This window comes from Sinohyriopsis cumingii, chromosome 9, assembly GCF_028554795.1.
Source record: "Sinohyriopsis cumingii isolate HCF-2022 chromosome 9, ASM2855479v2, whole genome shotgun sequence".
Classification (NCBI taxonomy): Eukaryota; Metazoa; Mollusca; class Bivalvia; order Unionida; family Unionidae; genus Sinohyriopsis; species Sinohyriopsis cumingii.
In genome coordinates, this window is record NC_142969.1 from 110,054,185 (window position 1) to 110,198,363 (window position 144,179).

General features: G+C 38.0%; 1 protein-coding gene across 2 annotated transcripts; it reads left to right on the plus strand.

The window, feature by feature from the left end:
* Positions 1–51,446: 51,446 nt before the first annotated feature.
* LOC149792464 (diamine oxidase [copper-containing]-like) lies at positions 51,447–105,962 on the plus strand. Of its 2 annotated transcripts, XM_089969395.1 has the most exons (5): positions 51,447–51,751; positions 86,325–86,477; positions 91,475–92,334; positions 100,321–101,564; positions 104,706–105,962. In XM_089969395.1, exons 3-5 carry the CDS (start codon positions 91,496–91,498, stop codon positions 105,110–105,112), a joined length of 2,490 nt encoding a protein of 829 aa, XP_089825521.1. In that variant the 5' UTR covers positions 51,447–51,751; positions 86,325–86,477; positions 91,475–91,495; the 3' UTR covers positions 105,113–105,962. The 2 variants fall into 2 exon arrangements, with proteins under 2 accessions (XP_089825521.1, XP_089825523.1); XM_089969397.1 differs by lacking the exon at positions 86,325–86,477.
* Positions 105,963–144,179: the final 38,217 nt, after the last annotated feature.

The window sequence follows — 144,179 nt, forward strand, 5'->3', positions numbered from 1 at the left end:
CCAATAACATGCTAATAACACATGTCCCCCACTCCCTGAAACTTAGGAACAAGGCGTTGAAGATGGGCATCAAAAATGTAATCAGAACCTGCATCAACTTCGGTGACTTTCCATGTCAGTTCCATGCTTATAGAAGATACAGCTTCGGTGACTTTCCATGTCAGTTCCATGCTTATAGAAGATACCACTTCAGTGACTTTCCATGTCAGTTCCATGCTTATAGAAGATACCACTTCAATGACTTTCCATGTCAGTTGCATGCTTATAGAAGATACCACTTCGGTGACTTTCCATGTCAGTTCCATGCTTATAGAAGATACAACTTCGGTGACTTTCCATGTCAGTTCCATGCTTATAGAAGATAGAACTTCAATGACTTTCCATGTCAGTTCCATGCTTATAGAAGATACAACTTCAATGACTTTCCATGTCAGTTCCATGCTTATAGAAGATACAACTTCAGTGACTTTCCATGTCAGTTCCATGCTTATAGAAGATACCACTTCAATGACTTTCCATGTCAGTTGGATGCTTATAGAAGATACCACTTCGGTGACTTTCCATGTCAGTTCCATGCTTATAGAAGATACAACTTCAATGACTTTCCATGTCAGTTCCATGCTTATAGAAGATACCACTTCAGTGACTTTCCATGTCAGTTCCATGCTTATAGAAGATACCACTTCAATGACTTTCCATGTCAGTTGCATGCTTATAGAAGATACCACTTCGGTGACTTTCCATGTCAGTTCCATGCCTATAGAAGATACAACTTCGGTGACTTTCCATGTCAGTTCCATGCTTATAGAAGATACCACTTCAATGACTTTCCATGTCAGTTGCATGCTTATAGAAGATACCACTTCGGTGACTTTCCATGTCAGTTGGATGCTTATAGAAGATACCACTTCGGTGACTTTCCATGTCAGTTCCATGCTTATAGAAGATACAACTTCAATGACTTTCCATGTCAGTTCCATGCTTATAGAAGATACAACTTCAATGACTTTCCATGTCAGTTCCATGCTTATAGAAGATACAACTTCAGTGACTTTCCATGTCAGTTCCATGCTTATAGAAGATACAACTTCAATGACTTTCCATGTCAGTTCCATGCTTATAGAAGATACAACTTCGGTGACATTCCATGTCAGTTCCATGCTTATAGAAGATACAACTTCAATGACTTTCCATGTCAGTTCCATACTTATAGAAGATACAACTTCAATGACTTTCGATGTCAGTTCCATGCTTATAGAAGATACAAGTTAGGTGACTTTCCATGTCAGTTCCATGCTTATAGAAGATACAACTTCAATGACTTTCCATGTCAGTTCCATGCTTATAGAAGATACAACTTCAATGACTTTCCATGTCAGTTCCATGCTTATAGAAGATACAACTTCGGTGACATTCCATGTCAGTTCCATGCTTTTAGAAGATAAAACTTCATTGACTTTCCATGTCAGTTCCATGCTTATAGAAGATGCAACTTCAGTGACTTTCCATGTCAGTTCCATGCTTATAGAAGATACAACTTCAATGACTTTCCATGTCAGTTCCATGCTTATAGAAGATACAACTTCGGTGACATTCCATGTCAGTTCCATGCTTATAGAAGATACAACTTCAATGACTTTCCATGTCAGTTCCATACTTACAGAAGATACAACTTCAATGACTTTCGATGTCAGTTCCATGCTTATAGAAGATACAAGTTAGGTGACTTTCCATGTCAGTTCCATGCTTATAGAAGATACAACTTCGGTGACCTTCCATGTCAGTTCCATACTTATGCAAGATGTAATGCAGAAGTAATAGAGATATCTGTTTTGTTCACAATGTCTAAGAAAATGACTTGTTTAGATGTTTCAAATAGTCAAGATTACCGTTTGATCAGGATGACTCCAGTGGACATTTACTGATGACTAGGCAACAATTCTCCTTGCAAAATGACAATAAATCTAAATACATTGGTCATATCCACGTGTCTTTATGGAAAGTGCAGTTTTTAATTTCTACATGACAAACGTGTTCTATGTGAACGAATGTTCGTTTGTACATAGAAAGGGGTATGCACAACTGATTTATTCTCGTAGAAGAATGTTCCGTCATAATTTTGGAATGTTGATGAGTTGAAACTAAAATTTTCTCCAGTAATTTAACCTGAATTCTGGAAATTACCATGTTATTCCCAATGCTTGCTTGTTTAGAGAATGGAGATTTGTTAGTTTCTTTAAAACTGATCCATTCAAATGCATTCATAACAGGGTTCTTACAGTCTTTGAAGGTCTTCCAGAGTTGGGGAAAAATGAGGTAGCATATTTCAAGGCCTTCATAGTTTCAGATTACCTTGAGGTCTTTAAAAGTCTTTGAAAATTGAAACAAACCCAAACGTTTTAGTTTAGTTTCTTTCCATAATGACAAATAAAATTTTCCAAGGTTGTTAGATTTGGATGTAGTCTAGTATCCCTGGTTTCTTGATTTTGAAATTAGTAAATTAATTATTGTCTGAATTTCATCATTAAACAATATTGTAGTAGTTTACATTCATTGTTTTCTCATGTAACATAACTTTTATCCCAAATGTTTGCGAAAATAGGTCTTGGAAATCTCTGTTTTACCACTTTCCACATCGATGATAGAAGGTCTCAGCGATAAAAATACTACTCAGTGACGTTGTATACTGGACCATCTGTTAATGCTCCAGACATGAAATTGTAACATCTCTGAGTGCTTGTCGGTTATCGACACATCGTTCCGAAAAGTCACAGCAATATCGTTTACATTAATACTACGGTGTGGTTGACAACTTCCAAAATTATATATATGTTTATGGAAGTTGTCACAGCAATGATAGAAGTGTTAGATTGATAAAAACTCTACTGTGTGATGTCATCGAACGTACTGAACCATTTGTTTTTCCAAATATAAAAATTTTAACATCTTGGTGTGTTTGTCTGACGAGTATGTGGAAACTGGCATAAATATATATTATAAACAATTTTACCACTTTCCGCATCAATGATAATGGCCTCAAAGATAAAAATCACCACTCTTTGACATTGTCGAATATACTGAACCATTAAGACCTGAAATTTTAGTAACTCAGTGTGTTTATCTGTTATCGCAACATCATTCCCACCATAAAATCCCTGATTATCCATGATTGTGTTTCTCCATGTGCTGTCATTGATAAAATCTGACTCCAGCCAGACAGGATATTCTAGAGTGTAATCACCTCAAACTGCGTTTCTTTTATTATCTGATTTTAGTTCTGCGCTGAATCCCTTATATATCGATTTGATCTTCTCAATGATATTTTTAGTTGTTAATTCACATTTTCGATTTCGTGCTTCAGGAATTATACTGTTTCATTGTTTCATCAGCGCGTTATATTTGTCAAGTTTATCTTGGTCATGTAACATTATCTCTTCCGCATAAACTCTGGAGATAATCATCGTTATTTTACTTAAATCATTCGAGACCACATCAGGAAGTTCCAACATTGTTAGGAGATCGTGGTGAGTTTTTCTCGTCGAGATATTTTTATCAGACTGGAACATTTTTGTATCCACGGCATTACTGCAGTTAAATTTGTCCACGATGACCCGTTGAGCCCGTCTGAATTGTGATGATTTTTTTATGAAGTTTTTCAATTTCATCTTCGGGTAATTTTCCATCACATTGAAATGTATGATTGAGATATTTTAATTTTGCTTGGTACGGAGGTACTCGCTCTTCGGAATCATATTTGTAGCGTTTTATTGCTTGTTGTTCCGCAACATCAGACTGTTGTTCCACAGCTGACTTTATTCGCGTTTTGATACTTATCTTGAGAAACTCATCAATATATAGATTATTTTTTATTTCCTTGTGGGATGGTTTTGTCATATTTTTCTTCGCTAACCAGCGATCATATTCATCAGGCAGAGTCTGTATTATCTCATATCCAGTATTTTTTCATCATTGTGATTAACCGCGGAGTAAAATACAACCTGGAGTTGTTTTCAACGATGATATTACTGATAAATGCAAATCCGAATGATGTCATTATCTCAACAAGATTTGGAGTCCTGAACAGTTTTGTTTTATCATCGAAGGTTCTTTCACAGTCAGTTATCGTGTTATATCATCGTGTTGATGATATCCGCAAGCATCAGTGGAAGATTGTCTCGTTTTCTTGTCACCGAGGAATAATGGATCTTGTTGACACCTGAATCTGTGTAGTGCTTGTTTTGTTGCTTCAACAGAACAAGCTCCTCCGAGAACACAAACAAATGCTTGAATTTATCATCGATGATACTGACTTCGGCTTCAAGAGTATGATTGTAAATCACAACATTGGTGTTAGTAAACTCGCATAATTGTCCTGGTGAGATTTTTCCAGGACAAATGTCTTGTCATGATCGGGTTTATAATGATTGATGATGAATTTCATTGACTATTGATCTAGGTAATCATGAAACAGTATCAGATCATCATTGTCATCATCAGCATCTAAAACTAGTACTCACGGGCATGTTGTGACAAGACCAGCCAATTTATTCCCACCATGGACGACTGTATTTCACCAATGAGAAACATTGTTGCCGGATGCCATTTCACTCGTCGACGATAACAACATATAGAATTCATTTCTCCTGTTGAAGAGATTCCCATTGGATGATAACTTTTCTACATCCATCTGGTTCAAAGATGATATTGCCGGTGATATCCAAATATGTTTCTATATGATAATCGGCCTTGACTTTTTCCATGAAGGTTTTTCTGTACGAGATCCACAGCATTGATTTATTCTCCGGAACTGACTTAAATGCTGCTTAGGATTTTCTCATCCCACACGCGGACCCATCAATATAATCACCAAAGGGGATAACACAACATCCTAATCCTGATTCATGTTGTGGAAGTTCGATGTAGTTGTAATCTGCTGCTTTATCAACGAAACGTATGGAATAATCAGATCGCTTATATTTTTGAGCTCATCAGATACCTCACATACTCTGAATCTTGTTGGTCTTCTGGTATATCATCGACGACAGCTACAACTGCTGTATTCACTGTCTCTCCGTGCAGAAATTTGTCGATCTCCAATGATGAGTCACGAGGTATTGTTATCTTCGCACCAACTGTAATACATAGTTTTTATTTCAATGTCGGCTGTCAGAATAGTCTTTTCTTGTTTTATTCTACATCCCCCATGATGCATAATGTTGCTCTAACAATCCTGCATGTTTGTTATTGATATAAAACGAATCTGCAGCGACTCTAATGGCAGACCCAGAAAATCTGTTTATCATTGATAATACATTTATCGAAACATATGCGAGTATTGAAGATCTTAAATGAGTAAGCTGTGGCGACTCGCCATCACTATAACTCAATGTACATATTTTAGTTCCTTTTGGCAAAAACAAAACAGTTTCACAACTTATAAGCATATTTCTCTTCGTTGTATCAGTAATGGTAAAATCTGGTTAGCATCGTCTATAAATACTCATGTACAATGTTCTTTATGATCATATGATCCTCCTTGGGTGAATTTAACAATTATTTTTCTGCCAAGATCGTTTGTGATTTTATTCTTAAAATTGGTTATATCGGGATTTTCGCCAGTATAATATTTCTTTTGCTGTGGTAACCAAACTTGTTTCTGTGGACTAAATGATATAATTGCTTTACTTAACGTTCACAATAATAGTAATTTTTTTTTACATCAACCATATACCGTAATAATACTGTTGGTGCCAACTTTTTCTGAAAAGTGTTTACCAAACCAGACAAAAAATCAGATGAAGATCGACAAACTTAAATAACTCGATACAAGCGAATCCAGTCAGGTGAGAATCTGATAAGGGCCCATTTACCGATACTCTGGTCATCTCTTGTGTTTTATGTCCAAATCGCTCCAAATAATATGACCACTCTGCCATTCCAAGAAAACTTCCAGGATGACATGCACCCATATCAACCGAGATTACATCTTTATAATCGTATCTGGTATTCCATAATCCACCATGTCCGTATTCGACACAACTCAATATTATATCATCGAGTACATCAAACCTCATATGATTCCACGAAGTTTTATCTCTATCAAAATGAGTCGTGGTCGGTAAATCTCACCATTAGGTCTTACAAACTGATCAAACTCGTTTTCTTCGATGCAGATATTTCCATCAGGTTTTATTTTTTCTTTGCAAATTTTCTTCAGAACTCTGAAATAACCATGCTGATACAGGATCACTTTCACTTATTTAGTTAATGAAATTAAATATATCTGCATGGTAAAATTAAACAGTTCGATTTGGTGGAAATATTGATATAGCCGGTGTCCACACATGCTCATTGTGATCAATAATATTTATCGAAGCTCCTTTCGATTTATATTTCGATTCATACAAAAAAGCTCTCCTGTTATTGTTTGTACTGATATTGGGAATTTTAATTTTTTTTCTAATTCAGCAACATCAGTTATTGTAGCTCCTTTATCTTGACTTATTCAGCCAATTTGTTTCTTTTTCACGTCTTAGATCTGTTAGTTTATTTCCACGTATCGCGTTTGTAAAATGTTCCAGTACTCGTTCGGCTACACAATTTATTTTCGAAAATTTCATTGGTTTGAGATCATGAACGCTGGGATTATCATTCATTCAGCAGATATATTGCATAAATAGCTGCGGTCACAGGATAAGCTCTTTCATAATATGGTTTGTTAATACCAGTCAGTATTCCTGGTTTGGAATGTTTATTTAATTTTACAGTATCTCCAATGCCCTGGTGCAATCGGACAGGTTCACATTTGTCACTGATACTCCAAGTAGATGCTACTTCCTTAATAGATTTTACCCTGCAAAAAATATCTTTGATTTTAGAGATAATTAATAATCGTCACCGCTCGTTGGTCTTTCACTGTATGATCGATGACTTCGTTATTGTTAATAATTCTAAATGTTGACCACGCATGGGACGTGCCATCTCTGCTATTAAAAAAAAAAAGTATGGTGTCACGAATACTTTTAATCAGATTCCTCTTGGATCAACCAGAGCTTTCCACTGAAATATAATCTATCTATCTATCTATCTATCTATATATATATATATATATATATATATATATATATATATATATATATTATCTACCTCTCTCTCTCTCTCTCTCTCTCTCTCTCTCTATATATATATATATATATATATAATGATTCAAACAAAGAATTAATGCAAATGGCTTATGATAGGTTCTACAACTGACTGTAACAAAACTTGCGCAATCGAATTATACAGACTTCACTTAAACAGTGTACGAAGAGGGAGTTATGGACCAAAACCGTGTTTGAAGTGTGGTGTTGGGGTTAGAGGAAAATTTCAGTTGTGTGTGCAATGTGGTGGTAAAAAATACAGAGAGCTGAAACAATATTATGATTAAACAAATAACACCAATAATAATTACAAGGTCATAAGAAATGCTGAAGATGATCTTGGATGATTTTCAAAATAACTTCTGCACAAATATAATTATTATATAAAATGGAGCAAACATTTTTTAAAACATTCTTTCATCAAGGATTATGAGGTATCTTGTGATGGTATTATCAGGCAATGTAGACATAAAAAGGCAGTTGGTTCTGTTTTTAATAATGGATATCCAATTTTATGTTGGGTGAAGAAGCATTATTTCTGTCACAGGTTCATATGCGAATGTTTTAACAGGATAATCGAAAAGGGTTTGTGATCGATCATATTGATTGAAATTAAAAAAATTCAGAATTCGGCTCATGGTGGTACTGGTAAATACAGTAAGTATTTTCATCAATAAATGCAGCTGGTAAATATTCTGATATTCACGCGCGTTCTGTACAGTATATCGCAGACAATATTAAAAAATCGGCATATTCATGAATGTTTAAACAAAAAATAACATTTAAGTACCTCCCATTGTGTTAGATATAAAGATATGGATATAACTCTGTCAAGCTAAGCTCTCTCGCGTAGAGTTTTTAAGTAGTTATCTTGCTTGTTACTACGTAATAATTATACGACTAATTAAGATTTTTTGGTGTCATCATAACTAATTATATACAAATAATTTAAATGTCTGCGTGGTAATTAACACAACACAGTTCAACACAATATTTTGCTTACCTTCGTTCACTCCAGAATACACTTCCAGACTGACAGGGAGAGAGAAATTCTGGCTGTATTTTACATCCACGATGATACCTATGCATACTGTTCTAGAAAATCATGTGATTGAGTTATTCTGGAACTCACTAGTTATTTTGGAACTCAGTTATTAAAGAACATTCTGCGTAGATGTTATCTTGACTAAAAACGACAGCCAGAATTTCACTCTATCACTCGGTCTGGAAGTGAATTCGTGGGAAACAGGTAGGTACAACATCATTTCAAAATCATGGGGATGTGTTTCAGCTATACTAAACAATTGTTTAGCGTCTTGGTTGAGAAATATAATTTAAATATATATTTATAATATAATTAACTACGAAAATATTAATGCTAATATTTCTGCAATAAAAAAAAAAACACGAAGATACAAAAATATGTGGTGAAATAAATCCTTAAAAAATATATTTGCCATTCTGAATCACAAAAATAGCGAAACGTTGAAGATAGATATACACTACCGCAGAAAAGATGTCTATTAAACTCATTCCACAAATTATATTCCAATCCTTGGCGACAGTGAAAGAAACTGAAGTTGAGAAATTCGTATCTCTCTCACGCGCAAGTGAAAAATTAGATTAGAGTTAGTTAACGAATACGAAATATAAAAAAATAATTAACACACGTGTGAAGCAGTAGAGAAAGATTGTCTGATCGTCAGAATAAAGGTGTCTGTAATTGGGAAAGTGAAAGTTATGGGCGTTTCAACTTTGCAGTTAGGGATTGTGAAAACATTTATTTCTCATAATATCTATTTTCATTCAGATTTATTTCTGGTAAAATTTATTTTAATATTTTATTTCTGGTTATATTTATCCTGATTCAGATTTATTTCTGATAAAAATATATTTTTTTATTTCTGATAACATTTATCCCGGTTCAAACTTATTTCTGATAAAATTAATTCTGATTTTGAAAATAATATTTTTTTCTGATAATAATATTTATTCTGATAATATTATTTTTTATTCTGAAAATAATATTTTTCTAATCATAGCATTTATTTGGATCATAATATTTTTTCAGATAATATTGTTTTATTCTGATAATATCTATAAATGTAGCGGATTTGGTTATAAAATCTTAGATTCTGTTAAAAATTCATCGTTTTCTCACTGACTTTAGTCGATTTCTTAGTAGAAAATACGTTAAATTACTGATTTTCGAAGCGTAAATCCTCACGCAGTTCTCTAAGTGATTTTTGGATTTATTAATAATTTATTCATTTTGTTCATTTTTTAGTAGAAATTTAATCCGAATCAGATAAAACAAAATGTATTACTTCAGACTGTGTTTCATGAAAAGTTGTGAACAAATCATCAAAATCAGTTAGAAAAGCACGTGAGGTTTGACCCTTCGTAAATCAGTAATTGAAGATTTGCAAAGTTTATTCGATGATAATAACAATAGTAATAACAATAATAATAACATTATTATTATTATTATTATTATTATTATTTCCGATAATAGTATTTATTATGTACTTTCTGTTTTTAGTAGGATTTTAAACATTACGAGTACCATTCACCCTATCAAATTATAAAACCTGACTGATTTTCACAATTATGAGTACCATATACACTATCAAATTCAAGAAGATTATAATATTTATTATGTTAATAATATTTTTCGGATTATAATATTTATTCTGATAATAATATTTTTTTATTCTGATAATATTTATTATGTTTTCTGTTTTTAGTAGGATTTTAATTTTTTTAAGTATATATACTTCATCAAATTACACAATCTTACTGGTATTCATTATTTCAAATACAATTTATCTAAAATCTATACGAGAATCAGTAAAAATTAAAATTCTGTTTTAATATATTTATTTTTTACTTTATAAATTCAAGGATGAAATTATGTGATTTTTTATTTTTTCCTGTTTTCTATGAGATTTGTATAATTTTTTAGTATTATTTACCCGATCATTTTCATGAAATTGTTTGTGATGTGATTTTGATTTTTAACGTAGCTTTATAAATTTTTCAGTCATATCGCTACGATGTCTGCAGTGTGGCAGTTTATAGTAATGCCTATCACTGGGGCATAATGTCGCAGACATGTAGTATGATGTCCCACCCAGTCACATTATCCTGACACCAGGCCGACCAGTCCTAACACTAACCTCTTAATGGTGAGCGCCAAGCGAGGCAACTGTTAGTATAATTTTTGTAAGTCTCTGCTATAACTCGGCCGGGTATCGAACTAACGACCTCGGTAAAATTGATGATCTGGTTTAATTTGGGTAATACACCCATCAATTTGATGAAATTGTTTGATAATCTGATTTAATTTGGTTAATTTAACCATCAATTTGATGAAATTGTTCGATAATCTGAAACATTATGGGTAACATGCCCATCAATTTGTTGAAATCTAACTGATGATCATTAAAAACTAAATTCTGTTATAATATATTTATTTGTTGTTTTTTTTAAAGTTCAAGGATGAAATTATTATTATGTAATTTTTTAAAACATATTTTGGTTTCGATGAGATTTTTATTATTTTGAGAATTAATTTACCCCATCAGTTATAAATTCTAACTGATTCTCGATATTTTAAGTATCATTTTACCCCATCAATTATAAAATCTGACTGCCTTGACTTGATGTTATATTAACATTTACTAGTAAAATATGTTGGCCGCCACCGTACGGATCATTGTTATGTTTGAGAATATTGGATAGCGGGGTTATTTTTTCTCCAGGATTCAATAATTTTAGGAAAGTTCTCATTGATAATATCGTTGATTGATTTCTTTCCGTTCGTCAGTATTAAATTATGGTAATATAAAATTGAGTAAATCTGTTTCGTTTTGGTTCTGATGTTCCTTGATAAACAGGCAGAATTTCAGACCATCCTAACACCGATCGATGATTGATAAATATCTACAGCATAATCTAGAGTTTATTTCCATTGCAGCTGATAATGTTCATAGATTTAATTCTGCGCTGAAATTCATCGTTGATTTCTTCAATCTGATATTTGCCAATAGAGAGTTCCATCTGGTTTATTTTTATTTGCAAATACCAAAGAACTATTTGCTGGTAATCCACCGAATGAATTGGATCTAATATTTGGCTAGCTATGATATACTCGTAATTGAGCTAGTGCTATTTGTTTGGCTGGAATTGCAGGAATGTTTACTCTAAATTTAGGATTGGTTGAGTTTGCTGATATCATAGTAATTTTGACGGAGTTGAATTAACGACAAGCTGCTGTAACAACTCGTTTGAGTTGACATTATTATTCTTATTATCATTATTTAAACAGGGCGTGGATTCTATCACAGTAATTACTTCTTTGCAAATTTTAATAATTTCTGTAAACTCAATATCTCATATTTTTACATCACTTAGGCTTGATGATATTAACGAAAATAATTTGCAGTATGCTAACATCGCTGTATGGAACTTTATTGTATAATCATGTAATTTTGTGTCTGTGCACGTGCATATTTTTGGCGATGATATTAATAATACCAGCAATTGTTGGTACAGCTGAAACACAAATTGTACGATTGCCGGTGATGCCATTGTTATTGTTGATAACAATACGCCGGTTCCAGCGATAACAGCAGACGCCGAATACACAAGTATGTCAACAACAACTATACGTCAGCGATTTTTAAAAAAACTTTTACTGGATACTCGTCAACGATATTTTTTAGTTATGTTTGTCATTCACGTGCTTGATTGTATCTGTAATGTTGAGCGTTGATTGGGGAGTTCATTATATTTTAAGCAGGTGGTAGTTGAGCAACTAATTATAGACATCAATAATACAACACTGGGTTGCCTTTTTCTTCAGGTGTCACCACGAATGCTCGCTCGTCGTTTTGATCCAACATAACTAATATATATATATATATATATATATATATATATATATATATATATATATATATATATATCCAGTAAACTCGTTAATTGGATAACGTCTTAGTATTGTGATGGATATCGGGAATATGGTAATACCAAGTGCTGAGAATCTGTATAACCCCGTAACCTCAGCGCGATGATTACTGGATTTTTTAAGTGGTGACCATAATGTTGATCCAGATGCTACCGTATATCCTACACTGTCGATAATTTGTTTATGTCGGAGAGCTTAAAAGCAATTACCGCTGGATTTAAAAAATTTCCTGAATTGTTCAATTTTTGTTTCTAAGAAAATTTGTGAAAGGTTGTACATAATTAGAATATACAGATCTAAACGTGGCTATTCCATCACTGATTGTCATTAACGAGTTCATCATCGGAATGTTGCTGTCATCGAGATATCTATTTTATTGCGGCATCATCGCTTGATTCTGGTTCTCCAAGACCAGTAGTTTTATTACTAGTCACAATGAGAGAACCAGTTATTGTATCACCTGCAGTTAGTAAACGATCATTGATCTCAGTTTAAATATCTGTTTTAACCACTTCATCATCTGATTTTCGTTCTCACACATTAATAATTTTATTGTTTACTCAAGTTGCAATCGCGTTACATAAAATCCCCAAGTCTCCTGATACGTTCAGCAATTTTCCGAATGATTGACAGAACTGATTCCTCCGAGTTTTTAATTTTACACCACAAAGTTATCTTCTGTTGCATCTGGAACCGGCAGAATAATATCTGTCAACGGGATATTACTCGTTTATAATCGTCCTTGTTTAGCTTGAAAAACAATGACTTCATTTTAGTCCACATTTGCATAAGCGAATTCATCCTTAACCTCGTCAAGGGTTGCATATTTAGATAAGTCGCCTTCCGTTTTGCTTTGAGTCTAAGATAAGATCTTCCGTAAATATCTACTAATATAATTTAAGATCTGTTGAAAACGACAGACTGTCTGCATGTATAATCGTACTTTCCTTTATGATGTGGTATTGTTGCTGATGACACAGCGTCGAGTACAGCAATTACTTCATGGCCACATATTCGTGGATCTGTTATTTTCTGTGTTGGTAATGTTGAATACCAAACTAAAGTGTTTATCGTGCTTATATATTTTAAAAATTCTTTTGGTGGAGCCAGCACATACGAATCAAAACAAACAATTCCACGTGGATCAATTGCATATGCCACCAAATGAGTACCTAGACTGAAAATTTTATCGAGATTAATAATGCCTGTTTCAATATTTTTTGGCTGTTTTGGTAATTGATCATGCATAGAACATCTCTGAATTTTTCTATTTAATTTATAGCGGTATTAAGTAAATAAACATTTGACATAGGAAGAATCATCAAAGTGTTCATGGAAGTCTCGGACCTTTTCCGTACCAATCAGGGGTTCCTGTTAACTTAGACACTTTCCCTTTTTTAAGAAGGCTTTATTCTTTTTCCTGTTGCTTTCTTTAATGCCATGCCATCCGCAGTTCCAACAGCACCATGTGCAGTTGCGTTTGCAACAGCTGGATCCTCAGCGGCTATTAACGCTGATTTTGCTGCAAGAAGTGGAAATAAACCACCTGTTTTAACCACGTCTTTAATGGCATCCGCATAAAGATCATTTTTAATACCGGTATTTGATTGTTTGGCGTTATTGAAGTGCTTTAGTTGACGTTCAGTCAGGGATAGTTTATTTTGATCACCTCTGATCTGATCTTTTTTTTAGTGTTATTTTTGTTCCAGAATTCGTTTTTGATACTGATTGTTGCTTTTGATCTGACCAATAGTCAGACTGACACTAACATCATGATATGACATTTATAGTATCATCAGCGACTTAATTACATGCTTTCTCCTGGGGCATCAATAACTCTCATTCGTTCAACAACATCTTCGCGTATCATTGTTTTTCTGAGAGCATAACAACGGTTTCTCTGTAACCACCAGCTGTCAGTCGAACTACACGAGATCGGAAGTTTATATCAACAACTTATTGTCTGAAAAAATCAAAATGCTCCAATAAAAAGTAATAGATTGGATATAAGGTTGTGAAATTCCGCTGAGATATATGCGAACCAGAATCAACATTCTGATCACGCTCCTTATATTTCAACAATGGATGATAACCACATGCAACATGATTTTGATTAAAATTTAGCAAAACTTGTTCAGAAGATTCTTGATGTCCATTTATCCACAAATTAACTTCAGAAACTCCAAGTGTCTCAAATATCATCGGGTTTCGTTCCTGTGAATTTATTCTGGCAGTTTCCTGAAATGTGATGAATGTATATTGTGGAGCTGACACTACCTACTGTGATTCTATCTACCATGTGAATAGCCCAACAGCATTACTTTGAACGCTATCTATAGTCATTGTCAACCATGACAATGCTGATTTACCGCCTTGACCCATGAAAGATAACAATTGTTGTTTTTCGTCGATCGATGGAGTCATTACTGGCATCCACGGTGACAGTTTCGTTAGTATTATATTACCTGCATCAACTTTGTTTAGCGCCAAATATAACGTTTCTAACATTTCTACAGTATACAAATATATGTGATAGTGGAATTGCACATGAAACATTTTCTATTGAACATTTGTCTGCGTGCTGAGAATCCTAAGTTGAAATTGTCATTCATCGATGCAACTGCGTTCCCAGCTGCATTTAGTCTCACGATGCTACTCTCGGGGTGATCAGTGGTATCCTTTGTAAACATCATCGACGGACCAGCTCACCTCGAGTAATCATCACTGTGTATTGCCAGACCCAATATCGTCGTAGCAGTACCAACATTTTCTAGTAACGATTCAATATTTTTCCGTCAATCGTGTATATGGCACTGTTAAATAATGCCATAATACCATAAAACCAGGTAAATCTAAAAGTCCGTATGTTGTATTATCTGCTTTCAGAAGTCTACCATCTATTTCAATAAAAGCTTAAAGGAGACCAGAAACCAATGGAAATATAGAATAATAATAAAAGTACTATAGCAGAAAACCTTATTCTGAAGTATCATCTGCGACCGTAATGCCAATATTTAAATATTGGCCTATCTTCTAGGAGCTGAATTTCCGTGACCTCGTATGCAAAATTTCCGCGCCTATTCGGTTACTTTCGGGATGTGACGTCATAGTAGCGACTCCAGCAACCCAAGTGGGAGTTGCCAGAGTAAAAGACAATACCGTTTTGCGTTGCTTACGGGTGTAATAGAACATTAAAAAAAGCCTGTGAACATATTTTTTTTTCTTTTCCGAAAGATAAAGGCATCATGAAAGAATGGGTACATTATTACAAAGGAGTCGATTTCAAAGCAACACCATACAGCACTATGTGCTCGTTACATTTCTCAAAGGAATGTTACGAGAGGGATCATGAAAAAATAGTAGCTCAAAGATACGCAAATGCTAGGCCTAGACTAAAAGTTGGCGCTGTTCAGACATACCTTTGAACATTTTAAATCCTGGGAAAAGAGTTAAACGTGTGAGTTACGAAAATGGGCAGAAGGACGAGTAAGTGACCACAAAATGCAACAATCAATCCACATATCTTTTATCTAAAACAGCAGTGCTAAAAACAAATCTGATAGCCCGACACCCTGGGCCCCTTCTGGTTTTAGTTCCGGCCCATCCTGTATTCAAAGTGAGGTGCCCGTCAGGCTTGTCGAAACAAAAAGTGTTTGCCTGAGGAAACTTTGATCGCGCTGGTGAAATGAGTAAATGTATTTTCAAGATGTTGACATACATGCCTTAACACGGCACAATCTAAATCAAATCACCAGTGTCGTAGGTGAAATTTAGATTTGATTTTAATCAAATGGAAGCTTTGCTAAAAATAAGATTCTGAACCTGTCGTGTTTCAAGAAAACATAATTTTCAGTAATCTTATAAAAATTAAATTAAAAAAAAATGCATTGTATACATGTAGTATGCATAAACGGTAATCTGTATTAATTGGAACTGATATAAAACTATTCCTTGGGCAGTTTAAAAAGCAGCGATTAAAAAAAAGGTCAAAGTTTCACATTAACTGTCTGACAATAGAACGGGGGAGGGACTATTGACCCCCCCCCCTTGCCCCAATGTGCGACCGCCCATTTGACGTGCCTTTTCTCGCTGTGATACGCCTTATTATTCCCCCATGACAAGCCCCTTTTGCATATTCTGGTCAGTTCTGGCTAAATTGCAAAATAGCTAAAATTTTGATTTAAGTACGCAAACAATAAAGCCTGTGTGACTAATGAACAGAATCCTTATCCTTACATTGATCTTGTGGAAAGGACTGCCCTTCGGACATACTTCCAAGAAACCATGTTCGACAGTGTGTGTATGTATAAGCACCAGCAATTGATTACCAAATAAACGATGCCTATTTTGTTGTTACTTACGATGCCATGGACTTCATTTTAACAGTTCAAATCTGCAGTCACAAGTTACCGTACATCTGGCAACTGTTTTTCTCAAGTTTTATGCCCCGCCTTATTTTCTTAGGTTTAAGTCTTAATGCATGTAACACTGTTTGCTGATTAAAATATTTATTCAGAATTAGTTCTTTAGGGCCACATATACTGCATGGTATATTTTGTTTTATTCCTTGTAATTTAATCATGGTAATTAAACTTTTCATATACGGTAGAGGAATGTCAGGTGTTAACTGGCCGAGTTTCTTTGGCGGAAATGGAGATGCGATTTTGTTTGCAGAGAAAATTTCAACGTGATCATTCATTTAAGCTAATTGGTGACAATTTTATTCTTTTAATTATTTTTTTTTTACTATAGTACTGTTGTAGTTGTTTAAAAAATCTGAAATTTACTTGAATAATGTTTAATCTTCACGTTCTATTTACTGAAGAAGAAAAAAAGAAGAAAAAAACTGTTGTATGATATTAATTATTTCATCCAGTGCCGGGTTTAGACGTGTGTGCGTGTGATTTGAATTTTTAACGTAGCTTTAACAATTTTTCAGTCATATCGCTACGATGTCAGCAGTGTGGCAGTTTAGACTGTGGATTGCATACGTTATATTTAAAAATGGTTTGGGGTTGGGTTTTTTCTTCTGACAAATGAAAATTGACAGACATAATGTAATAATCGGGACTTCGCTGCGCAAAATTGAGAGATATTACGAGATCGGGATGTAGATGAGGAAATACCCGCAAAATCGGGAGGTTTTTCTCCCGGCTTGAGAGTTGACAGGTATGAACTGTCCGGGCTTGTGGAATTTCATTCAGGACTTTAGTTTATTTAAATCACCAGCCCGGGACCTGTGCCTAACAAATTTCTTTTAATACTTACCAGTACAGTACATAAACTATTATATCAGACTGCAGATTCAACTTTTGAATGTGCAACCCAAATGTGGTCTCCTGTCTGCCTCGCTCGCCAATGTTTATGTTTGTATTCGAGGACTCGCTAGTATAGCGTCACGGTACCACGTGATCTGTCGTCTTATTAAAACTCGGAAAAACTCGGCAATTTACGGAATCGTGGTATCTTCCACGCAATACAATCACTACCCGCTTACGATATTTCATTTATAAACATTGCAGTCGAATTAAAATCTGTAGAGAATTACATACGTAAAAGGAAAATTTTGATTTCTAGTCTCCTTTAAGCAGATAAAGTATATCTACTTATATCTTCAACTTGTAATTCGATTCGTCCACGTGCGTTAGGTACATGTGCGTCATAATAATAATACTGATAGTCGGGTACAGATTCATCTTTGAGAATTAGCGCAGCCATATTAAATGCAGGGTCAGATGCACGTTTAAACCTTTATTATAATTGTTATTGTTTAACACGAAGACCGATTCCTGCTATTAAACGTGCGTTATATTTTGTTCTTTTCTGACATGGGTACACTAGCCAACACTGGTAATATTTTATTTGCAGCTTGATTTAATATTTTACTAACTTTTGCAGGCATAACTTCAGATCTAGGTAATTTTATTGGCTGAGGGTTTCTTCGTTTTAACTGTGCTAGTCTATCCTTGACTGCCGAGAATATTTTACTAGAAACTGCACCAATACCTTTAACACGGACAACGTCAATAGCTTTCATTCATAATTGTTTTGCAATCGGTATTGCTTTTGAGGCTATCCTTCTAAACAGACACTGAACAACATCGCCGAGTCCATCTAAGTAGGTAACTTTATACGTAGGTAATGGCAAATTTATCACCCTGACCATTACAGGTCCACGTGGAGCAATATGTACGATCATCGTATTTTGTTGTCACTTATCTAATTTTATATCATCTGTCACTGTGGTAATCATAAACGATCGCATCAATGAGAGGCAGATAAATATTAATGTCCATATTATCGCATGTAAATAACCGTTGACAAATATCAACTGTTACAGTAATGATTTGGGGGGGGGGGGGAATTATTACAAGCTCGTTTTCCCCCAGTGAGAATTTCTAATCGGCAAGGACATTATTAGGACATTGAGTAATAAGACCACTTCCAGTTTTTGGACCAAATTATTTGTAATAAGCTTCATCAATTATTTCTTCTGGTTTAGGATGTCGTTCTTCCTCACTTGTTTTATCTGCTTCTTTCTCCCATTTTCCTGAGACTGATTTCCATTTTATTTCTTTCTTACTTGGTGAAGAACTTGATTTCTTCCTTCGCCTAATTTCTTCAAATTGCAAATCTTCTTCTTCACTTTGTTTCCTTGCTCGTTCAACCTCAAGATTTGACTTCATTTATTTTTCTCTTTGTTTCCTTTCTGCTTTTGCTTCTTCAAGTTGGAACTCCATTTCTTCTTATTTTTGTCTCCTTTCCAGAAATGATCGTCTAAAAAGCTCATCTACTGCCTGGGTAAAAAGGTCAAAATGAGTAAGATCTTCGTCAGGTCTGATTTGTTAATATTAGTAGCGACGCGATATACATTCCTAATCTAATCAGCTATTTTTAAAGTATTAAAATATTCGGCTTACATGTATCTGTAATGTTAGTTCTAACTCTTGGAAGAGGTTGTGGATGAACTTCAGGTTCTGGTTGAGGAGGTTGCTGGGGTGATGGTTGAACTGCTTGAAGACGGCCAGCACTATCAAAAGGCAATGTCTCAAGAGGTTGTTGAACTGCCTCAGTTGCTGTAACAATTTTTTTTGTTGGTTAGACGATTGGTTTAAATGATTGTTCTGCACCTTCTGCAAATTAAACCTGAGACTCCTGACGTGCTTGTATTTGCTACTTCACATCATCACGAACAGGGATATATTTCCTAATTGACTCTAGTGGCTTACGAGTTATTCTAGTTGTACGAGATTCCATTATTTATATAATAATGATTTAATTTTTCACACACTACATCAGCAGAGAGCGTGCGACCACAAATAAGTGTCACGGTGGGTAAACAAAAACGCGCATTAAAATTTAGAAAAACACAATTGACAAAAATGAAGTAACAAAAATTGACGGACCCAGAGAAACTCTCAGTTTTGTTTAGAGGTTAAGATCATCAACCGATTGCACAATCACGTACAACTTATCACGTACAACTTATCCCACTGTAAAATCATATGTCTAATTAGCTGTGTTTTCCTGATCCATCAGTGCACGAACTGAATGACAGTAAAAGCATCTGCGAATTTTCTTTATCGTGTGCGATATTGCGCAAAAACGCGTGCCGCAAATCCAACTCGAGTTCTGACCCATACTGGACGAGCAACGGTTACTGTAACTTGTCTTCGATAAGGATCAAAGAAGTCCTTGTTCATTAAAACAATGTTGCACTGAAACAGTTTGCGGAAACACCATGGAATAAAAACTCTTGTGAAGCAAAAATACCTGGATATAATTACAGCGGATCTCGTACACGGATCGATATACGACTTGATTCTAACAACATCCAAAGCCTGGTGAGGCATCAGTAAATCGCGTTGATGTTGCGTGTTATTCACATGACCTTGCTTTTAAATGATCAAACGGTATCCTTGTACATCAACGTGCCGACGTGGATCTGATTCATGACGTGAATGCAATTAATCCGTCATTTTGAGAACTAACCGCAAGATGTAACATCAAAGGAGTTATGAAGGTACAGATGCATTTGGAGGATCATAGATCCACTCGTAGACAGAACCCTCTCAATGGAGGCCCCTATTACAAGGAAATAATATTAGTACAAACAAAACATGGATACTCGGATTTTACAGTCCCAGTGGTTATTGTGGAGGTATAGCCGCCTTAGAAAAGTCAGCAAGTGCGATAAGTTCACTCATGGGATTGATCGAACATTTTTGATCAAAGAAGCGTAGTGACAAATTTACTTGTCAGTGCCAACGAAAATTCACATGACTAGCTTCATGTCCAAACACAATATCAGGTCCATAAGGCTGATATATGGTTTTACCCAAATGATCGTGACCGTGATCGTGGCGCACATGTGCGTGTATACAAGTATGCGTTAACTACTGTCGATGTTGCAAGCAGATACAAAGAAGCTGAGCTGCTCACTTCAAAATGTTCTGCAAGTGTCTCATATTCACTCAACCGCATTTATGCATATAGCCGCCTAACATCATCGCCATCGTTACAAGTGGATACTTGACGATAATTTATCTGATCTATAGTTGCGTTGTTGACCAAACATCGTGTGAGATTTCCTGTTGAACATGTCAACATTCATCCTGACCAAACTATTGTGGAAATATTTAATTGCACACTCGTGGAACGATTATTCGGTTAATTGGACATCAGTACGCGCAGGAATTGTGGATGAGATCCCCGAGTGCAGAGCAATCTTGGATGCAGGAGACTAGCCCCTCAAGTAAGTCACAGAAAAAGATATCAAAGCTGACACCGTTACAACCACTCGGAGATAAGTTTGATCCCTATCCTTATGCACCTGGAGAATTAGAAGGAGGACAAAATCGTGCTACTGACCCAGTATGGTCCTTTGATGTGTTTACAATTTCGGAACGGATTAATACTCCAAGACAATCGCAAAGTTACCGTTTGAGATTTATTAATGAAAAAGCAGCTACGACACCAGCCCGAACATTTGCACGAGAGGAATTGCGAGTTGTTCCGGTAAATACGGAACTACAACCAAAATTTGTTTGATCAAGTTGATGTTTCAGTCGTAAGTTGACTCACCACAGCATGATGGCCAAATGTGTAAGTGAATAATTGTCCTATTCAATCTGGTTTTCATGCATTTCTACCTTTTTACCTACAACATTCTTTACAAAACCAATCCTTCCTGATAGAGACCAGACAATTGTTTCAAGTATACATATCCTATAACATTGTTAACACAGTAATTAAAAAAACAATAACATGGCACCAGTTGATACATTCTTATCAACACCATCCATCATGTCTAACACACTTGCTCGTGCTCTGAGAAGTAAATTAAACTATCAGTTGCTAAATTGTCAAAACCGCTACAATGTGTCACTCTTTATTATTTTATTATTTCAATGTATAATATTTGTGTCAATCAGACTATTGCGCAATAAGTCTGTATAATTATGATCACTAAAGAAAACATTAATGACAGAAAGTATGAGCAAGCAGAAAAAAGTAAAGTACTGTTGTACCATTACTGGATAAATCCATTGAACACATGCAATAGGACAACATATTATTGTATTGATTCATCCCATATCTTCCGGAAAGGTCTATCCTTACAAGTTCTATAATCCCTGAATCTTACCCGCGAAATTTGCGAGCAGACGACAGTAGTGAAGGGGGATAATATAGCGACAATGGGAATTAGCATTACAGGACCCCTTGGGAACATATAGCGACAATGGAAATTTAACATGGAGAAAAATCGTGGGAACATATAGCGACAAGGGAAATTTAACATGGAGAAAAATCGTGGAAACATATAGCGACAAGGGAAATTTAACATGGAGAAAAATCGTGGGACTGTTGAGCGACAAGGGGATTTGAACATGGAGAAAAATCGTGGGAACATATAGCGACAAAGGAAATTAACATGGGATTTTTTTTTTTTTTAAATTAAAAAATAAAAAAGGGGTAGGCAATGGAAAGGCTATCTCTTTTCGAGAAATATGGCTGGCCCTGAAAAGGGCCTTTGGGTTTTCTTCTTCTTCTTCTTCTGCTTCTAATTTCTTCTTTTCCTCCACCAAGTTCTTATTTTATCTCCTACACTCTTCTTCCCTTTCTTTTTTTTCTTCTCCTCCTCTTCTTTCTTCTTCTCTTCCTCCTCTTCTTTCTTCCTCTTTTCATTTTCTTCTTCTTTTTCAATTTTTTCGTTCCATTTGCGTATTCTTATTCTTTCCTCTTCATCCTCCTTCTCCTCCTTTATCTCTTTCATGACACCACTAATCTTGTCCTTTGCTTTTCTTAAGTTATTAATTTCCATCTTTACACGATGGGGACTATAGGAATAATGGTCTTCAACGAGTCTTATTAGCATCTGTTCCATTATTCCTAAGTTGTCTAAAACGTCTTGCAAGGTTTGTATTTTGTCCATTTGGTTTGACGCCATCTTCTTTTTATTCTTTGCAGAATGGTTTGAACGACGAATACTGTGGGTTCTTATACTTAAAGCGCGTACGTGAAGGAAAACACCCCCCTAAAAACATAAAATGGATCTTACCAAGATCATGACCAAACAACGCGCGGACGTGAAGGAAAACATCCCCCTACTTTTTCATTTCATATAATATAACCCAAACTATACTCTCCACATTTGCTAAGAAACAATAAAGAAACCCATAATCTACTATTCGCACAAACATACCTTTACTCTTACAAACACAAACACACTAACACATACCCTCACATTTTTTTAAAAAAGAGTTAGTGTTTATATACACACTACTCTACCTACACACATTGGCAAATCGATAGTTATTTCTTTTCTAGAGTATTGGGTAGCCCTGAAAAGGGCTGTTGGTTTTTTTTGAACTCCTGATGCACCTATCTAATGGTTGCACCTTCCTGGCCTGGCGCCACACACGCATCTTCTTCCCCAGTCTTCTTTCACCTTTCTTCTGGGGAGCGCAGAGGGAGGATGATTCGCTTCAACACCCCAATCCTCTGTCTCGGGAATATTGAACGACATCCTCTCTTCTCTTTTCTTTTCCTCTTCTTCCCTGTCTCTTCTCTCCTCCTCTTCTTTCTTTATTCTTTCTTCTTCTATTATAGCCTCCGCAGCCAGTTCATTGACCAGGCGCCTTACATATTCCAGATGTATCTGGAGTTCAAGAAGTTTGCTTATTCTGCTACTATTCATACTTGTGTTGATCAATCAACAAGGGTAGCTAGACTGTCCAGCGAGCTTCAATTTATAGTGAAAGCGCGGACGTGAAGGAAAACATCCCCCTAAAAACATAAAATGGATCTTACCTAGATCATGACCAAAAACAACAACAACGCGCGGACCTAAAAGAAACACTCACTTTTTATGCTACCCATCACTATTTTAAAAATTTTTCATAAATCACTTCAATAGACTATTTACATACGCAAAGCAATCCAATTTAACCCCAAATACACACCTCAAACACCGAAAAAGACATCATTTTAATCTACTATCCATACCAACTTACTTTATCACTTACAAACACAAACACACAAACACATACCCTCACATTTTTTAAAAAGAGTTAGTGTTTATTTTCACACTACTCTACCTACACACATTGGCAAATTGATCGTTATTTCTTTTCTAGAGTATTGGGTAGCCCTGAAAAGGGCTGGTTTTTTTTGTTTGCTATGGCATTCTTTTTTAGTTTCTAAGAATGCGATGTCCTCTGAGGATAGACTTTCTGGCGATAGGTCTGCTTCTTCGGAAAGAGAAGAAGAACTCTTTGGTGTCGATACGACAATCGACAAAGCCTCTGTCAGCTTCAGGTTGTTGCTGCTGTTGTTGTTATTGCTGTTGCTGCTGTCTCTGAAGTCTGTACTTCTCTGTCCATTCTTCTTTCTCCCTGTTCATTTCTTCTCTGAAGAGCTCTTCTATCAGGTCTTCAGTGATTTTTAACATTCTCACATTCTCTATTTCTTCTGGTTTCGGTATCAGACTGTGTCTGACCCTACGCAAATTCACGTAGGCTTCGTTGAGCTTAGCTAGTTTGGAGCACATCTTCGTAGGAGGATGAGTCGACAATGGATGGTTAGACTGGGAACAACCCGGTTCTTAAAGTCAAAGCGCGGACGTGAAGGAAAACATCCCCCACACGGTTTTCGAGCCGCAACGTTCATGAGAGGGATAGTAAGAAATGAAAGAGCATCAATCCAACATTCTTATAGCTAAACAAAAGACAAAGGCATTTTTTTCTAAACACAACATTTTTTATTCAAAAATCACTTAACACTAAACATCAACATTTCTAACATTTTTTAAGAATAATCCAATACTATAACATCAAACAATCTTTTTCTAATCACAAACATTTTTTTCTTCAAATAATAACTACTTTGAACAGGGCTGACAACGTTGTGAATGAAATTGTGATTTCCACTGTTGGAAATCATTAGGCCATTGATGGACACTACGTTTCCTAGCTTGAGACAAAAGATAAGCATAATGGTCACAAAACCATCGATCTACTTTCACATCGTTTCTAGCAGAAGAACGAGGATCAAAGTGAGTCACTAAATGTTCTAAGGAATAGCCCAGGCTGCGATGATGCAGAAAATACACGCAGTACTGTCCACACACCAAAGAATCTGTGCCTTGTAATTTCACGTTATTGAATCGGGTGGTTTGAGCATTTCTTCTCATAAAGTCGATGATATCGTCTTCCAAAGGGGGCAATCCGTACGAATCGAAATATTCCACACATCCTTCTTGAGGAAAGTAGACGGCTACCCAGTGGGTTCCTGGGAGATGACTGTCGTCCGTGTTGATCACGTAAGCTTGATGGTCTTGAGGTTTGCGATGAGGGAGTTCATCTTTAGCACAGACGACAGGATTCCAAGAAGCCGTATACGAACTGTGGTTCAAAAGGTAATAAAGTTCCCAGGTATCCATTGTTTTGTGTTTTTTTCTTCTTCTTCTTCTTCACAGGTAATAATAAGTCGTCAATTCGATCCTGACTTTTTGCTTGAAAATGTCTGACGAATAAACGGTTATTCGTTCTGTTTCCTCACTCTGATTCAGGAGAGCTTCGATACGATGGATCTCTTGAGTGGTTAATGGTGGACAAGAATGTTCACGCAAGTCTTTATACCACTGGTGCAACACGTCTTTGTTCGAGATGAGACTCCAAGCTTCGTCCAGATACTCGTCCAATTTTTCTTCTTGACTCAACATCAGGCATTTATCGTGTTGAATTTGACTGGGATGATCGTTTTGACATCCATAGCAATTTTTCTTGATCAATTCCGTCATTTTTTCGACCAAGTGTTTGGCAAAACAGGAGACTAAATGGGCTTCTTGTTCTGGCCATCTCGACTTCATCATGATCACTTCTTCTTTTTCCACGGTCTCCTCACATTCCATCTCCAAAGTTTCTCCACTAGGTAAAGAGGGACAACAGTCTTCCATGGTTTCTAGTAATCTAGGATGACTTCTCTCAAACTGTTGATTTCTATGGTATTATCGAATTCTGCATACAGGATGACGTTCACTGTCTCTTTCAGTGGTTCTGCAAACTGAAGTTCCACACGAATCTGGCCTGATTTTATAGGGTGGAAATGTCCCTCGTCGCTGCCTTGGTCTGGAGTGAAATCGAAAGCCCACAAAGCATAGCCTCCTGCGTAATCCTCGTACGTAATACCGTGACTGGTGTTGGTTCCTAACTGTCCGGTGGCTTCGTACAGGGACAAGTACGATCTCAAGTAATTCTTCTCTTTAAAGTCAGGTTCGAAAGGTCGGGTACACAAGGTTTTGCCATCGCGACTGACTTCGATTTTCTTCACGTTAAAGTGTTGAAAGTTGAAAGGATTTTGAGCGAAGGCTCCGTTGAAGGCTGAATTCGAGACCACACCAAGGATCAAACGTTTGGGTAGCTGTCCTTGGAACAGATGATCTTCGATCATGGAATGATGTCCAACGGGAATGGTGAACGTTTTCACTTCCACGCGTCGTATGGGATACTTGGCGGTCGTTCTGCTCAACGTTTGACTGATGTCGTTACCTACTTTGGGTAACACTTCCACGCGTCGTACGTAGAGTTTGGCCTCTTCGATTTTACTTTTAGGAGCCTTAGCATCCTCAGCCAACAAATGGAAAGCGGTACTGCTACGATTCAGTCTCAAGCGGACATTGACTCCGTTCAGCAAATATTTCTCTTGCAACCACATGTCCAAATGCAAACGATCCATCAGTTCTAAACTCTTCTTATCTAAGATTTTGAGTTCTCTTTGCTCAAAGCCGCTATTGGTTCCATCTACAAGGTCGAACTTGCCCGCTTCGTCAGGTTCCCACAGCACACAAGCATTGAGATGGGTATCCTTGGCATCTATTCCGTACGTCAAGAGATTTTCCAGGTAGGCACGGTAAGGGTAAGTATCCATGCTGCTGCTGACCAGTTTGTTATTCAAGTACAAGTCCACTCCACTAAACAAGGAATGCATGAAATTGTTGACGGGAGCTATATTCTCAGTGTCATCTACTGCACCATCATCCTTATCTAGAACTTTGACTTTCAAGTACAAGTAACTGCTATTCAGATCGATGTAATCTTCGGGCTGTCCTTTGATTTCAAACTCGATGGGAGCTGAGGCTGTCAATGAGGAGACGGGATGAAATTCCACCCATTGAGATTCTTGCATCGTCATCATGGTGGGGGGCATGGCAAACAGATCCAGTTCCGTCTTGGAACAAGCGCAAGACTCTCGGTGCATCATTTTTTCTCTGTGTCTCAATAATCGAAAACGTCTAAGTCTCGAACGGTTCTTCTTTTCTTAGCCTTTCTCGCTTGAAGTCTGGTGAAAGGGTGTTTTCTTCGTCGTCTCTTTCTGCCTTGTTCTTGCTGAATGCCTGACTCGGTAGCGTGCAGAACATTTATAGGTGTGTCTCGTCGGCCCAAAATGTCTTTGCCCGTTTGCAGCAAGACATTTTTGCCAGCCCTCATGAAGGCTTCTTTAGGGTTTTGTTTGTCGATGATGACATTTTGGAGAAATTCTTTGCCTTGCGTCAGTGCCGCATCTTTCAAGGCGTGCAATCCGCGTGTCACCATCGGTTTCAAGACTGGGGCCACCGAACGAAAGGCCGATTTTAACATGTCTCCTAAGCCGTGTCCTCGCTGTCTTGCAACCCCTCGGTACACTGGATACATGACTTACTTACGAGTCGTGAGAAAACCGTTTTCGAAAATGGAGTTTCACCGTGACTTTTCCTTTGGTGAATGGAATATTTTGTCCTAAATCTCCTTTTATAGTAATGTTGACCGTGTCCAAATACGACTTGCTGACAGGTAAATAATGAGGATGGACAAATTCGCGGTGGACGTGGTAAGTGTTTCCACCTTCCTCGTCAGCGTTTGCGGCAGAATCCACTTTGAAAGGAATGACACGCAGTAACGGCACAGAGGTGTGTCCCACCACGTTATACTCCACCACATCGGAGTGCACGAACATCAAATTTAGTCCTTGGTTCAGTTCTACCGGGGTACGAAAATTCTTGGCAAAAGTATCGTTGTCAGAAATGACTAGTAATTCGCCTTTTTGTTGTTCTACTTTCTTCCTCAGCTCCATGTCACCGCCCAACATGTCAAACAATTCAGGACAAAATAAGAAAGACATGATTTTGGGCCCCTCAGGAAATTTTATCAGGAAGCGACGAGCTGTTTTGTGGTACTCCAGGGTGACACTTTTTTTGACATGCTCTAAAGCTTTCAGAAACACACCATTAAACCTGGTGGCTATGGTGTTGACCAAATGTTGACCACTAAAATAATAGCCTGGGGGAATGAACAAGTGATAGGTGGTCCACTTTAGATTTGGTGTACGGGTTTTCTTGTCATATTTGCTATGGGTATCCAAGTACTGTTGCATTTGTTCGTCATGAACTTCCACATCAAATTTATTTTGATTGGGAAGGACATTGAGGACTTGGGTCGGGTGAATCATTTCCACTAAAGCCACTTCCCAATGGGCTTCTTGATCTAAGGGGATGGCTTGAGGTAATTTGGCCGTGTAACAGCACAACGTGTTATTGGGAAACACCTCCATGGAACTGTCACTGGGTAAGGTCAAGTAAAATTGGTTTTCGTGACTCATAATTCTAGAGTTCTGTGGCTGTCCGAGGGGATATTACTGGACGTCAGAGGCGTGTCTCCACCCAAAATGGGGTTCTGGTTGTGGTTGTGACTGACACTGGCACTGGACACAAGGTTCCCGGGGTTCCCGTTCGAGGAGAATTTCAGGGAGGGATTGGGAAGCAGGTAACCGATGCAACTGCTCAATAAAATGGTCCACAATTGTTTGTCTCCTTGTTGCAAACTCAAATTGGCGATGGCTGCCCCGATGACACAATACACCACGAAGATTTGGCAGAAAAAGACGATTTGCGTTTTAGGCACACGTTCTCCACACCACACCCACAAGGGTTGTTTTTGTAAATCTTGCACAGAAGAACTAGGGGAAGAAGGAGTGGTCGACGTAGCTGCGTCTGATGTGTGAAAGGGCATGATGGTCACTTCTTCTTTTTATAGTCGATGACTTGCGAAGCGTCGATCCAAGAATCGAAACTGGGTGGATATCCTTTCCAACGTACTTTGACTTCTTTGACACGTCGTTTGCCCACTTTACGGGTTCTGCGTTCGAGAATGCTTTCGATGTCGTACACGTCGTCTTCTTTTTTGATCACACGTTGTAACTCGGGCAAATAAAACGTTCCTTTGAGCACTTCTCCGTTCATGTCTTCCAATTTATAGACGGCAGGATGACGGCCATGCACTCGTCCAGTGACGCGAAACAATTCGGTCGTCCAGTTAGGTAAGTAACCTTTGTCGAAAGTGCGTTTGGTTTTGCCAATGCGCACCCAATCTCCTACGGCCAACTCTCCACTTTTCTTGGGGACAGTCCTCGTCGGGGACGTACCAAACAGGCGCTCAAACACCAGCACTTCGTTGTCGGGAGTCACGTCTTGCGGGGCAGGTCCGATGCTTCGATGGTAAGATTGGTTGTACGCTTGCACCAGGTGCGGTAAGATGTCGATGTACTTCAGAGTGTGGTGATGCGTAAAATATTTCCACATGCGTTCTTTCAAAGTGCGTTGAAAACGTTCCACGATGCTGGCTTTGGTTTCGGGATTCTCGGTGGTAAAAAAATGAATGTCACGTTTCTTTAATTCTTTTTGGAAAGCTTGGTTCAGAAATTCGGTGCCTTTGTCCGTTTGCCATCGAAGAGGGTGACGACCGCTTTGTTTCAACACTCGTTGCAGGGCTCGCACTAACTCGCTGCTGGATTTGGAAGTCAAGGGCACGACCCAGGCAAATTTGGAAAAGACGTCGATGACACAAAACAAATATTTGTAGCCGCGATTGTAGCTGGCCAAATGAGAGACATCAGCTAAATCGGCTTGCCATTGATGATCGATGCCTTCCACTCGGGTGCGACTTCTGGCAAACTTACGTCGAATGGGTCTGTGTAAAGTGTAGGTAGCTTGTTCTTGTAACCATCGTTGCACTTGAGGTAAACGGAGACTTTTCAGTCGCGTTTTGGCAGCACGATACAATTTTTGAACTCCTGCGTAACCTGCAGGATGCGAGGGATCGTAGTAAATGCTGGCTAAGACTTTTTCCATTTTTTTGTGTTTGTGTGTTAATAAGGCACCCACTCTTGGAAGAGGCTACTCTTTTTCTCTTGGGGTATTTTCTTGGATTGCAAGGCTTTGCGTGTGCGACCGGCAATAGGTGTCGAAGAGGAGGATGTCTGAGCAGGGGATATCGGTTCTTGTTTCACTTCTGTCTTCACTTTCTTTTTCTCTTGTGATGAAGAAGGGGTGGCCATCATCTTTTTAATCCATCCAATTCTGGAGGTAGGTGGTGTTGTTAACTTGCGTACTTTTTCTGGTGGAGTTTGAAACCCTTCTTCTTCTTCTTCTTTTCCTTTTTCTTTCTTGACCACTGGTACCGGTACTGGTACTGGTACTGGTGATGGTGCTGGACTTTTCATCAAGGTCTTAAAATCTTTCAAAGTGGGTAGAGCTGTTTCGTCTAAAGCTTTCTGGTGAAAGAGTTGCAGTCGTTGCAAGAGTTGACCGTACTTTTCCGATTTTTCTGTTTCGGACAAATCTTGGCGATCCATCAAGGATTGCAATTCGTGTTGTAACTGGGACATCTCGCTCAAATTGGGATTTGGAGGTAAATGCGGGGTGCGTTGTTCTTGCCACCGATGGTATTCCATCCATCGTTTGTAAGGCACTAAAGCTAGTTTTCGTCCTTCCATGGGGTTGTCAGGGGTGAATTCTGAGATTTTGGGACTTTCGAGGGCCTTTTTATCTTGCTCCCACTAGTCCTCCCAACATGGTTCCCAAGACTCCTTTCAGTATGGGGCCTAACAAAATGCCTCCACGTTGCACTAACATCTTTTTTTGACGAATGGGAATTTTCTTTCGAGCCATTTGGCGAAGAACGTGACGATGTTTGCTTAAGCATTGTTTCTGGTGTTTGGACAAAGGGATCGTGCCTTTCAAAACGTTCAAACAACATTCGCACACGGTATCGATGACCTCTTTGGAGGCTGTTTGAATGAGTTTTTTTCGTAGGGGTGGAGAAGCTTTGGACAGGACAGATAACATGTCCCCATGTTTGGCTAAACGTGGTGGCAGTCCTTTCCTTTTCTTTCCTTGGGGTTTTCTGGAGGATGACATCTTTGAGTCTTCAGGAGCACCAAAAAAACACTGATACCCTACTTGGTCACAGGCCTTTTTTATACTGGAACGCGTCGCCACTGATTGTCTTTACGTCGTATCAACTTCATGACAGGCATGACACGTCGTGCAGGGGTACGCAACGGACTAAATCGAGCCAGTTCTTGCTTGGACAAATCCAGTAAACTTTGTAACATGCCCGATCTTTCATGGACTTTGATTTTGGGAGAAGGTACTTTTTGAGCAGCAGCCACTGCCACTAAATTGGAGGGTCCTGCCACTGGGGAAGTTCTTTTGGGGGTCATCAACGGAGAAGTTCTTGGTGTGATCAACGTCTCCAAGTACTCTTCAGTTCCTGGTGACATCAACGGAGAAGTGGATAAACGTGAGGCTGCCGGAGACGCAGTCACCTCTGTGGCAGGCCGTGGTTTGCGAGTGTAAGGTTGCGTCCTGGCCGAAGTGCCTCTCTTGCGACTAGTTTTCTTCTGTGGACTTTTCTTTTTCTGGGGACTTTTTCTCTGTTTCTTTTTCTGGGGGCTTCTTCTCTTTTTCCGGGGTGGTGTCTGGTAAGAGGAGGGTCCTGCCACTGGAGAAGTTATTCTTCTTGGGGACCTGGTCTTTTTCTTTTTCTTCTTGGGGCTTCGTTGGACTTTTGTCTTGGGGATAACTTTGGGGGCATTAGGATCCCATCTTAAGAGTGAGCGAATGATGACCCCTCCTAAAGTACCGCTCCCTCCAGGTTTCAAAATGATTTGTTTTTTGGTTTGAGTGTCGATGCGGGGATCGGCCAGTTGGACCAAAGCGACTTTGTTTCGATCGAAAAAGCGTTGGGTTTGATGAGGAATCTGAATGATTCCTTGGAGTAATTGACGTGCTGTCACCGTGAACCATCGTAAGACTTCTTTGAGACTAGCTTCTAAGACACGAGCTCGTGTTTGTGGATCTTTTTCTCGACTGATGCCATACAAGGCACGAATCAATTTGACGGGAAGATGCGACTGAAGGGACGTCATGTTCGCACTGTGAGTGAGACAGACGAAAAAGGGTCTGAGGTTTTTATAGATTTTTTTATGGGGAGTGAAATGAAGTCGAGGACGGAGACGTGTACAGGACAGGCCCTCCGTCTTGGCACCAGTGGTGAAACAAGGGGGTACGAAATCGCAAATCGTCGGGGGTCGTAGGTTTCAAATCGACGAGTAAATAGGCGTGTGGCGTTTGAGTGGCATCGTCGTACGCCTGAGTCAGCCAAGGCGTTCCTAACTGTTTGGCTAAGACCTGCACTTGCGATTTATCTCGAGGGCTTTTAAACAAGACCACGTAATGCGCATTGAGACTGATGGTGCGATGGGCTTTACTTTGTTGAAACAAATTTTGGATGATGTAAACGACACTGGCATTACGGTGATGCCCTTTGCGCGTGAACCACAGTTTCATTTCTTCTTCGTCTTCTCCTAACATGTCGTCGAAAATGACCAAATGGGTTTGACGGGAGTCAGAGACGATGCCGTCGTCTTCTTTAGGAATGCCTTCCACAAACACGATGGAATCACCTTGACTTTCTCGCAAGAGACTGTACGACGATTGCCACTCTTTGTAACACCACACGATCCGTTGAGGGGGCCGATCGATCAAATGATGTTTATGTTCGATCAAACGTTTGACGAATTCGGTTTTGCCAGAACCGCTAGGTCCAGCAATGAGCATGTTAAAGGGATGGCGAAGATACAAAGCCTCCCAACTGGCACGATCTAAGTGTTCGTCGATGACTTTGACAGTAGAGGAAGAGGGAGCAGAGACAGCAGAGGTAGCCATGGTGTTAGAAACGTCACTTGTGACACGAAAACAAACAAGACAAGAGTTTATATACTTTTTCAGAACACGTTTATTGAATGTTTTTTATCAAACATGAATACGAAAGACAAAAATACATAAAAGCCAAAGGCTTAAGTACAAGGATAAAAGGCACATGATAACGACGAACGTGGAATAAACACAAGTGTCTGTACAACATGTTTTGGGTAATGGTCTAACCAGTTCTATAGTAGGGGGTAAGGTCACACAAGTGTCCTCCCGAAAGGGTCTTTCAGGTATGTGCACGACAGTCCTGTCCTGGGTGACGGGTTCTTCTGGCACCGTCACTAACACGGGTTGAAAAGTAACTTTTTTCCTTGAACAACTCTCGTGCATACTGGGCCACTTCTTGGGTCCAAGCCTCAAAACCCCATTCTTTCCAGGCACGGACATCTGTCCAATGGGGATGTAAGTCACAAGCTACACACACATCGTCATACACGTCTTGGGTAGCTAAAAGTTGACGAATCTTTTTTTCCTGTTGAGGTCGAGAAGTATCCAGATGAAACCGCAAGGCTTTGAGCAAAAGGAGTTTTTCGTGACCATTTAAGGCCATGGAGGTGCTAAATACTGATCGTAAAGAGTCCACAAAGAATCGGCTGGTAAACGAAATCCCAGAAAACAAGTCACTAAGACACACACCACTTGTCGTCCCAAATTGAACGGATACAGTTCTTGTAATAATTGATGGTAATGATCCACGGTTTGAATATGGTCATTGAGTTCCTTCCACGGAATCTGTTGAATGATATGTGACATAATCCGTGGCATGGCAACTTGATTTTATAGTGTCTTTGTTTCGGAAGCAATAAAGGTAATTTCTAACCAAACACGTTCGTTCTCCAGTAGGGAATTTAAATGTTACATACTGTAACTGAAACGTCAGAGTTTGTCTAGATGTTTCGTCTTTTTCTAAGCAGATTCCATGTAACAAATGTTGGTAATCCTTTAACTCGTCTTCCTCAATACGTTGCAGTAAGTGAATCTCCAAGTAACCAAAATTACGAACGTCTGGCCCATCCTCATTCATATACTGAAAGTATTCAACAAGGTCTGACCAGTGAAAAAATTTCTGACGAATCAGTCCTCTTATACCATTCAGGTACCAGTGGTTAAAGATCTGGTGACGTAACGGATGCAATTGTTCTTTACGTTTCACTTGTATTTTGACCAGCTCTCGATAAATCCTTTCTCTCAACTCCTCAGGCAAGCCCAAAATGTTCTCTTGTAAAGTATCCATAAGTATATACACTGTTTTTGGAATCGTTGGGTGGTGGCCAATAGCCTCGTTTAACTTTGTGCCTGATGTAATATCCACTCATCATCAGTCTTCTTGTACTTTGAAACATAGCATAATTTAAAAACGGACGAATCACTTTGAGTTTGCGTTTCACTTGTATTTTGATCAGTTCTCGGTAAATGCGTTCTCTCAACTCCACAGGCAAAGCACGAATGTTCTCTAGCAAAGTATCCATGAATAGGTAATACTAAATCCTCTTTGGTCTGACACAAGAAATGTACTCTTTGCACAAACATGGTTTTAATTCATTGTCGAATCTAAATCGTTTCACCACTAATTAACACATTACAATTCGTTCAGAAGTTTCCTCTTTGACCAAGTTGACATCGCGTGAAAGATGTTGGTAATTCGTTAACTCTTCCTCTGGAATTCGATGCAGTACGTTTACAATGTAGTAGATAGAATCGTCAATACCAAACCATTCCTTTTTATAACCAGGAGGTCGTTGATCAATGTCTGTCCAATGGAACACTTTCAACTCAATCAGTCCTTGTATAGCCTGAAGGTACCAGTGGTTCAAACACCGGTGACGTAACGGATGCAATTGTTCTTTACGTTTCACTTGTATTTTGACCAGCTCTCGGTAAATGCGTTCTCTCAACTCCACAGGCAAAGCACGAATGTTCTCTTGTAAAGTATCCATGAACAGATTATTATGGTAAGAAGTTACTTCAATGTCTCGGTCCCACTAAAGGTAAGTAATGACAATTCGGTGACCATCGAGCATGTTCAACGTAGGCCGAATCTTGCGGTTCCCAGTGGTGAAGTGACACACCGCAACTGAAGCACTTGACTTTATCTCCTTCGCCCAAGTAGAAAAATCCGGCTCTGGCTAATTCTTCGGGGGTCGGTCCTCCCAGATACTTAGGCCATTTTCCTTTGAACGATTGAAGACGATTTTCAAAGTCGCAGTATTCCGACAAACGCACAGGGAACGAATATTCGTCTTTCACAGGTTCGTTTCGATGAGGGTTGAGTGACATGGGTAGGAGTTTGCTCAGGGCTGGATGACATCCGTAGGGGGGTAGACGTGAAGGTGAACATTCCCCTTTAAAACGAAACCCAGTAAAATGTCCAAGAGGACGAGCGGCATCACTTTCGCATCCCACAGGTTTGACACGCACAGCATCACTTTCCATGATAGGGGTAGGGGCACTAAAGTTCCCATGATGCTTTACGGCATCGCTCAGGTCACAAGGTACAGCATCGTACCCATCGCAAGGCTCACAATCGCATTCCACTTCCGAAGCCTCACACTTGAATTGTGCCCTTCTAAACAACTTGTTCTGTGTTTCTCTGAAAGTATTCATCTTGTTCGCTCGGTCTTGGTAGTCACAATGAACTATCGATCTTGACCATAGCCCCCCTTTTATACTAGTCGCAATGCAGTCTCCAGCTTGTACATCTTTCCTTTTTTACGTTTTTTATGTCATGTTCTGGAAGGCACCATCTCTAAGGTACCGTCAACATTGTACCGTAGTGTGATGGGTGGAAAGGCCATAGAAAGGTAAGGACAGTGCGGAGACCATCGAGTATGTTCCAGAATAGCTGAATCTTTATAGATACATAGATCCATTCGTAACTTCAGTCCGCAAGCGAAACACTGTACCTCGTATCCCAATCCTGACTCGGGTCCCAAGTAGACAAATCCTGTTCTAGCTAAAACATGCGAAGAAGGTAATCCTTCCCTATCCGTAGGCCATTTCTGAAACGTGTCCAATCGACGGGCACAATCACAATAGTCAGGTAAGAAGACTGGAAAATGGTAGGTTTGAACTTGGAGTTCTCATCGGGTTTCTCACTCGATTCTTGCTGTGGCGAAGTCATCTTTCTAGTGGGGTAACTATCCTCTTACAACCAATGTTTTATACCAACGTGTCCATACGGTAAGGTGAAATGATTGGGAAGTCGAACTCGCTTCTGGTACACGATCTGATAGACTTTTTCCAGGGGTCGACTGACGATGTGGTGACTGGATAAACGTACAATCTTGTTCGGTTGGTGAGTGGTCACTTTAAAGTTTCCATCCTCTCCCGATTGCAAGGCTTCTTTCAATACCCCAAAGTTGACCACACGACTGGTACGATAATTCAGAGTCAGTCCTTTCACTTTGCACGTCGTGTGCACTTCTCCTTGTTTGTCCCGGTATTCGTAGCCGTAATTTTTGGGACCGCCACTGACGAAACTTAGAATCTTGTCGTCGGGATGCTCGTCTGTCCAGGCTCCTAAACGGTCTCCTTCGATGTTAGGGTGATGTTGAATCGGGTGATGGATGTAAATGCAACTGTCCGTGTCAAAGTACAGGACGCGTTCCCCTAACAGTTCTAAAGCTTCGTACAATTTTAAGCGAGCATGGGCTGTCACGTAAGCCGCAATGATGACATTTCCAAAAGGGTCGTCTTGTACAAAGTCCAGATCTTCTTCGTAATTGACCAAGATCAAATTCTCTCGAACGACGTCCACGTGTTTCATGTATTTGGTTTTGTCGTGAATCATCTGGAAGTAGCGGGAAGGTTCTGTCAAATATTCCGTCTTGGGTAAACACGGTCGTTGTGCCATTTTACCCCACAAGCAATTTAACATCACTTTGGCAAACGATCGCCTGCCTTCGTTTTTCTCGATGTGGTCTAAAGTGATGCCTTCTTGTTCGTAGTATTTCTCTTTGAATTGTATTTGGTCTTCGGGAGTGTGACACCAGGAAGGATAGCCGCTGGCTTCTTGCTTCAGTTTCAAAAAGGCATCCACGTAGTCGGCGAAAATTCCTTTCTGCGTGGGGTCACCTTTGTGGTATTGTTGTGTCTTGGGAAAGTGACAAATTTCGTACACTTCTAACAGTTGGTATCCCATGTCCAAAGCTTTGAACAATTCTACGCTGACCCAGGTTCCCGTCAAGGCCCGTTCTTCCTGGGTGTGCTGACAAGGCTGATTTTGGTTGCACGTTTCGGCACAAGTACGGCACAAGGGAAACATCAGTTTGCCTTGACAATGGTGAGGTAAGACGGGATGGTATAGGTTCGTGGGAGGCAAAACTTTGCACTTGATCAAGCCTTCGTATTGTCGAATGTTGACCAGGTCGATGTGTTCCGTCAGCAATTGCGGGTGCCCTGTAGGAAAGTGACAATATTTGCACACGTAGGGATACAGCGAACACACATCCAAGCATTTGATTTCTTCTCCTTTCTCTTCGTCGGCTTGGTACAGCAAACAGGTGGCATTGGTCCTTCCTCCGTACAAACTATCCCTCGGGTTCAGCGGGTCCATTAACTGGTAACTTTCCACGAGGCGTTTAAACTCGGGATCGGTTTTCATACGGTGATCGTACTCGTGTTCCCACATTTCCACCACTTGGTATCCTTGCTGTTCTAACTTTAGGCGTCGCTGACAAGTGTCCTGGTACAAGTCTTCCATGGTTCGTTGCAAAAACTGATTTTTAGTGTCACGGTCAGGGTAACAAACAGGACATCCGTGAAATAAGCAACCGTTAAACTCGTACACGATCTTGGGGTTTTCTAAGTCCCAGCCATCGACCGAATACGTTCCGATGGTCTTTTCGCCCCCTCCGTTGCGGGCATGCTGAATCCACTTGTCTTCCTTGTCGCACAAGTAATGTAACCAGCGTAGGGCTTTGACCGAGTATTGACGTTTGACAAAGTGGGTCGTTTGAGGACTGATGACAGCCACGGTGTTTTCAGGCATGAATCGTTGTCGATACACTAAGGAACACGCTTTGGCAATGGTGCAAGCTTTTTTCAAAGGATCGACCCCTCCGTGTTCCATGAACAGTTCTCGAAATTTTCCACAGCAACGTCGTAAAATGTCCACGTCGGAACGACAATACTTTAGCATTTCTTCCTGAAAGTCGAAAGGGTCCGAGGCGTGAGCCTGGTACCAAGCGTAGAAAGCTTCTCGTTGTTCGGTACGCATGTTGTCGGGGTCGTAATAGTGAGCCTCGGGTAAATGGGGTAGAACGGCGTGTTGATTGGCTTCCGTATTGAAAAAGTGTGGAAAGTACCCTTTAGCCATTTCTGTCATTCCAAACGTTTTAGGCATTCGACTCAAAGGCATGGCCAAAGAGCTCATCGAATCTTTAAACTGTACTTGTCCCACTTGCATGAAAATGATTTTGGCTCCGTTCAAAGTCACTTTAGGACGCTCGGTGCCTTGTTCCGTATAGTACCTCAAAAGAAACTGTCCATCGTATCCGGAGAAATTGTGAGCCATCACCGTGGCATGACGATGACAATCTCCGTAACATTCGATGTCCTCTTGGCTCCACGTCTTGTCGATGGGGTCAAAGACCCATTGTGCAAAATCGGCTAACGTGTTCGGTCCCCGAAAGATTTTTTCACGCCCTCCAGGAATCTTGCTACAGTGAGGGCAATGACTGAAGATAGGTTCTTGAATGCACTTCTCGCACGCTCGATGAGCCACGCAGAAATTAGGAATGTGAATGCCGGTCTCTTGCATGCATTCGAAATCGAAAAAGATGAAATTGCCTTTCTTCTTGTGACCATCCTCTTTCTCTGGTGGGGGCTGGTATTTTTGCACGTAGCATTGGTGTTCCAAGTCCACGATGTGGTGACAAATGTGACATTTTTTCTTTCCTGAACATACGTGTGCCTTGGTATTATTGGTACGTATGACTTGTTCACACGTAGGGCACAATCTCAGAAGTTGACAAGCACATTTCTTCTGTGAACCTTGCGTTTTCAGATGTTGTTGGTAACAGGTAGGGCTAACAAACGTGCGCAGACAAGTTGAACAAGGCACTGGTTCTTCGCTCAGACAGGGTGAAGAGGCCAAACATCCTGAGCATTTCGATCCACAATGCTTGTGTTGCTCTCGATTATTATAACCATGGTCACATTTCTCACAGTAATAACCGTATCCCAGGAATCCGGCGATAGTGGTAATGGTATCGAAATGGTCATCGTGATAATAGACATGAATGTATTTTCCGTCCTTAAAGTCTTGCCCTCGAAACAACAAAGACCCGCGCACTTCTTGAGGGTGCACTTTCAAGGTGTAACGTGGAGCTAGGGCATCTTGCAATTTTTGCATCTCAGGAATGCCACAGGGTGTGTCTTTGGACATGCCATCTTGTCGTAACAGGAGTTCTGCTTCGTTTCGTTGTTTGGCTCGATCGGATCGTTGAATAGTTTTCCAGGCTCTTTTCCATTGTACCGTGTCGTTCTTGTTGGCATAGGTTCGTCCCACCACGATGGCACGGGCTAAACACATCTGGTCATGAGGATTGTGAATTTGGACAAGGCTACGCTTAATGCTGCGAAGGTCGTTCACCAATAACATCTTTTTGCGTCCGGTCCCTTGAGGAGGAGAGACGTGGGTCATGTCCAATGTGGCTTTTCCATCGGTGATGTCAAACTGGTCATTAGATTGTTGCACGTGTTGAATCTTGTCCATGACTTTGGAAGCGGTCAATTCTGCAGGGCTGCTAAACTCGATCCAAACAGGGGATTTCAAACCGTCGTGTTGTATGGAAAGTCTCAAGCGATCGTCTTCTTTGGGTTGACATTGTTGCTTGAGTGCAGTGAGCAAAGAATCCCACACCTCAGTGATGAACACTTCTGCTTTCTCTAACGGCACTTCAGCCTTGAAATCTTTAAACTTCACCGTGTATTTGTAAGCCGTGGTTGTAAATTTTCTAGAGGAGCGCTTTTCCGTCTCTCGAATGGAATAGTATTTTTCAGGGTTGACTAAGGGTGGTGAACTTGTTTTAGAGGGTTCTGATTCTGGTTCACTCATGTCCTCTTCAAAATCACTGGCATGAATTTGTGCCAAGATTTCAGCTCTGGTACGAGGCGATAGATCACGTTTCTGCCTCTTACTTTCTTGTTCTTTCTTCTCAAATGAATTAGATCGTTTCATCTTGAAAGCAAAAAGTCAAATGACTCAAGTTCAAACACCATGAGCTACTTTATAGTCATAGCAGACCAGCGTATATAAAAGGGTGTGTGTCTTGTCCTTTCACTATTCATTTCACTCTCAAGCCGAGCACAACGATGGAAGAGACTAACCAGATGGAACGTTTCGTCAGAGCTTTGCGAGGGGTCATTAGAAAATTCTCTTCAGACCAGCCGACGGACTACTCTCCTTCCTTTCGAGATAAAAGTCAAGATACTTGCTATATCTGTCAGAAGAAAGGGCATTGGTCTTCAGAGTGTCCAGACCGTCAAAAAAGAACAAAAACAGGGACTAAAAAAGACAAAAGTCAAGATACCTGTTATTATTGTCAAGAAAAAGGACATTGGTCTCCAGATTGCCCAAAAAAGAAACAAGAGGAGTCAGAAGAAAAGAAGGATTCTTCAGAAGAAGAGAGGGATTCTTCGGAAGAAGAGAGGGATTCTTCAGAGGAAGAAGAGGAAGAAAGAAGACAATTCTATTTACAAGAGGCAAAGAAACAGGAGAAGAAGAAAAGAAGAAGGGAAGAAAATGAGGAAAAGACGGTGAAGAAATTTAAAAAACAGAGAGACTGAACAAGGAGAAAGAAGAAGTCAATGAACTTTTTATTAAAGTGTTGTGTTGTGAATTGTGAATTGGATTGTAAAAAATGGAGAAAAGAATAAATTAATGATATAAGGTAAGTGTCTTTGAGTTTTGATTTTAAAATAAGAACGTACACTCACGCACTCATACACAGAGACGTACTATAAGGGTAAAATGGGTGGGGTTTATTTTTGAGTTATTGGCAAATTGAAATTGTATTTCTTTTCGAGAAATGTGGGTGGCCCTGAAAAGGGCCTTTTTTCTTTATGGCGTAGGGGTGAGTTTAAGCAATCAACTTTAACTGCCTTATGCCTTTGCCACGGCCAAGGCCTACTTCTGGACTGCGTAATGTTGATGATGATGATAATGGTTGGGTTGAAATCACTAAGGGTGGTACGGTAGGCTTAATCACAGGGTTGACGTGTTTAGCTCGGGAAGGTCGTATTCTCTTCGGTCGTAATAAAGAAGTCTGATACATTTGTTTAAGACTTCTTAACTCCGCTAAAATGTCCAACAGTACCGTGACCGTTTGATTTTCACCCTCTTGTTTCTTTGCTGCTACTTCTTCTTGCTGTTGTTTTTTTCTTACCTCTTCTTCTTGCTGCTGTTGCTGTAGGAGAAAAGCTTGTTCCGCTTCCTTTTGTCGTTGTATAAATTTCTCCAATTCTTCTTTCTGTCTCTGTCTAAAATTCTCCACTTGCGGTAATGAAGAAGGTAACGAAGGTTCCGGAACGAATTCTTGCGAAGAGAGAAAATCCACAAAATCCCAATTCACCTCTTCTGAAAGTAAGTCCGGGTTCCCTTGGGCGGTCTCCCCTGCTGGTGCACCCCATTGGATCGTTTTCTGAGTTTCCGTCATGTTGAATCACTGTCGCATAGATTGACTGCACACAAGCGCTAGCGAATCTATATAGACCAACAGACGTCACAGACTGCTCTCTTCGGATTGGATGTGGGCTGACTGAATTTTGTAACGCGTGTTCGGATTGGTGAATGAACTCAATCCGTTTCAATCCTACCTCTGCCTATAAATAAGCGCAGTTCAGTGCATTGATTGACCTGTTCTCGGAGCCTCAAGATGTGGACCGACGTTCAATCTTCAACCCTTGTGTCAACAATGATGTTCAGGACGGACATGCTCATGTATGTCCGGTCCAAGTGGACTGTTGTTGATAGGACAGATACTAGTCTATGGATGAGGAGAGTTTATATAGAAAGACAAGGATGTCTCAAGAGGGTACTTGTGTATGGACCGGCAGTTAAAAGGAGTTTAAGAAGAAGAAGAAGATGTGACAGATGCCATCTATGTTAATATTAATATTAACATAAACCCAAAGGCCCTTTTCAGGGCCAGCCATATTTCTCGAAAAGAGATAGCCTTTCCATTGCCTACCCCTTTTTTATTTTTTAATTTTTTAAAAAAAAAAAAATCCCATGTTAATTTCCTTTGTCGCTATATGTTCCCACGATTTTTCTCCATGTTCAAATCCCCTTGTCGCTCAACAGTCCCACGATTTTTCTCCATGTTCATTTCCCTTGTCGCTATATGTTCCCACGATTTTTCTCCATGTTAAATTTCCCTTGTCGCTATATGTTCCCACGATTTTTCTCCATGTTAAATTTCCATTGTCGCTATATGTTCCCAAGGGGTCCTGTAATGCTAATTCCCATTGTCGCTATATTATCCCCCTTCACTACTGACGACACAATCGCGAAGGCCGGTAAGTCACTTCTGTCTTTATTTCATTTTAAACTCATCTGGCTGATGCACGATGCGTCAACGACAAAATAAAAAAAAATGGCTATCCGATATTTTTAATGGGCAATGGAGGGGAAAATGCTTCTGCTCTGCTTGATGTAGAGACTGTTACTTGTTTTGTTGCAATCTGCGTAGCGCTTCAGAAGTAGATTGGTAAATTTATATTTCTTTAGATAATGAATATTGATGTCGAACTTTATTACGTTGTCTGGTGGGAATTTCATTTTAAAGAAATATGGTGAAAAATCATAACATTTTACAGACACATTTTTTTCTGGGCAAAACTAACTATGTTCCACTGAAACTAGGAATTAAAGGCTCTGTAGGAAAATTGTATTGGTGAATGTTGTGGTATTCACATGGCAGAATTTAGAATAGGATTTTAGATTACTCATGCGTTATGTGTGGTGCTGGATCGTCGACCAATCATATAATATGTTTAAGGTGTGGTGGCAGTCATGCAGCAAGAGACAAAAAGAGACCAGTAAATAGGAAGAATACGTTTTAATTAAGCTATTAAAGTTATGTGTTACCTTCAGATTCATTTAGATGTTTGGGGTTATAGGTGAACGTTGTATGTTAGCACAGGAAATTAGGTATTATTGATTATAGGCCTAAGGCTTAAGGTGGGCACAATTAAATAAAATCCAATTACACAATAGGGATTACAGGTAAAAGGTTTTACTTGAGCACAGCGAAATAAAATCGATTTAGACAATAAAATGTAAAGCGATAATGAGTAACGTGAACACACAAAATATTTTTTCAACTCTTACACCAGTTCGAACACCTATTTGGTGCGGGAAAGTGCGCCAGTTAAAACACTGTACAAATTTTCCTTGGGATGACAAAACCTGAACCAGAGACTGACGAGGGGACCGCGCTTAATACGCAACAGAACCAGCCAATCAATGACGTCATAAACAGCATTCTTGTGGAATATTCATTTACGCAGCCGCAGGACTTTTCTAGCACCACGAGTCCGCGTTCCAGTCACACATGGGACGCATGGGTAATCGTTCCATCTTATTCTAATTCCGACTTGAGATGACAACTGCCCAACAATTTAGAGCGACAGGGTAGAGTCATCTCGATTATGAAAGACTACCTTGACGAAGTCAATGAGTTTGAGGCAGACGCATTAGCATTTCGTAATGTTATGACGCCTGCTGGAGAAAGCCATGCCGAGCCTAGAAAATATTTACTTGAAGAAACTGAACTGGTGAATACAGATCGACGCGACAGCCTGTTTTCGTACCGACACCGTAGCCGTACTACGAAGGATACAACTATTAATAATGTGAAATACACCGATAGTCGCTGTTTATAGTTTGCTGCTATATCAGTTATATACCCAGCCAATGATAACGGTGACCAGCTCAGTACCATCATCTGTGTCAATTTAGCTTTACAGTAATTAACATTCCAGTCCAGGTTAGTGTTATTAGCAAGTTTGAGCGCCGCAAAGACACTATGGCGGCTAATGTTTTTTTATCGGCAAAATGGCTACTCTGGTCACACACTATGGGCAAACTATTGCTTACAGATACGGCAACCGCAGAAAAGAGCAACTCTGTTTAAATAAAAGACCTACACGATATGGTACACACCCACAATAAAACTAAGCAATACCGTCGGTGACTTCTCGTCTTCAGTCCGACCGACCTATTGGAAATCCACACTTAAATCTACCGCGGTATCGGCGCAAAGTCACAGGGCGTATCCTTGCCACAGGAGGACAACGCATGCTCTATCCTAGTATTTTAGAAGCACCACCAGCAAATGTTTCTGTAAATCATCAAAGCCGGCTTTGAAGCGCTCAATGGTTACGTAGAAGACCCTGCCAACAATCCAGTGTAAGCGCACAACATCTCGCAGAAAGTTGCTGACATGGTTCCATGTAGCTTCTGCCAAATGGTTATCCATTGTAATAGAGTATGCAAAGGGTCAATGTCATACCGCGGGAATAAAACTATTTACTTTAATCTGGAGCCTTGAGCGTGAGGTATAATAGATCAGAGGGGTTATCCGAAATTCAACGGTGATGGCTTGAGCGAGGACTTTGAAGTACACTGACTTCCACGTTTGTGGCATGAAACTTTGCCTCGATCGCGTGCATGTCTATCGCCATATAAGTGGAAACTAACGAGGAAGCGCCCAGCAGACGTGAAATCTCACTCAAAGTACCAAGCAAAAAATCAAAGCATATGTTGTGATTCAATGTCTGTGTGGCTACGATGGTCACCTGCTTATGGAAGTCATTGGAACAACATTGTCAAATAACAGAAAGGCCATTTTAAACAATAATGACAAATATATGACATTCTCACATGGGCAGTTTATTGACAGTCTGAGGTTTATAAACATCGGCCTTGAGAAGTTGGTAGACAACCTAGCCAAGTCAGGAAAGAAGGCATTTCAAACAAACAGAATCGTATTTAGCATGCAGAAAATGCAAGGTGTTGACACTCGCCTACTAATGTGAAAGAGTTTCTATCTGTACAAATACATAAACAGTTGAAAGCTGTTTGAGGAAGGCGATAGATTAATTTTACAACCAGGTAAGCCTTTCGGGTATTTCTTAAAAACACTATGCAAAGAGCACGTAGAACTCATTTTGGTCTCAATTTCTTGGAGACTATAATGGTTTCTATTGAAAGACTGATTTACTACGAATGGAGGACTTCTTGTTCAAGGTATATCTCAGTACTTCGCTTCAACCGTACATCCTGATCCTACTCATTATTACATCCTAGACCCTACTCATTATTACATCCTAGACCCTACTTATTATTACATACAAGACCCTACTCATTATTACATCCAAGACCCTACTCATTATTACATCCTAGACCCTACTTATTATTACATACAAGACCCTACTCATTATTACATCCAAGACCCTACTCATTATTACATCCTAGACCCTACTCATTATTACATACAAGACCCTACTCATTATTACATCCAAGACCCTACTCATTATTACATCCTAGACCCTACTCATTATTACATACAAGACCCTACTCATTATTACATCCTAGACTCTACTCATTATTACATACAAGACCCTACTCATTATTACATACAAGACCCTACTCATTATTACATCCAAGACCCTACTCATTATTACATCCTAGACCCTACTCATTATTACATACAAGACCCTACTCATTATTACATCCAAGACCCTACTCATTATTACATCCAAGACCCTACTCATTATTACATCCTAGACCCTACTCATTATTACATCCTAGACCCTACTCATTATTACATCCTAGACCCTACTCATTATTACATACAAGACCCTACTCATTGTTACATACAAGACCCTACTCATTATTACATCCAAGACCCTACTCATTATTATATCCTAGACCCTACTCATTATTACATCCAAGACCCTACTCATTATTACATCCTAGACCCTACTCATTATTACATCCTAGACCCTACTCATTATTACATCCAAGACCCTACTCATTATTACATCCAAGACCCTACTCATTATTACATACAAGACCCTACTCATTATTACATCCAAGACCCTACTCATTATTACATCCTAGACCCTACTCATTATTACATACAAGACCCTACTCATTATTACATCCTAGACCCTACTCATTATTACATCCTAGACCCTACTCATTATTACATCCAAGACCCTACTCATTATTACATCCAAGACCCTACTCATTATTACATCCTAGACCCTACTCATTATTACATACAAGACCCTACTCATTATTACATCCTAGACCCTACTCATTATTACATCCAAGACCCTACTCATTATTACATCCAAGACCCTACTCATTATTACATCCTAGACCCTACTCATTATTACATCCTAGACCCTACTCATTATTACATCCTAGACCCTACTCATTATTACATCCAAGACCCTACTCATTATTACATCCAAGACCCTACTCATTATTACATCCTAGACCCTACTCATTATTACATACAAGACCCTACTCATTATTACATCCTAGACCCTACTCATTATTACATCCTAGACCCTACTCATTATTACATCCAAGACCCTACTCATTATTACATCCTAGACCCTACTCATTATTACATACAAGACCCTACTCATTATTACATCCTAGACCCTACTCATTATTACATCCTAGACCCTACTCATTATTACATCCTAGACCCTACTCATTATTACATCCTAGACCCTACTCATTATTACATACAAGACCCTACTCATTATTACATCCTAGACCCTACTCATTATTACATACAAGACCCTACTCATTATTACATCCAAGACCCTACTCATTATTACATCCTAGACCCTACTCATTATTACATACAAGACCCTACTCATTATTACATCCTAGACCCTACTCATTATTACATACAAGACCCTACTCATTATTACATCCAAGACCCTACTCATTATTACATCCTAGACCCTACTCATTATTACATACAAGACCCTACTCATTATTACATCCTAGACCCTACTCATTATTACATCCTAGACCCTACTCATTATTACATACAAGACCCTACTCATTATTACATCCTAGACCCTACTCATTATTACATCCTAGACCCTACTCATTATTACATCCTAGACCCTACTCATTATTGCATCCTAGACCCTACTCATTATTACATCCTAGACCCTACTCATTATTGCATCCTAGACCCTACTCATTATTACATACAAGACCCTACTCATTATTACATCCAAGACCCTACTCATTATTACATCCTAGACCCTACTCATTATTACATCCTAGACCCTACTCATTATTACATACAAGACCCTACTCATTATTACATCCTAGACCCTACTCATTATTACATCCAAGACCCCACTCATTATTACATCCTAGACCCTACTCATTATTACATACAAGACCCTACTCATTATTATATCCTAGACCCTACTCATTATTACATACAAGACCCTACTCATTATTACATCCTAGACCCTACTCATTATTACATCCAAGACCCTACTCATTATTACATACAAGACCCTACTCATTATTACATCCTAGACCCTACTCATTATTACATCCTAGACCCTACTCATTATTACATCCAAGACCCCACTCATTATTACATCCTAGACCCTACTCATTATTACATCCTAGACCCTACTCATTATTACATACAAGACCCTACTCATTATTGCATCCTAGACCCTACTCATTGTTACATCCTAGATCTACTCATTATTACATCCTAGACCCTACTCTTTATTACATCCTATACCCTACTCATTATTACATTAAAGACCCTATTCATTATTGCATCCTAGACCCTAATCATTGTTACATATTAGACCCTACTCAATATTACATCCTAGACCCTACTCATTAGTACAGACCTTGGACGTCGTTGCCAACCAGACACGATACCGACACATCCATGTCAATAGTAATTTCAGTACATGGATAAGTCCGTTCACACTGCAAGGTCATTCATTTAATAAGTATTTCCCTTCCCAAAGTATACGTATTTCCCTTCCCAAAGTATAAGCATTTCCCTTCCCTAAATATAAGTCCCTTCCCAAAATATAAATATTTCCCTTCCCTAAATATAAGTCCCTTCCCAAAATATAAGTATTTCCCTTCCCAGAATATACGTATTTCCTTCCCTAAATATACGTATTTCCCTTCCTAAAGTATACGTATTTCCCTTCCCAATGTATACGTATTTCCCTTCCCAAAATATACGTATTTCCCTTCCCAAAATATATGTATTTTCCTTCACATAGTATACGTATTTTCCTTACCAAAGTATACATATTTCACTTCCAAAAGTATAAGTATTTCGCTTCCAAAAGTATAAGTATTTCCCTTCCCAAAGTATAAGTATTTCCCTTCCCAAAGTATACGTATTTCCCTTTCTAAAATATACGTATTTACGTTCCATACATATACGTTTCCTTTGTTAACTACTTCCCAAAGTATACGTATGTCCCCTTTTAAAATATACGTATTTCCCTTGCAAAAACATACGTATCCTTTGTTAAATACTATGACTGATCATTATGACTGTTCCTGAAATGCAACCAGTGCACCACTCTTTGCCACGAATATGCCACGACATATATAATCAGGCTAGAGTGTATTCAGCCGTACGAAGTCATCATGTGCCTTATTACTCTTGCACATCTCTTTCTAAGACATAGTGTAAAAAGGTACAGTTGTTTGTTGAAGTGGAGTCTGGGGTGTATTAATTTAGACGAATTTACAGTGTTAATTTGTTGTCATTTAGGTCAATTTCGGTTCGGGCATACTCCAATTTGCAAATCAATTGCCCGCGGACAAGCCAACAAAGAGAGGGAAACAAGATACAAGACATTTTATTGATTTGATCTTCAGTGCATAAATTTGAAACCGTAACTCTGGTCGAACTAATTTACCGACAAGGGGTCGTGCTGAGGTCCTAATGCTTCATTTTCTGCAAGTTTTAAAGCCTGCGATCTCGCCAAAATACATGTACCAACACCATTATTTAGCGTTTACATGGTCTGCATAACAGGCTACAATTTCTTTCATCTATTGTATGTGTCATTTCCATCTTGCAGCCAGTGTCAAGGTCAGTCTTGTATTTCCTCAATCAGAAGACCTGATCATAAGAACATTAACTATTTAAAACAAATTTAGACAAATAAGAAATACATATTTATATATCATGTTAATCGTAATATTTGTATGTATCACGGATTCGCCCACTTTCCAGCTTTAAGTTTCTCCTATTTCCAATGACCTCAAGGCAACAGTCATTGTCAATTGAAAAATAATTAAACGCGCAAATGCTACGGTAATTACTTTCCAATTACCCAATGACTGCTCACCATGAACCTCTAATTTCACTCTTAATAATAATAATAATAACAATGATAATAATAATAATAATAATAATAATAAATTTCAGCTGATCGCGCACGGATTTGCGATGTCGATCAGCAGCCTCTGCCATATAAACACTGGCTGATTTGGTCAATTCTTATGTTTATTCTAGTAGTACATTGCTGAAACCAAAGAGGCACCATATTTTCCCCGGAGTCCGGTCCGCTAGTCAAGTCAGTAGTGAGGAAACTATGTGTCCTTCATGGCATCGAATCAAGGTCGTCAATGGCAGGATATTAATCAACTGTTGACATAACTGAGTTTTTCTTGATGAGGCCGGGAAAATATCAACGCACGAAATGATTTTGCTTGGATGGTATGGGCTCTGCATGCACGGAGAAGTCAATTACGGTAAAAGAAGACCTTTTCCTATTTTGTTAGTCCATGTTGAATGTCGTTTGCTATATAACACAATTATGTCTTTCTACTGTGTGCGATGCCACATGAAAACTGATACGGCAAATCCAGGGTTCGATTACGTAAATTTACATTTATTAAAAAGTTGCCAACGGTGATGTCGCTGTTGCATTTAGAAATCCACCGGGAACACCATGGAGCAAATATCCTGGCGAGAAGCACATCAATGGATACAGATAATGTGGGCATGGTAAACTGATGGATATACTACTTGATTCTAACAACCAACCAACGCCTGGAGAATTGTTGTGGTTGTTGTTTTTGGTTTAATTTTTTTTTCAGCACATGCAAGGCTTTACATGACGGCCAGTGTAGCTGGTGCAGAAAGAACCCAGGAAAATCACAGTCAGAAACACCGATACACGGGAACCTACTGCCAGCTTTCTTACATGCCCACATTGGTAAAGCACGAGACTCGAACCCAAGTGGACAGAGGTGACATGCCAGTGATATGGAAGGTCGGGTGCTTTAGATCACTCGAGCATCCGAGGCCCCGGAAGCCTGGAGACGCGCATACAAACGGCGTCGATGCTGCACGTTACCGACATTATCGTGCTGATATCCGTGAGTGTTAACGTACTGATATAGATCTTATCATAGACTTCAACTTGACAGTCCACGCAGTTATTGAAGATGGTAAGCAGCCGTTAAAAAGTTATTGAGTCCGGCATTTCCCACCCGTGGGATTTCTGGAGAATGGATAGTCATACAAGCTGTGGAAAATTTACCTGCTCGCTACAAGGAAGATTTCTCCTGATTGATTTGATGTGAGAACACATGACGAAGATAATCACGCGGATCTTTTGTTGTCGTTGTTGTTGTTCTAAGGTGTAACGCCATTTTTCAGCACAAGATAGGCTATACATGGCGGCCAGTATAAATGGTGAAGGAAGAACCCGGAAAACCCCGGAAAGAACCACCGACCCACGAAAAGCTACTGGCAAGCTTTCTCACATACCCACGTTGGCCTAGCCATAGCCTCGAAACCACGCAGAGGTGAGATGGCATTGATCCTTAACTGTAAGCGCTTTAGACCACTCGGCCACTACGGGCCCCCTCGGATAATTTATTTCAGATGATCAGGTACATGGATCTACATGCAAGAACGTGCTAGCCATTGTAGATTACCCAAGCAGATGAAACGAAGATTCAGCAAGTGTAGAAGATGCGTTTAAACGTACTTATGCGCGTTCGCCGCTAATATATCTACTGCTGTTGAAGGTCGATACCAATATGGAATTTCATTGTTGTTGTTGTTGTTGTGGGGTTTAACGCCATGTTTCAGCACACGATAGCTATACATGGCGGCCAATATTAATGGTGGAGGAAGAACCCGGGAAAACCTCGGAAAGAACCACCGACCCACGAGAAGCTGCTGGCAAGCTTTCTCACGTACCGACGTTGGCTGAATCCGAAGACTCAAACAAGCGCATACAGAGGTGAGATGGCAGTGATCCGTAACGGAGAGCGCTTTAGACCACTCGGCCATTCGGGTCCCCTGGAATTTCATCGAGACGTTGCTGTAATGTTAACAAGACATACGGTGCCTATTCGTTTTGGATATGTTAGCATACATCGATATCAAGCCATTGTGGAACATTTTAACCGTACACCTCAGGAACAGTTATTCGGACATAATAACGCCACGAATTATTGATGAATGGTGAATCGAGGTCTCGCATGTGTATAATATAATATCCATCAGTCATAGAAGCACTACGAATTTATATCACACGCTTGATTGATTTAAAACCTGACACGGCAATTCGATAGAAGGCTGTCAATCAATTGTATATTCACCTGTATTAAATTGTCTCGGAAACAATTTCGTTAGGTGTCGGTATGCATCTGTCGAGTTAGAAGGCTTACAACTTCGTGGTACTGACCTGGTGTAGTTAGATGATGTATGTATGAATTCGGATAGGTCCGATTTTGTAGGAAAGCCAACACGTTGTCATCTTGCACCATCTGGCGAATGAGCAGCAAAAGTCACCTAGTAGAGCATATGCGTGAGACAAGTTGTACGTCATTGCTGTGGATATAGAACTATTACAGGTTAAACTTGTCAGTCAGATTTACATATGGTGTTGTTAGCATTCTGGTATATTTATCGTGTGCGGTCTGAATGGCACGTACGATCTAGTACGTACAGCCATACAAAGCGAGAACAGGTAGGTAGAGATTTGGTATGTCAACGTCGCAATAATATAAATTCTCTCTCTCTCTCTCTCTCTCTCTCTCTCTCTCTCTCTTATTTATTGGCATTGTCTTGTGCTTCCTATCTCCTTATCTCTCACACAGAAACAAAAGTAAATATTCTTACAGAGGAAATTTTCCTACTAATTGGCATATGAATTTCATCCTATTGTGTCCAACCGTTTAGTTTTAGCGTTCGTTCCCTGTCTTACATGTATCTAAAGAGTACTACATTTGTAGGAGATTACTTTTTAAACAAGAATTACTTTATGATGCTCGTTTCATTCAGCGTGAAGAAGTACAGTATGGGGATATAGCGCGACACGATTCTATTAATGTCAAGTTAGTGGTGAAAAAGGTTAAGATATAAAGTTCACATATCGGAAAGATTTCCAATGTTTCAAATATTAACCCAGAATATTTACATATATAACCAGAGATATCGAGACCTTTCCATTACGGCTTTCCATATCCAGTGTTTTGTATTATAAAATCTTTATTGGTAGACATCTACTGTACGTATCATTTATTTGTACAGGTAAGTAAGTTAACTGCGTAGGGGTGAAGCAATATTTTGTGAACGGGCTTACGACCAGAGTTTTGATGGTGTTGCTGTTCAGGCTCGTTCATGCATATTGTCGCGTGATTACTTTTTAGCTGAATCAGTAATTTATGGATGATTATTCTTTTCCTCGACTGTTTATATCAGTGTTCTAAATTTTGAATTATTTTAGCAAATGTAAAGGCTAAGTTTAGATTATTTCATTTTTCAACAAACACCTTACGAGGGCATGGCCTTGACCCCTTCCACTCCTCTTCCGCCTAACTTTCAGGAAACCATTCTTTTGCCAAAACCCACAGTCACAGACTGCCAAACGGGGGATATGAAATTATTGTTGGGTGGGAATTTCCATTTAAACAAATATGGTTAAAAGTGTATAGCATTATAAACAGACATGATGTTTCAAGGCCAAATATGTGCGCTTGATTGATACTAGGAAGTGAAATGCTCTATGGCGAAAATTGTATTGATGAATAATTCCAATTTTTATAAATTAAACGGGTTTTCTGCAATACGATAGGCTGTAAACGACTGTTTCATCTTTTAGATCCTTTTATTCAGCAAATAAAAATAAATTATACTCTTTTTATACTTTTTCAAATATTCTTGGGAACTGGGCCAGTCAATTTTGAGGCCGCTGAGGGGTATATACTAAGATTCGAGAAATTGTCTGAGGAGAACTTAAAAGCTATTGAAATAAATCAGTCCTCAGTGGCTACTAAACGAAACACAAAATGGGGCATTGGCGTTTTCAATGGTAATTGTTGTTAAATATTAAGTTTGTTTGCTTATTTAAAAAAAACGTGTGTGGGTGTTGGTGGTATGGTGACTATTACTACTACATAAAATTACAAACATATTTATGAGACCATTATTCAAAGACTGAATAAAGTTTTTCAATGGTAAAATTGCCATCTACACCAATGTGACTTAAAACCACTAAAAATGTATATAATAATCCATAAAGGTAATTGTTTCGCTAATCTAAATTATTTTGGATGTGTAGTCATTAATTCCTTCCAGCACTTCAGCGCCCAACTATGCAACCAAACAAAACATATGGCCAGTTTTGCGGGCAACTCTACATTTAACAACTGCACATTCAATTTCACATTAGATAAATGAAATGGTCTTGTTAAGTATTAACGCTGATGAGAAAGATATAAAATGTTATTCCTGTATAGGACATACTAAAATTAAAAAAGAATGTCCACCGCCTAAGTAATAAGTTGCCGAATAAACGTGACTGACAGTACTTATATCTCATTTGACATTATATCACAGAACGGATCTTCATAAGTATTAACGCTGTTGAGAATTATATAAAATGTTATTTCTGTATACAATTTATTTATCTGTTACCTTTATTTTAGTAAGGGATAGCATCATCTTGTTCATATTTCCATGTTGTTCACTGATATAAAAAAAAAAAAATCCGTTATGATTTACGGTTTGATTGGAAATTTAATCTAGCACACTTGCTCTTTCCGTATCAACTGTTATTATGTAAGGTCATGGTCATCTGACCAGATGGGACTGACTAAAATTGAACAAGAATGTTGTAAATAAATTAAATGTGTTGAAATCACCAGTAGCCATTGCCTAATATGTAAAGTATGAAGTTTTCTGAATAAACGTAAATGTGACTGTATATGTGATACTGTACAGTTTATGTATTATGGGGCGATGTAAAGCGGCGAATGAAAGGAAAGTAAACGCTATTTAAATTGGAATGCATTGTTGATGGAATAAATGGAACTGACGAAAGAAATGACGAAATTGGAATTATAAGGATTAAATTATCACGGCTGGGTATTTATCGATGTGTAAATTTTACCTAATCACTCACAAAGTAAATAAAGTCCTTTTAACATTTAATATTTACTTTGTGAGGGATTAGGTAAAATTTACACATTGATAAATACCCAACCATGATCATTTAATCCTATAATGCTGTGGTATGCATATGGCAGAATTTAGAGTAGGATTGAGAGATTACGCATGCGTTAAGTGTGATACTGCAACGTGGACTAATTAAATGATATGTGCAAGGTGTAACGGCTCAGCAAGAGACACAAAGAGACCAATAAACAGCCGACATTTTAATTAAGTAATTAGAGTTATGTGTGACCTTCTAAATAAGGTAAATCCTGTTAGATGTTTGGGGATATAGGTAAAAGCTGTTTGTCAGGACAGCAAAGTAAAATCCATTTAGATATTGTTGATTATAGGTCTACGGCTTAACGTGGGCACAACGAAATAACATCTATTTAGATATTGTTGATTATAGGTCTAAGGCTTAACGTGGGCACAACGAAATAACATCTATTTAGATATTAATGATTACAGGTCTAAGGCTTAACGTGGGCACAACGAAATAACATCTATTTAGATATTATTGATTACAGGTCTAAGGCTTAACGTGGGCACAACGAAATAACATATATTTAGATATTGTTGATTATAGGTCTAAGGCTTAACGTGGGCACAACGAAATCAGTTTATTTACACGAGAGGGATTTCAGGTAAAAGGCCTAAAGTGAGGGCAACTATGTAAATAACATGGATGTATGGCGATACTGAGTAACATGGACACACACAAAATCTTAAAGTTAACTCTTACACCAGTTTCAACACCCATTTGGTGTGGGAGACGAGTGTCTGGCATGCGGGTGACACAACCTGGCCCAGAGATTGACGAGCAATATATATCCTGCTAACCAATGACGCCCTAAAAAGAATTCTAGTGGAGTATTCAATTACACAGCCGCAGAGACCTATTCCAGCACCACCAGCCCACGGTCCGGCACCAAACGTAACGCATGGGTAGTCTCTACGTCCTATCCTAAATTCTGGAAGGAGGTTACAATTTCCCGACAATGTAGAACGATATGGTAGGGTCATCGCGATTACGAAATACTATCTTGCCACATTCCATGACCTTGCGGAAGACGCCATAGCATTTCTTAGTGCTATGACGCCTAGGAATTCAGAAATATTGATGGCATCAAGTTTTGCCTCCTTTTCACAGTACAGTTGGAGAAAATCATACATAACGTAGAAAACGTTTACAATAAAGAAATTGAAATGACAACAGAAGTGACAGCCCGTTTTCGTACCTACGCTATAGTTGTACTGCGAGGGACGAGCTTTGTCTGATATTAAAGTGAAATACACCGATAATCGCTGTTTCTAATCTGCGGTTATGTCAGTTATATATCCATCTAACGATCAGGTTAAGCAGCCCATTACCGTCAGCATCTGGATGAACTTGATTTTACAGTTGTTAACTTTCCAGTTAATGTTAGTGTTATTGGCAAGTTTGAGTCGGGTCACACACTATGGACCTAACTATTGCATACGAACATGGAAGTCGCCGAAGGTGAAGCGGTCGCTTTAACGACAGAAAAGTACCACTCTGTTATGATAAAAGGCCAACGCGATATCGTACAAATCCTTAATAAATCTGAGCAGAAAAGCACGTTTTCCGCTAGTGTCTTCTCGTGTTCAGCCCGACCGACCTGTTGAAGGTCTGCACTAAAGTCTTCCGCGATATCAGCGTAAATTCACAGCGCGTATCCTTACCAGAGGAGAGCAACGCAAACATCGTCCTAGCCTTTCAGAACTACCACCAGCAGATGCGTCTTTCTTAAATCACGTATGCCGACTTTAAAACTTTCAATGTTCACGTGCAAAGCCTGCCAGCAATGCATTACAAGAGCAAAGCATCTCGCAGACATGGTTTCATGTAGCTTCTGCTATATGGTTGTCCGCTGTGATAGAGTATACAAGGAGGCAGTTTTATACCGTGGTAATTAGACTGTAGTTATTTTAATCTGGAGCGTCGAGCGGGAGCTATAATATATCAGAGGGGTTATCCGAAATTCAACGGCGATAGTGTTGAGCGAAGACGACCGAAAGGATTTGAAGAACACCGATGACTTCCTGGTTTGTGGCATGAAACTTAATCTCAGCCATATGTAAAACTATATTAAGTTAACAAGAAATTTCGGAGGACTCCCCCAATATGCATTAAATATTGTACCTTAATATAGCCACCACTATCAACACCACAACAAATTAAACATATCAACAGAACAAATAAATGTAAGCAAACCATCTCCATTAATAATAATAATAATAATAATAATAATAATAATAATAATAATAATAGACTTTATTTAACGTGGATAACACATCTTGTCATGAAAGCCCCATCTGCTAGTTGGTCCTCATTTTTTGCAACCAGTAATGTTTAAAAATGTTTTTTAAAAAAAGGAAAAAATGTCATTTACACACACTTGGGTATCCTCGCACGCGTACTCACACAGATTTAAGACCAATTAATATGTCTGATTATATTGGTCAGTGTAATGGTACAAAAGTTTGTGGAATAATTTCGCAGTACCTTCTATCTGGTCAGCGTTGCACTTATCCATTCCGTTGGACATATAGGTTGGACTCGCAATGAATTGTTGACTGCTATGGTTGGATTCCGCTCTGTTGGGGCATGAACGGAATTTTAAGTATGATTCGCTCGGTTAACGGTTAGAGATAGATAGGGTGCAATGTTAACGCCCTGTCGATAGCAGTAAATGTCAAGAGCTGAAACAAACCAGAGAAAATTTTAGAATGTCGCGGGTCATTTGAAACAGGTGTGATATTTTCCAAAATAGTTATTAATAATGGCGGTCTAGAGAAGATTATTCTGACTTCGAGGGGAGTGATAATTTATTTAGAGGTTAAAGAAGGTAGTCATTTTCAATTTCATTTTGTAATTGATTAAATTATTAAATTTGCATATCCTGAGGTTCGTGTTGCTCTGTTCTATACATCTGCTCATATCTCAGTTATTCAATCGCTTGATATCATATTTTATGTTATTGCTTACTCGATCCAGGCAATAACACCGTGGTTGATCATCTCCTAGACACAATAACCAGAAACTGTAAAGAGTTGGGGGGGGGGGCGTATTTCTCACTCATCATCATACCACCTCGTGATAGTCATCAGATATATGAATCAACAACAAATCATACACAGGTGTACGCATTTCGGCATAACGGAAGTCGTATATACATACATCGAATAAAACATGCACATATTGTTTCTCGACACAGTGATATAGTTCCCTAATGGGATGTTTCTATTTCATGCCAGCTGGACAAGAAAGACACATAATTACTTTCCCCGTGTATAAAAGTATCTGGCTACATTACTGATGGAGAAATATATTTTAATTACCAGGTCTGTGTAATAAGGCAATGATAACATGATGGACTTGGCTACATAAATGTCATGATGAATCAGAGTCATTGAATAACCTTTGTCAACCAACTGTATTTAAATAGGCACATAACTTTGATTATACAGTTAAGTATCATTGCTGTTCATGACTGTTTAGCTTGCACAATAAAGTCTCATGTTTGTATGTTAGTTGATCTTTAATCTCATCATATATTATTTTTGGATTTAACTCAAATTGGAGACAGTCTCCGCGCACACTCAAAATTGAAACAAAAATAGGCATTTTTAAAAATCTATGTTTTTCTCGTAATTTTCCTTCTCGGGCTCCTGTAGACAACTCTTTTTAAAGCAGGGTCATAACACTGGACAACAAATTTTTACAAATGTCATGTTACTGAAATAAAATTAGTCAATTCTTATCAATTTTTATGTGCTGAACACGAATATGACAGTCAAATTGCAAAATTGGCTCTAGTTTTTTTGTAATCTGCAAGAAATTAATGTTTACATAACGAAATGCATTCCAATAGTAAAAGGTCAACTGTAATAGCCTACCTATAAAAAATCAAGTCATTGACTACATCTTAGATTTCTTCGCCTGTCTCTTGTACAGCTGTTCGGGAGCATCTCTGAGGAGTGTCCAGCAGTAGTCAGCCAGCATTGTAGTGGACCATTTTCCCTGGTATCTTTGTTCCATTGTTGCGATATCTTGATGAAAACGTTCGCCGTGTTCATCACTAACAATACCACAGTTGCTAGGAAAGAAATCCAAATGGGAATGAAGGAAGTGAATCTTTAGAGACATATTGCAGCCAAGTTTCTTATACTTCATCAACATGTCTTCTACTAGTTCCTTATAGTTTTCTGCCCTAACATTTCCGAGGAAGTTTGTAGAAACTAGGCGAAAAGCATTCCATGCTTGTTTCGCGTCACCTTCCAGCAAGTTGTTGAACCGGTCATCTTTGAAAAGCTCTCGAATCTGAGGACCCACAAAAACTCCCTCTTTAATCTTTGCTTCGCTGAGTCGAGGGAATTTTTCATGCAGGTATCGGAATGCTGGCAAAGTCCGGTCAATGGCTTTCACGAAGTTCTTCATCAAACCTAGTTTGATGTGAAGGGGTGGTAGCAAGATTTTCTGAGCCTCAACCAGAGCTGGGTGTTGGATATTCTTCTCTCCAATGGCTACATTCTGCCTGTGAGTCCATTCCTTCCTCATGTAGTGCATTTCCCTTGCTCGGCTATCCCACTCGCATAAGAAACACATGTATTTTGTATATCCTTGCTGCAGTCCCATTAAAAGGGCAACTACCTTCAAATCACCACAGAGGTGCCAGCTGTACTTGTTATACTCAATGGAATTCAGTAGCTGCCTTAAGTTATCGTATGTCTCTTTCATGTGGACAGCATACGCTACTGGAATAGATGGAAGAATGTTTCCATTGTGCAAAAGCACAGCCTTGAGACTCAGTTTCGAAGAGTCCACAAATAGTCTCCATTCTTGTGGGTCATGAGTGATTTTTAAAGCATTCATGAGGCCCTCAATATCGGAACAGAATATCAGATTACTTTCCTTTCTGAAGAAAGGCTCCAATTGCTGGTGGCGCTTTCGATATGCAGTAATTGTGACATCTTCTTCTAGAAGATTCCATTGTTGGAGTCTTGATCCTAGCAATTCTGCCTTGTTCTTTGATAAGTCCAAATCACGAATCAGGTCATTTAGTTCTTCCTGTGTTATTCTGTGTGGGGTTGATGATGCACCACAGTGAAAATCTGGATCACTGCATGCTGATGGACCAGGAGAAGAACAGGTCGACTCACCTTTGTCTTCGTCAGATGAATCAAGAGAATATTCTGCTGGAGGTTCTGGAATAGGAAGTCCCTCACCATGTGGAACTGGTCTCAATGCAGACGGAATGTTTGGGTAGACTATTCTCGACTTCTTTCGCTTCGTTATTCCGCCGGAAAGAGGAGGAACCAAGCAGAAGTAACAGTCATTTAGGTGGTTGCTTGGCTCTCTCCACACCATTGGGACTGCAAACGGCATTGATGACCTTTTGCAATTCAACCACTGTGAAAGCTGTGTTGTACATGTAGCACAGCATATATGCGGAGCCCAAGGCTTGTCTTGGTCACCAACCTTGCATCCGAAGTAAAGATGATATGCCTTCTTCACTTGAGAATTGATACTTTTCTTCTGGTTGGCAAATGTCACTTCCCCACAAATATAGCAAAAATTGTCCGCGGTATTAACACACTTTCGAGGCATTACTGTTCTTTATTGTACGTAAATGGATAAAATAATAAGTTTTATGTAACAGTAGCTTGAACTGTCTCGCACAACGTCTAAAATATTTTAAATGCTGAACCTATCTGATTGGGCTTTATATAGTACACTGCTTACGTCAGCTTCAGCAGCCGCCTGGCATTAGTATAATAGGCCTACACATGTATAGTACACTGCTGACGTCAACTTACTTCAGCAGCCGCATGGCATTAGTATTGCATTGCATCAGAAAATGATGCAATCAACTGTGGATGATGTGAGCATGATGGTATTATGCAATGTTACATCATTATTCCGGATGTTGCTGCAGTCCTACTGGAGAAATTTACACAGTGAAACATAGAAAATGAGGTATATGAATATCTTCAAAACGAGAGCCAATACAAATTTTTCACGGTTATATTCGTGTTCGGCACACCAAAATACTACAGATTAGGGCCTTTTCAAGTCAGTAATGATTTCACTGTTGACCAGTGTAATTGGGCAGAAATTCCTGTCCACATCCATACTATTTCCTTATAAGTCGACCCAGAATTGTTAGGTGAAATGGCTGAGATTCGTCCGATTTGCTTGAGGAGGGACAACCTCTTTTAATACAATCTGTATGCATGGCACCATCAGTGTCATATTGGTATTGTACCACTAGGAGAGGTGTTTGTTACAGTGACCGATACAATTCTGGTCTATTACCTTCGTTTGGTTGGCGTTGTTTTTGTTAATATTGTCAGATTGCATGTTGACTTGTCTTTTTAACTGTGTACCTATATACAAATGATCGTCACAAGTGTCAATAAAGGATGCTAAGGCGAGTGCATGTTCACAATATTTGAAGCTGTTCAAACGCGAGCACGTCTTAATGGTGGCTGATGAAAGTCGATATTCCAGTGAATGTGGATCTTTAAAATTTTCTACATTTGTGACCAGCTGGAATTTTCCATCTCTATTATCAGGCAAGGACACATCATTGCTTTTGTCATAAATGAGTTGACTATCATTGAAGATGTCCCACAAAATACGAAAAGTAAATTTTTTTTTGTTTCGGTATCTTCTGCTGAAACTGTCATCAACTGATGTTGATGATGATCATTGGAGAAAATGTCTCCCAGAAAAGGGACGTTTATTTGAAGTGGTTGTCTTTTACTGAAACTGGTATCAACTGATTATTTACTTTCTTCGAAACATCTAGATTTATATCTTCGAGAGATTCAAGGTGGAACATGGAAATATACTTAGATTTTAAGGTGCATGTTTATAGCTACAGATATGCATGAGTTGATTAGATGTTACTTAGGCAGATAGGTAAATGCCAATAAATAGTCCCAATAAATATTCCCAATAGCTTCATTTTCAAGTCCTTTAATTACCTATAGCCGTCTGTGAAATATTTTATACACTTATCTATATATGTATTTTGTATTTCATGAAAATATTTAACTATATGTATGCTAATATACATTCAGTCTTATTCATTTTCGTAAAACTAAAAGTTAACATTAAAATGATTTTTCATAGTCCACACAAATTATTTAAAGATTTCATAAATGGAAAGCTGCAGTTATATAGTAGATTTATTATGTTCAGTATTCCATTTGATATAATACGATAGCATATTTGTACTAACAGTCGATTATAAGTTATGGAAAGAGTATTATTGAACAAAAGAAGTCTGCGATCATAAAGCGAGATATATTCAATGTTGAAATACATTTTCCATGAGACATGTCATTTGAATATTGATCACTGTGAGGTTACAATGCTGTAACGACCGAGAAGAAATTCTAGAAATTTGCAACAATTAGCGTCCCTCATTTTGTTATTTTCAAATGCTGGGTACTAAAACCGACTATACCAGGTTTTATTTAAATCCATTATTTTTAAGTTTCCTTTCTCAAAAGTCCAGTAAGTACAAAATGATCTAAATCGTGACCATTGACATTGAAATCGAAGTCATGCATAGCAGCTCATTGAAATCATCGCAGATATTGTAATGATAAAAATATATGAAGGGGTTGTTTAAAATCCACGACTTGTCCATATTCTGTCATTCATATCATACGTGAGTTGTGATCACTGTTATTGGCTCAGTTAGCACAACATACTTAACTGCAAACTTTGAAGGTGTTTTTCATATATACCCACAAACAAGTCACACTTCTCTGTATTAGACTGTTCACAAACTACTCAGTTAAACAATCCCACTCACCATAATTCGAGAGATTTGGTCTTCAAACGATGTCTCAGAATGCTTATTTTTGAGCTCTTTTATAGCTTGTTCGAATACGACGAGATCAGAATTGTGGTCAAGTTTTAATTGTAACTGTACATGGTATTGTCTGTTTAAGCCAATGAAGTACCAACGAATATCTTAGAAATGACCCGAATATTTGACTCCAACCCCATGGAAGGTTGGCTATCAAACTTGTTCCAGACATATTTAGATATACCCATATACTCAGTTCGCTAGAATCAACGTACAATTTAAGAAAATTGTACGTTCTCGGAATTAACAGTTATAAAAGATTTTGCAGGAAAATCGCTAGCCTGCTATTTCTAATAAACCACCAATGTTGTCGAAGTATAAATCGTTAAAAGTTGTTTCCGTGTAATATCATAGGTCACGACAATTGACCTAGAACTCAGATTAAACATCACCGATTATCAAAGATAAAACGTTTGATATGCACAGGTTCAAGATCACAAGTTTACTGCACCATAAAAGACAAATAAGTAACCATTGATCTTGACCCACGGGCGTTGAAGGACGTTTTTATCTAATTTATAAGAGATATTCATGAAATGTACAAACAGGCAAAGATTTAAATAAAACCTACTTGGAACTGAATTTGCAGCATTGGTCAACTCGTAGTCTGATCGTTTACATTTCAACCAACAACTGACCAAACCAAATTCGTTCGGCCCACGCTAAATCTCACTAAAATCAATATTAGTAGTGAAAGGGGTGAGATTAGCGACAATGGGAATTAGCATTAAAAACACCCTCTGGGTAAGATTAGCGACAATGGAAATTTAACATTAACCACCCTGGGTAAGATTAGCGACAATGGAAATTTAACATGTGCAAGAAACCCTGGGTAAGATTAGCGACAATTGAATTTAACATTGGAGAAAGGAAAAAAAAGGAAATATCGATTTTAGCGACAAAGGCATTCGAACAATGGAAAAAAAATATCGATTCTAGGGACAAAGGCAATTGAACATGGAGAATAGAGTTTGGGTCTGTCTAGGCACAAGGGGAATTGAACATGGGAATAGAGTTTGGGTTTGTCTAGGGACAAAGGGGAATTGAACATGTTAGAAGAAAAAAAAAATACTTTAGGGACAAGGGAAATTGAACATGGGATTTTTTTTTTTTTTTTTAAATTTTTTATAAAGGGGTAGGCAATCGAAAGGCTATCTCTTTTCGAGAAATGTGGGTGGCCCTGAAAAGGGCCTTTGGGTTTCTTCTTCTAATTTCTTCTATTTCTCCACCAACTTCTTATTTTCTCTCCTACACTCTTTCTCTTCTTTTCTTTCTTTTCTTCCTTCTTTTTCTCTTCTTTCTGCTTCTCCTCCTCTTCTTTCTTCCTCTTCTCATTTTCTTCTTCCTTTTCAATTTTCTCGTTCCATACTCTCATCCTTATACTTTCCTCTTCATCCTCCTTCTCCTCCTTTATTTCTTTCATCACAGCACTTATCATTTCCTTTACTTTTCTTAAGTTGTTAATCTCCATCTTCACTCTATGTGGGCTATAAGAATAGTGATCCTCGTTTAACCTCACTAACATTTGCTCCATCATATCTAAATTGTCCAGGACGTCTTGCAATGTTTTCATTTTATTGAGCTGGTTCGAAGCCATCTTCTTTTTTTATTCTTTGTAGAATGGTTTGAACCACGAATACTGTGGGTTCTTATAGTGAAAGCGCGGACGTGAAGGAAAACATCCCCCTACTTTCTCATTTCATATAATATACTATTCACATAAGTGAATCAGCAATAAACTAACCCCAAATTTACTATCCACACAATCGTACGTGATCGGTTACAAAACCCTAACTATACTCTCCACATACGCTAAAAAACAATAAACAAACCCCAAATCTACTATTTACACACGCAAATCATTAAAACAAAATCCATAATCTACTATCCACACAATCGTACGTGAGCGGTTACAAAACCCAAACTATACTCTCCACATACGCTAAGAAACAATAAACAAACCCAAATCTGCTATCCACACAAACATACGTGAGTGCTTACAAACAAACTCACACACACAAACACACACACACACACACACACACACACACACACACACACAAGAAAAAAGAGTCAGTGTTTATATTCACACTACTCTACCTACACACATTGGCAAATCGATTGTTATATCTTTTCTAGAGATTGGGGTAGCCCTGAAAAGGGCTGTTTTTTAACTCCAGATGCACCTATCTAATGCTGGCACCTTCCTGGTCTGGCACCGCACACACATCTTCGACTCCAGTCTCCTTGCCAATTCACCCTTGTTGCTGTAAGCGCAGAGGCGGGTTGAGTGGCTTCACTATTCCAATCTTCTGTCTCTGGAATAGTGAATACTTCCCTTTCTCTTCTTCTATTTCTTATTCGAGGATGAATTGGCATCCTTACCTCCTGTTGTAAATGTGGTGTAGCTACAGGTTGGGGAGATGTTCTTGCCTTAGGTGTCACCTTGCACACAGGGTTCATCATAGGGTGACACCTGATCTCTCTCTTTCTTTCCTCCTCTTCTTTCATTTTTCTCTCTTCCTCCTCCTGTTCTATCCTGGCTTCTTCCACAAGGGCCTCCGCAGCCAGCTCGTTCAGGAGGCATCTGGCATATTCCAGGTGCATCTGGAGTTCAAAACGTTTTTCAAGTCTGCTACTCATTTTTATTGTTGATCAATCAACAAGGGTAGCTAGACTGTCCAGCGAGTTTCAATTTATAGTGAAAGCGTGGACGTGAAGGAAAACATCCCCCTAAAAACATAAAATTGATCTTACCTAGATCATGACCAAACAACGCGCGGATCTAAAAGAAACACTCACTCACTTTTTTACACTACCCATTCCTATTCTAAAATATTTTTTCATTAATCACTTCAATATACTATTCACATACGCAAAGCAATCCAATCAACCCCCCCCCCCCCGCCAAATCTACTCTCCCCACACCTCAAACAGCCAAAAAAACAAAACATGATCTTAATCTACTATCCACACCAACGTACGTGAGATGTTACAAACACAAACACACAAACACATACACTCGCACTATTAAAAAAAGAGTTAGTGTTTATATTCACACTACTCTACCTACACACATTGGCAAATTGATGGTTATTTCTTTTCTAGAGTATTAGGTAGCCCTGAAAAGGGCTGTTTTTTGGGGGCTTTTTTTTGTTTGCTATGGCAATCTTTTAGTTTCTAAGAATGCGATGTCCTCTGAGGATAGACTTTCTGGCGATAGGTCTGCTTCTTCGGAAAGAGAAGAATAACTCTTTGGTGTCGATACGACAATCGACAAAGCCTCTGTCAGGTTCAGGTTGCTGCTGCTGCTGTTGCTGTTGTTGTTGCTGTTGCTGCTGCTGTCTCTGAAGTCTGTACTTCTCTGTCCATTCTTCTTTCTCCCTGTTCACTTCTTCTCTGAAGAGCTCTTCTATCAGGTCTTCAGTAACTTTTAACATTCTCACATTCTCTATCTCTTCTGGCTTCGGTATCAGACTGTGTCTGACCCTATGAAAATTCACGTAGGCTTCGTTTAGCTTAGCTAGTTTGGAGCACATCTTCGTAGGAGGATGAGTCGACAATGGATGGTTAGACTGGAAACAACCCGGTTCTTAAAGTCAAAGCGCGGACGTGAAGGAAAACATCCCTCTACGGTTTTCGAGCCGCAACGTTCAATGAGTGTCATGAGAGGGATAGTAAGAAGTCAAAGAGCATAAATCAACATTCTTTTAGCCAAACAAACCACAAAGGCATTTTTTTTCAAAACACAGCATTTTTTATTCAAAATCACTTAACATTAACCAACAACTCTAACATTTTTTAACAATAATCCAAGAATATAACATCAAACATTTTTTTCAAATGACAAACATTTTTTTCAATTTACACTCTACTTTAAACAGGGTTGGCAAAGTTGTGAATGAAATTGTGATTTCCACTGTTGCAAGTCATTGAGTCATGGATGGACACTACGTTTCCTAGCTGAAGACAACAAAATAAGCATACTAGTCACAAAATCAACGATTTACTTTCTCATCGTTCCTAGAAAAATCACGATCAAAATAAGTCACTAAATGTTCTTTTGCTGATAATAAGTGATCAATTTCGATCTCGACTTTCTCTTTGAATTTGTCAAAGAGGGCTTTGATGTAATGGATGTCTCGAGGACAGAAATGTTCACGCAAGTCTTTATACCACCAACGTAACACGTCTTTTTTAAACAGACTCCAAGCTTCGTCCAGATATTCGTTGAATTTTTCTTCTTGACTGATGTTTAGACATTCATAGTAATCATGCTTCATCCATATCGTAATTGTGTCTGCCAGGTATGTAGCACAGTAGGAGACCAATTGCTGTTCTTGTTCTGGACATCTCGACTTGATCACGATGTCCTTTTCGTCTTTGTGTTGGGATTCTCCTTCTACGGTCTCCTCACATTCCATCTTCAAAGTTTCTCCACGAGGTAAAGAGGGAGAACAGTCTTCCATGGCTTCTAATAATCTAGAATGACTTCTCTCAAACTGTTGATTTCTATCGTATTATCGAATTCTGCATACAGGATGACGTTCACTGTCTTGTCCAGTGGTTCTGCAAACTGAAGTTCCACACGAATCTGGCCGGATTTTATAGGGTGGAAATGTCCCTCGTCGCTGCCCTGGTCTGGAGTGAAATTGAAAGCCCACAAAGCATAGCCTCCTGCGTAATCTTCGTACGTAATGCCGTGACTGGTGTTGGTTCCTAACTGTCCGGTGGCTTCGTACAAGGACAAGTACAATCTCAAGTAATTCATTTTATTGGGAAAATGTTAGGTTCGAAAGGTCGGGTACACAAGGTCTTGCCATCGCGACTGACTTCGATTTTCTTCACGTTGAAGTGTTGAAAGTTGAAAGGATTTTGATGGAAGGCTCCGTTGAAGGCTGAATTCAGGACCATACCAAGGATTAAACGCTTGGGTAACTGTCCTTGAAACAGATGATCTTCGATCATGGAATGATAGCTAGCGGGAATGGTGAACGTTTTCACTTCCACGCGTCGTATGGGATACTTGGCGGTCGTTCTGCTCAACGTTTGACTGATGTCATTTCCCACTTTGGGTAACACTTGCACGCGTCGTACGTAGAGTTTGACGTCCTCGATTTAGCTTTTAGGATTGCCAGCAGCAGTATCAGCCAACAAATGGAAAGCGGTACTGCTGCGATTCAGTCTCAAGCGAACATTTATCCCGTTCAGCAAATATTTCTCTTGCAACCACATGTCCAAATGCAAACGATCCATCAGTTCTAAACTCTTCTTATTTAAGATTTTGCTTCGTCTTTCCTCAAAGCCGTCATTGTCTTTATCTATTTCGTCAAACTTGCCCGCTTCGTCAGGTTCCCATAGCACACAAGCATTGAGATGAGTATTCTTGGCATCTATTCCGTACGTCAAGAGATTTTCCAGGTAGGCACGGTAAGGGTAAGTATCCATGCTGCTGCTGACCAGTTTGTTATTCAAGTACAAGTCCACTGAGCTGAACAAGGAATGCATGAAATTGTTGACGGGAGCTATATTCTCAGTGTCTTCTACTGCACCATCATCCTTATCTAGAAGTTTGATTTTCAAGTACAAGTAACTGCTATTCAGATCGATGTAATCTTCGGGCTGTCCCTTGATTTCAAACTCGATGGGCGTGGAATCGGTCAGTGAGGAGACGGGATGAAATTCCACCCATTGGGATTCTTGCATGGTCATCATGGTGGGCGGCATGGCAAACAGATCCAGTTCCGACTTGGAACAGGCGCATGACTCTCGGTGCATCATTTTTTTGTTGCTGTGTCTCAATAATCGAAAACGTCTAAGTCTCGAACGGTTCTTCTTTTCTTGGCCTTTCTAGTTTTAGAAGTGTGAAGTCTGGTGAAAGGGTGTTTTCTTCGTCGTCTCTTTCTGCCTTGTCCTTGCTGAATGCCTGACTCGTTAGCGTGCAGGGCATTTGTAGGTGTGTCTCGTTGGCCCAAAAGGTCTTTACCCGTTTGCAGCAAGACATTTTTGCCTGCCCTCATGAAAGCTTCTTTAGGGTTTTGTTTGTCGATGATGACATTTTGGAGAAATTCTTTGCCTTGCGTCAGTGCCGCATCTTTCAAGGCGTGCAATCCGCGTGTCACCATCGGTTTCAACACCGGAGCCACCGAACGAAAGGCCGATTTTAACATATCTCCTAAACCGTGTCCTCGCTGTCGAGCAACCCCTCGGTACACTGGATACATGACTTACGAGTCGTGAGAGAACCGTTTTCGAAAATGGAGTTTCACCGTGACTTTTCCTTTGGTGAATGAAATATTTTGTCCCAAATCTCCTTTTATAGCAATGTTGACCATGTCCAAATACGACTTGCTGACAGGCAAATAGTGGGGATGGACAAATTCGCGGTGGACGTGATAAGTGTTTCCACCTTCCTCGTCAGTGACCGTGGCAGAATTTACTTTGAAAGGAATGACACGCAGTAACGGCACAGAGGTGTGTCCCACCACGTTATACTCCACCACATCGGAGTACACAAAGATCAAATTCAGTCCCTGGTTCAGTTCTACCGGGAAACGAAAGTACCTCGCAAAATGCCCGTTGTTGTCAATGTCTGCTATGTGAATCTTTTTGGTCTGCTTATCCGTGACCATATTGAGGTCTCCACCCAAAATGTCATACAATTCAGGGCAAAATTTAATACGTATACTTTTTTCCTCACTTTCAAATCTGATGAGTAGACGGTGAGACAGTTTGTGGTACTCCATGGTGACACGTTTATTTAGTTTGGTCAGAACTTTGTCAAATGCTGCATAGAATTTGTCAGCGATGGCCTCCACCAGATGTTGACCACTAAAATAATGGCCTGAGTTAATTTTAAAGTGATAAACGTAAAAAGGAGGAGAAGTGTCACTGTTGAGTATTGGGGTCTTGGGAAGTGATTTATGTTGAGAAGTGGTCGTAATGGTTTGCTGCACTGTTGGGTCCAGAATTTCGACGTCAAAAGTGTTTTGAGTTTCAGTGATGTTTTTGATTTGTGTTGGGTGAATCATTTCTACCAAAGCCACTTCCCAATGGGCTTCGTGATCTAAGGGGATGGCCTGAGGTAATTTGGCCGTGTAACAGCACAACGTGTTGTGGGGAAACACCTCCATGGAACTGTCACTGGGTAAGGTTAAGTAAAATTGGTTTTGGTGACTCATAATTCCAGAGTTCTGTGGCTGTCCAAGGGGTTACTGGACGTCAGAGGCGTGTCTCCGCTCAAAATGGGGTTCTGGTTGTGGTTGGAGTGGTGACTGGCACTGGTACTGGACACAAGGTTCCCGTGGTTCCCGTTGGAAGAGAATTTCAGGGAGGGATTGGGAAGCAGGTAACCGATGCAACTGCTCAATAAAATGGTCCACAATTGTTTGTCTCCTTGTTGCAAACTCAAATTGGCAATGGCTGCCCCGATGACACAATACACCACGAAGATTTGGCAGAAAAAGACGATTTGCGTTTTAGGCACACGTTCTCCGCACCACACCCACAAGAGTTGTTTTTGTAAATCTTGCACAGAAGAACTAGATGAAGGAGTGGTCGACGTAGCTGCGTCTGTGTGAAAGGGCATGATGGTCACTTCTTTTTATAGTTGATGACTTGCGAAGCGTCGATCCAAGAATCAAAACTGGGTGGATATCCTTTCCAACGTACTTTGACTTCTTTGACACGTCGTTTGCCCACTTTACGGGTTCTGTGTTCGAGAATGCTTTCGATGTCGTACACGTCGTCTTCTTTTTTGGTGACACGTTGTAACTCGGGCAAATAAAACGTTCCTTTGAGCACTTCTCCGTTCATGTCTTCCAATTTATAGACGGCAGGATGACGGCCATGCACTCGTCCAGTGACACGAAACAATTCGGTCGTCCAGTTAGGTAAGTAACCTTTGTCGAAAGTGCGTTTGGTTTTGCCAATGCGCACCCAATCTCCTACGGCCAACTCTCCACTTTTCTTGGGGACAGCCCTCGTCGGGGACGTACCAAACAGGCGCTCAAACACCAACACTTCGTTCTCGGGAGTCACTTCTTGCGGGGCACGTCCGATGCTTCGATGGTAAGATTGGTTGTACGCTTGCACCAGGTGCGGTGAGATGTCGATGTACTTCAGAGTGTGGTGATGCGTAAAATATTTCCACATGCGTTCTTTCAAAGTGCGTTGAAAACGTTCCACGATGCTGGCTTTGGTTTCGGGATTCTCGGTGGTAAAAGAATGAATGTCACGTTTCTTTAATTCTTTTTGGAAAGCTTGGTTCAGAAATTCGGTGCCTTTGTCCGTTTGCCATCGAAGAGGGTGACGGCCACTTTGTTTCAACACTCGTTGCAGGGCTCGCACTAACTCGCTGCTCGATTTGGAAGTCAAGGGTACGACCCAGGCAAATTTGGAAAAGACGTCGATGACACAAAACAAATATTTGTAGCCACGATTGTAGCTGACCAAATGAGAGACATCGTCTAAATCGGCTTGCCATTGATGATCGATGCCTTCCACTCGGGTGCGACTTCTGGCAAACTTGCGTCGAATGGGTTTGTGTAAAGTGTAGGTAGCTTGTTCTTGTAACCATCGTTGCACTTGAGGTAAACGGAGACTTTTCAGTCGCGTTTTGGCAGCACGATACAATTTTTGAACTCCTGCGTAACCTGCAGGATGCGAGGGATCGTAGTAAATGCTGGCTAAGACTTTTTCCATTTTTTGTGTTGGTTGGTGTGTTAATAAGACACCCACTCTTGGAGGATGCTACTCTTTTATTCTTGGGGTATTTTCTTGGATTGCAATGCTTTGCGTGTGCGACCGGCAATAGGTGTTGAAGAGGAGGATGTCTGAGCGGGGGATATCGGTTCTTGTTTCACTTCTGTCTTCACTTCTGTCTTCACTTTCTTTTTCTCTTGTGATGAAGAAGGGGTGGCCATCATCTTTTTAATCCATCCAATTCTGGAGGTAGGTGGTGTTGTTAACTTGCGTACTTTTTCTGGTGGAGTTTGAAACCCTTCTTCTTCTTCTCCTTTTTCTGTCTTGGTCACTGGTAGTGGTGGTACTGGTACTGGTACTGGTACTGGTGATGGTGCTGGACTTTTCATCAAGGTCTTAAAATCTTTCAGAGTGGGTAGAGCTGTTTCGTCTAAAGCTTTCTGGTGAAAGAGTTGCAGTCGTTGCAAGAGTTGACCGTACTTTTGCGATTTTTCTGTTTCGGACAAATCTTGGCGATCCATCAAGGACTGCAATTCGTGTTGTAACTGGGACATCTCGCTCAAATGGGGATTGGGAGGTAAATGCGGGGTGCGTTGTTCTTGCCACCGATGGTATTCCATCCATCGTTTGTAAGGCACTAAAGCTAGTTTTCGTCCTTCCATGGGGTTGTCAGGGGTCGATTCTGAAATCTTGGGACTTCCGAGGGCCTTTTTATCTTGCTCCCACCAGTCCTCCCAACATGGTTCCCAAGACTCCTTTCAGTAAGGGGCCTAACAAGAGAGGCAAAATGCCTCCACGTTGGACCAACATCTTCTTTTTTTGACGAATCGGAATTTTCTTTTGAACCATTTGGCGAAGAACGTGACGATGTTTGTTTAAGCATTGTTTCTGGTGTTTGGACAAAGGGATCGTGCCTTTCAAGACGTTCAAACAACATTCGCACACGGTATCGATGACCTCTTTGGAGGCCGATTGAATGAGTTTTTTTCGTAGAGGTGGAGAAGCTTTGGACAGGACAGATAACATGTCCCCATGTTTGACTAAACGTGGTGGTAGTCCTTTCCTTTTCTTTCCTTGGGGTTTTCTGGAGGGTGACATCTTTGAGTCTTCAGGAGCACCAAAAAAACACTGATACCCTACTTGGTCACACACCTTTTTTATACTGGAACGCATAGCCACTGATTGTCTTTACGTCGTATCAATTTGAGGACAGGCATGACACGTCGTGCAAGGGTACGTAACGGACTAAATCGAGCCAGTTCTTGCTTGGACAAATCCAGTAAACTTTGTAACATGCCCGATCTTTCTTGAACTTTGATTTTTGGAGAAGGTACTTTGTGAGCAGCAGCCACTGCCACTAAATTGGAGGGTCCTGCCACTGGGGAAGTAATTTTTGGGGTCATCAACGGAGAAGTTCTTGGTGTGATCAACGTCTCCAAGTACTCTTCAGTTCTTGGTGTCATCAACGGAGAAGTGGATGAACGTGAGGCTGCCGGAGATGCGGTCACCGCCGTGGCAGGTCGTGGTTTGCGAGTGTAAGGTTGCGTCCTGGCCGTAGTGCCTCTCTTGCGACTAGTTTTCTTCTGTGGACTTTTCTTTTTCTGGGGACTTTTTCTCTGTTTCTTTTTCTGGGGGCTTCTTTTCTTTTTCTGGGGTGGTGTCTGGTAAGAGGAGGGTCCCGCCACTGGAGAAGTTCTTCTTGGGGACCTGGTCTTTTTCTTCTTCTTGGGGCTTCGTTGGACTTTTTTCTTGGGGAGAAGTTTGGGGGCATTAGGATCCCATCTTAAGAGAGAGCGAATGATGACCCCTCCTAGAGTACCGCTCCCTCCAGGTTTCAAAATGATTTGTTTTTTGGTTTGAGTGTCGATGCGGGGATCGGCCAGTTGGACCAAAGCGACTTTGTTTCGATCGATAAAGCGTTTGGTTTGATGAGGAATCTGAATGATTCCTTGGAGTAATTGACGTGCCGTCACCGTGAACCATCGTAAGACTTCTTTGAGACTAGCTTCTAAGACACGAGCTCGTATTTGTGGATTTTTTTCTCGACTGATGCCATACAAGGCACGAATCAATTTGACGGGAAGATGCGACTGAAGGGACGTCATGTTGACGCTGTGTGAGACAGACGAAAAGGGTCTGAGGTTTTTATAGATTTTTTTGTGGAGTGAAATGAAGTCGAGGACGGAGACGTGTACAGGACAGGCCCTCCGTCTTGGCACCAGTGGTGAAACAAGTGGGTACGAAATCGCAAATCCTCGGGGGTCGTAGGTTTCAAATCGACGAGTAAATAGGCGTGTGGAGTTTGAGTGGCATCGTCGTACGCCTGAGTCAGCCAAGGCGTTCCTAACTGTTTGGCTAAGACTTGCACTTGCGATTTATCTCGAGGGCTTTTAAACAAGACCACGTAATGCGCATTGAGACTGATGGTGCGATGGGCTTTACTTTGTTGAAACAAATTTTGGGTGATGTAAACGACACTGGCATTACGGTGATGCCCTTTGCGCGTGAACCACAGTTTAATTTCTTCTTCGTCTTCTCCTAACATGTCGTCAAAAATGACCAAATGGGTTAGACGGGAGTCAGAGACGATGCCGTCGTCTTCTTTAGGAATGCCTTCCACAAACACGATTGAATCGCCTTGACTTTCTCGCATGAGGCTGTACGCCGATTGCCACTCTTTGTAACACCACACGATCCGTTGAGGTGGCCGATCGATCAAATGATGTTTATGTTCGATCAAACGTTTGACGAGTTCGGTTTTGCCTGAACCGCTAGGTCCAGCAATGAGCATGTTTTAAAGGGATGGCGAAGATACAAAGCCTCCCAACTGGCACGATCTAAGTGTTCGTCGATGACTCTGACAGTAGAGGAAGAGGGAGCAGAGACAGCAGAGGTAGCCATAGTGTGAGAAATGTCACTTGTGACACGAAAACAAACAAGACAAGAGTTTATATACTTTTTTTCAGAACACGTTTATTGAATGTTTCAAACATGAATACGAAAGACAAAAATACATAAAAGCCAAAGGCTTAAGTATAAGGATAAAAGGCACATGATAACCATTAACGTGGAATAAACACAAGTGTCTGTACAACATGTTTTGGGTAATGTTCTAACCAGCTCTATAGTAGGGGGTAAGGTCACACAAGTGTCCTCCCGAAAGGGTCTTTCAGGCCTGTCCACGACAGTCCCGTCCTGAGTGACGGGTTCTTCTGGCACCGTCACTAACACAGGTTGAAAAGTCGCAAGGCTCACATTTGCATTCCACTTCAGAAGCCCCACACTTGAATTGTGCCTATCTAAACTTGTTTTGTGTTTCTCTGAAAGTATTCATCTTGTTCGCTCGGTCTTGGTAGTCACAATGAACTATCGATCTTGCCTAGGGTTCCTTTTTATATACAGACCAATACCGACGTGTCCATACGGAAAGGTGAAATGATTGGGAAGTCGCACTCGCTTCTGGTACACGATTTGATAGACTTTTTCCAAGGGTCGACTGACGATGTGGTGAGTGGGTAAACGTACAATTTTGTTCGGTTGATAGGTGGTCACTTTAAAGTTTGCATCCTCTCCCGATTGCAAGGCTTCTTTCAATACCCCAAAGTGCACCACACGACTGGTACGATAATTCAGAGTCAATCCTTTCACTTTACACGTCGTGTGCAATTCTCCTTGTGGGTCCCGGTATTCGTAGCCGTAATTTTTGGGACCACCACTGACGAAACTTAGAATCTTGTCGTCGGGATGTTCGTCTGTCCAGGCTCCTAAACGGTCTCCTTCGATGTCAGAGTGCTGTTGACTTGGGTGATGGATGTAAATGCAACTGTCCGTGTCAAAGTACAGGACACGTTCCCCTAACAGTTCTAAAGCTTCGTACAATTTTAAGCGAGCATGAGCTGTCACGTAAGCGGCAATGATCACATTTCCAAAGGGGTCGTCTTGTACAAAGTCCAGATCTTCTTCGTAATTGACCAAGATCAAATCCTCGCGAACGACGTCCACGTGTTTCATGTATTTGGTTTTGTCGTGAATCATCTGAAAGTAGCGGGAAGGTTCTGTCAAATATTCCGTCTTGGGTAAACACGGTCGTTGTGCCATTTTACCCCACAAGCAATTTAACATCACTTTGGCAAACGACCGCCTGCCTTCGTTTTTCTCGATGTGGTCTAAAGAGATGCCTTCTTGTTCATAGTATTTCTCTTTGAATGTCTTTTCGTCTTCGGAAGTGTGACACCAGGAAGGATAGCCGCTGGCTTCTTGCTTCAGTTTCAAAAAGGCATCCACGTAGTCGGCGAAAATGCCTTTCTGACTGGGGTCACCCTTGTGGTATTGTTGTGTCTTGGGAAAGTGGCAAATTTCGTACACTTCTAACAGTTAGTATCCCATGTCCAGAGCTTTGAACAATTCTACGCTGACCCAGGTTCCCGTCAAGGCCCGTTCTTCCTGGGTGTGCTGACATGGTTGGTCTTGGTTGCACGTTTCGGCACAAGTACGGCACAATGGAAACATCAGTTTGCCTTGACAATGGTGAGGTAAGACGGGATGGTATAGGTTCGTGGGAGGCAAAACTTTACACTTGATCAAGCCTTCGTATTGTCGAATGTTGGCCAGGTCGATGTGTTCCGTGAACAATTGTGGGTGCCCTGCAGGAAAGGGACAATATTTGCACACGTAAGGATACAGCGAACACACGTCCAAGTATTTGATTTCTTCTCCTTTCTCTTCGTCGGCTTGGTACAGCAAACAGGTGGCATTGGTCCTTCCTCCGTACAAACTATCCCTCGGGTTTAGGGGGTCCTTCAGCTTGTAACTTTCCACGGCACGTTTAAACTCGGGATCGGTTTTCATACGGTGATCGTACTCGTGTTCCCACATTTCCACCACTTGGTATCCTTGCTGTTCTAACTTTAGGCGTCGCTGACAAGTGTCCTGGTACAAGTCTTCCATGGTTCGTTGTAAAAACTGATTTTTAGTGCTACGATCAGGGTAACAGACGGGACATCCGTGAAATAAGCAACCGTTAAACTCGTACACGATCTTGGGGTTTTCTAAGTCCCAGCCATCGACCGAATACGTTCCGATGGTCTTTTCGCCTCCTCCGTTGCGGGCATGCTGAATCCATTTGTCTTCCTTGTCGCACAAGTAATGTAACCAACGTAGGGCTTTGACCGAGTATTGACGTTTGACATAGTGGGTCGTTTGAGGACTGATGACAGCCACGGTGTTTTCAGGCATGAATCGTTGTCGATACACTAAGGAACGCGCTTTGGCAATGGTGCGAGCTTCTTTCAAAGGATCGACACCTCCGTGTTCCATGAACAGTTCTCGAAATTTTCCACAGCAACGCCGTAAAATGTCCACGTCAGAACGACAATACTTTAGCATTTCTTCCTGAAAGTCGAAAGGGTCGGAGGCGTGAGTCTGGTACCAAGCGTAGAAAGCTTCTCGTTGTTCGGTACGCATGTTGTCGAGGTCGTAATAGTGAGCCTCAGGCAAATGGGGTAGAACGGCGTGTTGATTGGCTTCCGTACTGAAAAAGTGTGGAAAGTACCCTTTAGCCATTTCTGTCATTCCAAACGTTTTAGGCATTCGACTCAAAGGCATGGCCAAATAGCTCATCGAATCTTTAAACTGCACTTGTCCCACTTGCATGAAAATGATTTTGGCTCCGTTCAAAGTGACTTTAGGACGTTCGCTGCCTTGTTCCGTATAGTATCTGAGAAGAAACTGTCCATCGTATCCGGAGAAATTGTGAGCCATCACTGTGGCATGACGATGACAATCTCCGTAACGTTCGATGTCCTCTTGGCTCCACGTCTTGTCGATGGGATCTAAGACCCATTGGGCAAAATCGGCTAACGTGTTCGGTCCTCGAAAGATTTTTTCACGCCCTCCGGGAATCTTGCTGCAGTGAGGGCAATGACTGAAGATAGGTTCTTGAATGCACTTCTCGCACGCTCGATGAGCCACGCAGAAATTAGGAATGTGAATGCCAGTCTCTTGCATGCATTCGAAATCGAAAAAGATGAAATTGCCTTTCTTCTTGTGACCGTCCTCTTTCTCTGGTGGGGGTTGGTATTTTTCACGTAGCATTCGTGTTGCAGGTCCACGATGTGGTGACAAACGTGACATTTTTTCTTTCCTGAACATACGTGTGCCTTGGCATTATTGGTACGTAGGCCTTGTCGACACGTAGGGCACAATCTCAGCAGCTGACAAGCACATTTCTGCTGTGAACCTTGCGTCTTCAGATGTTGTTGGTAACAGGCAGGGCTGACAAACGTGCGCAGACAAGCAGGACATTGTACTCTTTCTTGTCCTTCGCTCAGACAGGGTGGAGAGGCCAAACATCCTGGGCATTTCCATCCGCAATGTTTGTGTTGCTCTTAATTGTTATAGCCATAGTCACATTTCTCACAGTAATAACTGTATCCCAGGAATCCAGTGATAGTGGTAATGGTATCGAAATGGTCATCGTGATAATAGACATGAATGTATTTTCCGTCCTTAAAGTCTTTCCCTCGAAACAACAGAGGTCCGCGCATTTCTTGAGGGTGCACTTTCAAGGTGTAGAGTGGAACTAGGACATCTTGCAATTTCTGCATCTCAGGAATGCCACAGGGTGTGTCTTTGGACAGTCCGGCTTGTTGTAACAGGAGTTCTGCTTCGTTTCGTTGTTTGGCTCGGTCGGATCGTTGAATAGTTTTCCAGGCTCTTTTCCATTCTACCGTGTCGTTCTTGTTGGCATAGGTTCGTCCTACAACGATGGCTCGGGCTAAACACATCTCGTCTTGAGAATTGTGAATTTGGACGAGACTCTTTTTGGTGTTGCGAAGGTCGTTCACCAATAACACCTTATTGCGTTGTCCGGTCCCTTGAGGAGGAGAGACGTGGGCCATTTTCAGTGTGGCTTTACCATCGGTGATGTCAAACTGGTCATTAGATTGTTGTACGTGTTGAATCTTGTCCATGACTTTGGAAGGGGTTAGTTCTGCGGGTCTGCTAAACTCGATCCAAACAGGGGATTTCAAGCTGTCGTGATCTATGGATAGTGTCAAGCGATCGTCTTCTTTGGGTTGACATTGTCGCTTGAGTGCGGTGAGCAAAGAATCCCACATCTCGGTGATAAACCCTTCTGCTTTCTCCAATGGTACGTCGGACTTGAAATCTTTAAACTTTACTGTGTAGGTGTAAGCCGTGGTTCTAAAATTTCTAGAGGAGCGCTTTTCCGTCTCTCGAATGGAATAGTACTTTTAAGGGTTGACTAAGGGTGGTGAACTTTGTTTAGAGGGTTCGGATTCTGGTTCACTCATGTCCTCTTCAAAATCACTGGCATGAATTTGTGCCAAGACTTCAGCTCTGGTACGAGGCGATAGATCACGTTTCTGCCTCTTACTTTCTTCTTCTTCTTCTTCTTTCTTCTCGAATGAATAGGATCGTTTCATCTTGAGTGCAAAACGTCAAATGACTCAAGTTTAAACACCATAGACTAATTTATAGTCATGGCAAACCAGCGTATATAAAAAGGGTGTGTGTCTTGTCCTTTCACTATTCACAACGATGGAAGAGACTACCCAGATGGAACGTTTCATCAGAGCTTTGCGAGGGGTCATTAGAAAATTCTCTTCAGACCAGCCGACGGACTACTCTCCTTCCTTTCGAGATAAAAGTCAAGATACTTGCTATATCTGTCAGAAGAAAGGGCATTGGTCTTCAGAGTGTCCAGACCGTCAAAAAAGAACAAAAACAGGGGCTAGAAAAGACAAAAGTCAAGATACCTGTTATTATTGTCAAGAAAAAGGACATTGGTCTCCAGATTGCCCAAAAAAGAAACAAGAGGAGTCGGAAGAAAAGAGGGATTCTTCAGAAGAAGAGAGAGATTCTTCAGAGGAAGAAAGCAGCCAGGTGAAGGAAAAGAAACAGGAGAAGAAAAGAAGAAGGGAAGAAAGTGAGGAGGAAGAGGAGGAAAAGACTGTGACGGTGAAGAAATTGAAAAAAAAGAGAGAGTAAAAAAAGAAACAGAAGAAGTGAATGTAATTTATAAAGTGTTCTGTTGTGAATTGTGAATTGGATTGTAACTATGGAGAAAAGAATACATTAATTATATAAGGTAAGTGTCTTTGAGTTTTGATTTTAAAATAAGAAGCTACACTCACGCACTCATACACAGACATGTACTATAAGGGTAAAATGGGTTTTTTTTGTTGATTTTTGAGTTATTGGCAAATTGAAAGGCTATCTCTTTTCGAGAGAAGTGGGTGGCCCTGAAAAGGGCCTTTTTTGGTGTAGGGGTGAGTTTAAGCAATCAACTTTAACTGCCTTAAGCCTTTGCCACGGCCGAGGCTTACTTCTGATGATGATGATTGGGTTGAAATCACTAAGGGTGGTACGACAGGCTTAGTCACAGGGTTGGCGTGTTTAGCTCGGGAAGGTCGTATTCTCTTCGGTCGTGATAAAGAAGTCTGATACATTTGTTTCAGACTTCTTAACTCCGCTAAAATGTCCAACAGTACCGTAGCCGTTTGATTTTCACCCTCTTGTTTCTTTGCTGCTACTTCTTCTTCTTCTTGTTTTTTTCTTACCTCTTCTTCTTGTTGCTGTTGCTGTAGGAGAAAAGCTTGTTCCGCTTCCTTTTGTCGTTGCATAAATTTCTCCAATTCTTCTTTCTGTCTCTGTCTAAAATTCTCCACTTGCGGTAATGAAGAATGAGACGAAGGTTCCGGAACAAATTCTTGCGAGGTAAGAAAATCCACAAAATCCCAATGTACCTCTTCTGAAAGTAAGTCCGGGTTCCCTTGGGCGGTCTCCCCTGCTGGTGCACCCCAATGGATCGTTTTCTGAGTTTCCGTCATGTTGAATCACTGTTGCATAGATTGACAGCACACAGGCGCTAGCGAATCTATATAGACCACATGACGTCACAGACTGCTCTCTTCGGATTGGATGCGGACTGACTGAATTTTGTAACGCGTGTTCGGATTAGTGAATGAACTCAATCCGTTTCAATCCTTCCTCTACCTATAAATAAGCGCAGTTCACTGCATTGATTCACCTGTTCTCGTCGCCTCACGATGTGGACCACAGTTGAATCATCCACCCTTGTGTCTTCAATGATGTTTAGGACGGACATGCTCATGTATGTCAGGTCCAAGTGGACTGTTGTTGATAGGACAGATACTAGTCTATGGATGAGAAGAGTTTACATAGAAAGACAAGGATGCCTCAAGAGGGTACTTGTGTATGGACCTGCAGTTAGAAGGAGTTTAAGAAGAAGAAGATGTGACAGATGCCGTCTATGTTAATATTAATATTAACATAAACCCAAAGGCCCTTTTCAGGGCCACCCACATTTCTCGAAAAGAGATAGCCTTTCGATTGCCTACCCCTTTATAAAAAAATTTAAAAAAAAAAAAAAATCCCATGTTCAATTCCCCTTGTCCCTAAAGTAGTTTTTTTTTTCTTCTAACATGTTCAATTCCCCTTTGTCCCTAGACAAACCCAAACTCTATTCCCATGTTCAATTCCCCTTGTCCCTAGACAGACCCAAACTCTATTCTCTATGTTCAATTGCCTTTGTCCCTAGAATCGATATTTTTTTCATTGTTCGAATGCCTTTGTCGCTAAAATCGATATTTCCTTTTTTTTCCTTTCTCCAATGTTAAATTCCATTGTCGCTAATCTTACCCAGGGTTTTTTGCCCATGTTAAATTTCCATTGTCGCTAATCTTACCCAGGGTGGTTAATGTTAAATTTCCATTGTCGCTAATCTTACCCAGGGGGTGTTTTTAATGCTAATTCCCATTGTCGCTAATCTCACCCCTTTCACTACTAATATTATTGGTACGTATTTCACAGAAACAATATTTGGACAAGCTCATTTCAAACTGTTCCAGCAATATTAAATGGTTAAATACCGTACACTAAGTGGCCCCGAGTGGCTGAGTGGTCTAAAGCGCTCACCGTTCCGGATCACTACCATCTCACCTCTGTCTGCGTGGGTTCGAGTCCAAGGCTCGGCTAGCGCGGGTACGTGGGAAAGTCTGCCAGTAGCTTCTCGTGGGTCGGTGGTTCTTCCCTGGGTTTTCCATGGTTCTTCTTCCAGCTGTTATACTGGCCGCCATGTATAGCCTAACTTGTGCTGGAAAATGGCGTTAAACCTAGAACAACAACAACAACCGTATACAACCTTTTAAAACCATTTTCTTTGAGAGGCTGATTTTCTACAGAAAATGTCTTCTTACAAACAAAGGTGTTTTGAACTCCGTTTTCAGGTGGTATGCCCCTTTGCCAATTAGTGCTAAATTTTATTTAATTCTCCTGCCACCTTACTACCTTTTCAACATTTTTATAAATTCTACGCGATTAAACCTTCGTTAGCTTGATTGATGTTTCGACCCTGAAAAAAAGACTTGAAAAGCGTGTAACACATTTACATTACCGTCATTCCCAAAGCTGTTAGTTTATTTTTAGACTTTAGCATTCTTGTAAAATTAATGCAGAAAGTTTAAAGTGGAAATCAAAGGTTTTTCTCTGATAAAACAACATTGGGCCAACTATTACTGGCTCACATCCTATGGTACTTGAGCAACATGGAATGGCAAGATAGGTTGTAACAGTGACATAGAACTGACCGAAGTTGAAGATTGTATCAAAAACGCCAAGTACAGAAGGAAAGTTGGAAACTATGCATAATTCCTCTATATCGTATAAATGTCTTCTTGGTGCCAAAACAGTGTAAATTCTGGAGAAGAACAAATGTCTCGTAAAACCACTCGGTTTGTTTATCTTGTTTTGCAAGTTCCATACATTTCACCAGCGGATCTCCTTCCATTGATTCTATACCATTTTTTTAAATTTTGTTACCTGCTCTCAGACACGGGGTATGAGTGTTCCGCTTGTAATATTTTCAACTCTTCCTTGCTCATCAAACATGGCACTAAATATATAAATTTGCTTAGATTTTGATTGGATCCTGTATTCTCATGTACGTTAATACTGCTGATTTTGAATTTTGCTATTTCGTTGGGCCTTTACTTTCTGTTTGCACTTGTCGCAGAAAATATTATTGTACAAAGAACTTGCCTAAGACAACTCATGAATTTGTAGTAATGAGAGTTATAACTATTTTATGAAGACTAGAACATAAATAGTTAATGTATTTGCGTCTTACAGTCGTAGCTGAGGATTCAGATGTGCAAACCTTCGAAATTAGTTTTACATCATCAATATGTCAGTATAGAGGTCTCACTTTCATTTTTGCCAAATCTACCTTCCATTGCAAAGAGCATTTCCCAGTGTCAAACCTTTCCAATGCTGTTCACCAATGAAACATTCTTATTTACACTAAAGGGAATATTAATAATCAATTGCTCTCTGGACAATCGCATAAGATATAAAATTATACCGCTTTCTAGTTTTCATGTCGGATTCAGCCTTTTTGTAGACGGTAAAATGGGGTCATTCTCAGAAGAAAGAAATGCTAATTTCCTTTCTGTCGGTTGTAACGTTACCGTGATCACTATGAACTGAAGGCATGCAACGCAGACTATTCGAATCACTGAAAAGATAATTACTGGAAAGCATCATTTAACTGGTGTTTTGAAGTATTCATTGTTTGAACATTAGCCGTGTACGTCTGGTCAGCTTTCACTTGAAATTAAAAGTGTCACTTGTAATGTATATCTGAGTTAATCATATTCATTTTTAATTTAATTGTTTTTCAGTTTTAAATTTTATATTCTATTATAATACAATTTTTTTCACTACAGATGTTAGTTTATAAACTCCAGGTGTTGATCTAAATTCTGACCTGGATTCAAAATTAGTAAAAAAAAAGTTCGATGTTACTTTAAAATGATTGATTGTTTCCAAGGTCATGATGGATTACGAGGGTTAAGAAGCAAACACTTTTATTTAAATTCTGGGGATAAAATCATTGGTGTAATCAGGGCCATATTCTGTGTATTCATATAAACATGATCATGTGACACACACACCCTGATTTCGCAACTTGTGGAATTTTGAAACGCGTCTTATGATACAATATAATCCTTGTTTTGAGAGAGATTACTCAGTTTTGGGGCTTTTTACACTGATGTCAAGTTAGTTTGTTGTAGCCAGATTTTGAGTTATAATTATCTTCAGATCGTTCAAAAGGATTAATTCTTTATTCTCTGGAAATATTTGAAGAGTGCTTACACATATTTTGGAAAGATATTGCTTACAAATTTAGATTTCCAACACCGTTTTGCCATTATTTTGTATTTCTACAAGGAACTGTAGATAAGCACAGTACTGACCACCGCATACGTCATCGTCATCCATCTTGGATTTTCCATCAGAATTCGAACTTGAAATTATTAGAACATTTATTACTAGGACTTCTGCAATTTAAATCGTGGATTATTCTTATATTATTTTTGGATTTGATTCTTGAAACCGTACGCTCTTCTACTGCTTTCACTTTTACGGAATTTTCCAGGAAAATAAATTATTTGTTAAATTTTAAAAAGCTTGTTCTTTTCACTCTTTCTGTGTTACTGTTTATTCGAGCCTAAACACGTAACACACTGTAAAATTTCTTATTATGGTGCATTGTTTGGTCCGTATTCTCGTCCAGTACTTCAACCTCCACTTTTACGTCAGATGACGTATTAATACTTTTTCAGCTGAGTTATGTTTGGCTTTAGACATCTGAGGTGATATTCTTTTATATGGAATATATATGGCTTGTAAAACCACATCTTTGCTGTTTCCACGCCATCAGTATCGCCTCCGGTTGAAAGTTCATTTACATATCGTTCGTATTAATGAGTTCATCCTCACTAATGTCAGAGAGTAATATCGGAGATTCCAAAATGATAGATCCCTTTGCTTCCTTTGGTGCAAGAGTATCGCGGACCTTTACGAGGAGAATCTTGAGCAGCAGGTGGCATGGGTTCGTCACCGCGCCCTCTCGTGTCAGAAATACACAGGTAGTTTCGTCCTCTTGTGATTCTGGCACGATAGAATCTGACGATAAGCATTAAGTTGACATTTAAATGAATGCAAGACGAAACAATACAAGCTTTAAAAGCGCTTCATCAAAGAACAATCCATCGATTGCTGCGCAGTTACGATAAATAAGGTATAGATGATCGTATTATTATGTTGCGGCACTATATTGACAGCAGGTTGTCTTGGAAATGATCTACTCGATTACCTCACGATAGTTGTGACATCTATTGCCTAATCGAAAATATGTCATTTATATAGAAGTTGTATGATGCCGATGGAATAGGTCTCCCCAGACTCCATGGAGATGCAATAACATTAGTACAGCGTAGTTCAAAGGTCGCGGGTTCGATACCCACTAAGGCCAACATGTGATTGATGGAAAGGCACCAATCTATTTTCTCGGCATGATATAGCTAATTAATGAGTTAAAAGTGTCATTAAAATTAACCGAAACAAAAACCTCCCTTCTCCAGCATAAACATAGTATTTGATCTAAAAGGACTCGTCACAGAGATTTGCTGAGAGTTACTTTATTGAAAAGGTTAAGTAAAGAAGACCACGGTGCGTATCAAAAGGTCAAATATTGAATAATTATAGATGATATGATATATTCAAAGACCTTTGACGAAAAAAGACTTCAGACTTTCAAAGATTTTACTACCGTAATATAGAAATGAATGTGAATATGAAATGATTTATGATAGAGGTCACACACTACAGGAAGAAATGAATAGTTTTGCCTTGAATTATGGTGGGACAGGATAAAGTTACCATATTCTTATGAATGTAAAACGATAGGCTTTACATACATTTTATACCAGAAAGTAATGGTTTGATGGACGAGGCTATTGCACGATTAAGTCAAAGTATACAGTCATTGTGACATGTATCTTAGTTCCGCAGTTGGAAACAGAGTAAACATTACACAGCCTGTTTGGATAATTTTATAAACATTCATACACTGTTAGAAATTTAATGGAGCTAATACCTGTAACTAAATTACAAAAATACAACCCGCAGAATCAAACGTGAAAATGTAACTTTCCTATTGCTGACGAAGCTATGATTATATTACTGAGTGACAACGGTTATGGTGGCAGAGTCCAGTTTCGTAAATTGGCCCCTGGCAAAATTTTTTAACTTTAGGCTCTGGTGTGACTGTTTGAGCTACTAGTGTTTACTAATCAAAGATATGAATATATTTGTGAACTAGGTGTTTCTGGCTTGTGTTGTCCATAGTTACTCTGCAATATGTTGATAGTGAAATACCAATAGTTGGCTAGGAAGAAGAGCTAGCATCCCATAGCAGTAAACATATGGGCTTGGGGAAATAGAATATCTCTAAAAACGGCTTGGATGACAACTATTTTCAATTGCATAAACCTATTTAGTACACATTGTTTTGCAGAATTGTCATATAGGAAAAGGGCTTGTGTTTGCACTGTGAGCATCACATGGTGTCAAACATGACCTTCGGACAAGAAAAATGCAGGTATAAATTTGGGATTGGGGTGCAAAAACTTTTTCTGCTATGAACTGCCATTGGCGCCTCTGGCCAAGTGGATAATATTCGTATGCTTTGTTTTAATAGAGGTATCTAAAATATGAACCTTTCTGACCTCACTTGTGTATTTGAATTTGTATGATTTATTTTATACTAGGTAGCTGTTTGCTGCATTAAATTTGTACATAAAATCTGTCTCCTGTCCCGTTAAGGAAAACAGATAAAATTTGTATGGTGCAGTCAGCCAAATCTATTATACTTTTCTTCTTCTTTGTATATATTTAAATAATTTTTATGCAATATCCTCATTATATTTCCTTCCTTTTTCCATATATCACTTAGTGTTTTGTGTAATGCTCTTTGGACAGGAAGGTGACTAAGTTTTGTACCTTAATGTGAGAACTGTTACCAGCATGACAAAGTAGCATATTTTGGACTTAACTTGCTAAATATGGGAACAAATGGTGACCATAATGTATTGTCTTGCTCTTTCTGTAGTTGTCATGGTTTACGCCCCTATTTTTATGAATAGTATTCACATTTTAATACAGACACACAGAAACAACAAGCATTCTTAAAAGTAATTAAATCCATAGACTTCAGAGGAATCATATATAAACATACTGTTGTGAATGTTTAATGTCACCAGTGGAACAGTCTTAGAAATAATGATGCGTATGGCACATTGCTTGCTATATTTGGGTGGGAAGCATGCAAGTTTTTGCATACCGACATAGTTTCTACCTTCATGACCCCACTCTGAAGTTGACATAAGAGATTCATATCTCACACTTGGGTGATAATAAGAAATGTTTCAGTGTTATGTATATATCTTGAAATTTCTAGGTTCAGTTAACACAGGGGAAAAAGCTTAAAGTAAGTGGCAGTTTTATGCATTTGATAAAATACATACAGTTTCTCCTCTGAAATGCTTATGTTTTCACTGAATGTCAAAATTACATCAATATCACTTGTTTCTTTTCTTTTTGCAGGTCTCAGTTTGCATGGTAAAAGATCAGGATTAATCAGTTAGTCATGCTGAGAGAAACAATAGCTTGAATCTCATCCAGATACTCATTCGGATCTAAGTACACAAGAGAGTGACTTTGACGGACAGATTTAGCTTCCGCAAGAGTTGTTTTATGGTACGTGCTTATTAAAGCCAAGCAGGTGAAATGCTTTTTTACCTTGAAATGAATTTTCCATTCTAAAAAAATTGTTCTATAACTTTTCTTATTATTTACTATGACTTTATAAACTCCAGAAATCATTAAAGTCAGTTCTAAGTGAATTGGTATCCGAGAAGAAATTTCTCTGTTAAATTGTATTGCGTAATGGTGTATGTGTGTCATTTTCAGTGGCTATGTATCAATTAATTTATTTGATATGTCACTTTGTATATATGTTAATTGGGTCGCACACATCAGCATGTAAATATTCCAGCATGGTCTAATGTTAAACCATTAAACTTTGATATCTCCAGATTAGCGAGACTGTTGTTGTGATTGCCCCCCCCCACTCCCTATCACGCACCCATACAATATGATTGCTGTTATTAGCATCTCCAGAATGATAATGAAAGGTTAATAACTGCTTGTTTTATATCAGTCTAAAAAGTACTTCTAAAATACATTATTTTCTTATATGTGTGATTTCTTTAGGTTTGCTAGAAGAGTTTATAGAACTTTTCCCTTCTGTCACTGACAAATAAAATATCATTTCTGTTATTCACTCTTAAAATTTCTTCTTAACATTCATGAAATATTGTAAAGGAATTTTGATTCTGTCCTGATGCATGGTGGTAAACAGAGACCTAAAGCATTGTAGGTTGCAAACAATTTGAAATCTTTCAAGAAATGCAGTTAGTCATAACAAACAATGTAAATAATGCAGTGCTTTTTGCCGCAAAGAGGTAACTTTTTGAAAGGCATAATACCATTTTTAGCTTTGTGCACAAAAAGTTTTCCTTTATACCAGTTTACTAGATAATGTCAAAACATGTAATATGTACACAACGTTTGACATAAACCATTTTCAGCCAAATTGTTAACGTGGCAGGGTACATTTTCATAAATTGGCCCCTGACAAATTTCTTAACTTAAGGCTATGGTGTGACTTTTTCAGCTATTATTGTTTGCTAATCAAAGATATGGATATATTTATGAATTGCGTGTTTTGGGCATGTGTTGTTGAAAATGATGTCAAGCATGTACACCTTCCATGGCCAGTCTCCAGTATGTTGATTGTGAAATACCAATAGTCGCCTAGGATGAAGAGCTAGCCTCCCATAGCAGTAAACACATGGGTACATGTAAGTAGAATATCCCAAGAACGCCTTGGATGACAAATATTTTGAAATGCATCAGCCTGTTTAGTACACACTGTTTTGCAGAAGAATTATCGTCTCGGAAATGTGCTTGTACTTGTACTGTGAGCATCACTTGGTATCTAAAATAACATTCGGACATGAAAAGTGAAGTTATAAATTTGGGGTTGGGGTGCATAAACGTCTTCTGCTATGAACTGACATTGACTTTTGTGGTCAAGTGGATAATATTCTTATGCTTTGTTTTAATATAAGTATCTAAAATATGGACCTTTTTGACCTCACTTGTGTATTTGAATTTTTATGATTTGTTTATGCTAGGTTTCTGATAATGGCATTAAAATTTTACATAAAAACTAGCCGTTGCACCCTATAAAAATATGTCTCATCATTGAATAGAGGCATAAGTGACAGAACTCCGAATGATTTTTTTAAAATAATAATAATAATAATAATAATAATGAGGACTTTGTATTGCGCCTAATCTTTAGAAGCTCTAAGCGCTTTGCAACATTAGACAACACCCATAAGAAGAAAAAAAAAACAGCATATATAATGATATGATTACAAAAACAAACACAATGAAATTAGAAAACATAAAAACATGCTGAGAATATTTAAGGTAGGAAACATTATTAGGTCTTTTAAATTTGTTCTTGCAGTCGGAATAAGTAAGTTTTGAGAGCACTCCTGAATGGGATCACTATGTCTTTAAATGGGATTAAACTTACAAATGATACCGGCTCAATCAAGGATTGTATTCCATTGCCAGATAAACAATAATTAACAGTACGACAAGAAAATGTAAAAGAGAAATGAAGACAAAGTTGCTAAAAATAATGTTTAAAAGATGTATTATGATAAAAACAGTATTATCATAATTGGTAATCGCTGATTGGATATTCCAATGACATTTTGCACTATAAAAACGTCATAAACGATATTGACCATGTATTAACCCAAATCTAATTAATATTGATACTAATAGTTGAAAAAGTTTACATTTTTGAGCTTAAAATTCGGTGATCTGATTTGATCAGTAATTCAACTACCAAAACATCTGATGCCAAGACAAGCAAAAATAATATGTCTTTCAAGGAAACAGCAACACGTGTAACTGTTATCAAAAGCCAACTTATTACATAGCTAATAATTCCAAACAACGCACGTGCGTTTTTCTTTTTGTTGTTTTGTTTTGTTTTGTTGTTAACTCATACAAATAATTGCTAATACTTTTCTAAAGACAGAGTAACGGTTGATACTGTTGTACATGTTCCATTGGAAAAGAAGTTATTATAATACTCTATTGAGAGAAACTATTATAGTACTCTATTAAAAGAAAATATTATAGTACTCTATTAAAAGAAAATATTATAGTATTTTATTCCAGGAAGTTCTTGTAGTACTCTATACAAAGAAACTATTATAGTACTCTATTCAAAGAAAATATTATAGTATTTTATTCAAAGAAACTATTATAGTATTTTATTCCAGTAAGTTATTGTAGTACTCTATTCAAAGAAAATATTATAGTATTTTATTCCAGGAAGTTATTGTAGTACTCTATTCAAAGAAACTATTATAGTACTCTATTCAAAGAAAATATTATAGTATTTTATTCCAGTAAGTTATTGTAGTACTCTATTCAAAGAAACTATTACAGTACTCTATTCAAAGAAAATATTATAGTATTTTATTCCAGTAAGTTATTGTAGTACTCTATTCAAAGAAACTATTATAGTACTCTATTCAAAGAAAATATTATAGTATTTTATTCAAAGAAACTATTATAGCATTTATTCCAGTAAGTTATTGTAGTACTCTATCCAAAGAAACTATTATAGTATTTTATTCCAGGAAGTTATTGTAGTACTCTATTGAAAGAAACTATTATAGTACTCTATTCAAAGAAAATATTATAGTATTTTATTCCAGTAAGTTATTGTAGTACTCTGTTCCAGGAAGTTATTGTAGTACTCTATTGAAAGAAACTATTATAGTACTCTATTCAAAGAAAATATTATAGTATTTTATTCCAGTAAGTTATTGTAGTACTCTGTTCAAAGAAACTATTATAGTACTCTATTCAAAGAAAATATTATAGTATTTTATTCCAGGAAGTTATTGTAGTACTCTATTGAAAGAAACTATTATAGTACTCTATTCAAAGAAAATATTATAGTATTTTATTCCAGTAAGTTATTGTAGTACTCTGTTCCAGGAAGTTATTGTAGTACTCTATTGAAAGAAACTATTATAGTACTCTATTCAAAGAAAATATTATAGTATTTTATTCCAGTAAGTTATTGTAGTACTCTGTTCAAAGAAACTATTATAGTACTCTATTCAAAGAAAATATTATAGTATTTTATTCAAAGAAACTATTATATTATTTTATTCTAGTAAGCTTTTGTAGTACTCTATCCAAAGAAACTATTATAGTATTTTATTCCAGTAAGCTATTGTAGTACTCTATCCAAAGAAACTATTATAGTATTTTATTCCAGGAAGCTATTGTAGTACTCTATCCAAAGAAACTATTATAGTATTTTATTCCAGTAAGCTTTTGTAGTATTCTATCCAAAGAAACTATTATAGTATTTTATTCCAGTAAGCTATTGTAGTACTCTATCCAAAGAAACTATTATAGTATTTTATTCCAGTAAGCTTTTGTAGTACTCTATCCAAAGAAACTATTATAGTATTTTATTCCAGGAAGCTATTGTAGTACTCTATCCAAAGAAACTATTATAGTATTTTATTCCAGTAAGCTTATGTAGTACTCTATCCAAAGAAACTATTATAGTATTTTATCCCAGGAAGCTATTGTAGTACTCTATCCAAAGAAACTATTATAGTATTTTATTCCAGTAAGCTTTTGTAGTACTCTATCCAAAGAAACTATTATAGTATTTTATTCCAGGAAGCTATTGTAGTACTCTAGCCAAAGAAGTTATTATAGTCCTCTGTTCAAAGAACCTATTAAAGTTTTCTAGTCAAAGAAATTATTATAGTATTCTCTTCCAGGAAGCTATTATAGTACTCTATCCAAAGAAACTATTATAGTACTCTATTAAAAGAAAATATTATATTATTTTATTCCAGCGAGATATTGTAGTACTCTATCCAAAGAAAATATTATATTATTTTATTCCAGTAAGCTTATGTAGTACTCTATCCAAAGAAACTATTATATTATTCTATTAAAAGAAAATATTACAGTATTATATTCCATGAAGCTATTGAAGTACTCTGTTCAAAGAAGTTATTGTAGTATTTATTTCGAAGAAGCTATTGTGGTACTCTGTTCAAAGACGCTATTATAGTATTATATTATTTTTACAGTTGTTTTATCCTTTCACTTAATGGAAAATTGTATCCAAAAATTATCATTGACTATTTCAATGTGTTCAATGAAAAATATCTTCATCTTTTCCTGAGACTGAGAAAAAATTTGTCAGATTGCAAGATTAGAATTGTATTTTTTTAATCAGGAACTTCTAATTAAGTATGGAAAGTGTACTTATGTGAATACAAAGAGACAATTTGATAATATAGTTTACGCGCAGTAGATCACAGCATTGAAGCAGTATTGAGCTATTGCATTGTAATTATTTTTTTGCATCAAAACTAATCAAGACACAACGGACATTGCATTATTTGCATGCACACGGAAAGGTGAATGTTTTGGAATTCAAAGCTTGCAGCTTGTTTCTTTTGAGACTGATAATCGATGACGATTATTCTTTTAAACGAATAAACGTTTTGATTTTAGCATTAATAACAATTTAAGTTTAATTTTCCTTTAATTTTCAGGATACTTATTTGAGCTAAACAATGGCTGACAATCCAGGATTCGACGAAAATGTTAGCAATCCCAATTCCTCAAGAAAATACCACGTACAGCGTGAAGAACAAAAACAATCGAAGTGTTTCAGTTTATGTTCCCATTTACTTGTTTTGTTTGTGTTTGTTGTGGGTCTTGTGGGTGGAATTCTGATTGGAATTTATGCCTATCATGGCAGCAAGGACGCCACTTCGTGTCAAAGTCAGCCAAATCAAGGCACGGGTGTTAAAACTGGTACTGATAATCTGAAACCAACCACAGCTCCCCAAAATAATATTGGGCAGTGTCCCTACAGAAATCCAAAAGATGACACTCCCTATGAATCCACTGTCTTTGCTCCTTTGACGGTCAATGAAATGAAAGAGGTATCAGATATTCTATGGCAGGGACGTTACATTACTACAGTAGACCGTACACCAAGGTCCTTAAAGGAAAGTTTCATTCTGTACATGTATCTGCTTCCTCCAAGAAAGGAAGACGCCATTAAATATCTTTACTATAACGGAATGAAACCCGGACGCTATGCCAGGGTACACATTCAGAGGGGTGCAGAACAAATACCTGATATCATGGAATACAAAGTAGGACCTTTAGGGTCTTCTTCCAATGCCACTGTTATCCCTTTGACTAATCCTGGTGAGATTCACTTTAACAGCAGACCATATGATGGCGTAGAGTTGATGGCACTAAACCATTTCCTAGACGGTGATGTGAAGGCCTTAGAATCCTTGATGAGGGAGAGTTTTGACGGTGCCACTTTCCCAGATCATTTATTCATCTTCTTTTTCAATGGTCCTCCTGGCCGAAAGGAGGCAGAGAGAGAGACACGGTAATAGGACACACACACACACACACACAATCACATATATATCTTACAAAAGTGGTTATTTATTAGCAGAGGACGTCAAAGCTTTTAAATTTATTACGTTGATGAACCATCACTTCAAGCTGGATCAATTAAGAGAGAAGATTTATATTAAAGATGTTGAAATGTTTATAACAGGGGTGGCTTTAATACACGATCATAATTCGTTATTTATCACGTTTGCCTTCAGTGACGACATAGATGCTGCCAGAGTGCGCGAAAGAGTGATTAGCGCAAAATATGTATGAACTCGCGCACTTGGAAAGTGGTGATACGCGAGAACTTCTGCAAATGAGTGACAGGTCACGAATATAAAAATATACTCTGCGCAGTATCCAGTTTTATTCAGCTCTGTATCTTTAAAGTGTTTGTCGCGACTAAGTCAAGCCTATAGAAATTATGTAGCACTTTCGCGACGTTGAAAGTAACACATGTGGTTTCTTCGGATTGATCTGAATGGATGTTAAACTAAATTTGATTGGCATGTTGGGCACTCTGACAAGCATTATGTCGTAGTTTGAACCTTGCATCAAGGAAGTTTTACAAATGTGTGCTTATAATAAGTGTTATATAGAAGACCCAAAATGGCTGATTCCAAGTATGGTGCATCTTTAGATGACGATTCAGTTCGGCAAATACTGATATGAAGTACATCAAATTATTAAGCTGAAAACGTGTTAATGGAGATACCAGTGAATGATTCTGAACCCACAAATGGTGGTAAATAGGAGTCCGTCGTACATGCTGGATTGACAAAAAAAAAAAAAAAACAGACGGCATGCCGGTAAAACCTCATTTTCGCGGTATTTAGACATTAAAAGTAGAAAAGACAGACAAACAAACCAAAATAAAACACAGATAATTTAAACATATAGTGCACTTTTCGTTTCTTTTCTTGTTACAATTTAGCCCTGCTGGTTCCAGTGCTACAACACCATATAGCCCTAATATAAAGGTTATTATAAATCTAACAAATATAAAATCTAAAAATAAAATTAAGAAGTAAGTATATTTATTTTTTCAAAATGCCTCTGTTTGAACAAATAGACTATGATATTAATGGATTTAAAATCCTAAAAAAGAATTATGAAACGTATATCTGGTATAGCAGTCTGTAGAGTGCTGATTCAAAAAAGTTAAACTTCGGTAAAGCTTAGTGAAAAATCTTGTTTTTGGAGCAGAAGTATCCAAAAGACAATACATGTGAGCTGTGGAAAATCGTACACAAATATGGAACATACTAAGATTAGAAGCAATCAACAAGAGGCAACATCTTTAAAAAATCTTAACTTCAACAGGGGTCTTACAGAGTGGAGCAGGAAGAAAGACAGATAGATAATGAAGTGATATGTAAATATTGAACTAAAGCCGTTTCCTCCTCTCCCTCGTTTTTGTTTATTATGTGTGTTACATATATTTGATTTAATTTATATTTGTTTTAATTTGTGTTCGATTGATTGGATTGTTTGTGGGTTTTGGAATCTTTTTATTTTCTTTACATGTCACTATAATGTAATTTTGTTAACTAGGAATTTGATATTTTCCAGAAAATTCAGTTTGCCCTGAGTTTTTCCTTAGATACCTAATAATACAAATACTTGTTTCTGTTTTTGACTTAGTTCCTGGCCTTGATTGAGGGTCGAGTAAGCAACTTTTTTTCGGAGTAAACTGATTGGTTTTTATCAAGGACATACAGGAGCTATGTGACTTTTACATGTAAACATGATCATGTGAGCCTCTATTTCGCAATTAGGCATTTCCAAAATTGCGAAATGCTTAGTATTAATAGTGATGTTTAGAGAGAGAGTCTGGGCTTTTAAAGACTTGATGTCAAGCTGTTTTCTTCTTTTGTGACCAGCATCGAAGTTTTGAGTTTTTTAGTTATATGTTAATTGTCTTCAGAATTTTTTGACTCTAGAAAATTAATTCGTTTCTCTGGAAATATTACTGTATTGATACAGAACTCTTGAACGAGGACTTTTCTTGAAAATTTTATTTGGATTCTCAAAACTGGAGGATAAATTATTGTGTTTGTACAAGGAACTGTAGACATCAACGCAGTACAGGCTACATAATACGTCATCGACTTCCATCTTGTATTCTTCGTAGGGACTCGAACTTGGAATCATTAGAACATTTCAGTATTAGGACTTCACAAATTTTGTTCGTGGAGTATTCTTGTATTATTTTTGGATTTGATTCTGGAAACCGTAAGTCATCATACTTTTTCATTTTTACAGTAATTTTCCAGGGAAATACATTATTTGTTATATTTTTCAAAGCTTGTTGTTTTCACTCTTTTTTGTGTTACTGTTTATTCGAGCCTAAACACATAACAATGTGGATATCATGATACCGTTTTTGGTGTTATATAATGTATCTTATTTTTACAATTAGGTAAAACGTTTCAAACTATAGGTGTAAAATAAGTATGTACATACAAACTGGTTCTAGAGTTTTGATTCACACCTTGAAAACGGAGCTGCACGAATAGAAGATTGGAATAATTGGATATTGTGTCAGAAGTTTTCAGACATAACTTCTTAATCGTTCAACATAATTTGGTTTATAGATGTCCTCCTTTGCCTCTACTAACTTAAACCAGTACTTCACAATGTAATACAGTCTATTTATTATCATTGTCGTACCTACTACCTCCGCATAAAAATCATTGTTTACCTTCTTCACTTCAAACACCTTTTTGCAAAAATGTAAGAGCAATTTTTCAATGGATTTAGCAGGAATAAATCGCCAAACTTGGCAACAATAATTTAAGGTTTTAATAATGAATAATATAAAAATGTTCATCCCAGTCATTAAGACTGTTATTGAGTATAAGTGTGAACAATTTACCTAAGCAACTCAGAAGCGTTATACGTCTGTAACTATTCAAATCATCTAAATTGCCAGTTTTATGCAACGGTGTAACGAGCCCTTCGGACTACATTTCTGGAAAGTGGCCACTTTTAAATACAGCATTAAACAAAATGTATTTAAAGATATATCTTTACTCGGGGCCTATTTATTTGATTAACGCTTTTACTACCTCATGAAATGAAATATTTTCATTTAGTTTGTTAAACATGACATTAAATTCTCCTTATGCATGTCTATCCTGATGCATGCCTGTCCTTATGCATGTAGATGCTTGTCTGTCCTTATACATGTCTATCCTTATGCACGTCTGTCCTTATGCATGTCTATCCTTATGCATGTCTATCTTTATGCATGTCTATCCTTATGCATGCCTATCCTAATGCATGTAGATATATGTCTATCTTTATGCACGTCTATCCCTATGCATGTCTATCTTTATGCATGTCTGTCCTTATGCATGTTTATCCTTATGCATGTAGATACATGTCTATCCTGATGCATGCCTGTCCTTATGCATGTAGATGCTTGTCTGTCCTTATGCATGTCTATCCTTATGCACGTCTATCCTTATGCATGTCTATCCTTATACATGTAGATGCATGTCTGTCCTTATGCATGTCTATCCTTATGCATGTCTATCCTTATGCATGTAGATGCTTGTCTGTCCTTATGCATGTCTATCCTTATGCATGTCTATCCTTATACATGTAGATGCATGTCTGTCCTTATGCATGTCTATCCTTATACATGTAGATGCATGTCTGTCCTTATGTATGTCTGTCCTAATGCATGTAGATGCATGTCTATCTTTATGCATGTCTGTCCTTATGCATGTTTATCCTTATGCATGTAGATACATGTCTATCCTGATGCATGCCTGTCCTTATGCATGTAGATGCTTGTCTGTCCTTATGCATGTCTATCCTTATGCATGTCTATCCTTATACATATAGATGCATGTCTGTCCTTACGCATGTCTATCCTTATGCATGCCTGTCCTCATGCATGTATTTCCTGATGCATGCCTGTCCTTATGTACGTCTATCCTTATGCACGTCTATCCTTATGCATGTCGATCCTTATGCATGTCTATCCTTATGCATGCCTGTCCTTATGCATGTAGATGCTTGTCTGTCCTTATTCATGTCTATCCTTATGTATGTGTATCCTGATGCACGGCTGTCCTGATGCATGCCTGTCCTTATGCATGTAGAAGCTTGTCTGTCCTTATGCATGTCTATCCTGATGCATGTCTGTCTTTATGCTTGTCTATCCCTATTGCATGTCTATCCTTATGCATGCCTATCCTAATGCATGTCTATCCTTATGCATGCCTGTCCTTATGCATGTCTATCCTTATGCATGTCTGTCCTTATGCATGCCTGTCCTTATGCATGTATATCCTGATGCATGCCTGTCCTTAGGCATGTCTATCCTTATGCACGTCTATCCTTATGCATGTCTATCCTTATGCATGCCTGTCCTTATGCATGTAGATGCTTGTCTGTCCTTATTCATGTCTATCCTTATGTATGTCTATCCTGATGCATGGCTGTCCTGATGCATGCCTGTCCTTATGCATGTAGAAGCTTGTCTGTCCTTATGCATATCTATCCTGATGCATGTCTATCTTTATGCTTGTCTATCCCTATTGCATGTCTATCCTTATGCATGCCTATCCTAATGCATGTAGATGCATGTCTATCTTTATGCATGCCTGTCCTTATGCATGCCTGTCCTTATGCATGTCTATCCTTATGCATGCCTGTCCTTATGCATGTCTATCCTTATGCATGTCTATCTTTATGCATGCCTGTCCTTATGCATGTCTGTCTTTATGTATGTCTATCCTTGTGCATGTCTATCCTTATGCATATCTATCCTTATGCATGTCTCTCCTTATGCATGTAGATGCTTGTCTGTCCTTATGCATCTCTGTCCTGATGCATGCCTGTCCTTATGCATGTATATCCTGATGCATGCCTGTCCTTATGCATGTCTGTCCTTATGCATGTCTATCCTTATGCATGTCTGTCCTTATGCATGTCTATCCTTATGCATGTCTCTCCTTATGAATGTCTATCCTTATGCATGTAGATGCATGTCTGTCGTTTAAGTTTAAAACATCATCATCTGGTTTAAAAAATGTGATCATTAGATTTATTTGCAGCTTTAAAGTATTTTTTTCCAAAAGTATCCATTGTAATATTTGCGCGGTTAGGGTTCGCAGCGCCTTTTAACATTTTTCCCAGTACAATTTTGCATCAATATGACTGAAAAATTGTTAAAGCTACGTCAAATATCCAAATCACACACACACACACACACACACACACACACACACACACACGCACGCACACACGCACATTGTCGCGATTAGGAATCTTTGAAATTTGTGTTAATCAAGGGATTAGTAACACTGCATATTAAATTAAGACAATTTTATTTTTCTCTTTATTACAAAATATTTTTAAACTAACCTGCTTACGTCATTTGCATCGATAAGCACATGTATTCCGTTCCTTTTAAAGATGATATTGTCCTATTGTGAATTATACAATCCGCCAATCGATTCAATTAATTGAAAAATATGTATCCTAACAGTCCGATTAGGCTATTGAAATGAAATAAGACTGTCAGTTTATTAGGATTTGTATGTATGGCCAGACGCTTGATATATCTATTTTGAAAATCGACCCCTGTTCTCTAAGTTTTACTTGTGCATATAAGAGGTCTATGCAATTGTGCAAATCATGATGTTTGACTGGTAATGTAGAGCATGTAGGGTGTGGAGTACCTGAAACACACCCTGTTAATTAAGTCATAAACTTCAATCATGTATTCATGTATGTTTTTAAGCCTAGCTTTTTGCCAGCATATGAGCCAATACAGTGTTTCCAAGTCTGGAGAAAAATGCCACTCTTGCTTAACAACCCAAAGTTGTGTTAATATTAAACCTTACTCTTCTGTTGCACTCCACACTTCAATGGAAGCTGTTTTACTTTATTATATTTTTAATATATCTGTGTGTGTGTGTGTGTGTGTGTGCGCGCGCGCGCGATCTGAATGCATAAATTAATTATCACCCGATAACAAATTTTATCAAGAGACGTAAGAAAATATTTCGTTGCTCGAGAACGAAACTTGTCTTTTAACTGATGGCAGTTCGAGTAGCACGAAACGACCCTCATTGATAGTCCGTAGGTCCATATACTTACATGCAATATTGTATGGCTCTACAGTTTTGTAATTTGTATAGGGTTTGAAAATTAAAGAGAAAGAATTTCCAGGTTCCTTTTTTCAATATTGATTCTCCACTTTGTAATTTGCAAAGCTTGGACTTTACGTGTGTGTGTGTGTGTGTGTGTGTGTGTGTGTGTGTGTGAGAGAGAGAGAGAGTTGTATTTTTAAGAATTCTTCCGTTATATCGCTACGATGTCTGCATTGTGGTAGTTTAAAGTGATGCCTAGCACTGGGGTATAATGCCGCAGACATGTAGCACGATGTACCACCCAGTCACACCATGCCGACCAGTCCAACACTAACCTCTTAATGATGAGCGCCAAGCGAGGTAGATATTAGTACCATTTTTATAAGTCTTTGGTAGGACTCGGGCGGGGATCGAACCCTTGACCTCCCCCATCCGAGACGGACGCTCTAACCACTAGGAAACGGAGCGGTCGACTTTAAATGTACTTTTCATATATTTTATAAATACGCATTGTACTTTCAGAAGCTGGTGTTGTTTATTCATGCAAAATTCATTAATTTTCCGTATTTTAATAACCGCCAATGGACAAAAAGGATAAGAACAGACTTATGGACTATATAATGTTTACTTCCTTAATTATTGCCTATGTGTTTGTTTTTGTAACTTTGTCACTGTACGTTTGTTATCTATGTTATCTAATACTGTAAATCGCTCAGAGCTTCTGAAGACTAGGCGCTGTACACTATTATTATTTTATTATTATTATGATTATTAATTATTACTACTACTACTACTACTACTTCTACTTCTACTACTACTTGGGACTAGTTCATGTTCATATTTCGAGCAAAATGGGAGCAGGCATTTTTATCAACTGTGTGGTTTAGGTGGTGCACAATTTCCATGATTACTAAATGTAACGAACTGAGTCACAATACCAGAAAGTAACATAGAGGTACTCAACCATTCTCTCCACTGTGCACGTGGCAAGTTGCAAACAACTTACCTTATATCTGTCCCTCTGTCAGAAGTACCCAGTAAGAGTAAAACCGAACCAAAGGTTTGAAATGTTTGTTCTCAATCGGATGTTAATTAGAACATGTGATGTGATATGATGTGATTTGGATTTTAACGTAGCTTTAACACTTTTTCAGTCATATCACTATGATGTCTGCAATGTGGCAGTTTATTGTGATGTGTAGCACTAAGGCATCATGCCGCAGACATGTAACATGATGTCCCACCCAGTCACATTATCCTGACACCAGGCCGACCAGTCCTAACACTAACCTCGTAATGCTGAGCGCCAAGCGAGGCAGTTGTTAGTACCATTTTTGTAAATCTTTGGTATGACTCGGCCGGGGATCGAACCCACGACCTCCCGCATCTGAGGCGGACGCTTTAAACACTAGGCCACCGGAGCGCTAATCAGAACATCGGAACGAAAATCTCAGATTAATTAGACTGATTTCGATTTAAAATCTATCACAGCGCAATATCGTGTAACTCGGTACAAATCAGTCCAATTACTTGGAATAATACAACTTACTTTTCTTTATGTACCAAAGAAAAATCGAAAACAATTTAAGACATGTACATTTCAAAAGTATATAGATTCCTTCGACAAAGTTAAAAATGTTCATTTGTCACATTCTAATTCATGTCCATACTGTTATGTGGGGTGCTTTTCAGTAACAGATACATGGGCTTTTCACACGCGTTGTATAGTTACATTAAATTCAAAGCTATGAACTTATAAAAGGCTTCTAACCGAAACTAGTTATACTTATATTTTTGTAGCTTCTTGTATATTCGAAATGTCTTCTAATCTGTTAAACATTAATCTCTAATCTGTTTTCCAGATTTGTTATTGGCTTCAAAGGGTTCCAAAATATTCAAGATACAGATTTAATCAACCTCCTTCCGCTGAGTGGTACAGTCCATAATCCGGGCACTAATACATCAGACTGGTACACTCACTCATATTATTACTTGAACCAGGGTCCGTACCGAACTGTGTCTGATCTCGTGGCCGAATACAACGACAGCACCATTCGGAAAGTCAGACTTCCAGTGGGATATCGCAGTACGTTACAGAAAAGGTTATTCTCTGAAAGAGATCATTCTTTGCCCCTTAGAGAATATGCTAACCTACCAGGAGCCAGGTCATACATGCCACAGGGGACAAGATTCAGTATTAGCGGTACCAAAGTCAAATGGCTGGATTGGAGCTTCCATATCAGCGGGGGTCAGCTTAAGGGTCCAGCCCTTTTCGACATCAGGTTTAAGGGCAACCGGATTGCATACGAGCTTGCAGTGAACGATATTGCTTTAGAATATGCGATGGACGCATCAGCTCAGAATGGAATTATCTATATGGACGCTACATATGGTATAATGGGAGGCGATACTCATTCTAAAATACTACGTGACGTGGATTGTCCTAGTCATGCAGCTGTACTCAATACCTCATATTGGCATTCATTTTCCCAAAAAGCATTCGACATGAAATCAATATGTGTATTTGAAGAGGATGGGCAGGAAGCTCTATGGCGCCATTTTAGTACAAACTTTGCTGGCGGAATGAGAAACAGACATCTCGTTGTGCGCGTGCCCGTTGTTATTGGCAACTATGATTACACATTTGATTTTAAGTTTTACATAGACGGAAAATTATACACTAATGCAAAAGCATCTGGGTACATCCAGGCAAGTTTTTGGGATGAGAATAACCCTCATGTAAATGGAGACAAAACAAGAGATGCGTTTGGTTACCGTGTCTCTGATTATCAGACAGGACCCATTCACGATCATATGTTTGGATTTAAGGTGGACATGGATGTCATTGACTCCAATAATTCCTTTGAAGTGGTTCACTGGAAGGCCGGTGACATATTGGACGCTTTAAGGACCCAGTCAAATATCACGCAGGTCCCTCCATATTTTATCTACAATCAAACCAGGTATGTGGAATACGAGACTATAAGGAGAGAGGCTGGATTTCGGCTGAACTATGATAACCAGAAGCTTTTCGTCGTGGTCAATGAAAACAAGAGGAACAAGTGGGGAGTCAAAAGGGGTTACCAAATAGTCCCACTCTCTACGGGTAAAAAAATCTTTTCTTGCTCCTTTCATAAATAATTATGAACCTACTATGAATAATTATGAACATATACTATGGCCTCTACACGCTAAATATTATATATATATATATATATATATATATATATATATATATATATATATATATATATATATATATATATATATAGAGAGAGAGAGAGAGAGAGAGAGAGAGAGAGAGAGAGACACGCACACGGAAGCGCACACACACACACACGTACATTTACTGTATAGAGACAAATGTTTTTGTTTAAAAAGAGAATCGGAGTTTGTACAAAAAAACAATATCTTTGGTCTCCTTTAAATTCACCAGGATTTTTCGAATGTAGTTGACGTGCCAATTCCAGGACACGCGGCACTAATGGTATGGAAGAATGGGAACCAACCTGGAAATGGGTGAATATAAAATAGAGCATATATGGGTTTGGCTGACCAGGATTGGTTAATAATGTAAGTTATGCTGTAGGGAAAATAATCTTTTAAGAGCTTATCCTAGTTGTAAATGAAAAAAAAATAGAGAGATTGTTTTATTGATGCAATTTCAGTCATATAACAGCCTTGAGTTTGGAACACTCATTACTAAAACTAGCACCTGACACTTTTGTGCAGAATTGAGAGCACATGCTTCAAACACATGCAGATCCAGAAAATACCGCGGCTCATATCCTTTCCTCTACACAGAAGCTGACATCCAGGTTTCAACTATACTGATAAATATAGGTTTGATCATGAGCACTCAAGATTTTTAAGTTATTGAATTTTTAATATCATGGTGTTTGCATATGTTTCCTATGAGAAGGGAATTAGCATCGTGAGTCCTTCAGGAGTATATTATGAACTTTTGTGAAGAGTTATTTCCCTTCTCGCAGTGTCCAATTCCAGTAAATGAATACAAATTTGATTCCAGCGGTTCACATTCAGATAGAATTTGCATTAGATTATTTGATTAACATTTATGTCTCCTTACGAGCACGCGACAAACTACTTTATGAAAATTCGATTACAGGATTTGCTTCGTGATGTAGCTCGTGTAAAACAACAATTCATGGAGCTGGAGCATGTAAGTAATTGTTAAATGGTCGATAGCATACGAACGTTGATCTGGTATAGTTCACCTCACTTTGAATCAATTCCGAATATTGCAGTGGCTCTATTTGTGAAATTAGATTCGATTGATCATGTGATCATGTGATGCTTCAGCCAGCGAGGGACGTTGTTTACGATTTGCTGATACGATTTATATCAATTCTCTCTCTCTCTCTCTCTTACACACACACACACACACACACACACACACACACACACATTTCATCGGCTTTAATTTCATATTTCAGACATTATAAGTGCTAAATTATATATCGTCGTCGATTTGGATTAATGTTACCTTCAAATGCTTTAAATTTTCAATAAAGTTTAAAGGAGTGAGAAAATGATATCTGAACGGTGTAAACTGCTACAACCGAAGAAAAGGTTTAGAAATAATAAGGGTGTCGGAAAGAGGATACGCCACAATCAATGTTATCTATGCAAATCTTAATCGTTTGAAATCTTTACATGACATAAAATAAACAGTAAAAGTGAAAGCTATCAAGAAAAAACTACACGTTCTTTATACATATACATATATATATATATATATATATATATATATATATATATATATATATATATATATATATATATATATATATATATATATATATATATATATATATATATATAATACACAATCAATTATTCTCATCAATCAATGTCCGGTTAGCGGCTATTGCATTCTTAATGGAGTATCATGACATAATTAGCCCTCTCTGACACTATTATTGTCCCGCTTGGCTATAAACGTACCAGCTGACCTATGTCACGGGTTATCTCAATTCTCGGTTGAAGAGAATTAACACCTTTCTTACACAATCCTTGTCCTAACTACGCTACTTTGCTGATTAGCGATTCATTGACACACATTTTTAGACATAGAAAAAAATCAATCTTCAGCATAATCGATACTGTTCTCTATATTTGACTTAATTTGTATTTGATTTAATTTAATTGTTTGTTAGTTAGTTTTATGTTTTTTATTCCATTGCATGCTATAGTATTGTAATTGTGTTTACTGAAATTTTACATATTCAAGTAATTAGTTTGAACTGACTGGTTGTTTTTTTTTTGTAAACCCCTAAAAATAGAACTTTGTATCAGTATGCTGACTTAGTTCCTGGCCTTGATTCAAAATTAGTAACAGTTGAAAGTAAGCAGCTTCTTTTGTATATTTTTATTCATTCCTAGTGTGTGATTTTAAGTAGGAATCGAGGCTGTACTGGGTGTACATGACTTTTTACATTGCAATAGCCTCTAATTCGAAATTCTGGTTTTACCGGAATTGCGCAGCAGTCAGGTTTAATGCCTATGTTTTGAGAAAAATCTCAGTTGGGCTTCTAAACACTTAGATATCAGGCTGTTTTTTATTTGTTGTGACCAGGATTAAATTTTCTTCAAATTATTTGGATTCTATGTGAATAATTCCTTTCCCTGTGAATATTTAAGTGCTCATACAGATTTCTTGGACAAAGACATTTATTTAAATTTTATTCGGAATTCAAACACCGGAATATTATTGTTTGTGGATCAATAAAGAACTGTTGACACGTCAGTACTTTACTGGCTACAGTTTACGTCATCGCCTTCAATTTTGGATTCGAACTCAACTTCATTTGAACATTTTATTACTATGACTTCTAAGTTTTTAATTCTTGGATTATTCTTTAATTATGTTTGGATTTAATTCTTAAAACTTTAAGTTCTATTTTCATTTTTACCTTGTTTTTCGAGGGAAATAAATTATTTGTTAAATTTTAATAGCTTATTGTCTTTACATTTTCGTTTTTACTGTTTATGAGAGCCTAAACAAGTAACAATACAATTCATTATAGTCATACAGCAGAAATGTCTTGAAGACAAAACTGTAACATGTACTTCTTTTCTTATTCAACATAATTGGTGCATGTAATATCAAAGCACGTTGCAGTGAATGGTTCACTTTATTTTATTTTCTCGTATGACTGGTACATTGCTTTCATATCCTTGTCTTCGCTTTACAAATTAACACTCACTTATCTCTGCTTTTCAGCCGCCCAGTCTCTTCCGGAAGACCACCCAGCCATGAAAGCCTTATCCTTTACCAAGTATCACGTGACCGTCACCAAGCGGAAAGAGGAAGAACAGTACCTTAGCTCTATTTATGACATCAACCGGATGGATAATCCGAAAGGTTACCTCGACCTTATGTTAGATAACGAGTCCATTGCCAACGAAGATGTTGTCAACTGGGTTACAGTCGGTTTCCTCCATGTTCCGACGTCAGAAGACCTTCCCATGACCGTACGTGTGGAGAGCGGCTTCATGCTGAAGCCATTCAACTTTTTCGACACGACCGCCACGTTTGACATGCCACAGTACTCAGAAACGCAAGGAAACAAAAACGTGGAACACGAGCCTACATTTGACGCATGCGTTGAGTCAAATACAGAATATTGATGCATATTTGCTCACAACCGAACATAAGATAATATAAGCCACATAGTGGTAGAGTTTCTGAGCTACGAAATCGAACCTAACAAGAAACCACTAATCGTAAACACCCGATCCAAATTGATATTTTATAATGTTAGGAAAGTGTGTACAGGGTTTGAGGATTTTAATAGATTTAACAGATTTTTAACTGAATTTGCTAAGTAATAAAATACATTTTTAGCTGCATTATTCTGAGTTAAGTATGAGGTTTTTTTCTGCACTGATTATTTCACGATTAAAGGGGAAGAATTCGGAGACGAATTGAATGAATTAAGTGCTAAAAAATACATTTTAATCAGACACGTGATTTCTTCAATAATCATAGAGCAAGAATGTTCATCAGGTTAAATACATTGATCTAAAACAACAAATTCTACATCATTTGTTACTCTGTTTAACTTTAACATCAGCATTGTTATGTGTTTTACGTGCTAACTGTACATCTCAGAATAGTAATGAGAGAGAGAGAGAGAGAGAGAGAGAGAGAGAGAGAGATTAAATAGTTGTTGACCATCCAGTCTTACATATTATAAAATCTCACATATTAGGACCTTTTTGTTTTTTTAAACATCATATATATATATATATATATAAAATTACTCTTTCTTAGAAAATGTCAGTGAGAGTTTTAAGTATTTTCCTAACCACGAAGCATTCAGCCCTGTTTTCGTGTGCTTGCTTAATATATTGGCGATATACATTTTAGGTTTGAGGAAATATGAAAGCTTTAGAGCAAATGTAGCTCAAGTAATCAATCATAGAACATGCTCGATTTGTGTAATTTCTTTTAATAAAAGATTAGTGCATAAATGTCTTACAGACTTATATTGAAACCTGAATATAAATGTCTTACAGACTTATATTGCAAACTGAATATAAATGTCTTGCAGACTTATATTGCAAACTGAATATAAATGTCTTACAGACTTATATTGCAAACTAAATATAAATGTCTTACTTAATATAAATGTCTTGCAGACTTATATTGCAAACTGAATATAAATGTCTTACAGACTTATATTGCAAACTAAATATAAATGTCTTACTTAATATAAATGTCTTGCAGACTTATATTGCTAACTGAATATAAATGTCTTGCAGACTTATATTGCAAACTGAATATAAATGTCTTGCAGACTTATATTGCAAACTGAATATAAATGTCTTGCAGACTTATATTGCAAACTGAATATAAATGTCTTGCAGACTTATATTGCAAACTAAATATAAATGTCTTACTTAATATAAATGTCTTGCAGACTTATATTGCAAACTGAATATAAATGTCTTGCAGGCTTATATTGCAAACTGAATATAAATGTCTAACTGAATATAAATGTCTTACTGAATATAAATGTCTTACTGAATATAAATGTCTAACTGAATACAAATGTCTAACTGAATATAAATGTCTCACGGTGCCAGATTCTTAAGATTTAAAGTATCAGCTACGTGAAAGTTCCAGGAACCGTCTACAATTATTGATTCCGATTACAATGGTTTTGGATTGACAGTAGCAGCAACCACCTTTCCTAAAATTGAAATGTTCAACTTCGAGCGACCCTTGTAGCAAACCCTACTTTCTCGAGGATGCAGAGTAGGCCTGGTGAGCTCTGCTGCAGGTCACAAGTAGCAAGTAATGTAGGCAGGAGCCGCGGAGACTTAGTGATTGGCGTGCCTAGTTCACAAACGGGTGCGGGTTCGAATTCTACCCTCGGACCAGCTCAGGTCCACTGTGTTGTTAGTATCCGGGCAAGGAATTTTACTTATATTGTATCAGGACTAATAACCTACCTGTGCTACTTTGTCGTAAAATTTTAAAAGAAACCAGAAGCAATATTACTTGCACAGTAATTTATAATATAGACAATGATTACGTGATCACGTATTTATTTGGTGGTGTCTTCTGTGTTCTATATGAAAAAAGACACAATTTGAATACCATAATACCAGCCAGATTACAAAAATAAAATGCACATTATGGGTATACTGATGTTTCACAAACTATCGTCTGTGCCTGCAAATAATGCCAACACATATGAGGTTGTCCTGGTGCGCCAATAGTATCAATTAACTACTTCTGAAATATCCTATATTCATTATAAATGTGGCTGAGGACACGAAAAAGGGCAACATTTCCAAGTTCGTATGTTTTTCAAAATCGAATATTGCCGACTATATGCACTATTTACTTTCCTCCCAAAACCCCAGAGTTTGGACACATGCACATGCAACCCACCTCTTTAATGAAGATTTGATACCGGGAGTGCTTCAATGAACATGGAAAATTTTATGTTTGGAAACCAAACGTTAACATTATTGTATAGAGAAAAAAATTCCCCTCAGAATTACAAGCATCCTATACTAGATTGATTCTAGCAGGTCATCACAACAAGCAATTGATTTGGAATTAGTTCATTAAGCTGTCAATCCAGATCCGTGTCCACCAAGATTGCTAGCGTAGGGAAAAATATCCAAATTGGAATAGTAAATCGACATACAGAAGAGGCGAATACTAAGCGGCGATGGTGCAGAGTGAAAGGAGAGATATTAATAGTAGCAATGAGTTTAGACCTCTACACTGATGCATATGTATTTGAAAATTGTGTTTTTTTTTTTTTTATTCATTCTTTCGTCCCGACCCCCACCCCCACAAGAAAAATATATGAAACAGTTAAGAGGCTGAATTGCTTGCTGTTGTTTTGAACTATAATGGAAAAATGTGTGCATCGCCATTTGGGATGAAGTTCACGTGAAAATGTATTCATCCGGAAATGAGTTATAATTAGTATTGGTTAATTTTCTCCAAAGTAATGGATAAGTCAATCGACAGGGTTATTGCAGCTGAAAGACTCTGTACCCATAATCTTTTATGATCCTTTTCTTTACGTAAATTATGATCAAACATTTTCACGAACGACATTTATATATATATATATATATATATATATATATATATATATATATATATATATATATATATATATATATATATATATATATATATATATATATATATATCTGTGTGTGTGTGTGTGTGTACATTTAGATATTTACAAAGACCTTTGTTTTAAAAACTGATTTGACATAATCACATTTTCCCAACCGTACATCTATTTCGGAGAAGGCAAAGTTTATTTTAAAGATAGAAAACGTATCGATAACTCTGAGGTGAGTGATAGGAATATTTCAGGCCAATGGTTATATGCCTTATTCCACTCTTGCCACACTCATTTCAAACAATCTAATTACACTGACATTAATTTATTGGATGAATTAAACATGTATTAAAAATACACAACACGATACATAATGGCCTTCCTTCATAACTCTGCAAATCATGCCTTTAAAACCTACAAGACTTCAAATTGTTAACAACACTTGTATTTTCTTATATTAAAGTCAGTTATATTCATGTCAGATGTTTCACAGTATTAGCAAATTTTCTTTAATATTGTGTACATTCAAAAATTAAAATTAGTTTCATTATTGATGAAGATGTTCCTGGGTTATCTAATATCAGGAATATTTACCAACTAGGAAACCCACAAATTCACTTAAAATTAAATTTTATACTGTTATTATCCGACAATCATTTTCCAGTACTTAAGGATTCCTTTGTTAAATGCTAAAAAATCACTTGCTGTTGTTTGTTGGAAAAAGATATGGTATGACGGTACCAATTGCTCAAGTCCAGGTGGGCGGAGCTAAAGGTGTAGGGAACATTGGATTCAGAATTAAAGAACAACACTAGCTGTGATTGGTGCATTATGTAAGAGTTGTACTTTCTGTTAGGCTTAAAAACAAAGTTGAGCCTCTTGGCAGCATGTGAGTTTATGTTTATTTCTATCTAGATCATATTTTGTATTTTTTATGATTTTTTTAAGATATGGTACACATGGCTGAAAATATGCTTGTTGTGACTAGATAACTCGTACCCCTGTCTAGTTCCAGTAGAGTTGTCTCTCTTAAATACAATGGAGTACCTGGTTATGTCATTGTCAAATTGACAATCTATCATTGTTCTCTATGACAGTGTGTGACATGCATGCTGAGGTAGGATAGAAAGTATATTTATTTAACAAAACATTAGCATTGAGGTATATGGAAAAAAACAATTGGTATCGTGATACCATATAGTAAGAAGTGATTTAGTGTTGTTAGAGAACGATTACCATGCAAGAAAATGCCGACCATAGTTGTCTGTAATGGCTTTAATGTGTAGAATATAACTGATAAAAGTCAAGATGCCGTACATACCACATTGTACGGAATGTAAATTAGATTGCTTCTTTCGGATTCGTCTGCTTACTTCCCATGGGCTTGAAAATATGGCAAGCTGTGATAAACAGTTCTGAAATTTCTGATAAGACGGTGTTGCCTAGTGTCGACAGAAATAAAACATCTCGTACACACCGTATCTGACCCAAAGACTGGGCCTATTTATGGTGTTATTGATGAAATCTTTATGTAGAATCAGAACGTGAACAATTGACCTGGTCCAGTGTTATGAATGCTAAAATGTAATCAAACACCGTTGTTAAGGCGCTAACACCGGAAATATTTAGCGTGCTTGATAAAATAACGTGTTTTCAAAGTTTTATTTACGAGAATTGAGATCATTATGATGGGTTTTAAGACCATATCAAATTTTTGCAATGGTTCTATGATAAAATCACGGTTTATTATTTTTGCTATCACAGTTAAACTATATTAAATACATTTTAATAGTCAGTTGGAATTTTAAGCGAATAAAGACATTTTGTGCGGGAAAACTGCTGCACCTATTCAAATGCCTCCATAAAAATGTTTGTCTCGCCTGCAAAGCAGGTTTTTGATAACCATGCATTAATTTCATTAATTATCGTTGATAGTAGTGATCAAATATCTGCAAAATACTGAAACACAATATCTTCATACTATATAAAAAGAACAAATCTTTATAGCCGAAACGGGTCACTGTAACGTGCCTTTATAGCCGAATCAGGTCATTGTAACTGTATGAGCAAATACTTATTGAATAAACTGTTAATTACTATAATTTGCGTTTTCAATTTCTGGATACATTATTGTTTCCTTGTTCACGTGCTTGCTGTATAACCAAGAGGTAAAAAACAAACATGCTCTAAGTAATTACTGTATATAATATATTTACCTTTAGTATCAGCTACATCTAATTTTTATAATCTCTTCAGGAAAAGATATGTCGCAAAACATAAATTACACGTATATGCATGGAATATGACTTCACTTTCCAGATCCGTCAATGAAATATAGGAAACAATCTGTTGAAAGTTTAATTAACTCGACTAAACACTGGCACGGTTCAGTTTCAGGGACACTTTTAAAGACAACATTGTTCACTTGTTTGCTATAGCTTCAATAAAGAGTCGTACTAATGTCAAAGTGATGTACACTTTTCTATATCGTCCTTAAAGCGTCTTACCAATGTCAAAGCGCTGTACACTTTTCTATATCGTCCTTAAAGCGTCTTACCAATGTCAAAGCGCCGTACACGTTTCTATATTTTATTTAAAGCGTCTTACCAATGTCAAAGTGCTGTGCACTTTTCTATATCTTCCACAAAGCGTTTTACCAATGTCAAAGCGCTGTGCACTTTTCTGTATCTTCCATAAAGCGTTTTACTAATGTCAAAGCGCTGTTTACTTTTCTATATCTTCTATAAAACGTATTACCAATGTCAAAGCACTGTACACTTTTCTCTATTTTATATAAAGCGTCTTACCAATGTCAAAGTGCTGTACACTTTTCTATATCTTATGTAAAGTGTCTTATCAATATCAAAGTGCTGTACACTTTTCTATATCTTATATAAAGTGTCTTTTCAATGTCAAAGTGCTGTACACTTTTCGTCATCTTATATAAAGCGTCATACCAATGTCAAAGCGTAGTACACTTTTCTAGATCTTCCATAAAGCGTCTTGCCAATGTCAAAGTGCTGAACACTTTTATATATCTTATATAAAGCGTCTTACCAATGTCAAAGTGCTGAACACTTTTCTATATCTTCCATAAAGCGTCTTACCAATATCAAAGCGCTGTACAGTTTTCTATATCTTATATAAAGCGTCTTACCAATGACAAAGTGCTGTACACTTTTCTATATCTTCCTTGAAGCGTCTTACCAATGACAAAGTGCTCTACACTTTTCTTTATCTTACATAAAGCGTCTTACCAATGTCCAAGTGCGGTACACTTTTCTATATTTTATATAAAGCGTCATACCAATTTCAAAGTGCTGTGAACTTTTATATATCTTCCATTAAGCGTCTTACCAATGTCAAAGTGCTGTACACTTTTCTATATCTTATTTAAAGCGTCTTACCAATGTCAAAGTGCTGTACACTTTTCTATATCTTATATAAAGTGTCTTATCGATTTCAAAGTGCTGTACACTTTTCTATATCTTCCATAAAGCGTCTTACCAATGTACAAGTGAGGTACACTTTTCTATATCTTATATAAAGCGTCTTACCAATGTAAAAGCGCTGTACACTTTTCTATATCTTATTTAAAGCGTCTTACCAATGTCAAAGTGCTGTACACTTTTCCATATCTCACATAAAGCGTCTTACCAATGTCAAAGTGCTGTACACTTTTCTATATCTTGCATAAAGCGTCTTACCAATGTCCAAGTGCTGTACACTTTTCTATATCTTATATAAAGCGTCTTACCAATGTCAAAGCGTTGTACACTTTTCTATATCTTCCATAAAGCGTCTTGGCAATGTCAAAGCGTTGTACAATTTTCTATATCTTATATAAAGGTCTTACCAATGTCAAAGTGCTGTACACTTTTATATATCTTCCATAAAGCGTCTTACCAATGTCAAAGTGCTGTACACTTTTCTATACCTTATATAAAGCGTCTTACCAATGTCAAAGCGCTGTACACTTTTCTATATCTTATATAAAGTGTCTTACCGATTTCAAAGTGCTGTACACTTTTCTATATCTTCCATAAAGCGTCTTACCAATGTCCAAGTGAGGTACGCTTTTCTGTATCTTCTATAAAGCGTCTTACCAATGTAAAAGCGCTGTACACTTTTCTGTATCTTATTTAAAGCGTCTTACCAATGTCAAAGTGCTGTACACTTTTCCATATCTTACATAAAGCGTCTTAGCAATGTCAAAGTGCTTTACACTTTTCTATATCTTATATAAAGCGTTTTACCAATGTCAAAGTGCTGTACACTTTTCTATATCTTACATAAAGCGTCTTACCAATGTCAAAGTGCTGTACACTTTTCTATATCTTCCATAAAGCATTGTAACAACGTCGTAAAGCAACGTGATAATGTCATAATGCATAACACCGATATCATAAAGCATTGTACCAGTGTCAAAATTGTGTCAAGCCCAAGAAGATTGATCGATATAATATGAAACACAAATCTGTATTCTGAACGGCATAAGTTGTTACCTGTCTTCCCAAGTGGAACGTCGTCGGCTATTTCTCCGAAAAAAAATTATGCTTCAGATGTATGTCGCCTGATTAATTTACAGAATAATTAAACATTTTCATCGGCAGAAATGTATTTGAAACAAATACTCAGTCTATTCGGACCTGTTCCTACGATTGGATTAATAGCGAAGATGCGAATAACAATTTTTAAAATAAATAGTTCGGTGCTTTTGCATCTCCTCGGTGAATCCTTATTTTGTGAATAGCCGAGGTCGGCCGAATGGCATCTATCGACAAAAAATTGGCACCGAGATTAGTTGTGCCGTATTGTGTATTAGAATGTGACCGATTTTAAAAGAAAATAGCACAGAAACAATAAAATAAGTGTTCGAAAGGGAATAATAGTTGCTACAACACAAAACAAACTAAACAGAGTTTCCCATGAAAAACTTCAGAAAACCTTTACTTATATGTATGAACTGCAAATAATGTTTTGTAAACGGGACGACAAATAAAACAATGAATTGAAATTATAATAAATATTCTACACTAATAGCGAATTTAAATCCATATGTGAAAAAACATCATTAACGTACCTCAATAAGAGATCGGAGATCGACCACATCGGAGACTGGGACTCAATGCGTCTATTTCGTGCTGGGATCTTTTTGGTGCACTTTTTTACAACCTTAGTTTGTTTCTTTGATATTTTTTTTTCTTCAACTAACATAATGGATATATTTGTGGATTTATTTGCGCTATAAATGTGAGCAATCCTATTTTTCAATTTACTTGACCCCCTTCCATCCCAAAGCAAAATTAATGGTTGGTCGACAAGTAATGGGATATACATCATGCTCTAGTAGATCAATGCCCCGAAAGAAAGTAAGTCATCAGAGATCCCGCTGAGAACATAGATATAACCTTACTGAATGGGACTGGCAACATAATTATGTAGCGTTTTTGCATTCTGCCTGAATAAGCACTTATCGGGAGTTCTGTAGGACATTTTATGAGTTTAGTACAAGGCAAAGTAAGATTAAAAACTATGGAACGCCAGAGCGGTCATAAGATGATAATGCTTATTATACGATGTGCTTTTTTACATATATGATGTGCAAACTTCTTTATTTGCGTTACTTAAGTCCTTATATGACGTGTAAACTTCTTTATTTGCGTTACTTAAGTCCTTATATGACGTGCAAACTTCTTTATAATGAGGAGCAAAAACGGAACTCTCGCAGACTCGCGGAGGGGCTAAGGGGCTAAACAGTTCTTTGACAAAAGTAATGTGGTCGACGTAAAATGAGTAATCAGATGTAGGCTATTTTATTATCACTCTGTCCAATATATCACACACTATTTCTAATTTAATTAGTGAGCTCCACCAGTTTCTGTAACAAGATATCTACACACATGAAGAAAGATATCTATACACATGAGGAAAGGATATGGAACGCCACAAAAGCTCATCATATAAAGAAGTTTGCACATCATATATGTACAAAAGCACAACATATAATGAAGTTTGCAAATCGTAAAAGGACAAAAGCACATCATATAATAAAAAAAATCTCATAATGGAACGCCAGAACTGTCGTAAGATGAGAATTTTTATTATATGATATCATTCTAGTACCAGAGAGAGAGAGAGAGAGAGAGAAAGAGAGAGAGAGTTTATAATGACGAAGTTATCTTGGTACCGATAATATTTATCGCAAAATATTTTCTCAATAAATAAAATTTAATTGCATAACAATCTTTGGTTCAATGAGAACCTAACCGACATTGTTAATTATTTAACTTCGGGCAGACATGATTTTATTTGAAGACCCTTTAGATGTGACTAAAATATTTCATTCTGTGTCATATATACTGCTACCCATATTATTGATGAACATAATAACTACCAATCTCTGAGTAAATGAAGATTGTATATCAAGTCTTCCATCTGTGTATATTTTCTTCCGCTCGAACATACTTTGTTTTCTGTGGCACCAAAACGATACCTATCATCCCCATGTCAAATAACTATACGGGTCTGCGAATGTAACCAGATTCCTCCCCACCAGTGGGTGAGGGCAAACATGTAGTAGTCAGCCATAATGTTTTATGGTTGTAGACCAAAACTTGTTTAGAGGTAAAATGGGGGTGGGGGTGGGGGCGAGTGCACCCCGTTTTCTCTATGTGCGGGCGCTCATGCTCCCCAAATGAAGATAAAATGTCTGTGTTAAATAATAAATTTCAAATCATTTAAAGTACATAGGGAGCATACGGACATTGCTAATTAAATTAACTGGTGTCCATCGATATATGGACAAAATTCAATCTATGATATCAATATAATTGTTACAGTGAATATGTATCATTACTTCGCTGTTTAATGTCGATTTATGTTCAGCTCTTGTATCATCCCTTTGGTGTTAAGTGTTCATTCTTATATGTGCCACTAGTCCCACCGATGTTTTCATCCATTTGGTGTCAATTGTATGTGTAAAGTAGTCCCACTTCACTGTATAATCCATGTGGTGTTAGGTGTTCATTCTTAGATGTGTAACTAGTCTCACAGCTTTTTATCACCTTGTAGTGTTAAATGTATATTATTGTTTGTGCCATTAGTCCTACAGCCTTTTTCATCCATTTGGTGTCAAATGTTTAATCTTGCATGTGCAAACTAGTTCCACACCATTTGGTGTTCTATGTTAATAGTGTATGTGTAACTAGTCCCACACCATGTTATCACCCATTTGGTGTTCTATGTTAATAGTGTATGTGTAACTAGTCCCACACGATGTTATCACCCATTTGGTGTTCTATGTTAATAGTGTATGTGTAACTAGTCCCACACCATGTTATCACTCATTTTGGTGTTATATGTTGATTCTTGTATGTGTAACTAGTCCAACACCATGTTATCACTCATTTGGTGTTCTATGTTAATAGTGTATGTGTAACTAGTCCCACACCATGTTATCACTCATTTGGTGTTATATGTTGATTCTTGTATGTGTAACTAGTCCCACACGATGTTATCACCCATCAGGTGTTCTATGTTAATAATGTATGTGTAACTAGTCCCACACGATGTTATCAGTCATTTGGTGTTCTATGTTAATAGTGTATGTGTAACTAGTCCCACACCCTGTTATCACTCAATTGGTGTTATATGTTGATTCTTATATGTGTAACTAGTCCCACACGATGTTATCATCCATTAGGAGTTCTATGTTAATATTGTATGTGTAACTAGTCCCACACCATGTTATCACTCATTAGGTGTTCTATGTTAATAGTGTATGTGTAACTAGTCCCACACCATGTTATCACCCATTTGGTGTTATATGTTGATTCTTGTATGTGTAACTAGTCCCACACGATGTTATCACCCATTAGGTGTTCTGTATTAATAGTGTATGTGTAACTAGTCCCACACCATGTTATCACCCATTTGGTGTTATATGTTGATTCTTGTATGTGTAACTAGTCTCACAGCTTTCTATCACCTATCAGCTTTTAATAGTTGTGACCACTGACGTTTCATCTCATTTTGTATTGCATAACCAAACTATTGATCAGAATCTCTCTCTCTCTCTCTCTCTCTCTCTCTCTCTCTCTCTCTCTCTCTCTCTCCGCTATACCAACTCCATTATTAATTGTATTTTTACTTTATCTGTTACATCACGTCTATTGTTAAACCAGAGTTTGCAACAGTGTTCAGTACGGTTCGTTTTATTGCTCTACTGTTTCTGCATCTTAACTGTATCTTTACTGTTTCTTAACTGCATCTTAACTGTATCTTAACTGTATCTTAACTGTTGTATCTTAACTGCATGACTGATTTATGGATTTGTAAAGGATAATATAATGCCAAAAATCATTGTTCAACAGATGAGAGAAAGAGAGAGAGAGAGATAGAGAATCCTAATCCAGCGTACACGAAAACTACTTGTGTGTGCATTGTGTGTGTATTTTCGCCCAATATATTTGTATATCACCAAGTATTGTAATATTATCATTAATTAGACCTAATAGTAAAAGTGCTTGTTGCGTTTTCTCAGTATGTATCGGTTTTGTAAGACATATAAATTGTTCAATTTTCCACCCAAAAAAAATTCTGAAAATTGGCAACTTGACATAAATGAAACCTATACGAAATGATCGCTATTATGTTTGCTGATTCAACATCTATATTGTCAATGTATCTACGTTGTCTCTTAAACAAGAAAATGAAATCATCTTTCTAGATTATTTAGCGACATCCCCACCCCCATGTTTATACTATAATATATCTTTGAATTCTGCCCATACATCGATGAACAACAGCTAATAAGTAAAGCCTGTTTCCCTTTACATAACATTGTTAAACAACTGAATCAATTTAACATTAAAATACTTATTTTTGTAACAATTATTTTGAGGACGACAATACGGTCGTCTTTATAAATTCTGTGTGTCTCTCTCTGTTCTGAATGCCTGAAAATTATTAAGAAACACATACATTTTATCCACAAGGGGTTATAATAATAATAAAGAAAAATGTTTAGATTCGCAGAACCGTGTAAACTGTTTGACAATATGAAGATAGTCATCATCACTTGAGACTTTCTTTGTGCCACAGAGAATAAACGTAGAATATATTCAAAACGATACAAATGTATAGACCCTACAGATGGAAGACTTGGTAGAGATCTTCACCGATTCATTGGATCATACGTCCACCACTTTGGTGAAATTTTAATTTGCTATAAACACGATCATCCACATGGATTGTAGGTGGAGCAAACCAAGCATCATGGGATAGTCCATATCTCTCCTCTCTCTCTCTCTCTCTCTCTCTCTCTCTCAAAAGAGATTCAGGATTTAATGAATGTACACCTTGGCATAAACTACAGTTATGTTTTCGATCAGGATGGAAGTCAACTTGGGTAAAGATGGGACTTTACTTGGATTTTAAAAAATATTTTTCATTTGTTTCTTTTATCATGAGAAAAGAAAACGTGTTCTAAACGAGTCCAGCTTGATGGGAAGGTAACATTTAATATCACCGTTGTATGCTATGTCATATATATATATATATATATATATATATATATATATATATATATATATATATATATATATATATATATATATCAGGGATTCTAGTGATGTCCTGAACGAACAGCCCAGCACTTCATGGTCATTGGTTCGGAAGGTGTATGGGTTTAACACAGTTTCTCAGGACACGATAGGCTATACATAGCGGCAAGGATGGACAAGTGGAGGCCAAACCTGGGACAAGCCAGGTAAGAATCACCGACCCGTGGGACACTTCTGGCAAGCTTCCTCACATACCCCTATTAGTTTAGCCCGAGACTGGAATCCACATGGACATAGGTGATCGGTTAAGGCAATCGCTTTAGACCACTAGGTCTCCCGGGTCCCCTGTTTTGGAAGTCCCAGCCCTAATTATTGGAAGTTCCCAAATGTTTAGTAGTATAATCACTTAAACTTTCTTTAATGTTAACATAAAATTACAATGTCTCTTCTGTTTGTGATAACCAGGGAGTGATAGAAAGAGGTAACGATTTTAGAGTTTAGTAGATGTTTTGCTGTTTTGATTGTTGATTGAAGAGATAGGGGTTACGACTAAGGCACGTCCACAAATGTGATGTTGGTATAATCAGAAACTGGGGAAATGAAATGGAACTCTACCAAATCGGAGAATCTACTAAAATATAACAGTGTGGTGTACGGTACTTTTATTTTGATTCGCATTGCAGAAGGAATTAATGTTGCAAACAAAATTTACTTCATACGCACAAATCATTGTATATAAGCACAATATATATAAATACTACAATACAAAACCACATATAGTGATTATGCACCCTTGCATATTGCAATATCATAACATATTTATGATATGGTTGGTATTGTGCTATGCTTTACATTAACAACCTGTTCTCCTTTCTTAGGTATTTCTGAGAACTTGGCTGGTAACATTGCTAGGAGTCTTCATTTCTCTTCCATTCAGTTACCGACCGGCATATCTGTAGCTTATATTTTAAATAAAGCATTGATTTTTACGTATGATAAACAGAATATTACATTGTGCTCACTTGGAAAGAATGTTCAGAAAATGGCATAAACATGTCTCATCTTTTCAAATTATTTGATTCATAGCGTTCATTTGAAATGATCAACTTACAGGCTTAGAATTCAAAATGATGTTACAAGCCAGGGGTATTTGCTTTACCCAGCAGTGTCAAACCCTGGCACGATTCTGCTAGAAGTCATAAGCTTACCCCAATTTTCCAAAGGCTTCCATACAGCTTCAGTTGTAAATTAGAAAGCCTGACATGTTCATTCTAAACGTCTCTTTTACACTAATCAATACAAGACCATAGATCTCACAACTTTTCAATTATCTATCAACCGCATATCTGAATGATTTCTCTTCATCAACTTTCCGTACCGTCTGCAGTTCACGCCGTAGAAACAATGCAACTATCCGCTAAAACAGGGAACTACGCCACCTTAGGCCAGTCGAATTATGGTATCTGCCGTGTCCCTTCTTGTTTATTTCTTAAAACGAAGCGCATTATAAAACGCGCATACTTCAAATTTATTACCCTCGCCTTCATTTCAAAAGATCACTCGTTCTCGAGTGACGCAAACGTCACACTTCTGTGGTCTAATCAAAACTGATGACTTTCCCTAAAACCAACCACCAACCCGATTAATGATTCCCAACCATTATTAAGATAAAACTCATAATCAATCAATGGACTTGTTCCTAATAACCCGCCACTTACACCATCAACAACACCATCCTGTGGCAGAAAACATTCCAACTTCCGGTAGAGGACAAGATCAAGAAGAGATGGTGGGGTTAAATAGGACACACCCTATGTAAGCTGTCACCCAACATTGCCAGACAGGCATTGAGGTGGTACCCTGAAGGCAAACGGAGAAGGAGACGACCAAGGATCACTTGGCGAAGCGACCTCGAGGGGGACATCAAGGGGTAAGGACAAAACTGCCTTTTGGATGGCATGCTCTCTGTCCATTAGTACATTTTTTATCACCACTTATCGTAGGCTAATTTGGAGGATTGTAGTGAAACTTCATACACACACATTCAACACATTCATTATATAGTCTAAATAGTTGTAATTGAAAATGGTGTCGCTCCGACATTTAATATGGCTACCACAACAGTCATCTTGAAATCCTATTGTTCCTGCTAGTGAATGGATTGTCATGTCAACATGAGGTTTACAACGAAGGACTTCTTACGTTGTCTCTAGTTGATCCTAAATAAATATATTGCTGCTCAGACATACAATATGGTCACCACAGTCAAGATCTTGAACATCTTATCACTACTCCTCAAAGAAATGTCATGCCAGCATGGTGTTTTACTGAACGATATCTTTTGATGTGTCGATATTTGTAAAATGAAAATGGTGCTTACGAGACTTCTGATATGGGCGCTCCAATGGCCATCTTGAATTTTTTTGGCAACTTCGAGATAACTCGTACTGATATTGTGCTTTCACAAAGGACTTCTTAAAATGTCTTTTTTTACTTAAATACTATCTTGATTTATTAAAAATCATCATGGTCCCAATGACACACCCACATCGGCTGGTTTGAAAATCTTGTTATGGCTGGAGAATGTCAGAGATGGCTAAAACACTCAGGAGTTAAAACGAACAAATAGTGTTATATTGAATTCCTGAACAATATTTCGCACCGGGAACATGTCAGCGCCTTATAAATCTCGCACACAATTGTTGTTGTTGTTGTTGTGGGGTTTAACGCCATTTTTCAGCACACGATAGGCTATTCATGGCGGCCAGTATTAATGGTGGAGGAAGAACCCGGGAAAACCCAGCGAAGAACCACCGACCCACGAGAAGCTATTGGCAAGCTTTCTCACATACCCACATTGGCCGAATCCTAGACTCGAACCCACGCAGACAGAGGTGAGATGGCAGTGATCCGTAACGGAGAGCACTTTAGACCACTCGGCCACTCGGGGCCCCCTCGCACACAATAACGGAAGAGATTTTCTGTTCTTCAAATATCCCAATGTAATAATCTAAATTCACTTGTTTGAGAACATTAGACATAGAGTCTGCCGTTTTATTTCACTGTAGTGACTAAGCAAGTTAATCTGTGTAGTAAGACAATATATCCCCATTAGGGGAACAGCGAAAGTTCAGTCTTTGCTCATCATCATAAAGACGCTTGCACCGAAAATAAGGACGTTTCGACCGAATATAAGGACGTTTCGACCGAATATATGGACGTTTCAACCGAATATATGGACGTTTCAACCGAATATAAGGACGTTTCGACCGAATATATGGACGTTTCAACCGAATATAAGGACGTTTCGACCGAATATATGTTTTGATGAAAATATCCAAGACTACGACTTATTTAGGTGTTTCAAATAGCCAAGAATACAGCTTGATCACGATGACTCCACAGTGGACATATAATGATGACTAAATATGTACAAACATCGTCTTCGTGAAATAACAGTAAATCTATATATGTTTGTTATAAACAGTCTGACATCATTGGAAATACATACCTTGTTTAATTGATAACAGAAGGTTAAAGTCTATTATTATTATTATTATTATTATTCCTAAACAACGCTTAGACGACATGAAAACTAATTCTTACTGCGAGTGCTTATAGGAACGAGCGTTCTATGACATCTTCTCAGGATACGGTAGCATGCTTCTAGTTAATGATGAACTTTGGGAACAGAATCTGTACCGTAGTATTCTGTACCGTAGTAATCTGTACCGTGGTAATATGTACCGTAGTAATCTGCACCGTCTTATTCTGTACCGTAGTATTCTGTACCGTAGTAATCTGTACCGTGGTATTCTGTACCGTAGTATTCTGTACCGTAGTAATCTGTACTGTAGTATTCTGTACCGTAGTATTCTGTACCGTGGTATTCTGTACCGCAGTATTCTGTACCGTGGTATTCTGTACCGTAGTATTCTGTACCGTAGTATTCTGTACCGTGGTATTCTGTACCGCAGTATTCTGTATCGTGGTATTCTGTACCGTAGTAATCTGTACCGTGTGGTATTCTGTACCGTTGTATTCTGTACCGTAGTAATCTGTACCGTGGTATTCTGTACCGCAGTATTCTGTACCGTGGTATTCTGTACCGTAGCATTCTGTACCGTAGTAATCTGTACTGTAGTATTCTGTACCGCAGTATTATGTACCGTGGTATTCTGTACCGTAATATTCTGTACCGTGGTATTCTGTACCGTAGTAATCTGTACCGTAGTATTCTGTATCGTGGTATTCTGTACCGTAGTAATCTGTATCGTGGTATTCTGTACCGTAATATTCTGTACCGTAGTATTCTGTACCGTAGTATTATGTACTGTGGTATTCTGTACCGTAGTAATCTGTACCGTGGTATTCTGTACCGTAGTAATAATCTGTACCGTGGTATTCTGTACCGTAGTATTCTGTACCGTGGTATTCTGTTTAGTAGTATTCTGAACCGTCGTATTCTGTATCGTGGTATTCTGTACCGTCGTATTATAAGAGATGCGTTTACAAATCAGTTTGGATCACACAACAGAAGACTGAACACATGACTTTTAATAATCTGTAGGAAGAAACACGTCGAATACTGCACACTATAGGGAACCACAAAAATGCATTTGGAAGGGGTAGCTTAATTAATGACCAGCATATTGTAACCATTATTCTCATCACCACCAACACGCTCATGATTAAAGCTGTGTGTCTTCGATAATTTCAATTTTCAGTTCTTTATACAAGTAGCTTACTTTTTGCTTTTATTTTTAATTCACGCACCCATTGTCCAAGAAGGGAGAATGGTGATGTTACAAAGAATAAGCTAAACACGGAAACATGTAAGGGAAGTGTGATATATAATGATTGAACGTGTAGACAGTGCATGGGAGTAAAGGGAGGCTGTCTGGCCGGTTAATGTAACCCTGCTGACAATTTATGATATCTTATTTAGCTGTTGTAAAGATTAAAGGACGTGGTTTCTACTGTGGTTTATAGTGTGGTTTCCACTATGGTTTCTACTGTGGTTTCTAGTATGTCCTGGCCAAATACGTTAGATCTACATCGAAATTTGTTTAAGACTTGGTCTTGACAGATCGTTATGGATTCCACAGATGTGTGCGATTGATCATGCCTCCCCTCATCTTTAATCTTCGTCAGGTTTATATAAAGTGTTAGCATATTTATATTTAGTGGCGCGGACTCCTATTTTAGTCCAAATATTTGTGTTTGGTAGGAAGAAAGAGAAGAGCCCACGAATTCATCTCATCCACAGAGCGACATGTTCTTAAAATGCAGTGGTTTGTATTACGTAAAATGTACCATAAAGTCTAAGCATATAATTCGACTCGCCCATCATATTGCTTTATTATTTCTGGATACGATAACAGTATTATGAATGTAAATAACTTGGATCTGTCTATCTCCTACAGTAAGTTAGGAAAATTGATAAAATATGCATGGGATGTAACATATCTTATATGTAACAACTCAACACTCGAGCATATTGATGATAATTATAGGTTACTGCATTTGTGTGGGAAAATATGAACGAGTTTTGGGATTGAATAATGCACAACCTTGGGAGTGCAGTATATCCTTCCGACAAAACGAGTTCATATTTTCCCATACAAAAGCAGTAGCCTTTTTATTATATGCTTATTTTCTTATTCTACCTAAGGTTTAATTATATAAACAATAGTAGTGAAGTGGGGCACTATAGGGTCTATGGGAATTAGCATTAAAAACACCCCTGGGTCAATATAGGGTCTATGTAAATTTAACATGGAGAAAAACCCTGGGTCAATATAGGGTCTATGAGGAATTAGCATTACAGACTTCCCTGGGTCAGTATAGGGTCTATGTAAATTTAACATGGAGAAAAACCCTGGGACAATATAGGGTCTATGTAAATTTAACATGGACAAAAACCCCTGGGACTGTATAGGGTCTATGTAAATTTAACATGGGAATATAGTTTGGACCTGTTGAGCGTCAAGGGGAATTAAAATGGGAATATAGTTTGGGCCTGTATAGCGACAAGGGAAATTAACATGGGAATATAGTGTGGGCCTGTTTAGCGACAAGGGAAATTGAACATGGTGGGACTGTTTAGGGACAATTGGGAATTTGTATAGAGCCTGTCTAGGGACAATGGTGGTAGAGGGTCAAACACAACAGAGACAGAGACATACATACACTAGTATAAGCCTGAGATTTATATATGAAGCATTACCAAGACCTGAAATCTTGCTGGGGTGTTAAAAAATTTGCATAATTGTAATGATGCGTTAAATAGCTATAATCAAGGAAATGCTCAACGACAAAATGGATGTGACTAAAAGTAACGCTAAAATGACGAAATTGTCCCAGAATTTAAAGAAAAATAAACATATCCCCGAAAATTAAGTTACAATGGTTTAGACTAAAATGGATAAAATTAGTAACTACTTACAATATCAACTTGTGTGACGATCGTGGATAAACACCCATGTATCTATTTATAGCTATAATCAGCTGAAATTCCTATGAAATCTCACTATCTATTTATAGCTACCACTTGTGGGTTATTCCTTGGTCGATTGGTCGGCAGCGATGACGTCACATTAGGACACATGGGCGTGTGGCAGGTGGAAATCGTTCCACATTCTGCCACGTGTACGATGTCCGAGCGTGGTAAAAGAGGAGAAAGGTGCTCAGCAAGCCATGGATGTTAAGTACTCCCCAAAACGCCAGCCCGTGCTTATTTCAAATCAAGTCCCGTTTTGCTAATGGACAATAAAAAGTACCAATAATGTGTTAACCACCTGTGCAATTAGTTCAAATCTAACGAGTCTGTTAAATTTCCTACTTCCTAACATATCTATCTAATATTAGTACTTAGTGTACATAAAAATAGCCATACTGATCTTATTTAAATTAATATGTCTAAGCGACATATACAAGTTTTGCCACTGTTAGGTTTAACAAGTTAAGTTTGTTGTGGTGTTCCAATGGGTCAAGTTTGTTTCGAGAATAGAGTGGTGGCAGAACAAAGGGCCAATTATGTTAGACAAACGGTATGGCAAACTCAGACTCAATTATCGGAGGCACTACGTTCTTCTCTCACTCCGATACTACAGGCAATCCCAGCTGAAATAACAACCACAACAACAATAACAGCGACAGACACCATAGCAGCGGATTTGAAACTATCTACCTCAACTGAAGAATTAGTATCAGAACCAGAAGAGGAAATAGAGGCGGTTGAGGAGGAGGAGGAGGGGGACGCTGACCCACGTTGAGAAGTACAATGAAATGGGGCTAGATCAAGCATTGTATGACGTCAACAAAGCAAGGCAGTGTATAAGAGCCATACAATACGTTGCCTACAAATCTCTAGACACCTTTAAACCAAGACCTTCTCAATGGGGATTTGGGGTCAGCGTTCTCCCCCCCCCCCCCAATTCTACAGACAATCCTACACTGGATACCCCCTCAGTCAACTGGTAGAAGCCGCTGCTCACAGTGTCGCCCATCATGGCTACGCATTTTCTGATATCAAGAATCATGAGACTAGGAGTGCGGGAAAGATCGTGAGGGCGAAAGAGAGACGTGGTACCTTCTAGCAGAAAAAAAACCAGCCCTTTTTAGGGCTCCAAAAGATTGCCTTTTATTAAATAGGGAACCATATTTGGCTTGGTATCCCTCCTTGACTAAACTATTCTCGAAACAAACTTGACCCATTGGAACACCACAACAAACTTAACTTTTTAAACCTAACAGTGACCAAACTGGTATATGTCTCTTAGACATAATAATTTAAATAAGATCAGTATGGCTATTTTTATGTACACTAAGTACTAATATTAGATAGATACGTTAGGAAGTAGGAAATTTAACAGACTCGTTAGATTTGAACTAATTGCACAGGTGGTTAACACATTATTGGTACTTTTTATTGTCCATTAGCAAAAACGGGACTTGATTTGAAATAAGCACGGGCTGGCGTTTTGGGGAGTACTTAACATCCATGGCTTGCTGAGCACCTTTTTCCTCCTTTACCACGCTCGGACATCGTACACGTGGCAGAATGTGGAACGATTTCCACCTGCCACACGCCCATGTGTCCTAATGTGACGCCATCGCAGCCGACCAATCGTAGCGGGCTTTACTTACTACTTGGGTTGACACCTGAGGCATTTCAAGCCAACTAAGAAAAATGAGTGTGTGGTGAGACTATTCCAACTCATGTTTAAAGCCTTTCAGTCAGGTTGTTAAGGACTGTCCTACACCTGCGTGGCTAAAATTAAAAGTAGTCTGTGAGTACATAAAAGCCTGGGGGATGAGGTTCTCTTTCCTTCCCCAGGAGTAATTAAAAATCACGCGGTGCGTGATTAAACCAGTGATACATGCTCCATTGGAGCGAAAATCACTTTAATTCAAGTAAGCAAGCAAGCAAGTTCGGGTACCGTCTCTAGCACTCTTGATGACACCAACTGTCTGGGTTATTTTCTTTCTTGCAAGCCCCTATGTTCCACTTCTGTTTGTGATAATGACTTGTGATACTTCACATTTTCTAAAGTGGAAATCTTTACAAGCCGTACAAAATACAAAAGTTATATGACTTTGGCTTTTGACACTTGCACAGACTCGTCACTTTGTAAGTGTCACAAAAAAATTGTATATCCAATTTTTGCCATTTTCCAAAACACGCACACACTTGCAGCTTGACCAGAAATATGTACATCTTGTTTTGTGAATAAGTCACAGACAAGTCCAAGCATATATAGGTGGTTATGAACGTTAGGAGCATCCCTCATTTTTTCAGAAATATCAAAGCTTGTATGTGCATTTGCCCTTTTCCACTCTATATTAGTGCTTAGATTTGTTCCATAAAAGAAACGAAACAAGTTTGAAAGAAAACAACTGAATTTTGAATTCAGATTTCTCTCTGTTTATAATTTTTTTTCAAGTTGATGGTACATGACAGATTACAATCGTCTACCTTTCCAAAGTGAGAGACATTTCTTCACATGTCATTGCCTTTGTTAAATTCGGTTTCATTGGTTAGTTATCGTTAGTCTTTAATATTTTGATGCATTTCTTTTTGATAGAAGATTTAAGGCTTTCTAGTGTTGTAACGGTATTTATGTTGTTTAGTCTGTTGATGAAATTATTTATAGCAAAGTGCTTAAGATTTTTCATTTTTTTTTTTTTTATTTCAAGCCCTATAAAAGGCGACCAAGTTTGTCTTGAAAGAGGATTGAAACTCTAAATTACACGGGCATTAAGGAAAACATCGTTGTGTTCATTCTAATCATGTTTGCCGTATCTCTTTGTGTTTTAGAGGTCATATTTCTTCTTAAGTAAATACACGCATCAATAGACAGACAGATTGGGTCATCATCCTTGAGGTTCACTGTACTTTCGGTTCTTTACTTCATACAAACCCCAAATTTATTAGCTTGAAGAAAAAAAAAGATAACATGCCCCTCAATACTGCAACACGTCTGTTCTGACTCTACCGATGTGAGTGTGAATGTTTATGTTAAAATGTTTAAGTGAGGTATAAAACAATGGTCAGCTTGAAAACGCGAACCAATACTGTGACGCTCAGTATTTTGATGTGGTAAGAAGAAATGGTACAATACACAAAGAGGGCTTGTAAGTTCACATTTCAGTCTGTCTGCACTGTAATGGTAACAACGCAAGAGCATAGGGATTATTATGCCACACAGTCCTAGAACAAAACAATGCATCACCCGTTGTAAGCCATTTCATTGGCTATACTTATTTTCTTACCGCGTTCAGTTCGAATTGACTTGAGTAGCTATTCACACAGTGACGAGAATGGCCATGCTTTACTGGGTCTATCCTATAGGCGATTTATATAAAAAAATATTTTAAAAAATTAAACTAATTCACGAACAATCGTACCATGGGCGATCCCATGGAAATTGTGTCCGTCTTATAGCAAAATACATCAACATTTAATTTAACCGTGCAGATCGCTAGAACAAACCTCTGATGATATACATTTTGAAAAGTGTTGTGTGACACGGATCGCCATTGTCGCTTGGTGTCTGCTTTCTTGTTCGAAAAGAGATCGTTTCGTCTTGACTACAAAAATTTAATTTGACTAAGTTTTACGCATTACTTGAACTCATAAATTTACGTTGTAGGTGTAAGCTGTCGTTCTCAGTTTTTTGGAAGTTCGTTTTTGCGTTTCTCAGATGTGATACTATTTTTTATGGACCGAACGAAATTTCTTTTGGCGTGAATCAGGACTCGTGGTTTTGTGCCATAAATGGAGAGCATTGATTAAAGCTCAGTTATGTCATCCGGTAAAAAATAGAAAATTTCGAAAATTATATATGAAGTTTAACAGAGTTTAAAGTGTTTTAAACTTTAAAGTTTGTTTATTATATTTTATTTTCTTTCCAAAATTAAATCTCTATAGATAATTTTAAAAATTTACTAAACTATAACAAGGTTTATATAGGAATCCTAACTTATTGTAACTTTCATATACCATTTGAACTTTCTAAAGAATCCTATGACGCTACACAATGGAAAATTCCAAAATATTATTACCTGAAATACGAAACTACAGGGAATCCACTGGGAATCTATATGGGGAAAGTACAAGGCGATGACATCATGGGGCTATGTCACAGGGCGCTACGCGAAGTGTACAGACCTATGAAAGAGTCTTGGAAAAAAAAAACATATAGGACATAAAAAGACCAAACACAAACACAAATACAACAGTACAACCCAACTGACTCTTCTCTGTTTCTTCAACCATACAGCTCCCGCACTGTATGGTTGGCCAACCTACAATCTTGAAGTGATTAAACAATTTTTGGAATTTTCTAAAGAAATAGTTTAAATAATCAAAGGAGGCCTTACTCGATTCGGGAGAAATACAAGGAATAAAGAAGAGTGGACCTTGAGCACAGCCTACCTGTTTCCTTCTTTAGCACGTTTTGAGAGGAATGACACATATTACCACTCGAATAAAACAATAGAATTTTTTTCATAACCTAATATATAACACCGTAATGGATTGAAAGAATTGAAATAAGACATTTGATTTACCGGATTATTAAATTTTTTACAATTTAAATTTTATGTAATTTATATTGGGTTTGGGTTCCAATTTAACTTATATTAAATTTAGGATTTAAAACCAGTTAAAATTTTAAAATTTGGAATTGGATCCTAAGGTTTGGTGGGACTCATGTCTGGGTCGGGGGATGAGTTGGAGGCTCTGGCCTGCGCGCTGACAGTATCACACCCGTAGTGGGTAGCCAACCGAAGCTCTCCCTCCCATCCCCTCCCCATTTTGCTCCTCCTCAGGATTCCAATTTCTTGACAAGTTATTTCATAATTATCTCCCTATCGCTATTATTTGCCCACATGCCCTCATTGTTCCAACAATGTAATCTGTAATTTTATAAAGTGTGTTTTTTGTCAAATTTTCCATCTAAAAATAAAATGTTATTTCTTTAATATTTTTTTATACATATTTCCCCTATTAAGTTTAGTCTTTCATCATTTATTTTTTCACATTGTGTCATAGTATGATATTTACTGAAAGGGGCGTTCTTACACAGTGGACATTTTGGCGATACTCTGATCATGTGCCGTCTCACTGCCACCCCTCCTATCAACCATGCATTGTGCATGTATTTGAAGCAGAGACTTTGAATTTTAAGTGATCCTAATTTGTTCCAGTACTCCCAGACCATGTCCCGATTTACTCCTAAATTTTCTTGTTCCACTTTACTCCTACTTTTTTGTTGTATCTTCTCTTATCCATTGGTGTGTATCTTTTTCATCCTTTTCCCATAACTCTGTTTTATCGCGATATTTAATTAGTACTTCTTTAACAAGCCTGAACTTCCTAGATATTATTTTTTTTAAATTTAAAATTTATTATTTTGATATATTTTCATCCTATACCTCATAGTATAACCGTACTAATATATATATATACACACACACACACACACACACACACACACATATATATATATATATATATATATATATATATATATATATATATATATATATATATATATATATATATATATATATATATATATATTAGTACGGTTTAAATTTTATTTAATTTATATTGGGTTGGGGTTCCTATTTTTAGCATGGCATTTTCTATTTCTGTAGATTTTAAAATCTAGTCTATGTTAGAATACATGTATATTTTGGCCACCTGAGCCCGTTACATTAAACGTAATTGTCTTAGTTCCCAGATATTCACATTTTCTCCTATTTTCTTTGTCATGTTTTTACAGTTTTCCTGTTTATCTCTTCTCCCGAAAAAGACTCCCAGTGCCTTAACTCGATCTCTGATTAGATGGGGGAGGGGGGAGTAGTCCGGGGTGGTTGCCTCACCAGTTCCTTACCTTTAATATTTCTGTTTTTTTTCGTTGATTTTAGACCCTGAAGCTTGACCAAATTTTTCAAATTCCTTTTCCAGGTGTTTGAAGGAGTTTGGGTCTGTTATAAAGTTAGTACAATCATCTGCATGTTGTAGCATCTTAATTTCGTCCTTTATATTTGGAACTTTAATATCTTCAATTTTACTGTTAAGTCTTTATCTTATACTTAGGATCTCAATCGCTATTACATATAATAGCATATATAGTGGACATCCTTGCTTCACTGATCTTTGTATGTCAAATTTTCCCGTGTCGCTCCATTTACCTGTACTCTTGAGGTTATTTTGTTGTACAGGATTTTAGTCCACTTTTGAAAATTATTTCCAAATCCAAATTTTTCTAAAATCTTTTGCATATAGTTGTGTTCTAATCTGTCAAATGCTTTTTCCTGGTCAAAAAGTACCATAGCACCTTTTAGCCCACATTCCTGTATATAATCTATAATTGTTTTAATACTTAAAATGTTATTCTGAATGTCCCTCCCTTTGGCCCCACATGTTTGATTTATGTTTATGATTTTACCCATTCGCTTTTTAAGTCTTTCTGCTAAAATTTTACTTAGTAATTTATAATCCGTAGTTAGGAGGGAGATGGGCCTCCAATCCTTTTTAGATCTTCCCTGTCTCCCTTCCTTTTGTATATTAGTGTTATAATCCCTTCCCTCATGCTTTCTGTCATAGTATCATTTCTCAAGTGAATATTATTGTATAACCAGTCTAAAATGGGCGACAACTCGCCACGGAATTTCATATGAAAATCCGCGGTGAGTCTATCTCTACACGGGGATTTTACTTTGGTCAAATTATTTATGCTGTTTAAGATTTCTTCTCTTGAGATGAAATCATCATACGAGTTCTTGTGTTCTGATGATATCATCTCGCAATCTATTCCTTGTAGGTACTATTCTATTGTGTTGTTATTAATTTGTTGTCATGTATACAACTTACTATAAAATTCTTCAATGTGTTTTAAAATTACCTTCCTGTCGGATACCCCCTTTCCCTCATTAATTTGTAAAGTTTAAATATATTTTTCGCCCCCCCCCCCCGCCTCCTCCTTAACTCCTCTCTTTTATATAGGCCCTCCTCTTTTTTGTATATTGTGGTAAATTTTCCGGCCCTTATTTCTCTCTCTTTGTTTTCTTCATCTAATATCTGATTTAATTTCTCTTTGAGTATTTTTTCTCTCTCATTTGTATTATCTGTCTTTTAATCGCGTCTTTTTCCATTTTTTTAGTTTTTCCTTCGTAATATTTGAATATGTAATAACTTTCTTTTAAATAAAGTTTTTAGTTTATCCCTTTCATTTAAAATATCTATGATCTCCTTGTCTATACATTTTTTTATTTCTAATTTAATTTCTTCGATAAATCTTTCTCCTCCAAAATTTTGTTGTTCAGTTTCCAGTTCCCTTTACCCCATTTATGTTTATTTTTCAATTCTATTTCTAAATATACTAACTTGTGATCTGAATCTTTAAAATCCGTAATGCCTGCTTCTTTATATATCGTTTTTTTTCATAATTGGTACAATACAATTTATCTAATCTGCTCCCTTTGTTTATTTTGTATTCAAAAGTGTATTCCCTCCTAAGCAAATTTAATTTCCTATATACGTCCACCATTTTGTGTTTGTTTAAGAAAAATTCCAGCTCTGGTTTAAACCTTACACCGTTTGTGGTTAATTCCTCTACTCTATCTATATTCTGCTGAAATTAAATTTTCCATGGTAAATTTTTCCATGTATTTAGATAAATTTTCTAAAACTTGTTGTTTACGATATTTGTTCGCGGGCATGTATACATTTAAAAAGCGGACATCTTCTATTATAAAATGGATCATCCTCCTTTAAAAAGAATTCTCCTTCGTTTTCCCTTTTCCAGTTTAATCCCCTTTTATTTTTAATAAATGTTGCTACCCCTCCTCTTACATCTTCCCCCTTAAAATCATTTAAAATCAGTACACCATTCATTGTATCTTTACATAGTGCCATTAATTCTTTAGTTAACCCATTATGTGTTACTTGTATAAATAGAATGGCATTATTGGTTTTATTCCATAATTTAATTAGTTTATCCTTATTAATCCCATTTACCTTTATAGATGAAACACGGATGTTTTTTCCTCCATTTTTCATTTTCCTTCCAGGTTGCCGCATTTCGGTTATACCGTGATTATTATTTAAAATATAGTTACAAAAGTATAGCATGTATGTTAGTTTATTGAATAATTAATTTGTTTTTGTTTGAGGGGGGTGCTAGACCCCCCTCCCACTTTATTACTATATATTGGAGTAACTTCCTCCGTTGTATTGTCTTCTGTCCTGTCTATACTCGTTTGGTCTGTGGTATTTTCTGTATCAATTTCCGTTCCATTGTCGTGTTCCGTCAGTTCTGAGTCAGTTTCATTTTCCATTCATGTCATAATGTCATATTCACCGTATTCTTTATTGTCACTGTCCACTTCACTCTGGTCATCACTGTCACTTTCCTCCACTCCACCCCACCCGATCTTATCCTCCTTGTTCTCATAAATTGTCTGTGGAGTTTCATGCTCTGTATCACTATTGTCTCTCTCCTGGGATGAACTCGACCTGGAGAAGGCTTTCCATTTTTTAGGTCTCAATTTTGGTAAGGGAGTAGAGGTCAGATGTTTCATGATCATTTCTGACTCTTCTCTTTCCGTTATTTCCTACTCGTCTCCCAAGGAGTTTTCCCCCTCTTGTAGGTGAGAGAACCTACTAGTCAGTGTTATTGGGTTTCCCTTGTAGGGAAATTGTATTTTCTCTGTTTTATTGGGACTTAAGATTATCTCCCATTCTGGGGTTGGTGACTTGTCCCTTATCTCTGTTACGTCAATTTCTGGTAAAGTCATGAGTTCGTTATTTACTGAGATATCAGTTTTGTGTCACCCTTCATTTGACTCTTTTCTTATTTCCTGTATTAATCTACTTAGTTGTGTGTCAATGTCACTGTTGGTTATTGGTTGACTACTAACAACTTTGCTAGCGTAAGTTTTTGTTGTTGTTTGTACCTTATGGTTTGTGCATTCCTCGGGGTTATGCCCTGTTTGCTGACATTTAGGGCACTTTCAGTAATTCTCGCACTCCCGAAGCCAGCTTTTCAAACTAAATCCCATTACATAAAAAATGTTGGAATTTTTGGGGCATCTTCTTTTGCCATTCTTATCACCAGCTAAAGAAGAGAGTATATGACTTGTCACTTGTATGTTATTTGTAAGGACCTTATCTTGCGTCTGTTATATAATGTAGCTAGCCTAAATTCGAAACATTGTATCAACGCGGAATGTGCCAAAACAGCTGGTATGTGGCAGTACACGAAACATCTGTTTCAATTCATTCAGAAACAAATTTAAACAACCACAACGTAAAGAGCCTCTCACGCGAGTGTGTACAAATCAAAAGTGCTGGCGTCTGCGTCCATTGTTTGTTTACAATTGAAAGTAGTTCCTTTATGCACGTGAATGCTATATGTGTATTGTAGCGCGAGTTCAGTATTTGGTAATACTGAACGATTCTGACAAGGTAAAGTTAACGGGGAAAAAATGAGCATATAATAAACGACCCTACTTCACAATAAACAGCATAGTATGTATGATGTGACCCTACTTCAAAATAAACATCATATTCTGTATGAAATTACCCTAATTCACAGTACACATCATATTCTGTATAAAATTACCCTAATTCACAGTACACATCATATTCTGTATGAAATTACCCTAATTCATAGTACACATCATATTCTGTGTGAATTAAACCACTTCAAAATAAGAAGCACATTTCGTATGATATGACCCTACTTCACAATAAACAGCATATTCAGTGAGAAATTACCTTGACATTAAACAGCCGCGCAGCGCCTGCACATTTATAATAGGGTCAGATCAAATTCTTCTTCCGTATTTTTACGCGTAAAAGGAATAATGTCCGTTTTAATTTGAGAATCCCCCTTGTGGTCTGTATCAATGATCTCTGTCACGCATAACACGAACCGTCTCGTTACACTTTGAAAATGGTCTATGGGAGGTTAAGACGGGTTGAAGCTGAATTTGTATGCTCGCGTTATTTTGAGCAAAGGGATTTATGCTATGAAACCCTTAAGTGCGTGCTTTTGTAATGTCGCGCAATTCCTGCAACGCAGCTCAATATTGTCCTGGGCGCCAAAACCCCTTTGGGCCTTCATAGTTGGCCTGGCCCGGGCGCCATTTACCCATTGTAAGCCTCTCTCTCTCTCTCATACACACACATTCACACACACACACACACACATCAGTTCTCAGATACACTGGCTTCATAGTTTAAGTGCTATTTAACGCTTATGTGCAATCCCCTAGGGAAGCGAAACCCTCTGTGCCCATCTACAGATCACTCCACCCAACCCCACCCCACCCACCCCACCCCACCCCAACACCCAATGGGTTTTGGCGCCCCAGGACCTGTCGCACCCGTAGTTTTGATACCCCAAGACTGATGGTGTTCAGCACAAGCGCCCCGTCTGCCACACCCTCCAACCCACGGTTAAAATGCTACCAGAGAGAGACAGACAGACAGAGGGACAGAGGTAGAGAGACAGACTGACAGACAGACAGAGGTAGAGAGACAGACAGATAGAGATTGAGAGACAGAGGCAGGTATAGAGAAGGAAAGTTGAACCCTGCATCATTCCCTGGGGGCATTCAGTTCTGACCCTTGGGTCATAACATTGGAACCATTTAAATTTCGTTAAAATTTGAAGTTGGTCTTCTAGGCTCCAAATGACCGTTACGACCACATCAAAGATCGATTTGAACCTTGACTTGCTGCATATCACCCACCAGGATGCCAATTATTAGATTTTGGTGACGTAACGCAATGTCTATCCCGGACAGTCAGAAATTCGGATGACATTGAAAACAAAATGAGTAGACATCAATTGCATTGATGGTCTTCAAAAATGGGGGTGGGGTGGTAAATAAATACATAATTTACCCCAACGATTGTGATACAACACTACTGAAAGACAATGAATTAGAGCTCAATGGGGTGAAACCTAAAATTTCCATGGAACTCCAAATAACCAGAGAGGTTGAGGCCAAAGTGACGGATCTATTTCTCTCAAGCCTCCCACTAGAAATCATCACAAATGAAATAGTAAACACGACTGAGACAAAACTAAAACCAGAAGTGAGAGCAACCAAAATGGCTACGGGCTGGGATTTTCAGAACGTAGAAACGCGTGTTAGAATTATTACAATCCTTAGGGAAGATGCCAAAAAGATCACAGCCTACTTTTATGTCTTGGGATTTATTCTCAAGGCATGATACAGAGGCTATGGGATGGATAGGCTATGGTCCAGATGTAAACAGGTTGGCCATGCACCAAAAGACTGTAATAATCAGCATGTAGCATCAACCTATGCCGCAAAGACGGCAACAAACATAATACATCCGAATACAGAAGAAAATGAAGAACTACAAACACAGATAGGGAATCGCCTAATAGCTATAAGACGAGAGACACCCTAAACAACAAGCAATGGGACAAAATATATAGAGACAAATGTACAAAAAGATATAGAGACAAACGTACAAAAAATATGGAGACAAGCGTACAAAAAATACAGGAAAGCAAGGGGGAAATGCAAAGCAGGACTTACAAGTACAAGGTAATAAAACGACTGAGGACGCCTCATTGCAAAATTTGGGATGGGAAAACGTCCTCACTCCTAACAACACGGGGAGGGCTCAGCTCTCCAGTATTGAAAATCAAGAAAATCTGCTAGAGAAGAATCCTTACTATCTCCTCCAAAAAGGGATTGGAGATAAAGAAAACACTTCGGGAGATAAGGAAATCCTTTCAGTGGACGAAGGACCAGTAGATCGAATCGGTCTGAAACCCCTCACCTCCACACCAGTTAGTATGGAACCCTTCACCTCTACACCAATTCCAAAACTGAGGGCAAAAAAGAGGAAAATGATAATATCTACCTCTAGTCCCTCCTTTGGTAAAGAGGACTTAGTACTAGGAGATGATCAAACCTCCCTTACTGAAAATTCGCCAGAGAAAACAGACTCTGAGCGTCAAAAAGAAAATAAAGACAATCAAACAAACTGCAACGGACAAAACAACGGACTTGGAAACGGAAACGGACGCAGCGAAATCGAACATAAACAGGACTCAGACAGTGAAATTGAGACAAACTATGAATTTGAATCGGAATTTGAATCGGACAAAACAAGGGAGGAAATCCCAGATAAATTAAATCCAACAGAGGACGAATGCCCCTAACCTAATATAAAAATAAACTGAACAAAAGAAACATAAAATCTTAAATAGATTTAGATAGATAGAAAGTGATGCGGCAACCTGGTGTAAAGGAAGAAAAATGGAGGTCGTGAACTTCCGTTTCCTTCCATAAATATAAATGGAATAAATAAATAGTGATAAAGTTAACAAGTTAATAAAACTAAATGAGTAGGACATACCAGTTGTACAAGAAACTTATAACGAACTGACTAAAGAAATGCAGTGCAACGAAAGAGGAAGAGAACTAAATGTGATAGTGATTACTAACGAGTATGTACAAGATGATGAGGGGGGTATGAATGCATGTAATATAAGAGGAATTGGACGTGGGAAAGAAAGGATGAAGGGACAAATTTTAGAGAGAGAATGATACATATTGATTGAAAAATCTCACCTAATAAACATTTACATTCCTGTACAAAGAAACAAAAGAAGGAATTGTATAGAAAACCTAGATAAATATCTAAATAACTTTTCTATGGATAATTTAATCATGGGGGTGATTTTAATTGGGTGGGGGGAAATATAGATATAACTGGGGAGCTAACTCCAAATGACATAACTATTAAGAAGGAAAAGGAAAATTTAATAACTAAGCATACACTGGTAGATGTGTACAGAAGACTAAATCTTTTAAGAAAAGAATTCACAAATGAATATGGAGGCAAAGCAAGCAGACTAGATCAATTTCTATGCTACAAACTACTATATAAAAATAAAAAAACAATACAAAAAAGTGGAAATATTAAACTTGAAAATATCAGCCCATAACACTGGACAACAAATTTTTACAAAAGTCATGTTACTGAAATAAAATTAGTCAATTCTTATCAATTTTTATGTGCTGAACACGAATATGACAGTCAAATTGCAAAATTGGCTCTAGTTTTTTTGTAATCTGCAAGAAATTAATGTTTACATAACGAAATGCATTCCAATAGTAAAAGGTCAACTGTAATAGCCTACCTATAAAAAATCAAGTCATTGACTACATCTTAGATTTCTTCGCCTGTCTCTTGTACAGCTGTTCGGGAGCATCTCTGAGGAGTGTCCAGCAGTAGTCAGCCAGCATTGTAGTGGACCATTTTCCCTGGTATCTTTGTTCCATTGTTGCGATATCTTGATGAAAACGTTCGCCGTGTTCATCACTAACAATACCACAGTTGCTAGGAAAGAAATCCAAATGGGAATGAAGGAAGTGAATCTTTAGAGACATATTGCAGCCAAGTTTCTTATACTTCATCAACATGTCTTCTACTAGTTCCTTATAGTTTTCTGCCCTAACATTTCCGAGGAAGTTTGTAGAAACTAGGCGAAAAGCATTCCATGCTTGTTTCGCGTCACCTTCCAGCAAGTTGTTGAACCGGTCATCTTTGAAAAGCTCTCGAGTCTGAGGACCCACAAAAACTCCCTCTTTAATCTTTGCTTCGCTGAGTCGAGGGAATTTTTCATGCAGGTATCGGAATGCTGGCAAAGTCCGGTCAATGGCTTTCACGAAGTTCTTCATCAAACCTAGTTTGATGTGAAGGGGTGGTAGCAAGATTTTCTGAGCCTCAACCAGAGCTGGGTGTTGGATATTCTTCTCTCCAATGGCTACATTCTGCCTGTGAGTCCATTCCTTCCTCATGTAGTGCATTTCCCTTGCTCAGCTATCCCACTCGCATAAGAAACACATGTATTTTGTATATCCTTGCTGCAGTCCCATTAAAAGGGCAACTACCTTCAAATCACCACAGAGGTGCCAGCTGTGCTTGTTATACTCAATGGAATTCAGTAGCTGCCTTAAGTTATCGTATGTCTCTTTCATGTGGACAGCATACGCTACTGGAATAGATGGAAGAATGTTTCCATTGTGCAAAAGCACAGCCTTGAGACTCAGTTTCGAAGAGTCCACAAATAGTCTCCATTCTTGTGGGTCATGAGTGATTTTTAAAGCATTCATGAGGCCCTCAATATCGGAACAGAATATCAGATTACTTTCCTTTCTGAAGAAAGGCTCCAATTGCTGGTGGCGCTTTCGATATGCAGTAATTGTGACATCTTCTTCTAGAAGATTCCATTGTTGGAGTCTTGATCCTAGCAATTCTGCCTTGTTCTTTGATAAGTCCAAATCACGAATCAGGTCATTTAGTTCTTCCTGTGTTATTCTGTGTGGGGTTGATGATGCACCACAGTGAAAATCTGGATCACTGCATGCTGATGGACCAGGAGAAGAACAGGTCGACTCACCTTTGTCTTCGTCAGATGAATCAAGAGAATATTCTGCTGGAGGTTCTGGAATAGGAAGTCCCTCACCATGTGGAACTGGTCTCAATGCAGACGGAATGTTTGGGTAGACTATTCTCGACTTCTTTCGCTTCGTTATTCCGCCGGAAAGAGGAGGAACCAAGCAGAAGTAACAGTCATTTAGGTGGTTGCTTGGCTCTCTCCACACCATTGGGACTGCAAACGGCATTGATGACCTTTTGCAATTCAACCACTGTGAAAGCTGTGTTGTACATGTAGCACAGCATATATGCGGAGCCCAAGGCTTGTCTTGGTCACCAACCTTGCATCCGAAGTAAAGATGATATGCCTTCTTCACTTGAGAATTGATACTTTTCTTCTGGTTGGCAAATGTCACTTCCCCACAAATATAGCAAAAATTGTCCGCGGTATTAACACACTTTCGAGGCATTACTGTTCTTTATTGTACGTAAATGGATAAAATAATAAGTTTTATGTAACAGTAGCTTGAACTGTCTCGCACAACGTCTAAAATATTTTAAATGCTGAACCTATCTGATTGGGCTTTATATAGTACACTGCTTACGTCAGCTTCAGCAGCCGCCTGGCATTAGTATAATAGGCCTACACATGTATAGTACACTGCTGACGTCAACTTACTTCAGCAGCCGCATGGCATTAGTATTGCATTGCATCAGAAAATGATGCAATCAACTGTGGATGATGTGAGCATGATGGTATTATGCAATGTTACATCATTATTCCGGATGTTGCTGCAGTCCTACTGGAGAAATTTACACAGTGAAACATAGAAAATGAGGTATATGAATATCTTCAAAACGAGAGCCAATACAAATTTTTCACGGTTATATTCGTGTTCGGCACACCAAAATACTACAGATTAGGGCCTTTTCAAGTCAGTAATGATTTCACTGTTGACCAGTGTAATATAATAAGATTAGATATATGTATTAAAATTGGAGCCAATGGAGGGAAGGTGAAATGGAAACGTAATAATAAGATAATGGAAGAAAGAGAATATGTATAAATGACCAAGGGAGACATAAATTTCAGATTTGAACATAGAATTATAATATAAGAAAGGGATACATTCAAATATAAAATTAAAGAAAATGCAATTGGCTATTCAGATAGAAGGAAAGAATGAATCAATATGGAAAAACAGACCATTAAATCATAATCAGGGCAAACCAACACAGAGGAAAGAATAAAAATAATGAAGAAAGGCTAAAAGAAATAGAAGAAGAGGAACGTAAAGGAAAGAACATTTGAGCAGGAAAGTTCAAACAGATTTATAAAACGGCTGAAGGCTTATACAAAAGAGAAGAAATAAGGGGGGAGGGAGAAACTAGAGCAGATAAATGGCAACAATAAAGTTGTTGTTGTTGCTGTAGAGTTTAACGCCACTTTTCAGCACACGATAGGCTATACATGGCGGCCAGTATTAATGGTGGAGGAAGAACCCGGGAAAACCCCGATAAGAACCACCGACCCACGTGAAGCTACTGGCAAGCTTTCTCACATACCCACACTGGCCGAATCTGAGTCTCGAACCCAAGCAGACAGAGGTGAGATGGCAGTAATCTGTAACGGAGAGCACTTTAGACCACTCGGTCACTCGGGGGCCCCCTAACAATAAAGAATTAACGGAAAAGAAAGATATTATGAACTATGTCTTAAATTATTATAAAAACATATAGACAACGCAACAAATTGATAACAATACCATAGATAGTTACCTAGAGGAAGTGCAGTGTGAGATGATATCGACAGAAAATAGAGACATATGTGGCGATCTCATCTCGGTAGAAGAAATTAATACAGCTATTAAACAATTAGCTAAAGGCAAATTGTCAGGTGGAGATGACCTCAAAAAGGAATTCTATATTTAAAAAATATCAGGCTGAGTTGTCGCCGATCCTTGAACAATAATATCTTCTTAAAAAATGATACAATGATAAAAGCTATGAGGGAGGGGACCATAACCATTATATATCAAGGGAAGGGAGATATGGAAGATATTAAAAACTGGAGGCCCATCTCCATCCTGAATCTAGATTACAAGATTTTAAGTAGGATCTTTGCAAATCGAGTAAAAATAAGGAATAGGGAAAATATGAAACATAAATTTGTTGTGGAAAAGGTAGAGATATTCAAACAACATTTTAAATATTAGAACAGTAATTGATTACTTAAATGAAATAGGCGAGAAAGAGGCTATGGTAGCTTTCGACAGATTAGAACACAACTGTACAAAACATTTTAGAGACATTTGGTTTTGGAATAAATTTCCAAAGGTGGACTGAAATCCTCTACAAAAAGATAACCTCAAGAGTACAGGTGAATGACACTACAACGAAAGAATTTGAAATACAAAGATTCGTGAGGCAAGGCTGCCCACTGTCTATGCTATTATATGCAATAGTGATTGAAATATTAAGTCATATGATAAGAAACAATAGAGAAATTGAAGGGATAAAAATCCCAAATTTACGATTTGGAAAAACTCGATGGAGTAAAAAACTATAAGAATATGATGAATACAATACAAGAAAATATAGATATCTGGGAACAGAATGCATAATGGAGCGGGCCCAAGTGGACAAAATGTACTTCTATTCGAATATGAACTACATCCTGAAATCAGTAGATATGGAAAATAAAGTATTGAATAAAATATATAAAGGCATAATAAACTTTGATATGGGGCTTTAAAACGCACTATATAATAAATGGAAAATTATATGGAACAAACAAAAAAAAAAAGAGGGGGGCCTAGCACCATAGCACCATCAAGCCCTCTCCTACTAAAATGCACAAATATACTAAACAGATTCAAAATACTAGATGTAGAGCCAAAACCTCTATGGGAAGCCATATATATATATATATATATATATATATATATATATATATATATATATATATATATATATATATATATATATATATATATACTGGTTTGGTTTTAGTCTAAAAAGGCAGACCAGATATATACAGAAACAATAAATGAATGCAAAAATTAAAAGTACCCAGAATGTTTAGAAGCATTAAAGACCTTATAATCAATTTCAGAGAAAAAACAGCTATGGAACAAACCGAAAGAAGAAACATACTTGGATAAGAGAGGTAATTACAAAAAAATATTAGATGCAAAGTAGAACAACATGGGGGGGAGTAATTGGCTAAGAGTGTGGGGCATTGGTCCCAAATTAAATCACTAAAACTACAAAGCCTTATTTTAGATGCCTCCATAATGCACGCCAGTTTGCGGGGACGGAGCACCCAGTTCATCCTCTTTTCCCAAAAATAAATTAATTTACTTAAATAAATATTATTTGCTTAAAGTGAGTTATCCAGTGGACCTGGGGGGTGGGTGGGAGGGGGAGCTTCGGTTTGCTACCCATTAGGGGTGTGCCACCACAAGCGGGCTGGAGCTATCATCCATCAACTCTGGCCTGGTGAATAGTCTAAAGAAGGAGTGTCAGAAAAACCCACATGAAGGAAATGGACAAACAAACACAAATACGGGAACTAACCAAAGGTTACCCATGCTAACCTAAGGATTAATCCAATATTTAAACCATTTCAGAACATTATTCAGGGATCAAGATAAATAAGGAAAAAGAGAAGGCCTAACCCGAGACAGAAGAAACATCAGGGAATTAAAACAATATGGACCCTCACTCGGGCACAATTTATCTCAAATATAATAGAACTAGTTAAACGAGGAGCGACACACAAATGTCCATACACATAAAACACTAGGTGTTCTTTTCCCAATGACTTAATACACCGTTCCTTAGTCAAAATTCTAAATTAATACTAAAAAAATAATAAAACCAATCAGAATTACCATCTTAAACCTGAGAAGTCTAAATATCTATGATAAGACAACCGGGATAAATTCGATGAAGCTCTGCCGTCCTTACATACAGACCATCTAGAATACATACAATATAGCAATGATACACATAGTACACATGGGGCACAGAGGATCTCTGACAAAGATCGACTAACAAACAAGGGGAACTCTGGTATGGGGGATCAAACCCATTATCGGACTAACAACCCTTTAGAAAACACTAGGGAACCAAAAAATCTATTTTTAAACTAAAATTTTGACAAAAATTCTTTTCCTAAATAAAACAAACATACACATCTTAGGGGGTAACACTAATATGTAAAACACTCTATTTTGGGGGGTTAATTGGGGTTAACTGGGGGGGGGGGGATCTGTCTGGTGCCCCTACCCCCAAAAAGATATAACTAAGAGCGTTGTGTCCTAACTCTATATTTTCTTGATGTATTTACTGAAGATGTATGCTACGAAAGACCGTTGACATATATAGGTATGAAAGAGACAGCAGACCGATATCTGCTTTCTTCCCTGCTTCCAGCCTTACAATTTTGCACAAAAAAAAACCGACACAGTGACAACTTGCAAACTATCAAGCTTCCAACTTAACAACTACTGATATCTCAACATGAAGAGGCTAATTCGTATGTGCAACTAACATTTGCCCTTCGGTCTCACGGGATAGTTTCGTATTTTGACACCCCCTAATTTTTAAGGTAGAAGGCATGAACCTAATTATCACAAGCCTAGCATTTATAAATTCACACATAAGCTAAATCTATAATGTGGTTGAGATTTACTTTGAGTTAGGCTTGGAAATAGGTTGGCTTGTTGGTGACTGCCTGTCAGTTAAACGAGCATTGGAGATCAAATGCGTAACTTGGGCTGCAAATGAGCAGCCGACTTGGCTTACGTATATACATGTCTGCTACAGAGGTAAATATCTAAAAATATAGATGGTTGAGGGGTGATAAAACGTATGCTAATTTGTTATAGTACTAGTGAACTTTATTCATGCATAAGGCACATACTGATTCTTTTAGCTGCCTTGTCACAGAAAAATATTCAAAATAGCCATTTCTTGTCAAAAATGAATGTAAAATTTAGGGGTTGGTGGTAGTGTTGGTTCAGTATAAAAACCAGCAGTTGCATCAGGAATTAACCTGATTACTGCAGTCAAAATCTCACATGTATGCTTTTTACAAAAATCATTAGTTTGTTTTTATTTGTATCTTCAGTGTAAAATTATTCTCATTTTTCTGTAATTGGTCATTGTCGGATGAAAATTCACCAGATAAACTGTCCAGTGAGACCTTTTGGTCTGTTCTTATGTTAAAGACTTGATTCTGTGAGAACAGGTTTTGAAGGTTGGTGGGAGAACGGAGATGTGGATGTTTTACAAATACTGAACTTGTCTAATGCGGGGGGGGGGGGGGATTTAGTGAGATATATCGAAGATTAAGGTTGTGGTGTATAATTGCAAGACAGGTAGCTGCATTGGTGAATAATTGGATAATTGTAGAGGCCGATAGGATAATTGTATGGATTATCCGTGTCACTGACCTTAAGGAAGTACAATGGATGGTGTGGTATTTATAATAAAGTAATTGACGATTGGCAGCACTTGTTTAAGGATTGCAGTGATAAAATAGAAATTGTCTTCGCAAGTAT

Excerpts from the sequence above, each read along its gene's own strand:
- LOC149792464 (XM_089969395.1), top strand. The coding sequence starts at position 91,496 with ATGGCTGACAATCCAGGATTCGACGAAAATGTTAGCAATCCCAATTCC. Across the intron at positions 92,335-100,320 it reads GAGGCAGAGAGAGAGACACG|ATTTGTTATTGGCTTCAAAG; the intron begins GTAATAGGACAC and ends TCTGTTTTCCAG. Across the intron at positions 101,565-104,705 it reads AATAGTCCCACTCTCTACGG|CCGCCCAGTCTCTTCCGGAA; the intron begins GTAAAAAAATCT and ends TCTGCTTTTCAG.